The sequence below is a fragment of the Equus quagga genome, chromosome 13 (assembly GCF_021613505.1).
Source record: "Equus quagga isolate Etosha38 chromosome 13, UCLA_HA_Equagga_1.0, whole genome shotgun sequence".
In the NCBI taxonomy this organism is placed as follows: domain Eukaryota; kingdom Metazoa; phylum Chordata; class Mammalia; order Perissodactyla; family Equidae; genus Equus; species Equus quagga.
In genome coordinates this window covers 76,089,555-76,228,929 of record NC_060279.1, presented here as the reverse complement: position 1 = coordinate 76,228,929, position 139,375 = coordinate 76,089,555, and the positions used below count along the sequence as shown (strand labels likewise).

At 54.6% G+C, this 139,375-nt stretch overlaps 3 protein-coding genes and 2 long non-coding RNA genes across 12 annotated transcripts; 3 read left to right on the top strand and 2 right to left on the bottom strand.

Moving 5' to 3' along the window:
• The first annotated feature begins 20,293 nt into the window (after window positions 1–20,293).
• CIBAR2 (CBY1 interacting BAR domain containing 2) lies at window positions 20,294–36,797 on the top strand. Of its 2 annotated transcripts, XM_046683895.1 has the most exons (12): window positions 20,294–20,423; window positions 22,153–22,387; window positions 24,003–24,071; window positions 24,149–24,250; window positions 24,373–24,421; window positions 25,169–25,269; window positions 28,079–28,192; window positions 30,010–30,111; window positions 30,819–31,077; window positions 32,684–32,789; window positions 34,381–35,838; window positions 36,669–36,797. In XM_046683895.1, exons 1-9 carry the CDS (start codon window positions 20,404–20,406, stop codon window positions 30,933–30,935), a joined length of 909 nt encoding a protein of 302 aa, XP_046539851.1. In that variant the 5' UTR covers window positions 20,294–20,403; the 3' UTR covers window positions 30,936–31,077; window positions 32,684–32,789; window positions 34,381–35,838; window positions 36,669–36,797. The 2 variants fall into 2 exon arrangements, with proteins under 2 accessions (XP_046539851.1, XP_046539852.1); XM_046683896.1 differs by lacking the exon at window positions 36,669–36,797 and having other exon boundaries at window positions 24,373–24,378; window positions 25,165–25,269; window positions 34,381–36,053.
• A 67-nt stretch (window positions 36,798–36,864) lies between these two features.
• Window positions 36,865–92,468, bottom strand: KIAA0513 (KIAA0513 ortholog). Of its 3 annotated transcripts, none has more exons than XM_046683890.1 (13): window positions 92,319–92,468; window positions 57,179–57,671; window positions 54,520–54,619; window positions 53,624–53,697; window positions 50,526–50,596; window positions 48,854–49,061; window positions 48,056–48,096; window positions 47,472–47,550; window positions 45,695–45,772; window positions 44,407–44,436; window positions 41,227–41,307; window positions 40,738–40,832; window positions 36,865–39,670 (listed from the first exon to the last, which is right to left on the bottom strand). In XM_046683890.1, exons 2-13 carry the CDS (start codon window positions 57,505–57,507, stop codon window positions 39,621–39,623), a joined length of 1,236 nt encoding a protein of 411 aa, XP_046539846.1. In that variant the 5' UTR covers window positions 57,508–57,671; window positions 92,319–92,468; the 3' UTR covers window positions 36,865–39,620. The 3 variants fall into 3 exon arrangements, with proteins under 3 accessions (XP_046539846.1, XP_046539847.1, XP_046539850.1); XM_046683891.1 differs by lacking the exon at window positions 92,319–92,468 and adding an exon at window positions 70,758–70,780; XM_046683894.1 differs by lacking the exon at window positions 44,407–44,436 and having other exon boundaries at window positions 92,319–92,467.
• LOC124251261 (uncharacterized) lies at window positions 73,211–88,102 on the top strand. Its single transcript, XR_006891719.1, has 3 exons — window positions 73,211–73,779; window positions 73,938–74,103; window positions 85,899–88,102. It is a non-coding gene; the product is annotated as an uncharacterized LOC124251261 (long non-coding RNA).
• A 2,681-nt stretch (window positions 92,469–95,149) lies between the features above and the next one.
• LOC124249958 (uncharacterized) lies at window positions 95,150–100,780 on the bottom strand. Its single transcript, XR_006891500.1, has 2 exons — window positions 100,588–100,780; window positions 95,150–99,988 (listed from the first exon to the last, which is right to left on the bottom strand). It is a non-coding gene; the product is annotated as an uncharacterized LOC124249958 (long non-coding RNA).
• Window positions 100,781–100,965: 185 nt separating this feature from the next.
• ZDHHC7 (zinc finger DHHC-type palmitoyltransferase 7) lies at window positions 100,966–133,285 on the top strand. 5 transcript variants are annotated; one of them, XM_046681582.1, is made up of 10 exons: window positions 100,966–101,169; window positions 112,265–112,349; window positions 113,164–113,373; window positions 113,986–114,094; window positions 115,327–115,658; window positions 123,688–123,812; window positions 124,005–124,101; window positions 124,592–124,673; window positions 125,480–125,610; window positions 126,230–128,186. In XM_046681582.1, the coding sequence occupies exons 5-10, from the start codon at window positions 115,344–115,346 to the stop codon at window positions 126,404–126,406; spliced, it is 927 nt and encodes a 308-aa protein (XP_046537538.1). In that variant the 5' UTR covers window positions 100,966–101,169; window positions 112,265–112,349; window positions 113,164–113,373; window positions 113,986–114,094; window positions 115,327–115,343; the 3' UTR covers window positions 126,407–128,186. The 5 variants fall into 5 exon arrangements, 4 of the variants coding, with proteins under 4 accessions (XP_046537538.1, XP_046537535.1, XP_046537537.1 ...); XM_046681579.1 differs by having other exon boundaries at window positions 113,164–113,843; XM_046681581.1 differs by lacking the exon at window positions 113,164–113,373.
• Window positions 133,286–139,375: the final 6,090 nt, after the last annotated feature.

The following is a 139,375-nucleotide window of genomic DNA, read 5'->3' as shown; positions in this document are numbered from 1 at the left end:
TCTGACCATGACACTGAGGCTTAAACCTCAGTGGGACCCTCAGAACAAAGTCTTCCCCCTGCCCGGCTCCCCAGCCTCCCCTTCTCCTCTCTGCACCTGGGAACACTGCCCTTCTCTAGTCCTCCAATGTGCATGCTTCCTCTTGTCTCCAGCCCTCTGCACAAGCTGTTTCCACTGCCCGGAACACTGTTTTCCTGCCACCCCAACCCCCTTCCTCCTGGCTCTTACTCATCTTTCCATTTTCAGCTTAAATGTCTCCTCCTCCAGGAAGGCCTCCTGATTGTTCCAAGAGTGGGCTGGGTGCCCTCATTAAGGACTCTCGCAGCCTCCAGAGCTGCTTGTATATTTTGTATTTTTTTTTTTACTCTGTACCGTAAATACTTGTTTCATTGCTCTCCTGACTTCTCCAGGGTTGGCCTGTGGTCTCTACTCCAGGGCCACCACCTGTCTCTGCCACCATCACCTCTGCTTGAATGATTCCCATCGACGCCTCCCTACTCTCTCCGCCTCCTCTCATGCTCTCCTATCACCTGCCGAGTGTCTTCCTAAAATGTGGGCCAGATCGTGATGCTCCTCAGCTTAAGCCCTTGAAATGACTTCCCCATTGCTCTTAGAACAAGTCCAAGTCCTGGCCGCAGTCCAGGGGACTCCTGTGATCAAGCCTCACCCCCCCACCTCCTCTCGTCCCTCTCTCCTTCTTGCTTCCTCCATTTAATCCCTGCCAGCTTCCTTTCAGATCCCAGAACCCACCAAGCTGTTCCTGCCCCAGGGCCTTTGCACATGCCATTCCTGTTGCCTTGAGCATTCTTCCCACTTCCCACTCCTCACAAGACTGGACCGTCTCCTCCTGCCCTGAACAGGTTGAAGGAGCCCCTCCTCTGACACAGGTCAATCTTGGACTCAAGGGCCCCGGTGCCTAGCTAGCTTCCTTTATAGATCCACCCCCACTGTAATGATGTGTAGTGACTTACTCGGTTTTGTTTTCTTCCTAACGTTCTGCTGGAATGAAGGAGGCAGGGACACGCTGTCTTGCACACAGTTATAATCCAGATACCTGGCATGCGCCTCAACCCCTAGAAGAACTCGGTCACTATTTGTGAAATGAATAAACCACTGAAGGGATGCAGGGAGCATCCCTGGCCAGGCCTCCGTGACGCCTCAGGGCTTCTCTGCTGCTCTGGGCTCCAAGGAGACCAGGGACCCACCCCACCCCGCCACCTGGCCTCCCCCTGTGAGGCTTTCATTTGAGAAGAGTTGATACTTTTAAACAAAGCAAACGTCATACAGTAGCCTGGTGTGGCTGGGGTTTGAGCAGGTGGCTGTTGGACGGAGCTACAGACAGTCGGATGGACGGATGGATGGATGGACAGAGGGCCAGGCAACGAGGGGCTGCTGGCGCCCAGCCTGCAGGGGCTGGGGGGTCTGTGGCTGCGGCTGGAATCTCCTTCTGCAGAGGTCTGGGGAGCCCCTTTGCACCAGTGTCCACCCTGGAAGCGAGCGCCTGTGACCCGTGAGCATCAGGAAAGCTCTGGACCTGTGGCTGGAGGCTGCGGGCCATTTCTCTCTTTTTAATGGCCTCCAGGGAAGAGGATGCAACACATGGTGGGGGGCGGCAAGAGCAAAGCCAGCCCCCCACCCGTGATCCTTAAGCAGGAAGACCAGGTTTGTCTGAATGAAGCTTACTGGTCCAGGCTCTTCCTCCTGTCCAGCCTCAGAGGTGAATCTTAAGGATGCGCTCCTCAAAGGGGAAGACCGAGAAGCTGTGGGAAGGGGAGGAGAGAAAAGGAAGGAGGGAGGAAGGGAGGGGAGGGGGGAGAGGAATGAGGAGGAGAGCCGAGGGGAGAGGAGAGGAGAGGGGAAGGGGGAGAGGGGAGGGGAGGGGAGGGGGGAGAAGAGAGGAGAGGAGGCGAGGGGAGGGAAGGAGAGGGGAGGGGAGGAGAGAGGAGGAGAAAGAAAGTAGGGAAGGAGAGAAGGAAGACGAAAGAGAAAGAAAGGAAGGAAGGACGGGGAGAATTAACACGCTCAGCCCCCAATCAGACAAGCCAGCGCCCCCCCATCACGTGCCCCGCTCCCGTCCCAGAACGACCCTCAAAGCCCCTCTCGGACTTGGCAGGCGCGTACCGGGGGACCCCGCCCTGGGCGCAGCATCCCCTGCCGGCCGGCTGGTGACACAGCCCCCGCGGCCGCGGGCCAGGAGCGCCGGCACAGGGCCCGCGCGGGCGGAGAGGAGGAGGCGCCCCCGGCCCGGCTGTCGCCGCCCCCGCCCCCACCGGCCCGGCCGGGCGTCAGCCCCTCGGCCCGCGGCGCGGCCAGACTGGCCCAGAGTGTTCCCAGATGTGCGCTGCGGGTCATAAAGCGCGCGCTGGTTCCTGTCAGCAGCAGGAAGCTCCGGGAGGGCGACCCCCAGCAGCTGGCGGGCCGGCAGATGTTTGCAACGTGCGCTCCGGTGGCGGCGCGGGGGGGCCGAGCACCAGGACCCCACCGGGGTCACGCCCCTCCTCCGCGGACGCATGGCCCCCTGCTTGCCCGCTCACCTGGCGCCCCCCACCGCGGACTCCCCCTGGGTGCGTGCGGCCCCCTGGCCCCGGGGTTGCCTTGCACCCCACCCCCTGCCCCAGAGAGACAGCATCCCTGATCTTGGGGAAGGCACTGCTCCCCTCCCCGCGAGGATCCGGGGTCAGGTGCCAATCACAGTATTTTGCCCTCGCCCCTTGGCAACAGGAGAGCATGAGACCCAGTCTTGGCCAATCACAGTTGCCCCTTCTCGGAGCCACTGTGATTGGTGCAGGGATGGGCATGTGACCTCACCAGGGCCAATCAGAGTCCTTCCTTGAGATTTTTTTTTTTTCCTGGGTGGACAGAGGCGGAGGAAGGTACCACCCTGAGTGTCAGACCTGGTGAGAAGCATTGTGGGAAGGATGTTGGTGCGGCCTGGACCACCCCACAGAGAGGGAGGCTGTGGCCCGGAGCCCGCACAGCAAGTGGCAGCAGTGCTTGCTGTCCAGGCAGAGGGGCTCCCGCCAGGTCTCACTGTGCTGCTCTGGTCAGGGGGCCTGGGTCCCACCTGCCCGTGGACCCCTTAGCCAGGCGCGGGGAGGGGAGGGGAGGCCTGCACCCGGTGACCGGGTGACCTTGAGCACCGTGAAATCGGAGCAGCTGGAAGGGGGCACGGGCAGCTGCCGCGTGCACAGGGGTGAGGGCAGGACTGTCTGCAGGGTCCCGCAGGGGGAGGCCTATTTTTGCTTTAAAATGCAGGTTGAGGCCATTAAACCAGCCCGGCCAGCTCAGGCCCCGGCAAAGCGGCCGAGGGGACCCGGGGCAGGGGAGGGGTTAAATGATGGCCGGCCTGGGACAGGAAGTGGGGCCAACCCGAGGCCAGGCCCTGGAGGAAACGAAGGATTCTTTCCCTCAACCCTCCAACTGACCCTTTGGGATGGCCTGAAACTTCCTCATTTTTTTCTAGGATGTATGAGCACGAAGAAGCACTTTGATTTCATCGTGAGCTCTTGTCTACTGCTCACAACAGCCCCACGAGGTACGGACTGTTTTGCTCACTTTCCAGATGAGGAAACTGAGGGTCAGAGTGGTGATGCATTGGCCCAGGAACACGACCGCTCATACCAGGCGGGATGAGGCCGGGGTCCCGCTCTCCTGACCCCCAGGCCGGGGCTCTTTCCTCTGGCGCAGAGCAGCTCCACTCATAGAGCTTTGCTGGGGGGGTGGGGGGCAGGGGAGAGGCACACCCCTGGGCCCTGGGGACCCCCACCCCGAGGAGCCGCCCCTTCTCTCCCTTCGCCCATCACTCCTTAACTCCTAAGCCCGCGTCTGGCTTGACTGTGGTCCCCGCCTCCATCTCCTCCCTTCTCCTCCCGCCCTCTGCCTCCATCTCCTCTCTGACCCCCGTGCTGCGAGGAGACATCTGCCCACCAGGCGTGGGTGGTGACACTCACACACACGCATGCGCACACGCCCCCCCGGGGACCGTCCCGGAGGACCTGCAGAAGCGGGCAAGGCAACGCTTCTGGCCTCCCGGTCGGAACAGCTTTGGGCAAAGTCCGCTGGGCCGTCTGGCCGGTTCTCGGCTTTTCGTGGGATGTGACGGCAGCCAGGGGTGGGCGCGTGGGGCGGGGGTGGGGACCGTCCTCCCCGAGGCCCACGAGGCCGGCGAGAAGCGCACACGCAGCCTGAGCCAGCGGGCTGAGCGGCGCCTTCGCATGGCCGGGTGCGGCAGTGGTTAGACGCTCCCATTTGGAGGGGGGTGTGCCCGGGCTCAAACCTTGCCCGCCCCCCCCATCCCCCCGCCCCAGCTTCTGGGAGCCTCAGTTTCCTCCTCTGTGAAGGGGGGATCCACACAGCTGACCTAGGACAGCTGAGCAGGGCTTGGGTGAGGGAGGGTGGGGGCACCCCCCGCACCCTCCCCCCCCCCCCCCCCCCCCCCCCCGCTGGCAGCCCCACAGTCCCCACCAGTCTCAAAACCTGCCCCCCACCCAGGGTGACAGCCAGGGCCAGAGCAGCGCCCACCCCGCTGTCGCCTCCTTGTTCCATCACCTCCTTGGGGCCGAGCCCTCCAGCCCCTGGAAGGCGGGGGCCGGGATGGGGGGGGGGACAGGCAGAGAGCCGAGCAGCCGCCAGCAGGGTGGGGGCGACAGGAAAGGTGTGGCCGGAACCCCGGAGTCGGCAGCTGGAAGGAAGGAGTCGCCAGGTGGGCCCGCCCTGGGCAGCAGCGCCGGCGGGCAGAGGGCCAGCGCACTTGGCCGGACCGTCCCAGCCACCGGAGCCCCTGGATGTCCTTTGGGACCGAGGGCCAAGCATTGTCCCTGATTGCAAGAGGGTCCGGCTGGTGGCTTTCACACGGTTCATTGTGTGCAGGGGGGCCTGTGGGAACTGGCTCCTGTTCCCTTGGGCCAGAGGGGTTTCCGATTGTGGCCCCCCATCTGCCACCAGCCCTGAGCTCAGCGGGATGCAGACAAGAAGGGTGAGGGGAGCAGGCGGTGGACATAGCTCTCATTCATACAATCGTTCATTCAGTCTGCATTAATGCGCTCCCACTGTGTGCCAGGCTCTCTGCTGGCTCTAGAGAGACGGCTACACACTGCGTACAATCACCGCATCCTCTGTTCCTTCTGTTCCTTCCTTTCTGACCCCTCAGTGCTCTTTGTCATTAGTGGTTAGAAGCTGAGGTGGGGCCAGTCACAAGCCAGTTAAGCCATGGGATGAGACTGGGTGGTTTCCAGGCTCTGGAAAGGCAGCCTTGAGTTCAAATCTGCTTACTCATCAGGCCTGCTGTGTTCAGTTGTTTAGGTTGCACACTGCACAAGTTGCCACGTCCGAGGGGATGCTGTTCATGCCATGGACATCTTTATTGTTTAGAAAACATTTCTGTATTTTTATGGTGATGGATGCCAAACATGGGCTAGTTGCACATCGATTATATCAATTTTGTGTCCGATGGCAACAAAGGGACTTGATCTAACAAAATCGGTGCAATGCAATTGCCTTAATTACTCCCGATGCTTGTTATTGACATTTTGAAATCCCCATTCTTTTGTGCTCAATAGTTTATCTAGGAGGCCTTTATGTTCGGTATACTGTTGTTGAGAAATTAATAATAGTATAACAAATATATGTATTGGAAAAAGAGTCAGCTCTCTCTAAGGAGCCTGGACCAGACCGTTTGTCTCTCTGAGCCTCAGTTTCCACATCTGTCTGTGGGCCTGATGGCCGGTCACTTGCAGGCTGTGCTGAGGATGCAGGATCGTATTGGAAGCTTGTTGTATACAGCCGGTGCTCAGAAGTGCTGCTTGTGCCTCTCCTCGGACATGCGGCTCTCCTGGAGACCTGCTGTGCCAAGTGGAGGCGCCTCAGTGCCTCAGTTTCCCCACACGGGAGGCAGAGGCAGCTCTCTCGAAGGCCGCAGAGGGGAAAGGATGCTGCGTCTCTGCCGAGAGGCCCGCTCCGCCCGGGCTGAGATTCTTGCCCCTGAGTTTCTCCAAATTTGGTCCTGCCCAGACTCTTGACCCCGCTTCCTGGCCCCCGCCCCCCCCGCCGCCCTCCCGTGCTGGCCGCCAGCGGGCCGCCATGGCGGGCCCTCCCCGGAGCCCCCAGGAGCTGCCCACAGAGGAAATCCTCTTCCTCCGCTTGCAGGCTGGACGCTGGAGCACGCTTCTCGGGGAATTTTTTGGCTTCCACGTTGCAGAATGTTCTCGCCCCGTTGGCCACAGGCCGCCCTGCCCCCCCGGCCGGCGGCTGCCCAGCCAAGGACGTGCCCGGACCGCAGCCCCCGGGGCCCCCGCCGCGCCTCCTGGCTTTGCTGCGGGCGGAGCGGAACCTGCCAGGGCCCAGGAGGACCCGCGGATCTCGCCCAACGCGCCTCCAGCCGCTCGCTGCGGACCCGGGGCCGCGGCAGCAGGAACGTGCAGTGCGGCCCAACGTGACCGGGGCGGGCGACGGGGGGACTCCCGAGGGCCAGGTCGGGTCCCCCCTCGGCCTTCAGAAAGACAGGTCCAGCTCTCTGTTCCTGTACCTCCCGCCCCTCCGCTCGTGGCCGCGGGATGAGTAAATATTCCCGCATTTCCCTGCGCCCGGGACGGGGGTCCGCCCGATTTCTGCGCACAGGAAGGGCGCCCGGGCCGGGGCTCGAGCTGCCCGCGGCGGGAGGGAGGCCGGCGCTCAGCGCGACCCGGACGCCCCTCCACCTGCGTGTGCTGGACGCACGTGGTTAGGGCTGCGTGTGTGGGGCGAGGCTGGGGGCTTTTCCTTCCGTTTTCGAGTGGTCAGGACCCTGACAGGGGCGCCTCCCCAGGGGCCTGCAGCCCTGGACAAGCGGCCGATCCCTCTGACCTCAGTGTCCCATCTGGGAAATGGCGACAATGAGAGAAGCCCCAGCAGGGTTGTTGTGAGGACTCCCCGTGTCCGGGCAGCCAGAGGCCTGGGTTCAAATCCTGCCTCCGCCGCTCCCTGGGTGACCTCAGGCCGCAGCTTAGTGTCTCTGCGTCTCAGCTTCCCCACCTGGAAGGTAGGTTTGAGGGTGGCTGCCTCGGGGGCCTGGCTGAGGGTTAAAAGTGTTTGTAATTGGTTAAACAGCACGTACATGTTTACGCAGTTTTCTGTACTTGTGTTACACTTCATAACACAAAGATTGTGTGTGGGGGGGAGGAGGCGTGCACACAAAATCCCTTAGCACAGTCGGGGCTCACAGTGAATGGTCAGGAAATGTGAGTACCCTTATTATTATTATTTGTACCCTGTAGGTCAGTGGGAGCCATAGAGAGTCTCAGAGTGAGGGGTCACGCTTAGCAACGATCTGTTTTAAGCATGTTAGAAGTAAAGGAGCCAGGACCACGAGCCCATGCAGTGCCTTTCTGTGTGTGAGAACAGATGCCCCAGCTGGGCAATGGAGCCCTGTGCCAGGGCACATGGCTTGTTGTACGGAGCCAGGTAGTCTTGCAGAGTGAACAACCTGCCCAACAGCACCTGGCAGCCCTGGCCCAGAGGAAAGGATGGAATGGTTAGGGTCTCCCCCTCTGAATGTCTCTGCCTCTCTGGCTCGGCCCCGACGCCCCTCCACGGAGCCGCAGCCCTGGGACTGGAGCCCCGCAGCAGATGGAAAGGCTCCCCAGCTGGTGTGTGTGTGGGTGGGGGGTCGCGGTTTCCCGTGCCCCAGTCCCAGCGCGCTCGCTCCTGCTCTCTGACCACGTTTTTCCACCTCGCTCTCTTCCTTCCAGTGCACTCGCACGTCTGCCATGGGGACTGTTCTGTAAATGGAATGTAACTCGAGCGCCGGAGGGCAGGTCCCCCGGAGGCCGGGCCGACGAGAACGTGCCCCTCTCGGTGTGAAAGGCGGCCGCGGCCTCGCGGGCTCCCTGGTGGCCGGGGCAGCCGGTGGGACCGACAGGGCCAGGTGGGGAAGGTCATGGCGCCAGGCTGGGCGGCAGAGGCCAGGACTCCCGCCCTGCGCCCCCCACCGCGGTGATGCGGCTGCACGGCGCGACCACCCAGGGAGAAGGGACCTCCGGGACGGGGCACCCGAGCTGCGGCCTCCTCTGCGACGGGTCTGGGGACGTCCAGGGGCCCATCCTGCCGTCTCGGCCCAGCCCCAGCACTGAGTTGCGCCCATTCATTCATTCAAAACACATTAATTGCATGGTTACCGTGTGCCAGGAGCTGCCCTAGGCACGGGGCACTCTGGGAACGGGAGGCCGGATGGCAGGGTGGGGGTGGGGGTGGGGGTGGGGGGGACCTGCACAGGCTGCTGGATGGCACAGGGACCCCGGGGCTCTGTCCACCGCCCAAGACACTGTTACACCGCTTAACCCTTCTGCGGCTCCCGAGGTTATTCTTACGGGCTGCTTTACAGACAAGGAAGTCGAGGCCCAGGGAGGCTCAACAGCTCGCACGAGAACAGGGCCGGCAGGGTTGGAGCCAGTCCTGCCAACCCCTGCCCCAAGGGTCTGACCACTGCGCTTCCCACAGCTAAGGCCCAGCGGTGGGCAGGCCTCGGGCGCCTGGGCTCCCTGGGTGTGGGGAGCCCTGGGGCGGTGGAGAACCCCTGGCCCCTGCAGGGGTCAGGTCGGGCCTGCTTCTCAGAAAGGCCAGGTTCATGTCAAAGGTGCATCCCTTCTCAGTGCGTAAATTTAGGAGAGTCATGATGCTTCCCGAGGCTCCTGCCTTCATAAACTGAGGATAATAACTGTCACCGAAAGGTGAGGAGAGGATGATACAGAGTTCAGTGTAGGTGAAGCGCTCGGTACAGTTTCCGGCACATAGTAAATGTTCAATAAAGGCTACTTGCACAGTGAACGACCTGCCCAACAGTACCTGGCAGTACCCTCTCTGTTCCCTTTCATTAAAAGGCTATACATTTAAACTAAGGGGGTCTTGCAAGGGCTGGCTTTGAAGGGCAGAAAGATTTGATGGCATTTAGACCTCCAGAGGTGGCCGCGTCAGACTTCCCTGCTACGTCTAACATGCCCATCTTTCTTGATCACTTACTGTGCTTGAAATGTACCAGCACCTTCCCTGGACAGCCCAGGCCACAGAAAGAACCCCCAGGGAGAAGATCTGGAAGGCGGGGCCATGGTTACTCGCTTTGAAAGCCTGGAAAGTTTAAAAAGATGACTGCTGTATACCCTTCCCAGGGCTCATGAGCGGGGAGCTCCTGGAGAGATTGGGGGCTCCTGTTTCCCTGCCCTCCTCTCAGGATTTTTTTTAAATATCAAAATATAATTCACACACTATAAAATTCACAATTTTTGTGGTTTTTCTTGTCAAGGAGTGTCAGCCCTGAGCTGACACCTGCGCCCATCTTCCTCCACTTTATATGTGGGTCGCAGCCACAGCATGGCTGACAGGGGGCGTAGGTCCACACCCAGGATCTGAACCCCTAACCTAGGCCACCAGAGTGGAGTGCGCCAAGCTTAACCGCTACACCACACGGCCTGCCCCCAAATTCCCCATTTTAAAGTGTACAATTCAGCAGTTTTAATAGATTCACAAGGGTGTGCGACCGTCACCGCCATGTAACTCCAGAGCATCTTCCTCCCCAAATGGATGGGTGGACAGGGGTGACATCCCCATGTCCTTCACTGTCACCCCAATCTTTCCTCCCCCAGCTCCCGGCAACCACTCATCTACATTCTGCCTCTGTGGATTTGCCTGTTCTGGACACTTCATATGAATGCCATCACAGGCTACGTGTCTTTTGTGTCTGGCTTCTTTTGCTGAGCGTGGTGTGTGCGAGCTTCATCCACGTTGTGGCCTGTGTCAGAGCTTCCTCCCTTGTGACAGCTGGATGACATCCCCTGTATGGATGGGCCACCTCCTGTGTGTCCCTTCATCTGTTGGTGGACGTTTGGGCGTTTCCCCCGTCTTTTTTTTTTTTGAGGAAGATTAGCCCTGAGCTAACTGCTGCCAATCCTCCTCTTTTTGCTGAGGAAGACTGGCCCTGAGCTAACATCCATGCCCATCTTCCTCTATTTTATATGTGGGATGCCTACCACAGCATAGCTTGCTAAGTGGTGCCACGTCCACACCCGGGATCCGAACTGGTGAACCCTGGGCCGCCGAAGCAGAACGTGCGAACTTAACCGCTGCACCACTGGGCGGGCCCCCTGGGCGTTTCCCCTTTTGAGGAGCTGCCAGGCTTTCTTCCACAGCAGCTGCCCCAGCTTCCACCCCTCCAGCCATGCGTGTGGCATCTGATGGCCCCACGTCCTCGCCAACACTTGTTATTGTCCGTCTTTTTGATTCCAGCCCCCCTGGTTGGGGGCAACGTGGCTTCTGTCCGCTCTGAACTCCTTCTTCCCCCAGATCTTCTGAACGTAGTCCCCCCACCCACTGCAATGGCGCGCTCCTGTTTAACTGGGGACGCCCCCCAACAGAGACTCCAGGACGACAGGGCGCGCACCTGTCTCGTCCCCCGGTGTCCCCCAGGGCCCAGCCCAGAGCAGCTGCTCAGTAAAAATCCTGTTGAATGAGTGAGTGGCTTTACGATGACCCCAAAGCATCAACACGTTGACACCGATCCTGACCGCGTACGGCTTTGAGTCCGGAAGACTTTTTATTCTCGGGAATCTAAGGCACCGTCCCAGCATTGGCCCGCCGTGGAACTTTCCAGGTTCCCATCTAGTCCTGCTCCCACAAGCTGTCGTCACTTCCGGCCCCGCTGGGGTGGCCGTCATCCTCAGAGTGACCGCCCTGGAGGAATTGATCCCCATCTGGAGGGGGCCGGGGGGACGGTGGGGGCCCCGGGCTGCCGTCTTCCTCCTGGACGGGCCCCCGCCTGGCTGCGGCCCCTCCCCCGCCTGGGTCCCCCGCTGGTCATCTCGGCCAGCTGTGGCGGCTGCCAGGTCACCCGGCGGACATGCCGGTGCCGCCCCAGGAGAGAGGAAACTCAGCACTCGGCGCTGATTGTCTGAAGGACAAGGCTCTGCCAGCCGCGCCGACGCGGAGCTGTCCCCATGCAGGCGGGGGGCCTGCGGGGGGCCACCCTTTGTTCCCTCGGACGGCAGCGGGGACGGTGGCCGGGGAACCAGGGTTTATCTTGGGTGCCTTCCTGCTTTCCCGGCTCCAACCCCCTGTCCTCCCCTCTCTGCCAGAAAGCTCCTCTCCCCACCAGGCTGGTCTCCTGCCCCATGACATAAATGGCTTACGGGGCTCTGACTGTGCTCCAGGCTGTCACAGCGCTGCGTGCTGGGGCCCTCCCCACGCGAGGAAGGGGGCTCTTACTGCCCCCATTTTCCAGACGAGGCACCTGAGGCTGGAGCAGGTCTGAACCGGGCCAGTCGCCCGGCCGGGAGGTCGGGGCCGGGATTAGAACACTTGGTCGTCCCGCAAGGTGGGCGGGGTCGGCGAGCCCCCAGGCCAGGTGTCCCAGGGGCTCCAGCAGAGGAGCAGGAGGCCCCGCAAGTTGGGAAAGTGTCACTGAGGGGCAGCTGCCCTCTCTCTCAGGTCTTTTTTTTTTTTTTTTTTTTTTTGGTGTTACAGCATTCGTTCTTGGAATAAATGCTGCAATAGGGAGACCTCAGTTTGGGGGGACTTTTAAAACATGTTTCTGATTTGGCCAAACAGAAGCTGTGGAGGCTGCGCTGGTCTCCCCCCGATGGTTATTTTTCAGTTTTCCTGATTCAGGACGCAGCTCGGAGGGAAGGCACTGGCTTTGCTGCCCAGCTCTGACCTCCTTGGGCACAGAATGCAAAGCGCTCCATGCCTCAGTTTCCTCGTTTGGAGAGCCGGGATAAAGGTGCCCACGTCCCCCGTCCCAGGGGGCCACAGCCCTGAGCAGTGCTTTCCCTTCCCGTCGCTGACCTCGGCGGCCCCCCTGTCCTCAGACGATCCCGCCCTCCCCCTCAAGGCCTGGGGCTCTGGGACTCGGGGACAGGCCGGTCAGTAAGAAACTTGAGCTCCAAGTTAGAAAGCAGGGGTGGTCGGGGCTGCAGCCCGTGGCTGTTTCCGTGCCCTGTCGTCGCGTGAGACCCACCAGATGGTGATTCCCAGCTTTTAGACATCATAGGTTAGTTTTTCCTTTTTTTCCCTCAGTTTTGGGGACCAACGCGGGGTGGCCAACTTTTTGTTTTGCCAAGTAAGGCCATCTTTAAAACGACCACTCACAACCACTGCCATTTTGCCCCAAACTGGAGACACGTGAGCGCCGAAAGCACAGGGAGTCAGCAGTCAGGGAAACGTTCCAAAAAATGGGACCAGCCCCTCTTTGTGAGCACGTTTTCACGTTTCTCATGTTCTTCCCCGTCCAGGGACTGAGGAAGTGCCAACCAGGCCCGCTTCGGCGTGTGGCCGGCATTCAGGGGCCACCACCCCCTGGTCCATGGCTGGAGACGCCTGGGACCACCTGCATGGGTTTCCCTCTCGCTGGGGGAAGCCCTGATGACTCCAGGCTTCTGATAAAATGGGCCCCGATCTGATGGGCTGAGTCCTGGTAGAGATCTCGCCGCGTCCTCAGGGGGCCCTGCGCTCCCAGGAGGCTGGCTGCGTGGCTTCGCACGGTCAGGAATTTACCTTCGCCCACTGGCTGTTGGTTCCTCACGTCTCCATGTGTGTCCCACCGGAATGTCCGCTTGGCAAACGCAGGGCGATTTGTTCCCAGACGTGGCCCAGGTGCCTGAGATGGCCGGGCACAGAGTAGGCGCTTGATAAATATCTGTTCAGTAATTGACACGCTCTCGTGGAATATTATACAGCCGTTAAAATGAGGTTCATGACTGCGCCAAACACTGACGATATTTGACGATTTGGTTCATGTGCAAAGTATATTGTCCTGTTTTTTCCTGTTGTTCTTTATTTTTTAAATGTTTTAAAATAAAAAGGTGGGAAAAAATAAAAATTATACCAATGCAAAGTTTATGAGATACAACACGGGGAGGCTTGGGATATTAGAAATTATGAAATCATATAAATTATTTACCAAAGCAATTGTAGAGAAATGGACCCAAGTGTTACTAACAGATATCTCTCAGTGTGGATTGTGGGCTTTTTCCTCCAGACTTTTTACCTGTGTTTCTGGATTTTCTATAATTAGGAAAAGAAATGCTTTGTGAAACACATGAATAAGTGCATCGTAGGGTTTTAGTTCCCAGCTCCTCCCCTTTCTCTCTCCTCCCGGGGTCTGCTGATCGCTCCTGCATTGTCTTCCCTCTGTCTAATGAGGAGCAAGGCTCTCCTGTTCTGGAATTGTCTGTGCTGCCCGGAGTCCAGCAGACGAGAGAAGAGAGAGGACAGTGGCCCTTCCGTGGAACCGGGGCTGGCTCCCGGGGCCGGGCGGTCCAGCATCAGTGGTGAGCTGGGAGCAGAGGCCTCTCTGCTCTCAGAAAGCCGGACGGCTCAGAGTGCAGGGGCGTCTGGGATGTGAGAGAGATGCCCAGGGCGGCAGAGACGGGACACCCTTGCTCCCACCCTCTCGTTATACAGATAAGAACAGGAGACTCAGAGAGGAGAAGTGATCTGCCCAAGGTCACACAGCACGGCAGTGGTCAGGGCAGGACTTGACCCCACGACTCCCGAGTCCTCCCCCCAGGGTCCCCCTCCCCGTTCTCCAGGGCCCGCACCCCACAGTGCTCCCAGAGTTTTTCCCCTGTCTGGTGGACCCAGATAGCAGCTACATCACCCCCTCCCCAATGCCGGGCACCACCAGGCTGTGAAATCACCCCAGGGTTTTCCAGGGAAAGCATGATTTGGGTTTTCTGTCTTTTCTTCTGCTCATCTGAAGTAACTCGAGGGCTTTCCTAAGTGTTGGGTCAAGACTGCAGACAGACAGCGACGCAAACACCATCTCGAGCCCGGGGAGGCAAGGCCACCACTGGCCTGGAGAAGGACAGGACACCAGGCCTGTCACTGCTGCCTGGCCAGCACACGAGCCCCAAATTCCAGGGAACACGGGGGGCCTGGCGAGGTCCTCAGATCCCTGACACTGGGCCCCGTCAGGAGGGGCTGGGAGGGTCAACATCCAGTCCTCCGAGGCTGGGGCTTTCATGGGTGTGAACCCTGACTGAGCCCATGGGGAGTTGGCAGACGTGGGGCCTGCAGCCTAGACTACATTTCCCAGTCTCCCTTGCAGCTAGGTGTGGCCATGTGACCAAGTTCTGACCAACGGGATGTGAGTGCAAAGTGATGTGGACAACTCACGTAAAGAAAGGGCATGCCCTTCCTTGTCCCTCCCTTCTTCTTGCTGACTAGATGGTGGATGTGATGGCTGGAGTGCCAGTAGCCATTTTGGACCATGAAGTGACTCTGGGAACAGAAGCCAAGAGAAGAACAAAATAGGAGAAATCTAGACCCTGACCTCATGGATCCCCCCACAAGTGAGAAGCAAATTTCTATCTTCTTAAAGCCAGGATTATTTGGGGTTTCCTCTGACTTGTGACCAACGCTTTCCTAAGTAATGGGAAAGAATGGGAAGAACCGGAACAAAGAGCAGGAGGAAAGCACAAGGGGCCCCGTGCCCAGGAGTGGGGCCTTGAGAAAGGCCGACGAGGGTGGTGGGGCCTCCACGGTCAGTGCCCCCGGGACACCACCCCCAGGAGTCCTCTGGTCCCCGGGTTGCATGACTTCCGTGTCCTCCATGGCCAGCCCCAGAGAGGGGGTGAAAAGCCAGGCTTTGAGTTAAAAAGGAGTTTCCTGTGGCTGCTGCAGCCAACGACCACGAACTTAGTGGCTTCAAACAACACACATTTACTCGCTCAGCAGGCAGGCAGAGCAGGAGGCAGAGTCTGGGGTAAGGAGACGGGCAGGACGAGACCCCTCGCCTTCTCGAGGCTGCCCATCGTGTGGAACCTGGACGTCCCGCTTGGTTCTTTACTTGCTCTTTGCCACGTCAGGGCCGGGCTGTCGGGGAAGCGCTTCCCCATTGCCCCTCTCCGGCCGTACCCCTCCCCAGGCTCGCCCGATGCCCCCAGTGCTGGCCCATCTAGGATGGAGCCACATCCCTGGGCCGGGACCACCCAGCCGCTTTCTCCAACCGGGACCCAGCGGGGGACTCCACCCAACCCCATCCCCGCTGGGCCTCTCAGCACGTCCCCAGGGCCGGACTCAGAATCGGAAGAAATGCCGGCAGGGCTGCCAAGCGGCTGCCGATTGTGGGGTCCGCAGCAGCCATGAACAGAGCCCCCTTCCCGAGTTCCTGTCCCAGCCCGCTGGCTCTGTGCGGTCTGTGACGGGTCAGCGCAGGGTGACGTGGCTGCTGAAAGAAGGTGAATTCAGTCTTTGCTGCACTGATAATGTCCAGAGCTTGGATGCCAGGAGGGAGGAGCCCCCCAGCCTGATGTGGGCAGACCCCACATGAGGACTGAGGACCCTCTGGGCACTGGCAGGCACCCTCCATCCTGCCCTGGGGGACTGTGGCCGGACACCGAGTGTCCCTTCCCGGCACCATCTCATTTCCTCCTGGAGGTGACCCTACAAGGGTGGGTGATTACTGTACCCACTTCACAGACAAGGAAACTGAGGCTCAGAGGGGCCCTGGCCTGCCCTGGGGCACTATGTGGGGAGCCTGGACTCAGCCAGGGCAGAGAGCTCCAGAGGCAGGGAGCTGTGCGCATCTGCGAAGGGGACGGGGCGGAGAGCTGGAGACGGGGAGGGAAGTGGGGCGGTTGTCCCCGCAGGAAGGAATCTGGGTGGGCGTCTTAAAGGGGGGCGGGACCCAGGACCCCCTCTGAGGGCTCCTGCAGCAAAATGTCGACGAACTGAAAAGGAGCAACGTTCCCCGAAGCAACTGGCCACAAAACACCAGAATCATGCCAGCTAAAGACAGCAGGTGACCTTGGACTGGATCCTGGAGCAGGAGAAAATTGTGTTTGCTTATGTACTAAAGTGACATTATTGGGACAAGTGGGAAATCTGAATACAGTCTGCAGATTAGATAATAGGACATAATAAGATGTCGCGGTGCTCGTTTTCGGCTTTGCCATTTGTCCTGTGGCTGCGGAAGGGCTGGTCCTGCTCTTGGGGACATACACCGCATATTTGGGAACCCGGGCATCCGATCTGCCACCTGCTCTCAGCGGCTCAGAAGATAAAATACACGTAGCGGGGACGGGAGAGACAGGACGGCGAAGGCAGTAAAACGTTAACCATGGCAGAAATGGGGTGAAGGAGTTCTTGTCTTATTTCTGTACCGCTGAAATGATTTCAAAATAAAAAGTTACAAAATAGAAAGAAAAGGCCGGGCTGCAGTTCCCAATTCAAGGAGGCTGGACAGACTCGGGCAGGAACTGCCACGCGTCCCGACTCAGCGGAGAAACCAGGATGGGCGACATTGGCGGGACAACGTGGGACAACGGGGAACGTGAACACGGAGACAGGGCGTCGGGTGCGGCGCTCCATCGCGTTAGCCTCCCGGGCGGGGGTCACTTGAGTCCTACAGGTGACCGTCCCTGCTGGCCAGAGGCGCACGCTGGCCTCTGGGAGGGTCGGGGGTCTGCGGCCTTCCCACGTGGTCCGCACAAATACATTTATAGGAGAGCGCGCGCCCATGGGCCCCAGCCGGGCGCACAGGGGCTCCAGGACTCGGCCCGGCTCCCCCTGCAGCCCAGCGCGGCGAAGGGGTCTGGGGCGGGGAGGTGGCCCGGGGGCGCGTCCTCCTCCCCGACCCCCGCCTGCTCCTCCCCCATCCCCGCCTCTCAGCCTTTCTCTCTCTGGCCACAAGATGTCCCCGTGTGGCCCTACTGGGAGGTGGCTTTCATTCTTCAAAGCTCCTTGGAGTTTCTGAGATGTGGATTAAGCCGTTGCCCCTCCCCACGGCCCGGTGCCCTTTCCCCGATCCCGGGCCAAGGCCGCTTTTCTGGGGTCGACTTCCTCCGCGCACTTCCCGGGGCGGCCCCGCCCACCGTGCCCCCTGCTCGGAATGCCCCATTAGGGGGTCTCTGCTGCCCTCTGGTGCTCACTGCCTGCAGCACAGCCCACTCCTGCCCTGAGCGGCCCAACCCGAACCGGCTTTGCAGCCTCTCCTTGTCCTGGAAGAGCTGGGGTCTCCAGAGAAACAGAACAAGTCGGATACACGAGATTTATTTGAAGCCGTTGGCTCACTTGACCCTGGGGTCTGGCGAGGCCAAAATCCGTAGAGCGGGCAGGAAATTCAGGCAGGAGCTGTCTTGAGGCAGAATTTCTTCTTTGGAAACGTCAGTTTGGTTCTTAAGGCCTTCACCTGATTGGGTGAGGCCCACCCTCGTTATCCAGGGTCACCTCCTTTACTTAAAGCCAACTGATTGTAGATGCTGACCACATCTACCAAACACCTTCACAGCAACACCAAGCTTAGTGTTTGATAAAATGATTGGACACTATAGGGCGAGGGAGTTGACACAGAGGACTGACTGCAGGAGTTGGTTAACTGAAAAGATTACCTTTTTAAGTGAAATTTCATGTCTCCAACTATGTTGTCCTGCTGATTTCCAAATGCTGCTTTTAAAAGAAAACCCATCCTTTGGTAAGAAAAAGTGTGTCTAACGGCTTCCGCGTGTGTGAGGAGTGAATAAGAACGCAGATGTGCAGGGCTGTCAGTCACAGGGCTGTCACAGGGCTGGCCCCAGAGGGGTTGTTGTCATCATGGTGGGAATTACCTGCCCGAGTGTGGATGAAGTTGGAGCGACGTCACCGGCTAGGACGTAATCAGGCCTCAGGACCATGATGGACCTTCCTCCAAACGGGCAGGGCGAGGCAGGCCTGGTGTCAAGCAGAGACGTAGACAGGGAGGTGAGCGGAGCAGCTTGGGGGGCCCTCGGAATTCCTGGGTTCCGTTTTGAGTTTCCAGAGCGCGAGCGCGGTCTGGGGGAGGCTGTGCAGTGGGCAGCGGACATTCGCAGAGCAGCCGCGGAGGTGTGACCTGGGAGTGGTCAGGCCTTCCCCGCCGCCGTGGTGGGCTCACCAAGGGGAGCCAGGAGGAGGGAAGCCAGGGAAGCCAGGAGGGGGCGGCATCAAGACCCCCGGGGGGTGGGGGGTTCTGGAAGCTCCAATTGTCCTAGACGCTGGGGGCAGGACTGGTAACAGGCCGTGGGGTGGACGACTGAGGCAGTGGCTGGAAGGGCGGTGGGAGTGGAGGGAACAGAGGAGGACAGGCCGCTAGTTTGCAAAGTTGTAAAAAGGGAGCAGAGAGGAGGAAATGGCCATCATTGGGGGAGAATTCCTCCTGAGGGGAGGCTGGACGGGAGGGCAGGAGGGCCAAGGAGACGCAGTGGAGCTGCTTGTTCGGCCGAGGACCCCAGGAGGAGCCAGGACGGAGCTGGAACCCCCTCAGCAGGAGGGCGCCTCCTCCATCCAGGCCACTTCTAGGCAGAGGAGACCCTCAGCAGGCCTGGGGGGAGGGAAATAATCAACCGACCGACGGACGGCCGGGGTGCACGGCCCATCCTCCTCCCTGGGAGCTGGTCCTCCGGTTGGGAGGTCCGCCACCCCTGAGCGGAGCTGGAGAGCGGGCAGCGGGTATTTGTGGTCCAAGGGTGCAGGGGAGGGGCGGCGCGGGAGCTGTGGCGTTGCAGGAGGACTCGCGGGTGAAGTCAAGGGACCCCAGGCAGCCATGTGGCCCACCAGCCCCTGCGGGGAGGGGAACAGGCGGGAGGACGTGGCAGGGCTGCCGGCAGTTCTCTCTGGACCAGGGTGAGGGTCCTGGGGCCACCTGAGCGAAATGCCCATGGCCTGGGGGTTAAAACCGCAGAGGCTCCCTCTCGCCCCGTCCTGGAGGCCGGAGTCCCAGCTCCAGGCACGGCGGCCGCTCCCTCTAGGGCCGGGGGGAGCCTTCCCGCCTCCCCCAGCTCCCATGTGCGTGGCCTCGGCGCCCCAGTCCTGCCCCTGCGGTCACATGGCCGTCCTCCCTGTGTCTCTGCTTCTCTTCTTCTGAGGACGCTGGCTGTTGGACAAGAGCCCCCCCTGCTCCAGCCTGACTCGCTCAGCTGACTGTCTCCACACAGACCCTGCTTCCCAATAAGGTCGCTTTCTGGGGCGCTGCGTGGACGTGCATTCAGGGGGACACTATTCAACCCACTGCAGCCCCCACCCCCCAGCAGGGGCACAGGAGCCACCTAACCCACCCTGCCTGCCATCCTACAGGGAAGAGCCTCGTAATAACCAGTGAGCCCCGGGGAACGGGTCCGAGCCACCAGGTGGGGTGTCAGGGAGGTGGTGTGCCCCGGGTAGGAAGAGCTGAGCTACATGTATGCATCACTCAGGGCCTGCAGGGAACACAGGGCACAGAGAAGTGTGGGGAGGGGGCAGGCAACCAGCACAAGATGGCGGGGTCCCCGTGACAGCCACCTGGGAGCGGTCAGCACCCTGGGCCTATGTGCAAGGAGCTGCAGCGAGGGTCTGCCCCTGCCCTGTCCCTTTGCCTCATGCCACGGACTTAACTCTCCTAACAAGGAAGCAAGGAGATATTGTCATGATCCCATTTTACAGGGAAGGAGACTGATGCCCAGAGAGGTCAAGCGACTTGCCCAAGGTCACACAGCAGGGCTTGGGTCTGGGATTCGAACTCATGGTTAGCTGACTCTAAAGTCCTTACTTCAAAAAAAAAGGCTCTTCCTTATGAAAACCTCCGGACCTGCACAGAGAGAACAGAACCGTGTCCAGTCCCGTGGGGCTCCAGGGACCAGCGTTCTGCTGCTGTGCTCCAGCTGAGCCTCCTCCACTCTCAGCCTTGTTGCTGCCGTCGCTCTCTCACCTCTTTTCTGCTGGTGCAGCGTATGTGATGCGATGCACCCATCCGACGCTCGGTAGCCGCGCTGGACTGAAGTCACAGCCAGACACGCGCTGCTGCGTCGTCTTCGTTTATTTTCTTACTTTTCTAACAACGGCCAGGTGCTGTTTTTATAATAAGGGAAAAAAACAATTAAAACGCTGATGACCACGTTCAAGATGTTCCTTTGGGCTGGCGCCCTGTGCCCTCCATCCAGCGACGAGGCGTCAGGACCCCCACGTTGACTCGGTGCCTTTTCGCACCCCCATCCTGAGCACCGGATCCCCTGGGACCCTCAGCCCTGACTCTGGGGACAGCTGGGCGGCCTCCTCGTGGGAAGAGGCACCTCAGAGCGTGACGGAGCCCAGGCCCTCTGCCCTAAATCCAACCGCTGCCGCCTCCTGGGGACCCCCAACACGCCCAGATCCTCGGAACCCCACCGGAAAGGGGGAGCGGGCCTCTCTGGGAGCCCCTGGGCCAACGCAAGGCTGGGCGAGGCCTCGTAAGCCCCTGGGAGGCTGCCCGGGGCGGGGGTTGCCAGGCGACCAACCAAGGCTCCTCCCAGGGTGGCTGTGGGTGGCCAAGTTGCCTGGCAACCAGGTGGCAGCGTCCCTTGAGCCCAGACCACACAGCTGTGCCCATCCCTGCCCGGCTTCTCCTGGGCCTGTGGGACCCCTGGGGCCCCTCGTTGCTCCCCGAGACCCGGACAGCCGGCGCCTCTCGTCACAATGAACATTGTTCTCTCCAGGTGAGTGGCCTGCGCTGGCCCGGCTGGGAGAGAGCGGGCGGTGGGGTTTGGGGCCTGATGCGCCAAGAGAGGTGGGGACAGCCAGGACTGGCAGGGGTGGTGGTGGTGAGGGGTGCTCCCCCTCCCACCCTGCCCCACCTCATGGTCGAGGGAAGATGGGGACTGGGACTATAGAGCCTTCCAGAATCTGACCTCTGTCTGCTTCTCCAGCATTACTGCTCACAGCTCTGAGCTGGTCAAATTCACAGGGTTCACCCCTCCTTCCCTGGCTCGCCTCCACCGAGAAAACTCCTCTTTGTGCCTCAAAGCCCCAGCAGGCATCGCCCCCCCTCCCGTGGACTCATCCCCAACCCCACTGCCCCCAGCCCGATCCTGTCACTGCTCCCTCGAAGCTCGCCTGCCCCTCGATCAGTGTTCCCACACCTGCTTCCTCTGAGGGTCACAAACTCCAGGGTGCCTCCGAATCACTTGATTCGATTCCTTAACAACGCAGCCCCCTGGGCCCCGCTCACAGGGGTTCTGGCTCCCAGTGTAGGGTGGGGGTCTGGGAATCTGCATGTTTAACTTGTGCCCCAGCTGATTGTGGTTGAGGGGGTCCGAGGACCCCACCTGGAGGAATAGAGGCTGTGGCGGCTGTGTGACCTTGAGCAAGATGCTTCGCCTCTCTGGGCCTCACTTTACTCAGTTTTAAGTCGGTGACAGGAATAGTGCTTTACTTCCAAGTGGAGCACTTTGCAAACTGCGAGGTCTGCGCGAGTTAGGGTTCGCTGGGCGGAGGACAGAGGGCTGCTCCTCAGGGACTTTCCGGCTTCAGGGACGTGATGAGAGGGTTGCACGGGGGACTGTGGTCAAATGGGCTGGAGGGGGACGACCTGGGGGCGAGGGGCGAGGAGAGGGTGCGGAGGGGCGGGCGGGAGGCTGTGCCGCCTTGTCAGCACCTACGATGGGTGGGTGCCCGGCCCGCAGCACGTTGAGGTCAGTCAGCAACTCGCACCCTGAGATGCGGAGGGCGAGAGGGCCAGGCGACAGGTGACATGTCAGAGGAACAGACTCGAGGCCCCGGGCTGTGGGGAGAACGGGGGGATGAGGAGGACATGGGCACCACCCTCGATGACACTGGCACGGGGGACACGGGGCATCGGGCGCTTGTCGGGAGCCACAGAAGGCGCAGCCCTCGAGTGGACCCGCGTGGAAACCGCTGAGCTAGGTGATGACAGTGTATCCGCGTTGGCTCCTCGGTCGTCACCAGTGTACCCCACCCCCGCGAGACGTTAATGATGGGAAAAGCTGTGTGCTCCAGGGGGACAGTCCACTTGGGGTTTCTGTCAACCTCAAACTGGTCCAAAAATAAAAGCTTCGGGGTTCGGAGCCAGGAGAGAATTTTGACAGCTGGGCAAAGGTGGAAGGGGGATTTCCAAGGGATGAGGAGCTGCGGCCAGGGCTGCTTGGAACAAGCAATGACAGCCAGGAGGACCAGGGCCTCTCAAGGGGCGCAGAGAGAGAAGGGCCGGCTTGGGGCCAAACCCGCGTTTGCATCCGTGCCTGGCCACTGGACAGCCCGCGACCCGCTGGTCTCCTGCACCTGCCTTGATGGGCTCACGCAGCACCCTGAGCATCATCCGGGGACCAGGCGCCTGGCAGGAGGGCGATGGGTGGGGGACCCCGCGTCGCCGTCCCGGCCTGGCTGGGCGTCACTGCCAGAACCGCCCTCAGGCCCCTGCCTCCCCAGGGACAGCCAGGTGCGGGGCATGGAGAACACGGTGACCAACGCCGAGAAGTACTTCGGCCAGTTCTGCTCGCTGCTGGCCGCCTACACCCGCAAGACGGCCCGGCTGCGGGACAAGGCCGACCAGCTGGTCAGACAGCTTGTCGACTTCGCCAACACCGAGACCCCCGAGCTGCGGGCCGCCGTGAGGAGCTTCGCTGAGGACCTGGCCAAAGTGCAGGATTACCGACAGGCCGAGGTGGGTGCGGCCGCCCAGGGGCTCAGCTGAGGCGGACGAGGGGTGGACAAGGTGAGGAGACCCAGGGAGGGGCCCTGCGGGCGGCGCGGTGGGCCCACCCGTCCCCGGCACGAGGCACAGCCCCAGGGTCCCCGACCTGGAGCAATGCTGGGGGCTGAGCGCAAGGAGGCTGCGGCATGGTGGGGAAATAATTAAGAATAAAAATCTCCTGCTGGCCCGGAGACATCCTCTCTCCAGTCGGAGAAAAGAACAAAACAGCTTTTCTGGTGAACACGCATTAAACCAGACTGTGACGCACGTCACAGGCGACCTGGGAAGTGATGGCAGAGACAGACAGAGACCTCACCCCGCTACGTTCCCAGGCGGAAAGAACCCGTCACACGCACGCGCGTTCTCAAGACGGGTGCCGCTCGCCCCTCGGGAGGGGGACGGAGGGCACCATTTGTCACCGGGGACTTCCGAATCCCACCTGGCGAGTGGGCGGCCACCTGTGTGAGCTGATGTCTTTATCCAAAGGAGCAATGACACTGCTCACATCTCTGTGACAGCTCGGAGTGCACGGGTGCAGCTCCCCAGAGACGCTGCCTCATTGATGTCTGCGTCTCAAGGAGATGACCGTCCTGCCGCCTTGTCCAGCCTGCCGGGCGCTCATTTAGCGTTTTAAAGGCTTACATACATCTCAGAGGGACGGAGAAAGGGTTTACCATCCTGAGTTTTCTAAAAGAAATACTGTAAGAGAGGGGAGGTGTCCCTGTTCCTTTCGTCACCTGGGAAAACCAATTTTTCTCTAGATTTGTGCTTCCCCTTCCCAGGGTCGTGGGGAGCCCAGCTGCTCTGGCCCATCTGGCAAGCCAGGGGTTCAGGGGACCCCTGTCCGCAAGGCATCAGCCTCACCTGGGAGCTTGTCGGAAATGCGGGTCCTCAGGCCACACCCGGGACCGCAGAGTCAGAACCCCTGGGGTGGTGTCCGGCAATCAGGGTTCTAAGGAGCCCCGGGGTGGGGGTGGGGGGACTCGCAGGCCTGCTGTAGGGTGACACCCACAGATTTAGAACAATGGGGGGGGCGCGGGGTACGTAGCCAACATTGGCTTTCGTTGTGATCGTGTTACTATTACTGATATTGTTCATTCCAGGATCTAGCGTTAGGCCTGGCGCACAGGCACTGGCTCAGGGTGGGAGGGTCCCCTCGCCCCCCGTGCTGCGTCCTTGGTGGCTGCACAGTGCAGTCAGCTCCGAATCCCGAGCTAGCCTGTGTTCCCTGAGGGTCTGTCGAGCCTCCCCGGCGAGATCCTAAGGCGCGTGGGAGACCGAAACAGCGTGGGTTCCGCAGAACTGTCACGGAGCCCTGGGCGGGGACAGTCATTACACCCATTTTACAGGCCAGGGAGCGAGGCTCAGCAAGATGACATGTGGCGCCCAGCCCTGCGGAGCCCTGAGCCCAGGCCCGCGCTCGCAACCCCCGGGGGCAAGGGAGGGTGTCAGGGGCTCCCCTGCTCCCCAGCCACGCAGCTCCAGGTGTGCAGACGGCGCTCCACGAATGCAGGCTGGGGGCCGCGCACCCTCCAGGCCTCTGCTGGCTCGTCCGCCCTGAGTCTCTGTGCATCCGTGTTCCCAGGTCGAGAGGCTGGAGACCAAGGTCGTCACCCCCCTGAAGCTCTATGGGGCGCAGATAAAGCAGACCCGGGTGAGCGGGGCACTCCGGGGTGGCGGCGGCTGGGCTTGTCGCCAGGATGCCCCGAAAACACCCTCTGTTCCCCTTAGGCCGAGATCAAGAAATTCAAACGCGTCCGGAATAACGAGATCAAACAACTGGAAAAGCTGGAGAAACTGAGGCAGAAGTCGCCCTCGGACAGGCAAATGATCGTATCCTTCCTTGGAAGGGGGCCTGGGGCCGGGGGCGGGGTGGCTGTTTGCCATGGGCCCCCTCTGAGTGGGGCGGCCAGGGGCCACCTGAGTTCACCGGCTCCTTAGCAGCCCTCCCGCAGTCCCAGGTGAGTGCCCGCGGCTGGCTGGCGGAGGCGGACTCGCATGCAGGTAACCAGTGGGCTCCCGCACGCACAGCCGGGCGAGCTTCCACCTAGGCAGGTGCAGGAGTCCCAGGTGCGGGGGAAGCAGCGGGCTGGGGGCTCTGTCCCATCGGGGACACTATTCAACCAGTCACTCCCCTCCATGGCCCTGTGACCTCATCAGAGTCACCTACTGAATGCTCCCACGAGGTGGGCACCTCCAGAGAGGGAAACTGAGGCCGAGGAAGGTGACTTGCCCAAGGTCACACAGGGAGTTAAAGGGCAAACCCAGAACTCGGCTCTGAGGGCGTCTGACTCTAAAATCCAGGTTCCTCACGTGTGGGGTCTGGCATGGGGTCGGGTCATGTAGATGTCGATCAAAGGAACCAATGAATTGATTACCTAAAAGCATTCCACGTGCTGGAATGAATTATCAGTGAACGTAGCGTCCCTGTTATAAGAATAGCTCCGTGGTGCCCACTCCTTAATTCTCACAACAATCCTGCAAGCGGGTCTTATCACTGTTCCGTTTGCAGGCAAGGAGATTGAGGCTCAGAGAGGTTAAGTGACTTGCCCGAGGTCACACAGCTAGTAAGTGGGTCTGTCCAAGCAGCGCCAGCCCCTTTAGCCACGGTCCTACTCAGCCATTCCTTCAATGACCACGTTGGCAAGAGACACCCACGACTCAGGAGAGCTGGCCCCAAAGTAGGGGGGAGACTGAGGCTGATCCATGGGGGGTGCCCCCCACGGCACTTCCTCTCTCTGGGCCAGGCAGAGACCAGGGTGCAGAGGGCCTCAGTGGACGCCAGCCGCACCACCCAGCAGCTAGAGGAAACGATCGACACCTTCCAGAAGCAGAAGCTGAAGGACCTACAGGTAGGCGTGGCCGGTCCTGTGCTGGACGTACCGTGGCCTGCCCCATGTGTGCCCGCGTGCCTGTGTGAGTGCGTGTGTGCGCCCCTGGGGTTGTGTGTGCATGTGTGTGTGTGAGCTGGTGCCCACTCGCTCGAGCTCAGAGCCCCGCTCCCAGGACAGTTAATCCTGGCCTGATCCTGGCCGCGGGGGTGGTGGCCGGCAGCACAAGGGCAGCTGTCCGCACAGCTGGCCGCCTGGAAGGCAGCGTTGGAGGAGGCCCTGCCCCCCAACAGGCAGCCGGCCGCCACCCTAGAAGGACGTGGCGGAGTGTCTCCCTGGCCCCTGCCTCTCCACGCCACCCCCAGGACCGCCCTGCTGTCTCCTTTCCTTCCTGAAGCTCTAAACGCAGGTTCCTCCCTCTGTCCACCTGGACCCCGTCCATCCCCACGGCAATCCTGGGCCCGCAGCCCAGCTCCCGCAGGAGGGCCACAGGGGGTCAGGGTCTCTAAGGACAAGCGGATCTGAGGCCCCTGCCCCCGACTTGATCCTCTCTAGTCCATTTTCCAAATTGCAGCCCCAGGGATTTCACGAGAGGCAGCTCCACTTTGTCACTCCTGCCTTTGTCCCTCTACTTTGTCCCTCCCACGGCTTCCCTTGTTCCAAGGATAAAGGCGGAAATCCTCCCCAAGGCTCTGGAAGCCCCAGCCCAGCCCTCCAGCCTCTCCAAGCTCAAGGGCACCAAGCCCTTTTCTACCTCAGGGCCTTTGCACAGGCTGTGCCCTCTGTCAGGAAGGCTCTGCCCTTACTCTGTATGGAGTTAACACCTCCTCATCCTTCAGTAAACTCTCCTGGACCCCCACACCCATCTGGTCCCTCGTTAACACAGTCTGTTATGTCCCTCTGGGGGCAGTTATCCCAGGGGGACGATTAATTATATCTTTGGTTCACTTGTTAATCTAACAAATGTTGAATACACACCTACTATGTGCCAGGCGCTGTGCCTGAGGCGGGGGCACCACAGCCAGGAGGTGAGACCCCCATCTTCCTTGAGTTGATACCCCTGGGGGAACCCTGTTACGTGTGCTGCTCCTCAGGGAGTACAGGGCGTGGCGGCGACCTCACTGCTCCACGTCCACCTCCCACACCACACGTCGGTGCCTCAGGGCGGACCCCCGCCTGTCGTGTCCCCTGCTGGGTCCTGGGCACCAGGTCGTGGACCTGGCACTTAGCGAGCGCTCAGTAAAGATTTGGGAAATGAATGAGGGATAAATAAACAAAGGCAACAAACACAAGAGCTAGGGAGGCAGTGGTAATTGGTGCCCAGGCAACTGTGAAGCAGGCAGGCCCTGAAAACCCCAGCTCACCGTTATTAGGCACCTGCTGTTTACGTGGCCCGAAGGCTGGGCCCAGTGGGTGCCAGCAGGAGCTGACAAGATTCTGGCCTCCATGGTCTGGGGCAACACATGTTTAAAATGGGCGTCCTTACACTTCTGGGGTTAAGTGTGTAAGAGACACTTGTTCAAACCACCCCCTGCGAAGCTCTCCCAATTTTGAGAGAAAAACCAGAACTTAAAATTATGATTCCCACCATATAGGTTTTAGGTCACGACTCTAATAAAACGATCATGTTTATAACGTAGCCCACCAGCTCCTATCAGAGAATGTGGGAACGCTTTCAGCAGAAGTCACCTGCGGACGGCGATGGCTGGGCCCAGCCGGGAGCCCAATCAGTGGGCTGGGGTGGCTGGAGAATTCGCATTTCCCACCCTCCTCGCCCCTGAGGTGGGGCTGGTGCTGATTCGGGCAGCGCAGATGGAGAACGGCCAGCGCAAACCGAGAACCACCGCATTGGCTGCGTCTCTCGTAGCCTCTGAGAACTGGGACCACCCTTGTCCCCCTGTGCAGATGAATAAGCTGAGGCTCCCAGAGGATCGGTCATTTCCTGGAGGCCACAGGCCAGGAAATGGCAGGATACGGCCCTGCCTCCTGACGCGCAGCTGTCCCCACTGCGCTGCCTCCTGAGGGGAGGAGGTGGGGGGCAGGCATTTCTGTCCCCTCCCCTTCTTCTCCTCGGCTGGGTTGGGGGCTTCCCCGGGCTGCCTCCCCAGGGGCTTCCCATGTTAGGTGAGGTGGTGCGTTTCCAAACTGCGGCTCCTCCCTCAGCACCAAGCCTCTGTCTTGCTGGGCCCTAAAGCAAAGAGAGAGACTCTGCTAGGGCCCCGCACACAGTAGGAGCTTGTGCTGGGCCCCCACACAGTAGGAGCTTGTGCTGCGCCCCCACATGGCAGGAGCCCCCACTGGGCCTGGACACAGCAGGAACTCTGTCAGAGCTTGCTGAACTGGGCTGAAACATCTGACCAGGAGAAGCCAACACCTTGTTACATTCTGGCGAGCCGGCTCAGGCTGTGGGGCCTCTCGGCGGGGCCCCGTCTACCAGCAGCACCCCTCCCACTCCTGGAAGGCCGCCCCCCCCCACAGCCCCTGGTGACAGCGGCTGAGGTTTTGTAGCCATCAACCTGCAGACACCTGGCCTTGGAGTGAGAGAAGCAAAGGCTGTGTGGCGAGCCCAGGTGACAGAGCTGAGGAAGGGACGCCCCTCAGCAGTCCTTGCTGAGAAAACAGCCCTCCACCTTCCGGAACCATCCCTGTGCGAGGCAGCTTTTGAAGGGGAGTGCATTAGCTGTGTGATCAGAAATAAATTAAAGTGTTGACCTAGGACCCGTCCCCACAGGACAGCTAAGCCCCGGCCGCCGGTTGGTCCACGTGCGGGCGCCCCAGGCCCCTCCCGCTGACAGTGCTGCTTGCGTGATCCCGGCTTCTCTCCCCACAGAAAATTTTCTCAGACTTCATAACCATCGAGATGGTCTTCCACGCCAAAGCGGTGGAGGTGTATTCCAGCGCCTTCCAGGCCCTGGAGAGCTACGACCTGGAGAGAGACCTGGAGGTGGGTAGGGTGCCAGGCCCCGCTTCCCCTTTGGTGGCGGGTGGGGGGCTGAGTTCTATTTTGGTCCTGTCTTGATAGGAGCAGGTGTTTTTTTCCTTTGAGGAAGATTAGCCCTGAGCTAACTACTGCCAATCCTCCTCTTTCTGCTGAGGAAGACTGGCCCTGAGCTAACATCCGTGCCCATCTTCCTCTCCTTTATATGTGGGACGCCTGCCATAGCATGGCTTGCCAAGCAGTGCCATGTCTGCACCCGGGATCTGAATTGGTGAACCCTGGGCCGCCGAAGCAGAACGGGCACACTTAACCGCTGCGCCACCAGGCCGGCCCCTTGATAGGAGCAGCTCTTGTTGGCAGTGTTCTGCAATGTTGATAATTTTGAGGACATGTTCTGATGAACTGTTTTAAATATCCGCCCCTGGGCGCCAAACCTAGGGGTGGGAATTTTCCCAACACGATCTATCTGGAACATCAACGAGGTCACTGAAACCAAACAAACGGGGGCTGGCCTCGTGGCTTAGCAGTTAGGTTCCCACGCTCCAATTCTGCAGCCCCAGGGTTCGCAGGTTCAGATCCTGGGTGCGGACATGGCACCGCTTGGCACACCATGCTGTGGCAGGCGTCCCACATATAAAGTAGAGGAAGATGGGCACGGATGTTAGCTCAGGGCCAGTCTTCCTCACCAGAAAAAAAAAAAGAAAAAAACCCCAGACAAATGAATCACCACAACAGAAAGCGTCTCTGTGCTGGTGTTCGCCGTAGTTTGGATGCAGACGAAGGGCTTATTGTCTGTCCCCATCTGATCTGATGAATCTAGCACGAGCTGTCTGAATTGGCCACAACCCACAGTGCCAGGCCTAGTGATGGATCCCGCAGTCGTCTGCCGTGGGACTCTTTTGCGGTTCCGGGGTTGGCGGGCGCAGCCAGGCGGTCCTCCCTGGATCTCTCATCGGCCTTCCGTCTGTCGGTAGCTGGGGCTGGAGTCACGGGCTTCCCGCTCCTGTCCGGTGGATGACAGCTGTCATCTGGGCACAGGGCCAGCCACGCGATTTGCAGAACTCGGTGCAAAACGGAAACGCGGGCCCTCTGTTCAACAGTTGTTAGGAACGTCAAGACAATGACAGGAGAGTCCTTCTGAGCTGGGGGCCCTGTGCGCCTGCACGAGCCGCGCATCCCCAAGCCCGCCCTGTCTGGGTCCCCAGCGGGGTCTGCAGCCAGAATATCCACCAGAGGCCTCTCCACCTGGCGTGGGCTTCTTCATGGCACAGCGGCTGGGTCCCAGGGCGAGCATCCCGAGACAGAACCACATCACCTTTATGACCCAGCCCCGGCAGTAACAGCGCCGCTGGCGCCGCATTCCACACCTTAGAGTGCGAGTTGCCAAGGCCGCGTTGAAGGGAAGAGAGGGATAGTCCAGATCCTGATGGGAGACATGTCAAAGAACTTGAGGATAAGCTTTAAGCCAGCGTTTGAGGTTGAATGCAGAGTGCCTGGGCCCTCCTGCATTCGCGCATCTCTACCATATTCCCGGGGACGAGGGAGATCGCTAACTTTCCTGTGTGTCTATGGACGTGTTACCTAGCCTCTCTGGGCCTCAGTTTTCCCGTCTGGAAAATGGGATAATAGTGCTCACTTACTGGGCTGTGGTAGATCGTACGGGATAACGAACAGGAGGCCCTCAGATGGGACCTGGTGCGGGTGGGGGTCCCGGCAGCGTGGGCTGTGCTCGCGCTTGGGTCCCACCATCTGCTCCCCGCCCTGCCCCACGCCCCGTGTGTGTTTCCCAATCGGATCCAACCCCCCCGGTCTCCCCTCGGCAGGATTTTAGAGCCAAGATGCGTGGAGTCTATGGGCTGTACGACCCTCGGCCGCTCACGGACACCGCGCCCTCCCTAGCCAGCCTGGGGTCTCTCGCCGGCCAGGTGAGCTCCAGGGGGGGAGTGTTACTCCTGTGACACAGTGAAGTGACCCAGAGAGGCCGTCTGGGAACAGAGACTCCGAGAAGGGGGCGCTGCCTGGGCAGCGTGGGGGCACCCTGAGTCTGACCCGCACCTGCCTGGAGGTGGCATCGGTAACCCGCGGGGCCACGCGTCCAGAGTGCCCCTCAGAGGCACCAGGAAGCGTCCACCTGGGAAGCTGAGGGCTCGGCACCAGCTCCTCCTGCCTCCAGCACGCGGTCGGTGGGTTTCAGAGGTCAGAATGTCTCAGATTTTAGGAAAATAACCGGGTGCCTATGCTACTTACCTTACGAGCCCAGCAAGGCCTGTAATCAGGCACATTTATATTTCCACACGGACACCTGGCACCTTTGAGTGTTCAACCAAGTAGGCTAAATAAAGACGCTAAGAGGCCTCATGCCAATCAGGGTCAAAGGCCGTGGAGGAAGGACAGCCCTCAGCCAGACTGCCTGGGTCAAACTCACTGCTCCCAGGCTGTGTGACCTTGGGTAAGTTCCTTAACCCCTCTGTGCCTTAGAGTCATCACCTGCAAAGTGGGGCTGATAATAGTAACCCCCTCGTAGGGTTGTCGTGACTATTAGGTGAACAAATCTACACAAAACCCTTAGAAAACAGAACTTCTGGCCGTCATTATTATTACTGATGTTGTTGTGATGATGATTATTATTCAGAGTGCTGAGAGCCCCATACGGAACCAGAGAAAAGAAGAGGAGGCGAGTGAGGACAACTCTACCGACGAGGACCCCGTGGAGGACCTCAGGGGACAGAGGCAGGGACTCCACCAATAGGACGAGAACCCCCCAGTCGGAAAAATGGGGCTGGATGCTGGGGGCGGGGGGTGGCTCCGCTGTGTGCCCTCGGGAGAGGCACTTGCCCTGTGAGCCTCATCTCCTCATCCGGACGACCGGGACAACACCGCTGGCCGCCCAGGTGGCTCTGGGGGTCAGCGTGCCCAGCATGGTGCCTGGGGCTCAATAAACACGGGCGTGTCTTAACGGCAGCCGTGCTGGGTCTCGGCTCCTGTCCAGTGACCTGGGGACTCTGGGCGTTGAGACCTGTGCCCTGTCGAGAGTGCGGTCGTCAGTCTCCCAGGGCCACGGAACGAAGTCCCACCAGTGGGGGCTCGAAACCACAGCCACCTGCTCTCCCCCGCGCCGGGGCCTGCGGGCCAGGGTCAGGGTGCCGGTGCGGGGCCGTCCGAGGGCTGGGGGGGGGGGGGGGGTCTGTCCCGGCCCCTCCCCCCTCCCCGGCATGGGTGCTGCTGGCCGTCCCTGTGTCCCTCGGCCGGTAGACATCACTCTGGTCCCCGCCTCCGCCGTCACGTGGCTTCTCCCCGTGCGTGGCTGGTCCACATGCCCTCTCTGAACCAGGACCCCAGTCACACTGGGCGAGGGGCCACCCACCCCTGGATGACCTCATCCTAACAGATCACCTCCCAAGGACCCTCTTTCCAGATAAGCTCGTGTTCTGGGACTGGGAGTTAGGACCTCAGCGTGAGTTTGGGGGGGACACAATTCCCCCATCACACACGGACGTGTTGTGCAGGATGACCCTGGGACCGGGGACACATCACAGAAGTCCAGGGGGTGGGGGGTGCAGGTGAAGGGAGGGGTGGGGTCCGTGCACTCGCTGGCCACCCGCCTGGGCGCTCCGGGGGTGCACGCTTGGGGAGCGAGTTCCCGACAGTCTTGGGGACGTCGCGCTCTGCGTCATGGTCCCCAGCACACTCACGCTGCCTTCGGAGGACGGCTTCTGAGAAGGGTTGGGCCGCGGCCTCTCGAGCCAGCCTGGTAGATGCAGGCTCCACTCTGGGGCCAGCTGGCCCTTGATCTGATTCCCCACTTGGGGCACCTCGATTTCCTCATCGGCAAAGTGGGGACACAAACCTTCTTCATGCGGTACTGCAGGACTAATATCCTCACCCTGTGATCTTTACTACCCAAATCCAGCTCCACGGCACCTCCTCAGGGAAGCCCACCTTGATTCCACCAGGGAGGACACTCTCTCCACAAACGACTAAAACGTGCTACATTTTCTATATAATAGTTCATAAAATAGTATATCATAGACTGTACTGTATACTATGTATAGTCACTTTTATACTACGCATTTGTCTCATATTTTTATATTGTAAGCACATATATGTGCACACACACACACAAATGCACACCTTTGTTAACCTCGGCTGTGTGCTGCCCCCACCCATGGTCTGAAGGAGAATGACCGTGCTCATTCACCGCATGGCCCTGGGGCCTGGGGGCACCTGGTACACAGTAGGTGCTTGTTAAATGTAAGCTGATGGTGTGAGAGGCCTCCCCCTTGCCCTCTGGCCCCAGGGCACCCAACAGACCCATTGTTTCTCATTCTGGGTGGACAGCTGGCCAGGAACCTTCCCGGTCACTGTCTCCGTGGGGAGGTCACTTAGGATGTGACAACAAAATTCGGAGTGTCTCTCTCTTGGGGCCGGGAGGTGGGAGGTGGGTGGGCAGGGAAGGAAGGAGCATGATTTTGGGGTCTCCTGCTCTTTCCCTCGCAGCCACTGAGGACAAACCCACTCCACTGCTCCCAGGGCAGCCTGTGCAGACGTCTCCTGCGGGAGGCAGGCGGGCACCCGCTGACTCCACGACATTGAACACAACTGCGTGAGTAGCAGCCTCGTCCCAGATGGAGGAAGATGGGAGACACTCCCTTTCGGGGACCCGCGGCGCCTCTGGCGCTGTGGCAGGAGGGAGCCTGGAGTCAGGCTGCAGATGGCAGCGCTCAGCATGAATTTATGGGGAAAAAACTGTCACGCAGGATGTGCCAGAAGCCTCGTGCGGTTTTAAGCTTCGATAGGTCAGAAGGAAAAGTTTACAACTCAGCAAGAAACACCATTTCAAATCTTAAAATTGCTTACATTTCTTTTATATTAGTTTTGTGAGTTTTGAATACATCTGAAGTTTATTCCTATAAAATGTAGACACCAGGGTTTGGTCCTTTTTCTTTCTTTTCTCTTTAGTGGGCAGGAAGCTTCCTCCGGGACGCCCCCGGGGGGTTTCCTCCCTGACGGGGAGCTGAGGGATGGGCTGGAGTGAGCAGGACAGCCCTGCCCTCTGCAAACACGCTCGCAGGGCCGCCCTGGGCAGGCTGCGATGGCCTTCCCGGTTTACAGATGGAGAAACCAAGGCTCAAGCAATGATTTGGCAAAAGGCACACAGTGGTCGCTGGGAGGTGGAAGGGGGCCTGCCCCGCCCTGCCCTGGCTCCTCAGGGTCTCTGCTGCCCGTCAGAGGGGTCCTCTCCCTTCCTCGGAGTGTCCCCTGAATCGAGCCCTTGGCTGCTGCTGGAGGAATCCTCCTAGCACAGGAGGAAAAGTCAGATGCGACGTCCCAGGGCTGGGGACGTCTGCCGCCCAGGCTGTCCCTCCACATTTGGCTGGGAGGGGACAGTGTTCCTCCAGACTGAGTGGAGAGCTGGGGGCACGGAGGTCGGGCCCCACCCCACCTGGTGACAGGGAGGGTACCCTGGTCCATCTCGGCTGGAACCATCCCGTCCCGGGGCCCTTGGGGCCAAGCCTGCCGCTTCAGGGACCCAGGACTCTCCTCCCAGGCCTTTGCTGCTCCTCAGCCACCCCCCAGACCTGCTGAGGCCAGAGGCTTGGAACGTGGCTACTGACCTCTTACACTTGGACAAAGAGAAAGCCCAAACAACTCACACAGTAGGTCTGCTGACCAGGCTGGGAAGGGCCAATAGAGGCATCCTGTTTGTCAGGGAGGAGGTGTCCTCGGGTCCCACGTCCAGCCCCCTACCCCGAATATAAGAGGCGAGGCAGCCTGGGCTCAGAGGGGAAGCGAGGTCGGGATTCCAGCGGGAAGGCCCAGGGCGCCCCGGAGGCCGGCAGAGTCCAGGGGGACCCCACTACACATGCCCCGGGGGCAGCTCGGACAGCGGGGGGCTCTGTGCCATCCGAGGAGCGCCCCCTTTTCTCGAGCTTCCCATGAGACACACACACACCTGGAGGAGACCCACACGCTCCACCTGAATGGGGAGACCGTCTATTTGACCCCAGAAAAAATGTTTTCTTCTGAAAGGCCACCAATTGTCACTGAGGAGACTGCCAACTCCACAGAAAGTCCTCACGGATATGTGAAAACAAATTAAACAGACCGACTTTTTTTTTGAAAGATAATTTATTTCAGTTTCTACCTTCTGACAATCCGAGGTGCAATATATAGACATTTTTTTTTCTTCACAGGAAACAGCTTTGATTTCAGCACGGTTCTGAGGTCTTCAACCTTGAAACTTTCTCAGCCTTAAAATACGGTTTGTGGAACATCACCTAGCGGGACCCAAGATCACAGGACCGTGACGCGGGGGACACCGGCACCCCGACGCACCCCTGGCCGCTAACGGCCACGTCTGGATGTGGCGATGGCACGTTCAGGTCCAAGACGAACGGGTGAAAGAGAAACCAGGACGAGTGTGGGGGGCCCCGTGGGATGTCCCAGCAGAGGCCGCAGCTTCCAACAAAGGCGGCACATCGACCAAGCGCCAACACTTATGTTATCTAAGGGACACGCCTGGCGGTTGCAGTTCCAGCATCTCTAGCCGTCAAATGTTCGGCTTGTCTTTCTCAAGGCGCCCACCGGAAGCGAGGTTTGCTTGTGACCTCGCTGGGCTCCGGGACAGGAGAGAGGTCGGGACCCCTCCCGGATTGAGCCTCACTCCCGACGGCGAGCCCTCCTTGCTGTGGACCCCTGGGGGAGATGCACCCACTGCATATGTCTCCCTTCTCTTCTCACGACACATCGTCCGGGGCCAGGAGGGGACAGGCATGGTCTCCCAATTCCAGGATGTGCCAGCGGGCCAAAGAGGGTTTGCCAACGGAGACCTGTTTCTTGTTAAAGTGCAGACACTTTCGGGGTACCCGGGCGAGCTCCAGCTGGCCACTCACTCTGGGCCGACTGTGCCCTGTGGAAGCCCAGAGTCGGCAGGTCGAGTGAGGATCTGGGTTCAACCCCCACTGCACGGATGGCCTGCCGGAGTGTGTGCACGGAAGTGATGGGAAGATGGGCAAACCCAGACCAGCCTCACTCTCTCCTGGAGATGACAAGCGTCTCCCTTTGCAACAGTCCTGGGAGTACTGCCCCACGGAAGTCTCGGGGACACCTGAGTCCCCTGGACACGGTGAGGGTGGGGTTACAGCCTTGAGCTCTTCACTCATCTCACTGCTCGGAGCTTAGACAGACAGGCTGACTCGAGACACGGGCCAGCACCAGGCTCCCAGGGAACGAGGCATCGGCCCCCTGGAGACACCCGTCCCATCCATTCCCGAGAAGTACAGGGCACGAGGCCCGGGGACAGCAGGGGAGGCCGAGGTGCAGGATAGGGCCCCGCGTGAGCCCACCCCAGAAGATGGTCCTTGTGTTGAGGGTAGTCGCTGGGTGTGAACAATCTGGAAATGACTCAGCCATTTGCTTTCTGGCAAAACAACACATTCCTATTCCTGGCCACACGGTGACAAGGACATACCGGGACGTGTGGCCTGTGTGGCTCAAGCAGGCCCTGGCTCTGTCTGAGGTCTGCACACTGTACGGCAGTCAGTTGGGGGCACTTCCCGCCAATGCACTTCCCTTTGCCCTGAGACTCAGCGGAAAGCTTCCCCAGTGAGACTCAGCCTCAAGAACCAGAAAAAGGAATCAAGGATTTACAGGTGAACTGGGTGGGACTGAGCCCTCTGAGCAAACGCTTCAGGAGAACGAGGAGGCTGGTGGGGGCCCGAGGGAGCGAGACCCCACCCGCAGCCTTGCCTCCGGCTGAGGAAGGGGAGAGGAGACACTGGCCGAGACCACAGGCCGGGCGGGCCCAGGGGGCTGCTCCGCCGCTCCCCAAGGTTGGGGCTGGGCCTCGCTGCCCTCCTGCCTTCTCCCCTGCACGAGGGACCCTCCTTCCCAAGCTGCCCACTGTTCTGGACTCGGCCCCCTGCCCACCACCCCCATTGTCTCAAGTTTTAGGTAATTTGGTCATAAAGCTCATCCAACCACATGGGTCTACACGGACCCTCCCTAATCGAAAAGCCCACTGGTCTGGATGCTGTGACGCCCAGGGAGGCCGGGCGGGCAGCTTGCGGCCCTGATTTCTGGTTACGGTCCCCAGTCCCCCGGGTGGGACGAAGCCTCTTACAAACCCCCTGGTGGTGTGAACCGTGCTTCTCACATCAGGAGTCTGGATGCCAGGTGCTCCCTGCCGGTGATAAATTAACCCACAGAAAAGCAAGCCTCAAGGCCGCTGCCTTGTCTCCATGGCAACGAGCCCCACGTCTCCCTGGATGTAGGGAGGCCAGCGACAGGGTCCCCTGGCTTCAGCTCCTGGACACGAGGCTCTCGCCTGGGCCTCCGTGTAACCCAAGGTGGGCTCACGGCGTGAACGTGAAAACCTGAACGGGTTTTCATTTGAGTGCAGAAGTCAGGAACTGGACTCTTTCTAGACCTCCATTTGGTCAGGTAAGAGCTTCCTAGCCCACTTTTTTTCTTTTGGCAATAGGAAAATCCTAGTCTACTCCATGCCACTGCACAATAACTGGCAGTATCAGGATCTTGTCCTCCTGCCTTTGGTTAGACGCACACAGTCACACACAGCAGACGCAAGCTGAGTGTGAACGTGGCCCGGCTGAAACATCCACCAACAACGCTAACATTGTAGCAGAGGCTAAAAGCACACAAAGCCACAGTACCGCGGGTTTCCGTGAGCAGGAACTCTTTATTTGGGAGAATCAGCTGCATTTGGCTCACTAGGATCCACAGAGCCCTGGAGGACAGATGGCAGGAGATCTGAAAAGCCGCTGCTAGCGAGAGCCCTGTGAGGCTCCCGGCCTTGGTCCCTCTACCTGCTGGGCCTGGAACTCTCCTCGGATGCCATCTGACGCTCCGGCCTGAGTCTAAGGTCCCTGGTTAACAGCAAGGAGGACCAGAGCTCTCTTTCACCATCGCGTCCCTGGGAGCATCAGGGTGAGTCACTCTCAGGGCCTCTGAGAGCGCGAGCTGGGTCTGCTCGCCACCAGAGCCCCCTCACGTCCGCTCCAGATGGGCCCGGAGGGAAGGGATGACGTCCCAGGGGACAGAGGAAATCTCAGTGAGGTGAGCTGCCAGCCTTTTTTGAGGGATGGGACACTGTGCTCCTCCAGGTGACACTGGCCAGAGGTGCTCTAAGGAGAAACGCTCAAAGGTAGCTGCCAACAGGGGACCGCAGAGCAGCCCTGGAGCCACCTCGGCACCTGTCACCCTGAGGCCTCTGGAGCACCCCCTGGTCGGGCTGGTCAGGCAGCAGCGCTGGGGCCGGATTTCCTCCACTCTTAGGAGCTGGATCTCTAAGGACAAGGAATGAGGCGGGGGAAACCAAAGTAATCCTCGCTTCCACCTTCAACTGCTATTTCAGGATTATATGGGAAAAAACGTCTCGAGATCATCTTGGAAGTGAAAGTGCTGGGCAAAGCCCACACAAGTCCAGGCTGCACGTCCTTCAGAGGCCGTGTGGCCCCGCCCGCGCCGTGCTGGCCGCCACCCCGGACAGAGTGTCAGGATCCACTGCTCTTCCTTGAGAAGGCAGGCCGAACTCAAACCTCGATACAAGAGTCTCATGAGTACAAGGAGAAGTCTTCTGGGCACCTTTGAGCCTTAATGCATTTCAACTAACTACTAAGGAATGATAAGGCGAGGATGACACAGCCAACGGGACAGCCCTGCAAGGGCGCCAACGAGCTGCTGGGCAGGGCCCTGACTTTAGCGGAGAGGGGAGCACGGTGCACCCAGGGCCACGGCCGGACGCGTGGGTGGCATCACCTGAAGGAGGCGTTGCAGGAGGAGGGCCCACAGCCCCATTCACTTGACGTTATTTCCCCGAAACGCCTTCGACAGAGACACACACATGGCTGGGGGACCCTGCAGCCCGCACGCCTGCCTGGAACGCCTCAAGCAGACCGGAAACGCTGCGGCGCTCTGGCCGGTGACCTCACCAGACGGGCGACTCCACACACCCACCGTGCCAGCATAACGTTGAGTCCACTCCCCGTGAGGGTCTCCCAGCTGGTGCCCGTTCCCAGTGCACCCTCAGACCCCACTCACAACCATGTGCATGTGCGTTCTATGGCTCAGCTGACCCCTGCTCTCTCTGGAACATTCCAGAGAGGCCTTCCAACAGCAAAACCTTTCCAGCACTGGCCGGATAACTGACTATCAGGCACGTGGGTGTCGTGCTGTGACCATGGGTCGGAGGAGGCAGCGAGGGAGAATAGGCCAAGAGGGGAAGGGGGGGAGGAGTCGGCGCCCAGGATGGTAGGCGGGAGGCGGGGGGAGCTGGTGGGCCTGGCACAAACCCGGGAGAAAGGCTGTGCTTTCCCGGCCCGGGGCACCGCGAGGTCTGCAGGAAGAGGCTAGCCGCCTGGGCTGTGGTGGGAAAGGTGCTGTCTGGGGCTCTGGGGCCAAGGGCCACGCTCCGCATGTGAGCCTCGCACGGTCGCCCCAGAAGCCTCCTCTGCCTGCTGTCCCTAACATGGACACAGGTCCTTCTGTCTTTTTATACATAAAGAGTGGGACTGTCTGCTTTTAGAAGGGGCGGCTGTCTTGCAGCTACTGAAGACACGTCTCTTTTCCGTGCTCCATCATGAGACAGCCAGATGCTGCTCCAGGACACGAGCTCTGGAACTTTCTCTGCTTCAGAGGGAAGCCGTCAGCTGCCCGGGAAGGTTTCATAGGGTCTGACGCAGACACCTTGGTGCTGGCGTGACTCCGACAAAGCCACCCAGGTCCCACGGTCTGCAGGGTGTGCACATGCCCCTGGGGTGGCTGGGCCTCTGCAGCCAGGAAAGAATGTCCTCTGTGCTGGTGTCTCTCCCCCTCAAGGTGCCTGTGACTCCGTTCCTGTCACACAGGGCAGGGAGCTGGGGACAAACCAGCACCAGCCCCGGCCCAGCACTGAGAGGCCCTCGGCCCCTCCACACGCCTGCTGCTCAGCAGGGAGCCCGTCTGAGGGAGCACCCTCTGTTCCACACCTGAAGGGAGGGCCCCAGATTGTCACCCATGGCTGCCCACATCCCTGGCATGTGCTGGCTCACGGCTGCCTTATCTACATTCCCACGTGCGCCCCATCCCCCCTCTCATCCCAGAGGCTGCGGCAGTCACTGCCCTGTGCCCATCCTGGTCCTGGCTCCTTCCTCCTCCTCCCTCTAGGTCCCGTGTCACAGGCCTGACAATCAGGGGTACGACGGTCACCTCGGTAATCTGAGGGACACTCTGGCACGTGGATGGGGGCAGGCACAGGCAGAGGGGGCAGGGGGACGGCGGCAGATTCTTCTAACCACTAGTTGGAGGGCGGCGGGAGTGGCTCTGGGTGCTGCCGAGGTCATGCAAGGTTGTCGGGTGGGTGACAGCCAGTCGCTGGCCTGGGGGAGCAGCGTGCACCCTCAGTCCTCCTGGGGGGCCTCGGGCCGCCTCCCACGGCCTACTCAGCGGCCATCTGCTCGATGTGGTCGCTCAGCAGCTTGTATTGCTCTGGAAGAAAAAACAGCGTCATCGCTTGGAAGACAGATGGTGGCACGGACAGGCACCTCCTGCTCTTCTTTTTCGGGACAAGGACAAATCAGGACCTCACCAGGAATGGTGAGTGCAGCTTCTGGAGGCGCACGGTGGCACCCAGCACGCTGCATGTCGGGCACAAGCATGCGCCTGGCAGTGGGCTCCTTGCAACTGGGACACACCTTCCCATGGAAAGGAAGCCACAGAGGGCAGCCCCACAGCTCGCCGGGCAGCCCGGGCAGGCACCATGCGGGCCGATGAACCGCGCCACGGGAGCCAGGCCTGGGGCCTCCCGACCACGCAGGGGCCGCAGGGCGGATGAGGGGACAGTGTTCTTGTGGGGCTGGTGATGACAGTGTGGTCGTCCGGGGCACCTCTGACCCCCTCCCACCTCCTGAGGCCACTCCCCACAGCCCCCTCATTCAGTGCAAGATGAAGGGTTCTTTTAGCACGTTGGTCAATCCACACAGACGTCTAAGCGGAAGGCATTCAGGCCGTGAGGCAGGATGACCTTGGAGCAGGCAGGACCATGCTGAAGGCGGGCCCAGAGGTAGACGGGCGGGGGGGGGGGGGGGGGGGACCGTGGCAACGTGTCCCTTTGGTTATAGAAGCCACAGACTCTAGAAGACCTCCAGACCCCCTCTCCTCCCCCCTGTCTCCCTGCCCCCATACCCCTAGGCAGTGGGGTTCGAGACACAAAGGAGACCATACGGTGGCCAGGGAGAGGGAGGGGCAGCTCGCGGCCGAGCTTGGCCATCTTCACGTTCAGAGCCTGGGCACCAAGCTCCCTCCCTCCCTTTGGCCCTGAGCTCCCAAGCCCCTCGCCCAGCCCACCACCGGCAAGCCCTACCAGCCAAAACGCTCCCCATGGCGTGATAAGTGTCCCACGCACTAGGCAGACAGCAAGAGAGGAGGGGGAGCCACCCCGCAGTCAAAGGTCCCATTTCTCGTTACACGCGGACAGTGCTTCCCTTGGCGGGAAGTCCTGAGGTGCAGAGTGTGCGCTCCTGGGGTCCCAGGCCTGCCTGCCGGGCCTCACTCACCCTCGTCCAGGTTGCCGATCACGGCCTGCTTCTTCAGGAAGTCGTGGCACAGCTTCTTGCTCAGTCCGAAGGCCAGCATGTTGTGCGTGAAGGTGCTGGGGGGACAAACACCTGTGAGCCAGCACCGCCTGCCCCCCGGGGAAGGGAACCTGACCCCTGTCTCCTGGACCCCAACATGCAGCCCGGAACTGCCAGAAAAAAGTACTAGGAACTGGCTGCCTCCTCCGCCAGCCCACAGCTCACTGTGACACGCCTGCCTCCCGTGGGGCGTTGGGGCGGATTAACTAAGCTGGAGTCTAGGCCGAGCGTCAGTAACTGCGTGCTGCTGACCCTTTGAGAGCGCACAGCTGGGCTGACATGGGGCGCGATGTGTGAGGGAGGCGGCCCCTCCTCGCGGGGTCGGCGTCCGTGTCGGGGCCTCCCGCTGCCCGCTGTCTCACCCTGCGGGGACCCCGCCGCCTCTCTCCGCTCAGAGCCCCGTGCTCTCACCCCAGCTGCCCGAAGGTGATGTTCTCGTTGAACCGCAGGCTGTCGTCGCGCTCCTCCTGGGTCATGTGGCACCACTTCTCCCTGCAAGCACAGCAGTGCCAGGAGAGGGTTTTCAGAGTGCCCTCGCGGCCCAGCCACTCGCCCGCCTGCTCTGACCTGCGGGGCTGACCCAGGCGGGGCCTCCCTGCCATGGGGGAGCACCTCGGCTGAGGAGCTGCTCGCTTCACTTCTACAGAGGCTGCCAGAGCTCCGACCCTCTGCCTGCGGGGCCCTTGTTGATGTCGCCTGCCCAGAGAGGAAGAGCTCCACAAGACTGTCTGCCATCTACTGGCCCGGGGACAAAACCGGCACCCTCACAGCCTTCTCCACAGTGCAAGGATGGAGAGCGCAGCCCCATTTCTGTGGGGGAGACCTGCAGGGGGAAAGGGCCCTCCGGGCGTCCTGTGAGGAGTGGGCATCCAGAGCCCAGCGAGGAGGTTCTCAGAGTCGGTCATGTCTCTAGGCCTCACCAGCTTGGGGGGGGGGGGGTGGTTTGCCCAGCTGGTGGGGACACAGCAAGACGCTCTGCCCAGGGGCCAGCTGCAGGTGGCAGGGACAACAAGCTCTGGTGGCCAGAGGCCCAGGGCGTGGGGGGCTGCAAGTGCGCCGACCACCATGCCATCCCACCAGCAGTCCTGGTTCTGCTACAGGTCTGTCCTTCCCCTCGGCTTCCTCACGGTGCTCACCCTCCACGCCCCGCCCCAGCGCCTGGATGAGCCCCATTTCCTCCCTGAGGCCCCTGGGGACTGTCACACTGTGACCACCGTGAAGACGGCGCAAAGCCTCTGACCCAAAGTGTGGAAACCCCACGGGAGAGCCACGCGCTCTGTGTGGCTGCAGGGGCGGGACTCTGAAGAACGTGTCTGTCTGTCTGTCCTCCACAGAGAAGCACCAGGGCCGCGGGATCTGGGGTCGGGAGGGTGTTCTTTTGAGCGAGATGCATCGTGTCCCTGAGTGAGAGCCGCCCCCATGGGCTCAGGGCAGTGGGTCGTCTCCCCTCCCCGTACGGCACCTCATCTGGTCCCGAGTGGATTGGGGACCGTCCCCCCACGCTCCTCCCAACCCCACGCACCGCGGGATAAAGAGACACCACCCTGGGATAAAGAGATGGCCCTCTGAAAAGTCTGCCACTTGCGGGAGCAGACGGATGCGGAGGAGTCCATGTCAGCCTATTTCCCCTTAGAATCTAAACTCTGGGTGGACGAGTCTGACTAAACAAGGGTGAGAGGAGGAAAAAGACAAGAGGGAGAGGAGGAGGGATGAGGGGCGAGGGGTCGGGATCACGGAGAGGCCGAAGGAAGAGAAACACAGCCAGTACACCAGCTCCTAACCCTTTTCCACCCGCCCGGCCTGGAGGCGGTCAGTGGTGCTCCTGCAGCTTCACGGGAGGCCACAGGACATCAGGGGCACGACAGAGCGAGGGCAAGTCACTGTCACTCCCAGTCCTCGTGCCGACGACGGGACACCCACGAAGACACCCAGAATAGGCTTCCAGGTACTCTGCTAATCCCATCCCATTTTCCTTCCCATCCTCTTTCCCCCCCGATGGTCGCCCTTAGGATTGTCCAGGCACATAAATCCCCACATCACCACCAGGCCCGCTGTGTACAATTGCGTAGGCTGGGCACTGCACAACCCCAGACCACATGGGAATGGCTACCTTGGAGTCATCAGCAGCCCTGACCCCACTCCTCCTGACCCGGCTGAGGAGGTGATTCATTTTGCTGGGCCAGGACTAGAATTGGGATGTCTGACCTCTAAAGAAAGAGGTGGAAGGTTATTAGCAATCCGCAGACCAGGTGATGCCTCCAATGGAATCAATTCCCTCGAATCGAGGTCAATACCCCATACTAGTCGAGGTCTAACACGGCACTAAGGGCAGAACGTGTGTCTGAACGGCCACAGCAGGAATGTGGACGTGATCAAGAGCTCGCAGGACGGGAGGCTTCTGAAATGGAGACATTTCCGCCTCTGAGAACAGAGAGGACGCCAACGGCACTGCTGGCACAGGTTACCGAAAAGGAGAAATAACGTTGGAGGCACGAGGTGGCCCAGGGACGGGGAGCTGAGCTTCCCCCCCCCAGTCTCAGAGCCACACTCGCTGCTCCTCCGGGCGGGTGAGGCCTAGGCCACGTGTGGTGCCTCAGGGTGCAGGTCAGAGACGTGTGTCCAGACCACATCCTCCTGAGGGAGAGGCCGCGAGGCTGCGAGGCTGGCTCCCGCTGGTGGGGCTCAGAGCTGACGGGCTTGGAGGAGGCTCCGGGATAGCTGCTTCCTGGCCCTCTTGCCCCGAGGCCATGGGACCGGGGCTCGTTATTAAAGGAGGCCCAATCACGCCTAAATGCTCCTTTTAAAGCCATAATAGGGCTGCATCAGAAACAAGACTTCTCACAAAACAATAAGCACTAAAAATAGACCGCAATTAGGGAAATTTCCACCAAAAAAAAATCACTGCATCAGAAACTGTATAGTCGAACAGACAGGACTTTAACTCCAAAAATACATTACAAAAGGTATCTAACAAATAGACGGTTCAAACAATGAGTCAGACCCCCACTGCGGCTGGCAGGAAACAGCCTGTTAGGCCCTTCTCTTCAGGGCCCACCCCCCTCAAGGCTCCACATCACAGCCGCCAGCAAAGAGAGCATCTGTCCTTTTCTGTCACTCCCCAAACCTGTCTCGGTGGGCGAGGGTCTGCCAGACCCCTGCACAGCCCGGAGTGTGTGACGTCGCAGAGACAGACGCTCTGCACCCGCCCACAGCGGGTCGGCGCTGTGGCCTGGAGGTCTGCTTAGAAGGGCCTGAGTGGCTGGGGCAGCAGGCGGACAGCTCCATTTGCTCAAAATCGGAGCCGCCTTTCTGCACGTCACTGCTGTCTCGTCTCTGAACTCACACGGGGCCTTTCGGGAGGTCTCGAGATGCCGCGTTTGTTTCCTGACTATTTTGGGGTGCTCCGTCCTTGGCGAGCTCCCACCTGTCGCCGGCCTGTCCCAGCGCCGCGGCCTTGCCTCCCGGGATGTGGAGTGGCACCTGTGTCCGGGCTCTGAGCCCGGGAGCAGTTAGAGTCGCGGCCCCCGCCCCGAGGGGACCCTGGCAGGAGCCCCCGCACTGTAACATGGACAGAGTCACGTGGACACACACCTCGTCTTCTCCTCCTCTCCCGCGTCCCCTCTGGAGTGGCAGCAGAAACAGGTAAACAGAGGAACATGTCAAAGTCATGCAAGATATGTAGATGGAAAAAAGAGAACAAGTGAAAGAGGAGGGTTATTACAGGCAGGAATGGAGCGGACAGAGAGACAGGGTGTGCGAGAGAAATTCATCTCCTCGGAGGCTGGGAGCCAAACAACAAGAGGACACCCACTTGCCTACAAGCATCTGAGCGTTGCCCTCGTCCCCGCTTCCCGGCAGAGCGGAGACTCCTCGCTCTAGCGTCCTCAGTAACAGGTTCAGCTTCTCTCCCCCTCCCGAGCTCCCTCCGCCTCCCCAGGAAACGCAGCCACAGCAGACTGCTCCGGGGTACGAGGCAGGCCATTTCGGCCCCATTAGGGCTTTCGCTGCCCCCCACAAAGGATTCCACTTAAGACTCCCCCCAGTGCTGGTGGACTACAGTCTTTACTCAAACATCAGGATCTGCTCTCTCTCCCGCTAGGGAGAAGGGCTGGGGGTGTCCCCCGTGTAGGAGAAGATGGAATTCGTTTTGTTAATGAGGAGACTGAGGCACTGAGAGGTTCAGAGACTTCCAAGTCCTATGACTGGTGGGGCCAATCAGGGACCCAGGATGGGCAGGGCTGCTCCCCTTTCCTGCCCAGCCACTGGACGCAGCGGGCGGCCACCTGTGCTCGCCGTGGCCAGAGAACTGAGCACCAGCCCCACGGCGTGGGTGTCCACCCCTCACCGCTGCCCCGTGCTCTTGACGTGGTTTACAAAAGGGGTCTCCTGAAGCAAGAAGCCCACCCTCGGGGAAGCTGGAGGGGGCTGCTCAGGCTGCAGACCAGAGGGGGAGGTGAGAGAAGCGACCGCATGGCCCTGGACAGGAGCGCTCCAGAGCAGAGTCTGGCAGTGGCGGCCAGCCCTGTAGCCCGGGGTCCCGCTGCCACGGGTCGTGCTCAGGATTCTGACTTGATACAGCGATAGGCAGTGGGTCGGACGGCGTCCTGAGGGTTTTCGTCAGTGGGAGGTGCATTTTTAGGAGGGTCAGGCCAAGTCATGCCAGAGCCCAGGGCAGAAAGCGCTCATGCAAGCGGGGCCCCCACGAAGCTGTGCGCCAGGACCCTTCAGGCAGCCTGCGGGGCGCGGGGCCAGACGGGGGTCGAGGAAGGAACACAGACGCGTCAGCTCGGCCGTTCTTCTGCTCTCCTCTTCAGAAACGAAACGAAAGCCAGTCCCTGGTCCTCTTCCCCAGGCAAACCGGCCCGGCCCTGGCTCCTACCTGGTCGTGGGAGACCGCTTCCTCCTCTCACAGTGGACGGCGTCAAAAAAGGCCGCGTTCCAGAACCTCAGCGCGTGCCTGTGAGACAGAGACCCCCGTCAGGGCCCTGTGAGGGGAGGCGGGAAGGCAGCCTCGGCCCGTCTCGGGGATGAGGGAGTGGAGCTGCCCGCCACACCTGTATGAGCTACTGAGAGTCTCAGACAGGTGGAGCGGAGGAGAAAAAACAAGCACGTGGCTTTATCCTAAATGGAGGTGGTTCCCTGGGTCCTGACAGCATCTGTAGTCTCTCCCAGGAGCTGGGACAACCCTGAATTCTTTGGTCACAGCGGAAGCCGCTGCCGGCAGGACGCAGTCGAGGCCCTTTTCTGCTTCTCTGCTGCCCACTGAGGCTCCCAAGAGGAAGGGGGGCTCGGGGAGACCCGTTTTTCTAGAACAGGGTCCGTGACATAAATGGGGACCCGGCAGGGACAGGCCACAGGCAGAGAGGAAACATGTTTATGGGGACATGCAAGGAACATTCTTCTTAAAGACTGGGGGTCAGCAGACGACAGTGTGTGGGCTGGATCCATCACCACCTGTTCGTGTAAATCAGGTTTCATGGGGACAGAGCCACGCCCGCCCACTCGCCTGCCGTCTCTGGTGGGTTTTGTGCTGCAACAGCAGGGACCAGTGCTTGCCTGCCGAGCCTACTGCATCCTCCACCCGGCCCTCTGGGTGCTGAGGCCTGTTGCGGATGCCACGATAGCCACCAGGTCAAGCCCGGAGCAGCCGAGTGAGCCACTGGACGGGGCTCATGTGGCTGGTCAGCGTCCCCTCCTCCCTGTTTCTGCCTGAACCTAGCCCGGCTCAGGGCCTCCTTGTGAGGACATAAGATACGGCGATGGAGAGGCTTCTGGGGGACTCAAGCATCAGCGGTCATCCGCAGAGCAAGACAAGGGCACGATTTCCCGACCATTGGTCTCTCGTTTCAACCATACCTTCTTTTATATATATGTAATAGCTTTATTGGGATATAATTGACAGACCGTAAAACTCACTCTTTTAGGTGCACAATGCAGTGGCTTTTAGTACAATGACACAGCCGTGCAATCATCACCACTATCTAGCCCCAGGACATTTGCATCATCCCATAAGGAAACCCCCACACCCGTGAGGAGTCCCCCCCATCCCCACTTCCCTCAGCCCCCAGCAGCCACTTGTCTCCTTTGTCTCCAGGGGTCGCCTGTCCCAGACACTTGGTATCAGTGGCATCACACGCCGTGTGGGTCTTTTGCGTCTGGCTCCCTTCACCCAGCACGCTGTGGGTTCACCACGTGTGGGCTGTGTCTGATTCCCTTATACGGCTGAAAAATACTCCGTGGCACAAATAGACCACATTTTGGTTATCCATACATCAAACGTCCATGTAGAAGGACACTCGGGTTGATGCCCCCTTTGGCTATTACGAATGATCCTATTATGAACACACGTGCACGCGTTTTTGCTTGAGAGCCTGTGTTCGGTTCTTCCGAGTACAAACCTAGGAGTGGAACTGCGGGGTCACGGGGTAACTACGCCTAACCCAGCGAGGAGCTGCCAGACGGTTTTCCACAGCGGCTGCCCCATTTGACAACCCCCCCCAGCAACGCAGGAGGGTTCCGATTTCTCCACCTCCTGGCCAACACTTCTACGGTTCGTGCTGTTTATTTTGGCCAACCCCGCGGGCACGCGTGCCCGTCATTTCTGACGGAGATGACGGTGCCAGCGGCTGCGCCCCGCGGCTCAAGGGTGCCCTTACCAGATGGGCTGCTGCTTCAGGTGTGCATACAGGTAGATCTTCTCGCCCCTCCTCTCCTCCTCCGGGCTGGTCGCGGTCACTGCAGGAGGTGGGGAGGCTGAGCGCGGCTCCAGTCGCACCCACACGTGGGCAAACCCCACAGCAACGCTCCTGGGACCACCGGCTCTCCCCACGGTCACAGAAGCGCGGCTGAAACTCCACGACAGCTTCTCTGTTGCCCGTGGCCAGCAGTGACGCCCCTCCCACCCGGTGATGAGGGCTCCCTCCAGGGGCGGGGTCCCTGGAAGCACCTCCCTGCCCCGACCGCGACACTTCCCTTGCCTTCCCTGGATGAGGACCCAGTTCCTGCACCCTCTCCCTGGAGAGGCGGTTTCTCCACGGAAATTCACTAGGAAATTATAGACGGGAGCTGAGGGCAACTCGGGGATCATGTCTGGCGGCCCCTCGTGCTGGAGGCGGGTGGAGGCCTGGGACGTTTGGGGACCTGCTTGCTGGTGTTGCTGGTTGGCGGGGCCGGGGTGACAGGGACCAGGTTGACAGGGACCGGCAGGCGCCCGCCGCCCGAGGGTGCTGGGGGCACTCACCCGTCTTCTGCAGCTTCTCCTTGGGCTTGCTGTCCTCTTCCCTTAGGGAGAGAAACCACAGCAGTGACAAAATGACCCGCCACCCTTTTTCAAATCAAAGAAACCGTTCCACACCGCTGAAAGGAGACTGAGTTCCAGAAGCGAGGAGACGAGGCATTCAGGCTTCTTTGTGCCATTTCCTCTGAATCCAAGACTGCCTGGGCCAGAAGACGAATACAGCCAAGTCCCCCGGTTGTAACCAAGCCACCGGAGGCGACAGTGGGGACCACGGTGGCTGGCACAGGCACCAGGCCCAGGGCCCCTTTCTTTGTGGAAGTCGTAGTTTGAACGCTCCTGTTATCAACGCCCGGAAGGCTCCCGCGTTCCTGTCCGCAGACTGCTTCTGGGGGACGGTCGTTTCTCGAGTCTTTACCTCGTTCCATTGACACAAGCTCTCACCAGTCAGAAGAGGACGGAGCGAGGGTCTGTAATTTCCCCCGGCCGACTGACAACTCCCACATGCTCCTCGTCAGCCCCAGGACACCCGGACCCACGGGGGACAGCCCTGCACGCCAGCACGTGGAAAGGCACGTGGAAACCATCGATGACACGGGGGCAGGGAGTCAAGCTGGGCTGGCGGCTGCGCTTCTCGGGAGCGGCTCTGGGGCCCCAAAGACCGCCAAGGGCCAACGGATTCTCCCAGCACCAGGCCAGGGCCTCCCTGTCACCACGGCACGCGGGCTCACTGCGGCCTCGGCCGTTTGTCACATCGGCACGCCTGCCCCAGCCCGGGAGGGATGCACACCAGGCGGCACTTACTCATTTTTCCTGACCAGGGGTCCCTTCAGCTTGGTCTCCAGCCCCCCGAAGAAGCCTTTGACGTTCTCCGTCTTGGCTGACGTGTTCTTCAGCAGCCGCTCGGCGATGTCCTTCTTCTCCGCCAGCCAGCTGTTGGCAGACTTCAGGTAGGAGTCGATGCTCCCTGCGGGCTTCTCCTTGGCTTCTGACGGGAGCAGGTGCGGTTTACCTGGGGAGGGGAAGAGGTGGCAATCAGAGCCGTCTAGTGCGGGAGAAGCAACAGGGCAGAAAGAAACTCCCGTGGGCATGCTCGGGCTGCCCGGGGGTGGCAGGGAGACCCCCTCCACCATTGCCAGACACGGGAAGCAAAAGTCTCCAAGATGCCCAGGAGAAGACCGGGGCCTGGCTCCTTCTGTCTAAGAGCAGTCATTAAGCACCTACTGTGTACAAGAAGTCAGCCTGGTGCGACAAGGGACTAAAGAAGAAACAGGCAAGGGTGGAGCCCCAGAGAAACATGAGGTCCAGAAGGGAGGTGAGCACCGTACACACGGAGCGAGTGTGTAAAACAGAAAGTAACCGTGGTACGGAGGCCAAGGGTCAGGGGAGGACAGCAGACACCTCCCTGCGGTGGGAGGAGGCCTCCAGGAAGGAGGAGAGAGTGGAGGCAATACAGGGAGTGCCTCTCCAAGGGCTGAGTGTGGACCTAAGGCCAAGGCACCCCTCCACAGGTCAAAGGACCCCTACAGGCCAAGGTGCTGAGTGTCCCCTACTCGTCTAAGCTGCTCTGGGCACAGATCTGACCCAGACAAGCAGCGTCTAGTGGTTCTTTGAGAAGGAGGAGCCATAGGTTGGAGGAGGGGTCCCCCTCTGACCCACAGGCAACCGATGAGTGGCCCAGCCTGAAGGGCCTGCCCGGCAGCGTCCTGGCCACGAGCTGAGGCAGCCAGACCAGCAACTGCCCACAGAACCGAGAGCGTGGAGAGGACGGGGCGCTGGGAGCGAGGAGAGGACGCTGCCAAGCTGCAGACGATGGGGCCGCACCCCCAGAGCCACTGCAGGCATGAGGGAGGGTGGAGGGGAGGCTGGGGCCGAGCTCCTGACCCAGCCCTGGTCCACGCGCAGGGCCCCAGCAACCTCGTCCTTACGGCGGCCTGAAGGAGTCTCTGTTGCGGCCCAAGGAGCCTAGCACAGGGAACCCTCAAGCTCCATGTACCAGAAAGTTCCAGTGGAACGAGCCAGAAGAGGGGTCGGAGCGTCAGGATAAACCTGCACTCTTCACAAAGGCACCTCCACAGCCCAGCCCTGGGGACATCATCCAGACTCAGATCCTGGTCTGCTAGGCCCCGCCTCTCCTCAACAGCCAACCTGTGTAACATTTCGCTAAAACACAGAACTGATGTCCTCACAGCCTGCAATTCCTGTGTCTGCCAGGAGACGTCTGCCTTGTGTATTTGTTTTCTCATTTCCTAACAGCCGGGCGCTTTCCTTCATACCGTGGGATACGGACCGTGCCTTCTCCTCCTGTCTCAGGAATCCCGCTCCTTGCTCATTCCCTCCCTAATGTCAGCTTCTGCAGTTTTCTGGAAGCTTCAGCACTCTGCCTTTAGTGGGGCAGAAACCCGCCCTGGCTGCCGTGTTCTAAGCCGACAAGCCCTGAGTTCGCAGCCCGCGTGCCGTGCGGGCCCCGTCTTACCGACGTGGTAAAACGTGAAGCACATGGTCATGAGGTTCCTGGCGGGCCCGAAGTCATCCATCTGGTGGCACCTGGAAGCAGAAGCAGGCTGAGTGGCCACAGAATCGTCCCACCCATGTGCCCACCGCAAGTTCACGAAACGAGACAAGAACACTGGGTAAACGCGTCTACACGAATACGTCACTCCCTGGACGCCATGCAGGAGAAGCAACAAAGATAACCACCCTCGGTCCAGTCAGGCCACAGCCGGGGCCCGGGGCTCACTCTGGGCGGGAGGAGCTCACGGTCCACCAGCCCGGCCTCCTTCACCTTCAAGGTGGAACAGCCAAGGCCCTGGAAGCTCAGCCCTACACGCGGGAGCCGCGCCAGGACTGGAAGACGGGCCTCAGGACTCAGGCCAAAACAGCGGCCCCGGGCCACGCGGCCTCCTGCCCCTACTTTGTGGGAATTAGCAGTGAGTTAGAGGATATTCTCCTGTCAGCAGGTCTTAGACCTGGGCTACATCAGAACCACCTGGAGGGCGTATTAAGCTGTGGGTTGCGGGGGCCCACCCCCAGAGTCTCTCGTTGAGCAGGTCAGGGGCAGGGGCTGAGAACATGCATTTTTTTTAAGGCATGCTTTTTTCTTTTTCATTTTTGGTGAGGAAGATTGGCCCTGAGCAAAAATCTGTTGCCAATCTTCCTCTTTTTTTTCTCCTGAAAGCCCCCAGCACGTGGTTGTATATCCTTGCTGTAGGTTCTTCTAGTTCCCCTATGTGAGATGCCGCCTCAGCACGGCTCGATGAGCGGTGCGTAGGTCCATGCCCAGGATCCGAACCAGCAAACCCTGGGCCACTGAAGTGGAGCGCATGAACTTAACCACTCAGCCACGGGGCGGCCCCGAGAACACGCATTTTTAACAAACTACCTTGTGAGGCTGATGTTTGGATGCTCCCGGCCCGGGGACAGCACTTTGAGAATCACTGGGAATGTGAATACCGACCTACCCTACGTCATTCACTGACGCTCACACTAAATGCTTATATACCAGAGCCTTTTATGTACTAACAAAGGTCCTATAAGTGTAAAGGATTATACTCTTATAGTAAGATCATGAGATACACACAGATCTATTCAACTTAGCAGACAAAAAGGGGGTGGGACTTCAAAAAGAGGGCCTGTCTGCCACCAGGAATTTGCACAGTTATGGCTGCTAAAGCAACGATGATGTCCACTGCAGCACTGGGAATCAGAGAAGGTGAAGAGGAGGCATCGAAATGCCCGTCCGTAGGGCACGAGCTGAAGAAATGACGGTGCATTTGTATGTTAGAATACCACAGAGCCATTACAAATCAGAGCTGTACGAAAACATAACGCCTTTTCTGGAAAAATACATGCGTGCTGGTACGGGCATCATCAGAGTGGTTACCGGTGGGAGAGGGACCAACAGTGAGAGACCAGAGAGTGAAGGACGCTCTCCTTTACACGCGAGGCTGCTGTGCCCTGCGATCCTGTTCTCTTTTCTGTTTAGTTTTTAGCCTTGGACCAGTACTACATAAAAAGACATCAACAGAAATTATTTAGACAGTGGGATTAGGGCCATTTTTGTTTATCTTACTATAAAAATAATATAATAAATTTAAAGAACTAAAGCACAAATAAAACCATAAAAGACTAAATAAAAGTAAAAACTAAAGACACTAATAAACTAAAAATCATAAAACTCATAAATTTTAAAAAGTAAGGTTTTTTTTGCAGCCATACAAAAATATATACACTCACGGACAAAGTGATGGGAAGATTTTGTGTTTTGGAACTTGAATTTACTTTTTCCCCCAAACTTGTTTATTTAAGGAAAAATTCAAAGGAAATGGAGAATTAGATAAACATGTTACCAAGGGGGGCAGGTGCAATCTACGTAAGACAGGGATTCACGAAAATTCCTATAGACACGAATGTCTGGAAGCTGAAGCGTCCTCTCAGGGCAGAGAGCGCGCTGACACACGACAACCCGGGGGCCTGCTTTAAACCACCTCCGACTCGATCCCGGCTTAGTGTGGGGCACCTGCGGCCTTCCTCAGCGACGGTTTCTCCTCCCTCCACCCTCGCCTGCTCCCAGACCCAGAAGCCCCCCGCAGGAGCATATCCTGAACTTGGGATATTCTGAGCAAGTGCAGGAAAAATAGGAACCCTCCTCTTTTTTGGTAGTTTTCCTCCAGCATGTGTCCCCTGTTCGTGGTGGAATAGAGAAAGGTGAAAGACACCAAGACACGGAAGAATTAGGGTTCAAGAGAGCAGCTACATTTCTGTTGGAAAAGGAGGGGCGGGAAAAGTAAAGCAGGGTTTTCAGGCCTGGAAGGACAAAATGGACACAGGGATGTGGGGACATGGGGTTGTGGCCGTGGTATAAGCCACGGGGCCCGATCTGCTTCGAGGCCACACTGAGGTGCTGGGGGCCCGGGGCCGAGAACGAAGGCTGCTCGGCTTCCCCAGGCAGAGCTGCGTCCCCTCCCTTTCACACTGCGGAGGGCACGAGGCCGGCTCCGATGCGAGCCCCAGACGTGTGAAGCGGGTCTGGCAGCCCTACAGCCACGGGGCCTCAGGAGGAGAGAGCCCTTGAGTCCGGTGGCCCGCCTCCCGCAGCTACAGGGAGGCAGCGAGGCGCCCTTCCCACCAGCCACACTGTCTCAGGCCTTCTGTGATGCGCGGCTCCAGCAGCGCCTCCCCGGCACTCAGGGCCCGCTCTGCCCTCCAGTCGCGTCATTAAGGGGGCGGTTCCCTAGTCGGAAGCTCTTCCCACAGGAACTCAGGAAAGCTCCACGTCTCAGCTGGAGGAGGGCAGGGCCGAACTGTGTACTCACAGCCCGTCCCCAGGACCCGCCTGGAGCAATCCACTCACATCGGCTGGGGTCCTCTCATCCCCATGGCCATGCAAGGACCGCCACCTCCCCGGGGGAGATGCTGGTCACAACTTCTCTGTTTAGCCCACGCTGGGCCTACCAGAGCGATTTCGAGCTGATGACTCGTGTGGCGGTGGCTCCCTACTGGGTTATTCTGGGCGGGAAAGGGAAGGAAGACAAGCCCGTCAGGACGAAGGCTTTGAGTGACAGCGTTACTTACTCGAACAGGACCACGGCGAAAGACTGCACCAGGCGGTAGAAGGTCGGCTCGGAGACACACTTGGAGTTGCAGCGCTGTCACGAGAGGGCAGACGTGTCATCAGGCAACCAGAGCTCAGCGAGGCTGGGGGCTTCCCACGCGGAGCGTCCCTACACACAGGCAGCTGGGAGGCAAGCCCAGGACAGCCGCAGCCCCCCTGCTCCATGGGAACCAGGCCCCAGCGGGTGCCGGCATCAGCACACGGCCATCACTTGGGGAGCAAAGGCGGATGGTTTCCCGCGTCTCCTTAGGAGATGTAACAACGAGGAACTGCTCCCACTCACCCACACACGGAACAGGGCGGAGGGACGAAACCCCCAGACGACAGCACGGGCCATTTCTGGATTGTAGATTTACGAATAGTTTCTCTATTTTTGCTTATCTGCATTTTCTAATTTTTCTTTGAAGAATCAATTACTTGCGACAAAAATACTTTAAAAACTAAGAACTTAAGCCGCTTTACAGAAAAAAAAAAAGAACCTACTGGATATTTATAAAGCTTAATTCTTTTCTGAACTTACACGGCCGTCACTGTCTTGAATATGTTACTGAATACGTGGGTTATTTAATGAAAACGTGCATGGACATGGCCCACATGCTTGCTTTTAAGAAACTAACTTTTCTGGAACTTTTCTGTGGTCAGCAGACCAGGTTGCTCGCTCACTCCTTTCTAGTGGGGCATCCAGAGGAGCTCCTCCCACTGCCCACTATCCCGATAGGCTTTTCTGGAACATCTTCAGACAAGCTTCACTTTGTTTTCTGTAGGGTCACCTCCCATGACTCTTTGCTCCAGACTAGACCAGTCAGGAGACAGTGAGTCTGTGACCCGCCGCCAGCCCCTGCTGTCACCGGCTCACCTGGGCGCTCACGTAGCGTGCAAACCACTCCCGGCCTTTCCCGTTGTCGCTGCTGCAGTACTCGCCAAACTTGGCCTTCTCCTCCTGGTCCAACTCCTCCCTGAGCGAAAGAGCGGAGGGAAAAAACAGAGAAAGCTGTCAATCCTCTGGAACAAAAAGGATGCAGTAGTGGGAAGAGGAAAGGGACTAAGTCCTGCACCCCAGCCGAGGGCCGACGCCTGACTTAGAGCAGCTCAGCCCAGCCTCCAGGCAACCCTGCAAGGAAGTGGTACTATTTCTAGTTCAAGGACAAGGAGACTGGCTCGGAGGATCCGATACAGCTGGGGAGACGCGAACGGGAGCTCCTTGCAGACCGCCTGGCTCCCAGAGCATGCTGTTCCTTCCACGGCTCTCCCACCTGCACTAACACGGGACGCGACCCTCCGAGGGCTCGGTCCTCCAGCTCCTCTTCTCACCAATCTTCGGTGCTGAAGTGAGCGTGGAACCACCCCCTGAATTCACGCAATTCAGCCCAATCTGCTCAGTCCCAGCAGGACACACTGAGGCCAAGGAACCCCGAGGGGCCTGATGCCACCTGTGGCCTGTGGGAAGGAGGGCGCGGTTGCTGGTTCCACCGCGCATCCAAAGAGCCACTGCTCACGTCTCTGAAGGTCCCCAGCTGTGTGTGAGGGTGGGGACCGGGGGACCCCAGACACGGGGGTCGCCCCCACCAGGGTGGACAACATGCTCACCTGGTCTCAAACCACCTTTGATCACCCTTCTTGGGGGGCCAGCACTTTACCCCAAATTCAACAACTGAAAAAACGAAGCAGAAGGCTCAAGATCGATGGGCTTGTGCATTTCATTTATTTAAGGTTTTGTAGAAAACATCTTGGTCTCATTTATCCCCAAATACCAACACCAGATGAAATATGGGAATTTGCCAGCCACTGGCAGTGATTTTTGGAACGCTTCTGAGAAGGCATGCAACTCCGTCGTGCACGTTCCATGTTGCCAACAGGCTGCCGCAAGCGTAGGCTGGACTTCCTGGCAAATTAGCAAGCTTCTGGGCTTTCTCGCCTTCCATTAACCGGGCGTGCTGAGAGGAGGCTGACTGCATTCAGCGTTAGTCAAACCGAACAAGCAGGAAGCCACATCCACTGCTCTCCCAGAACGCATTCAAAAACATAAATGCGTTTTTGGGCAGTCAAATATTTTGGATTATCATAGTCATCTTTCCTTTTTTAACCACGTGGAAATCTGAGGCACACCTGAAAAACCAGTTTGCAAACAAGGGACGTAAGTCACAGTAGAAAATACAGTCGTGTGTCGCTTAATGACGGGGACACGTTCCGAGAAACGCGTCGTGAGGTGATTTCGTCCTTGTGCGAACATCAGAGAATGTACTCACACAAACGTAGATGGCACAGCCTTCTACACACCCAGGCTATGTGGTACTAATCTCATGGGACCACCATCGAACATGCGGTCCATCCTGGACCAAAATGTCATTCTGCAGCACGTGACAGTAAGGGACTCTTTGCACAGCGTCAACAGGCAGAAATTCTTCTTAGCGCTTCAATGAAACTGGAAAAGCATCCCTTCGGCCAGCGCTCCCCAGACTGTCTCGAGGCCTTGTTACAATGCAAGCGGGTCTGGGGGCCCAGACTCTGCATCTCTCACAGGCTCTGGTGATGCTGATGCTGCGGGTCCGCACATGACAATCTGAGTAGCAAGACCTCCAGCATTTAAGATGCTGCTGTGAATGATGCGAGACCAGCAGTCAACCCCTGGAACCCGTGAATCGGGGTTTGTACGCGTCCCGGTCCCCAGCTGAGATACTGACGCATGAAGGCGGGAGAGCCAGAGGGCTTTCCACAGACTCTCTCTCCTCAGTCTGCGTTCTCACTCCATCCGCTTCCTGCTGCTCCACCCGTCAACCCGCCTGATCCACCTCTTCAAGGACCACAAAAGAAAGGCCAGAAAGAGGCGCCAGGAAGGGTCCCCATCCCAGCAGTGGCTTAAGGCTCAGCTGCCCATGAGCATCCCAGGGAGCACAGGTAACTAAAACCTTCTTGTCTTATGTTGTCCCTAAATTTTTTTTTTTTTTGAGGAAGATTAGCCCTGAGCTAACATCTGCTGCCAATCCTCCTCTTTTTGCTGAGGAAGACTGGCCCTGAGCTAACATCCGTGCCCATCTTCCTCTACTTTATATGTGGGACGCCTACCACAGCATGGCGTGCCAAGCGGTGCCACGTCCACACCCAGGATCCGAACCAGTGAACCCCAGGCCTCCGAAGTGGAACGTGCGCACTTAACCACTGCGCCACCGGGCCAGCCCCTGTTGTCCCTAAATTTAATGGAGCTGATAACTGCAGCCCCCTAGCCCAGTATGACCCCAACACCGGATGCCAATGAGTAGCTAATCTGAAAGCGCTCAGATGCTGTGGAGGCATCTTGGGTTCAGCAACGATGAGGTGGCAGTGCCAGTGGGGTGGTCGGAGCAGCAGGTGGGAGGGAGGAGGTGACGAAAATTCCCCACATAACTATGTGCCGCCCGGGGGGGGATGAGAACCTCCGAGGTGGCCCATCACTGGCTGGTGAGGGACCGGAAGCCCTGGCCCCAGGTGATGTCCTCTAAGGACGGAGACGAGAGCACAGAGCCGGGCTGGGAGCTTACCCTCCAGAGAAAATCTTCTCCACGTAGCTGCGCATGAACTCCCTGAGCTCCAGGGTCTCCTCGTCCTGGGCCGACTCGGTGCTTTGGGTGGACGAGAAGGACTCGTTGGAGGAGGAGCGGCGGTACTGGTCCCAGGGCGGGTGTGAGGGCGACTCGCCCATGTCGTTCTCGCTGTCCGCCGACTCCGTGGTCTCACTCTCGGACGCGCCGTCGCCCTGGGAGCCGTCTCCATCCTGCAGCTTTGGAAGCAGGGCCTCCAGGGGCGAGGAGGCGGGTGGCTCAGTCCCGAAGTCAATCAGTGAGCCCACGGGGACCTCAGGGGTCTCCATGGCTCAGGTGGGCTGCCGAGGAGGACGCCAGGCGGGGAGGCCGGGGGACTGGCTTCTCTGATGTGTCAGCGGGAGCCCGAGGCCAGGGGGGAGCCCGGCAAGGGCATCTGAGTTGCTGGGGAGCCGCTGGCCACCAAGAAGGAGCTCACGTGGCCCTAAGGCATCTGCAATGGAAGCACAGACACACACGTGTTGTCACCATGAGAGCTACTCCTCGCACAAGGGGAACTCAGCACCGAGAATCCAGACTTAATGAATCAACCGGGTCACAGATTCCTTGTAGAGAATAGGCTCCAAGCTTCCAGAATCTGGGACATCTCTACACTGATGTCATTTTCCTACTGTCCACTTTCTGTTGAACACCCGGTATGCGGTAGGCACTCAGCAAATATTGGTTGAACAAACGAACAAATCAACACCAACAATCAGGATTTCTCCAAACTAAACAAACAGGCGTCAAGGGTACTGCACGTGCTGGCCCTCTCCCCGCCTCAGCCTACCAGACGGAGGCCAACGAACGAAAGGGCTGACCCCGTCCAGGCTGGAAATGGAAAATCACCAGGCACGCACCTGCTGGCTGGCTGTCATTGGGATCAGCGGCTACGGAAGGGAAGACGGGAAAATCTGTCTACGCTAAGCACGTGGGCCCCTCACCTCCGGGACTCGTATCTCTTCCTTCCCGGGCTCCTTTCTTAGCGCTCTTCCACACCAGACCCAGAGCCTCCCCAGGCCGGCAGACATATGTCCCTTCCTGTCATCCCTCTCTAACCCTCCGATGGTTTCTAAGTGGCATTTGCCGTCTGGACCCAACGTCCCCTTCCTGCCCCTTTCCCTGCACTCCGGCCAGCCTGGATGATGGCATTCACCTTCTGGTGTGTGTTCCTTCTGCTCGTTAGCCGGGCGGTCCTCTCCCTTCTCCCTGCATGCCTTCTTCCTTCCCCATACCCCGGGGTTCCCTCCATCCCTCACCGCCTGGCTTAGTACCACCTCTGCCGAGACGCTTCGCTCCACCCTATTCAAGACTGTTGCCCGCTTCCTCGGGGGGCCGCTGGCATTTTATTTACACTCATTTATAATTCTGCTTGTTTGACAGGCACATATCAGTATTTTTAATCCCCTGGAGGGTGGACCATGCCTTAGCCAACTTTGCAGCAATCTTCGTGCCCAGTGCAGAGTCCTGACTAAGCGTTCACTGCATGTCTGCTGAATGGACGGACAGACCTGACCGTGAACGTGCCCGATGAGCTGGGGTCAGTGATGTGGGCGACACAGCAGCAGAGGTGGGGTCAGAATCTTCGCTTCTAGACCAGATCTCCTGATGGCCAGTTCAGGGGTCACCTGCCAGTCCTGGGGTGACCCTCCCCCGACAGTGACGAGCGGCAGACAGCTGAGCAGGCGGTCAAAGCCCTCTTGATGCGTCAGCTCCTCCAGGCCAGAGCATGTCTTGAGCTGGGGCCACGTCCCTCTCCTCACCCTCTGCAGACCCCCAAGATCGAGGACAACACCTGGCGGACAGGTGGCTGCTGACGTCGTGAATCTAATGTGCCTTCTGAGAGTAATTCAATATCAAAACTGCACTGGCTCCCTGTGAAGAGCTTAATGTTCACGAATCGATTATGGGTTCCTCCAAATTCCCCAGCCCAGCATATTTTTAAATGCCCTGAGTCAGGAAGATGGAACAGCTGGCTCTGAGTCATCGGAGTGGCAGTGGCTCCCCCTTCAGCAGCGTCAGTCCTACAAAGCTGGCCTTGGTTCAGAAAAGAGAAGGGGGAACCTCAGCTCTAAAGATCTTTCTGGGCCCGAAGAGCACCAGGGGCTCTGGGAGCTCAGGCGGCAGCACACCACGGCTCAGAGAGCTCGAGGTACGGAGCGCTGGCCGGGCACAAGCCATGTCCCGAGCCGTGGCCTCTGCTCTCTGGGCTGTGTCCCCATCTGAGACATCCAGGTCGGGTTAGATCTCTAAGGTCCTTCTGACAACCACGTTCTCAGACTCTCCAGAGAAGAGAAAGTCACACCTATGATAACACGCCTGATCTTAAAAATGGAAAATCACACACCAGGAAAAGGTTTGCAGTCACTGAGATAGGAAAATTGAGCCAATCCTATCTCTATTATAAATTCACCCAAATCCAACAGAAAAATCTATATTCTAATAGACATACAGACTACTCGAATAGGCAAGGTGCACAGGAGGAAATACCATTATTAAATGCTTAGACAACTCTTCAACACATACTATAACCACACACATGGAAAGGCAAATTAAAAGTTAGGTACCATCTTATACTACTAAATCAGCCAAAATGTAAAAATTATAATCCAAATGCTGATAAGTTACAATAAACCTAACATTCTCCAACAATCCTGGCAGTGGCGATAAGTAAGTAGTGATAAGACTCTAGAAAGCAATTTCTATAATTCCCATTTTTCTTTCCTCTGATCCAGGAATTCACATGCCTGCAATTTACCCTAAGAAAAACAATTCAAAACACTCAAACACAGTTACGTGGAGAAAAATGCTGACTACAACAGTATTTCTAAATGTGATAAACTGGGGGGAAAAAATCTAAATATCGTAAAATGGCAAAAAATTCTAACAATTTGATGCCATAGTAATCAGTGTATATGATGAACTGGAAACCAATTAGAACATCAGTGAATGACGTTCACTTTATAGTTAAATAAACGAAATACTCTACAGTCAACGAATATTTACTGAATCCTACTGCATGCCATCCTCTGTTCTGGGCACTGGGGATACTGAAGTGAGTGAATTTTAATTTTACTATAATTATAATGATGTACACACATGAAAAAGGACTGGAAAGGAAGAGAGAAGCGTATCACAGTGATGGCAATTTCTCCTTCTTATTTTGTTCTTTATCCTAACACTGCAGTTTGCGATAAATAAGAGTTCAGAGGGAAAAGGAGACAAGTCACATGTCATGAAACATCGCCAGCGGTCTCTTCACCGGAGCAGAACGGCCGCAGCATGAGGTGCAGATCAGGCCGAATCATTGTGGCTATTTTGGGTCCAGCCTGAGGGCCCTCGGAGGCTGTGAGAAGCTCTCCCAGCGCCTCCCTAGCTCGGAAATTCTGGGAGTCATGAGTCATCCTATCCCAGAAGCCTCCTCCATGGGCTCAGGAAGGGGGGGCCGAGTGACAGGGACAGGCACAAAGTGAGAGGCCTAGTGCAGTAGGGGAGGAAGCAGAAGGGGCAGGAGGGCCCGGTCTGGGGCCCGGGCCTGTGCAGAGCAGCATGCTGTGACCCACGCCAGCGCCCCCTCAGCCCAGGGATCCCATCCCTCTGGAGAGAAGGCAGGGGCGCCAAGCCCGGTCATGAAGCTAAGACGCCAGGGTGGAGCGGCGTCTGTGGTAAGGGCCTCGGAAGCAATCCCACCCTCTTCCTCCAGGAAGCAAGCAATCCTGGCCTCGGTGTAGGCCAAGGTGCCGGTTGGCCAGAACAAGCAGGATCGCCCACCTCACGTGACTGCCCGGGTTCTACCAGCTGGGGGACACAGGGAAGTGGGCCCAGCGGGGACCGACCGCACTGTCCCCACTCAGGGCCAGCCAGGTGCTGCCACTCAGGATGGCGGGCCCAGCGGGACCAGATCTAAAGAGCTTCCCAAAGAACGCTGACATCTTCTGCATGAAACCTTCCAATTCCTCAACACTGGCAACTAATTGAAATCGACCGCAAAACCCTCGTGGGCCACAGAAAACACACCTATGGATTGCACCCCAATGCCCTGCTCTGTTCTCCACACAAGGAGGCTCCCCGCAGACTCTGAGACTCGGGGCTTTAAATCGAGAGCGCAGATACTAAAAGGGCTTTTCCGCAGACTTGGAGCAGAACGAACCTTGCCACAACTGCACTTTCACAATTCACCTCCTAGGCCCTACGGCAGAAGCTTCCACCGGCCAACTCAGGCTGAAATTCTAGGTCACCCTATCACTTCTGATGGCCTTGACCACCCATTCATTTCCACAAATGTTTACTGAGCAGCTACTATGCATAAAACCATACGGAGCATCTGGGGAGGTGTGTGTGTGGGGGGGTGTGTGCTGGAGGGTGAGGCGAGGGTATGAGACAGTTAATAAAATCAAAACCCAAACACCTTTGGCGGCACTAAGTGCTGCAGGGTGACGTCCCTGAGTGCTGGGAGGGGGCTTCTGCGGACTGGGGTCAGGGAGGCGGACGTCTGAGCTGAGACGGAAGGAGGGTCTTCTGAGCAGAGGACAGTGGTCTGGGCAGAAGGAACAGCCCGCACAGAGGCCCGAGGCAGCGATGGCTTTGGAACGTTCAGGAACCAGGAAGGCTGGTGAGGCGGAGACGGCTGCTCATGGGGAAGAGGTGAGCCAGGCGGGCCGGGCCACACCTCCCAGGAGGGTTTGTCGTCACAGCGGGAGCCTGGATTGTGTTCTAAAGCCGAGGGGGCGGATGGAGCCTGAGCACAGGCAGCGTATGGAGAACAGGACACAGGCAAGGGGGCCAGCGGAGGCGGGCTGTGGTGCTCACATTCTGGGGGGGGGTTTCCTGACTTCCTGCCGCCAGCTGCTCCCCCACCCCACTTCCCCCCACCCTACTTCCCCCCACCCTTTTCCCGCCACGGCGCCCGGCTGCAGAAGGAACTCGGAAGGAGATTGCCTCCCTTCCGCGGCTGCTCAGCCGCATCCCCACCCGGCTTTGCTCAAACTCTGATTTCCCCAACGCTCAGGGCCACCAGAATTAGGATTCTCTAGCAGGTCGGCCTTGAGCAACCGGATGAGGTTCCCTGGGGGAGAATCCGGAACTTTCTGTAACTCTGCCCCTTGCCATCGACCTCAGGTGGCTCCCGTTTGGGGCCCCCAAGAACCATTGAACATGCTGTTCCTCCCACAAAAAGAAGAGACCTCGAAACCTCGCTGGAGCAGCGCACACAGCACATGCTGGCTCCCGGTGACATCCATCCATCGAGCTTGGCTTACACTCGCCACATTGCTAAACCGAGGCTGGGAGAGGCCAGGCGGGGCACCGCTCACAGCCAAGAAGTGATGGAGCACAGAACCCAACACAGGTCGCCTGCAAAGCCCTTGCTCACTATGTTGCCCCACAGTGACCTGTCTGATGCTCTCCCGGGACACACGTCCAGAAGGTCTGCTCATTAAGGCTGAGAGGGTACTGCCAGCGTACCCTCTCCAAAGTCTGCAATGGGGCCCTGCACATGGGTGGGTTTCACATGTGCACCTTCCTTCCAAATCTAAGGCCAAAACACCGCCCACCCCAAATCCCTAAGTCAGATCCCCTCACTCTCGGTTTCAGGAAGAGCAGGTCCACGCTGCAGACGAGGACACGGGGACCCAGCCGTGCCTCTGGGGGGCCAGGACTCCCCTCCCCGCAGCTTCTGACTAAGGCATCTGGTTTGAGGACTCTGCCTGATGACTCTCCAAAGAAAACCCAGCCCCCTTCCTTGAGTTCCAGCTCCACCCAGACTCAGACTGGGAAAACCATCTAAATCTGTGCTACTTTCCTATTTTTGAAAGCATGAATTTGAATTTTTGATTTCCCTAATCGTCTGGGTCAAAGGTCCCTCGCACACCTCTCTATTTTGAGCCTTCTCCAACCACAACTTGAACGTCAGCTGCTGGGGCCTCATGTGAAGCAGTGAGCAAAGCTCCCGTACGTCCACCTTGCTTGGCCTACAGGTGGCGGAGGCCAGCGAGGACGATGGGGCTGAACTGCACACACACAGAGATGCACTGCGGGCGACCACCCTAAAGGCTCCAGTTCATGACGCTGTGAGCACCAGCTGACCCCGAGCGAAGGTGCTGCCCAAGCGGAGAGGTCTTAGGCAGGAAGCAGAGCGTTAGGAACTCCCCCACGGTCATCGGACTCATGTTAACACAGACTTAACCCCCAGAGGGCGGTTCACTGCCTGCACGGGGCGCCCTGCTTCATTCGCGCAGCCTTCTTTGACCAGCACAGCCGCGGCTCAACTGAACGCCCTCTGTGGCTTTGCAGTAAAGCTCATTCAGAAAACACGCCCCAAGAAGCCAAGACAAGTCTTTCTGTCTCTGCGGTTGTGGCCACAGGTGTCCTGAAGTGCCTGACTCTGCAGGACCAGTGACAGAGGGAAGGGTCAGAGTGACCGCTAAGGAGGCCAACGACCCTTAGCCTGTCCAGGAATGGGCCCAGGGCTCAGGCAGGCACAGACTTCGGGTCTGATGGCATTGTCTCAGCTGGACCATCCTAAAGACCCCCAGAACCTACGAATATGTCACCTTACTGGCAAAGGGACTTTGCAGACGTGATCAAGTGCAGGGCCTTGAGACGGGGAGATGACCGTGGGTGACCCGGGTGGGCCCAACATGATCACAAGAGTCCTTGTAAGAGGGAGGCGGGATGATGCTATGATGCTGGCTTTGAAGGTGGAGGATGAGGCCACGAGCCAAGGAATGTGCGTGGTCTCCAGAAGCTGGAAGACGCAAGGGAGTAAAATTCTCCTCCGGGGGCTCCAGAAGGAACCAGCCCTGCTGACACCCTGGCATCAGCCCCGTGAGGCTGATTTTGGACTTCTGCTCCTGAGACTGTAAGACAGTAAACATGTGTTGTTTTAAGCCACTGAGTTTGTGGCGATTTGTCGAAGCAGCCACGGGAACCGAATACTGACAACTAGGATGTTAGGACATAAATACTCAAGTTGTTTGGATAATCGGGGATTGTTCTGCCTAGGGGTGCCAGAAAAAATGACAGACACTACGGTGCCATGAAAGCTTGGGATCCTCTGGCCTAGAAAGGAGGCCCCAGTGGAGGGGGGATGGGGGGTCCCATGCCCAATACATCACATCCCTTCTCTGACACAGGAGCTTCGAGCCCGATGCAGGACTTCCCGTCCATTCCTGTTACATGGACTCTCCCCAGCACTCGGTTGAGCTCGTGGAGGTCATTTAGTTGTCATTTCCCTTTACTATAAACGTGTCGTTGGAGCAAGGTCTGGAAACAGAAGGGCGAAACCCCTTGATCCCACCATACCGACATCTCCTCTCCATTTGTGTGTGTGCCCTTCTAGTCTGTGTCAATAGGCAAACACTTTTTTACCATTTCAACACGGAGAGAAACCTGAATGCCTCTTTTGCACTCAGCTAGCATCCACCCTCTTGTGACATCCACAGACATGCAGGTGACCCTGCTGAATAGACCCGCCCGTACCCCCCCCAGTCCCCTGAAGAGCGTTTTGTTCCAAACTGACTGACAGAGGTCGACAGGTGCCTGGAGGGGCTGCAGGAATGGAGGAGACAGGCCTGGCTCAGCTCTCTGCCCCGGGGCTGTGCTGACCCACGTGCTCTATCAGCTATTAGGTTACTGCTATCTGTCCGTGCCCAGCTCCTCAGAGACACAGTAACTCATGGTCTCACTGACACAGCTGGCGGGGAGGAGAGAGAGAAGCGGGGACCTTTGACACGTGGCTAAATGCAGCCGCCCTGTAAGGACAGAGACTGCCGTGGATGCAACGGACGGAGTGTACACCGGCTGGGTTCCGTGACCCTCCTCACCTCCCCTGCGCACCCTCCCTGGCAGCCTCAGAATAACAGGGTGGGGGACCTAATCCCCCCCACGCCCCCAGCTGGGCACAAATAATCAGCCTCACAGCCCAGCAGCTCTTCCTGTGGCAACATCTGCACTTGTTCAGCACACTCAGTGCTCCCCAGGAGCCCCTCCCCCTCCGCAGTCACAAAGCAGGGAAGGACAAGGACCCAGTGGGCTGGCCTGTGCGGGCTGTGGTGAGGAAGCCCCCGGAGCCCAGCTGCACAGCCCAGCCCAGCCCCCCAGCGCCCCAGCCAGACCACAGGCACGAGCCGAAGCGCCTGACAACACGCTTCCTGACGCTCAGAACCTCTCCCACCACGAGACCACAGCGAGGACCTTCATCTGCCCTTGCCACGGGCTGCACAGCTCGACCCTAAAGCTCCTGACGAATAAATCCGCTCATCACTTTTTGGCTGGGTGATAAGTGACTTTGCCTTGGAACCAGGAAGAGGTTTTGGCTGTTTGGGGCTAAGAAGGCACACACGGAGCCAACTCGGTGCAGGCATTTGTCTGGGCAGAGCCCGCTACTACATGAAGATCAGATCCCCTTGGTGATACAGGGACGGAGTGTCACAAACCTGGGGACGTCAGAGTGAACACCCCCACGAGGGCGCCTCTCCTTCTCCCTCTCTCTAAACACCAGACGTCCCAAAGGGCTTCTGGCCAGCGCCAGATCACAGCCCACTCACGGCTGAACTCTCTGAGGAGTGCCTGCAGTGCTGACACTCTGATTCGGTCATCAGAACAGGGTCTGCGCGCCGCAGGTACCGGGGAGGGAGGACTGAGCTTCTGCTGTGGATGCTGCGGGGGCTGCTGCATCCCCTGGATACGGACAGCAGGAGCATCTCAGGAGGCTGCCGGGGCTACTCCTGTGGGGGCGAGAAGGACGGGGCAGCTCCACCCCACCCCTCTGCAGCCGTGTGCAGGCACACCTGGGTCCCACACAGGACGGCCTGCCTACTGGCCGTGGCTTGAAAGAGCCGACCTTGCATGAGGGAGCACGTCTGAGCCGGGCCGACGGGAGTCCTCTGAGTCCTGAGTGTCGGGGCTTCTCTCCAGCGGGCTGCATCTCCTTGTGGTCCAGGATCTGATCTCAGACCTGCGAGGAGCAGCCTCGTCTGTTTTCTTCCCTGCGGGTCCCCAGAGCTAGGTCAGCGCAGGCACACAGAGAATTGCTCTGTGAATGCGTGCTGCTGTTGAAAACTCGCAGGTCAGGGGTCGAAGGTGCTCCACCAGCCACAGGCTGCTTCCTCCACCCCTGCACTAGTCTGCAAAGCCAGCTGGCCCGCCCGCCCACCAGCCCATCCTGGTCACCGCCACACTCTTCCTCCCACTGGCCGAGGCGCTGCAAGAAGGGAGAAAGCAGCTGAAGGGCCGTCCGAAAAACACCCCACTGCCCATGTATTTCTAACTGAAAGGGGAGAAAGCGCTCGGGCCACCAGTTGACCTTTCGGTCAATAAAGTTCATAAGCTCTGCCCCTAAGCCACTCTGCTGGGCTGCACGAGAGGAGACCACACAATTCCTGACCTCAGTGGGCCTCCAACAGAAGCCAGGAGGCAAAGAAAACTCATTTAACAACTCAACGGAAACACCAACAAATCTGTTTTCTGTGTAAAGTGCTGTGCAGAAAGCACTATCCCACGAAGAGATTTCTAGGCCCAGTCTTTGCAAGTCCATTCCCAGTAGAGAGAAAAAGACAAGTACGTAAGTGATCATGCGATGGGTGGAGGGTGGCAGGGGACAGGGGCCTGGGGAGACGTCGGCTCGGAGGAGGTGAGGACTCAACCCACAGCAAGGAGGCTCCCAGGAAGACTGCCTGAGGGAGGCCTCAGAAGCTGGGCAGCGCCTGCCAGGGAGAGGGGAAGGGAGGCACCCTCGGAGAGCGACATTTCCACTGGGTGGGCTGTGAAACGGCGTGCATCTCCCTTCGGTCTGTGGGACGTAATGAGCTACCACTGCAGTGTGGCCTCGGGAATATCTTCATCACCACCTTGTCCTCACCTGAACCAGGGACTTCCCAGGCATCCAAAAGATCTCTGATGGGCAGGGATCGAGAAGCAGCCTCCCAGGGCTGGGCTTTTCCAACTGGGCACTGATCAGGAGGGGCACGGGGGGAGATCTGGGGACGGGAAGAGCGTCTCTGGCATTCAGGACCCACGTGCAGGATCCTGGATCCCAACCACGGGCCCTCATGCCATCCATCGCAACAGAACCCCCAGCTCCCCCGAGCGGGGACACACCTGGCATGCGGACAGGTGAAGCCGGATGGCTGTAGCTCCTACGAGAGTCTGGGCTAGAAACGGATTTGGGGACCGTGAACCAGAAGCTCACGTGAAGCGCAGAACCACTCAAAGGGCAGAGAAGGGCTAAGCCACAGGGCTGGTGTGAGACCAGACAGGTGCGGGAAGGGGGCAGCAGCAGGTGTGGGGAGAAGAGAAGGAGACACTGATGTCAGAAGAGCGGGCGCAGGGTGGCCCCAAAGCCCCGTGCAAGGCATCGGCTTAGGGGTTGATGGGGTGAGAGCCCACGCTGGTTAAGAAGCCTGGAAGTGAGCACATGGCTGGGGCAGTGATGCATTGCTACTCATGGCCTTCACAGGGGAGGTCTCTGAAATCAGATCCCTCGCCTTGGAGGAAGCAGATAAGGTGTGGGAGGTGAGAGAAGGGCGAACGCAGACCTCATTTCAAAGGGGAAGATGCGGCCTCTGTGAAACAGACTGCGCGAGACACCCATGTCGGGGAACCTGTGGAGGCTCTGTGAGCTCTGAGCACGGGCAGCGGTGAGGACCGGCAGCGGTGAGGACCGAGGTCAGAATCTGATGCAGACCAAGCTCTGGGGCGTGTGTTCATTTCTTACAGACTCAGAGATCAAGGGACTACCATGGAAGCAGTGTGCTGGGTTTTAGCAAGTACTTGACAAATCATTACAGCTTTGAGGACAAGATAGGAAAATGGCCTGAACCTTATATTAGGTAGATTTATAAATACTTTATTTCATTATCCTAAAATGTACTTTTTTGGTTTTTTTTTGCATTTTAAGGTCTGATCTGAAATCAAATGTGTCTTATCATTTCTCCCAGCCAGGCCCATCATTGATACAGCTGTCACTGTCGGGAGACAAGACAGATCCTCTTTTTTTTCTTTAAGCAATTAAAAAATAAATTCAGGGGTTGGCCCCGTGGCTGAGCAGTTAAGTTCGTGCACTCCGCTTTGGCGGCCCAGGGATTCTCTGGTTCGAATCCTGGGTGCGGACATGGCACCGCTCATCAGGCCATGCTGAGGCGGTGTCCCACATGCCACAACTAGAAGGACCCACAACTAAAATACAACTATGTACTGAGGGGCCTCGGGGAGAAAAAGGAAAAATGAAACCTTTAAAAATAAATACATAAATTCAAAAAGTGCATAAACCATCAGGATATCACGCAGTCAATTCCCACAAAGTGAATGCTCCCATGTAACCACCGCCCACCTCAGGGAGGAGAACATGACCAGCGCCCCTACACCCCTCCCCGGCCTCCCCTTCTTCCCTAAAGGGAAACGGCCTGAGCCTCTGTAACGAGCATGTTGACGGCAGATAGGAGGATGTTTCACAGAAACCCACGGTCTTGGAGGCTCTGAGACCAGTGCAGAAGAACAGGCCTCTGAATGTGAAGAAGTTCTAGAAGGACTTAGCCAGTTTATTGTGCTTATACTTTCCTCTGTATTACGGACAAAAGTGATGCTCGGCAATCACCTACATCTAAGTAATTTCAAAGGAGTTCTTTCAATAAGGACAGAATAAAAATTCGAAGTCATAAGAAAGCATTGTGTGACAGCTTAAACGGCAGTGTTTAATCTTTCTTCACAGTGAATAAAATAATGATGAATCTCACAACTGATGAGGTCTTAAATTCGATGAAATATGGTGGTTGAGCCGCCTTGCCCAGAGCCAACTGGGAAAGATGTCTATGGCTAATGGGCAGAGGACTCCAGGCCAGGCTCCATCCTACACCTGCATTAACTACTCAGCTGTGAAAGCAAATGACACATCGATGGAGAATGTGGGGGACATAAAGCCAGAGGGATAGTTAACTCAGAGAATGACACCATCAGGACCCAGAAAGATTTTGGCAGACTTCGCTCATGGGTTGACTCTAAAAGACGCCTCTTTAAACCCACAATCAGCTATCAGCTCACACCTGTTGGGATGGCTATTAAGAAAAAGACAAGCACTAACAAGTGTTGGCGAGGATGTGGAGAAAAGGGGACCCTCGTGCACTGTTGGTGTGAATGCAAATTAGTGCAGCCACTATGGGAAACAGTACGGAGGTTTCTCAAAACGTTAAAAATAGAACTAACATACGATCCAGCAATTCCACTTCTGGGTATTTATCCAAAGGAAATGAAATTACCATCTTGAAGAGAGATATGCACCCCCATATTCATTGCAGCATTATTTACAACACCCGAGACATGGAAACAACCTAAGTGTCTAATGACAAAGGAATAAAGAAAATGTGGTGTGTCTCTCTTTATATATAGACACACACACAATGGAATATTATTTGGCCATAAAAAAGAAGGAAATTCTGCCATTTGTGACATGAACGAAACTTTGAGGGCACTATGCTAAGTGAAAGAAGTCAAAAGAAAGACAAATATTGTATGACCTCACTTATATGTGGAATCTAAAAAAACTGAACTCATAGAAACAGAGATTAAATTTGTGGTTGCCAGAGGCAAAGGGTAGTGGGTGGGGGAAATGGGTGAAGGTGGCAATAAGGTACAAACTTCCAGTCACAAGATGAATGAGTCCTGGGAGCGTAACGTGCAGGATGGTGACGATAGTTAACCATACTGTATTGTGTATTTCAAAGTTGTTAAGAGAGTAGATCTTAAAAGTTCTTGTCACAAGAAAAAAAAAGTATGTCACTATGTGAGGTGATGGGTGTTAACTACACTTAGTGTGGCCATCATTTCACAATACACACATTTATCAACTCATTATGTGGCACACCTGGAATGTATACAACGTTCTATGTCAAAATCTCATACAACTGGAAAAAGCAAGAAGTAAAAGACACCTCTTGACAGGAAATTCATTCATTCACTGGGCGTTTGCTGAGGGCCTTCCACCTGTCAGGAATGATGTGGGAGCAAAGAGGAGACGACAACACGGTTTCTGCCCTGGAGTAACTCATAAATTGCTAATGGGGGAGTCTGACCTTTTGACCCAAAGTCACACAAGTCCAACACTGAGAGGCAGTCCCTCAGTTGACGGCAGGCATGTTATGAGTCATTGTGTCCGACAGGAACAACAACAGAAAACTCTAAACCGACCTTCAGCTGCATTGACAAAACTACACGATCCAAAACAGAGGTGACGGCTTCACTCAACTCTGCTCACCGGTCAGGCCGCTCCTAGAACATTACGTCCACTCCCACACCTTGAAAGGAACGGTCAGCTCTCTTACGGCAGCCATACCGAGTAAACACGGCCACCAGCCCACACGCATTGTTCTTAGTGAGGCCCAAAGCAACCCATTAGGGATCCATCGTTTTGGAAAAATAATCAACTTGCAAAGGCGTTTTAATTGAATAAATACTTGTAAGACATTTTTAAAAAGGAAAGGAAAAAGGGAGACAGCTATTGAGAATCTGGAAAGCATCCAAAAAAATAAAAATGGAAACAGAAGCCCACCTGATAATTATGTGACATGAGCAACGGCAAGCGAGTCGAGGACATTTACCGTGGGGGTTAGTGAGTTGGGAGACGGGACAGCGGTCTTCAAGGCTGTGAGGAGTGGCCACGTGACCGAGGGGTCAGCGTGTTCTGTGCTGCTCCACAGGGAAGAGCCGAGCGCAGGTGGAGTCCCAGCAAGGCAGCGGCCCCCCACACACAGTCCCTCCAGAGTCTCCTCTGCAGGGAAGCCAGAAGCGGAAGGTGGACGTGAGCCTGTGGGCGGGTCACCAGCAGGAGAGGCCGTTGGACCTGTAGGGTTTCACGCCATTCCCATTCTGAGATAACATCCTGTGACACTCCGTGCAGGTTTTTCTCCACTGCGGCTGTGAGAATGGCAATATCTGAAGATAACTCCTATTTTATGACCTCCAGGAAGAAGGAAACGCTAGGCTACAACGTTCACAGTTCACAGGGAAGAGAGATAAGGGACCAGGTGCTGGCTCCTTAATGCAGCGCGAGACTAACTCAGGGTAAGTTCTCCATGAAGCCTTCCTAAGGAACTGCGACTTCGCTGGGTCAGCTTCAGAACCACGCTGCCAGCTGGCTGCTCAGCGCTGGGCATGGAGCCAAGGAGGAGACAGGGTCCTCGCCTCACGGAGCACGCAGTCTCGAGATTCCACCTCCCTTGATTCAGCAACCGTGCGGAAGGCTCCAGAACAAATCCCAATTCACCATGTTGCCAGAAAACAGATGGGTCCAGGAGGTCAATAAGCCCCACGTGGATGAGGGGGGAAGGAAAAGGAATGCTACAATTACAGATCAATGCTCCCCAGAGTCTAAGTCTGAAATTTCTTCCTTTTTCAAAAGTTGTCCTAAATCCCAATGCAAAAGTCACCTCACATAAGCATTTGGGTATGCATTTTGCACCTTCCTCATGTTTAATTCATTGCAGATTAATTCCTCAGTGAACTGGTGAGCCCTCTTGTTTAAGGCGACAAGGAGGAATTTGGTGACAGGTGTTTTCCATTAATTTTCACTAGTAACTGAGTTGGTTCCACTCTAACCAAATGTTAGAATTTACTGTAGGGCACGTCTCCCCCTGCGAGAGCAGCTGCACCTCTGCAATAAAAGAAGGACACAGCTGACAATTCAGGGACAGCTGGATTCAATTTGGATATAGACTGACTTGGCCTTCCATCCTTTTGGGTAATTTGGCAAAATAAATGCATATTGCCCCAACCCCTGGGATGCAGACAGCCACACTTTAATTACTGGATTGGGAGAGGCTCCTTAAAAAATTTGGGGCTTGGGCCTTTTCCAAAGAACCCCAAGGAGGTTAGGGACGGAAAGGAACAAACGTCCATTCTCTTTGGGCTTGGTGATTTGCTGCCGTTGGCCCAATGAAGGGCTGAAGCAAAGAGCTGTGCACGCTGGACATCTGGGTGTCTGCAGGAGAGGAGGCTCTGGGCAAATCTTCCTGGACACAGGGGCCACCTGGCAGGCTGCGGTCAGCGCTCTGCTTAAAAGCCACTAGCATCCTTCACCACTTAGCCATGACATCAGCATCCTGGCTGGTGGTCAAGGCATTCTGCAATCTGGAGCTGGTCAGTGCTGCCCACACGGCTCTCCAGTGGCCACAGCTCTCCAATGGGGACGCTGCCACTATTCAAACGCAGACTCACATAAGCATTTGGTGGCTGGTTTCTTCAAGATGGAAGTTCTGCTTTAATCAGGCTAGCCTCATCTCTCTCTCTCTCTCTCTCTCCTGCACACACATACACACACACACACACACACTCCATGTCTTTGCTAATGCTTTCTTCATTTCCTTATATACGCTACCCACCTCCTTCTGGTTAAATCTCTTGGCACATCCAAAACCTGCTCTTCAACATGAAGAAATCTGAAAATTGTTATTGTGTTATGCTTGTGTTTTCTCTAAGGCATCTGAGGTCTTCTGAAATGCTCCCTAATGTTGAAACACGTTTAACAATATTTTGAGAGTCTATTTATTTAACTTATCCCAAGGAAACAACCTAAAACATGCCAAAAAACCTATACGTAGCATTATTTGTAACAGCAAAAAAATCAAGATAACCTAAACGTTCAACCATAAGAAAATTATGTAAATTCTGTAACATTAATTCTGACACTTCATTGAACTATTACAGAGAGCAATAATTACAACACAGCACCACAAAAATGCTCGTGTGAAATAAAAATGAAATGAAAAATGAAAAACCAAGATGTCAAATTATACTCTCGCAGTTTACAACAATGTAAAAACAATATAGAACAATACCACAGCTATCCTGTCTGCCCTACAGTGTTGCTATAAGGATCAAATGAGATAACAAAGAAAAAAAAAATCAAATGGCTAAAGCGTCACACAAATTTTAAATGATATTAATATTAGGCATGCGAAAAATGTTCAGTGTATGAATCAAGAGGCCAACGGAAACCTGAAAGCCCATATCAGAGGTTCTGGAAAAACGGACCACCTCCAAGTCCTCTTTACAGCGTTCAGACGGTCTTCGTTTTCATCAGTGACAACATGTGTAGGTGCACATTCAGTGATAACCCGTATTAACAGCCCACTCATTCAGAAAGTCCTTTAGCAAAGCAAGAGTTATTCCTGCAATAAAGGCTTTGCTCTATTTGAGGGAGTGAGTGAAAAAGAGAGAGTGAGCGAGATCTACTTTGAGAGTTGAACTTCTTCATCAAGCTCGGATCAGATTCTGCAGCATGAGGCTATACACACGGGTGACGGCCTGGACACAAACACTCGATATCCTACATTGCAGACTCTTTAGTCTCAGAGAAATCTTTCTCCACTTCTCCAGGTGTATTTTCCTAATATTCCCGGGGGAGAGGAATAAAGGTCACTGGCTTACAGTCAAACCATTCACTTCAACTGGCAGCCCGAGCCGGTGCTGAGGGACTCCCTTCTCACTCCGCAAGGGCAGATACGTAAAGATGGGAATAAGGAAATTCCAAGGGAGAGGGTTCCATGAGTTCTTTATGTGACCCCACACATCAGGTATTTCTGTTAATATCTATCTAATCCTTCAACCTTGACTTTCCTCTTTCCCCATACAAACCACAATTTTCCTGCACATCCTGACTTCCTCATTTCTTCGCTTAATCCAGATTTCTTTGTTGAATGCCTCTAAAACACGTCTTCTGGTTTCCTTACAGTTCTGAGCAAGATGGAGTGCACACACCCCGCCCTGTCTCCCCCACTGAATGTGGCTATAAACCCTGGACGGCGCAAACAGAGCAGCTGTTTGAGGTCTCTGAAACGTAAACAGCAGCAGGCAGATGAGGGAAGATGACCAGAATTTGAAACACCAGCAAACTGGTGGTGAGTTTGCCATCTCCCCATTCCAGGAGCCACAGCCTGGACTGGATACAACCCGGTACCCAGAAGCGAGCATCTGTGTAGACAGCAGAGCTCCAGGAGAAGCCAGCGAGTCCTGGCTTGTGGAGCAGGAAAGGAGTCACCTAGTTCTTAGAGATAGTGGGCCAAAGCCCAAGTTTTTTCCTTTTTTCATGCCTTTGTTGTCTCAGCTCTCTCAGGCCCCAACCCCCCGGCAATCCCACAGCAGCCCTCACAGCAGCAGCAGAGGGGTCCACAGATGCCTAAAACTGAGGGAGGGAAACTTCCCTTCCAGTTGGAGGAGCTGTGGTCCGAAAAGGGTGAAAAACCCACTGGATTTCTCTCTCTCAGTCCTCCTCTTGCTTAGTCAGGGATGTGAGCTAAGTCACAGGAAGAGTGTAACAGAGCAGGAGAAACAAAGCCCCCGTCTTCCAGCTGAAGGATCAAAGAGATGCGGCCTTAGGAACCAGAAAGGATCAGGAACATTGCAGAGAGGGAGGAGCTCAGGAAAACAACCCCATAAAGCTGGCTATGAGTTCCTGGGCTCAGCCCTGAGCTGAGTATATGTAGATCTAACTCTAAACAGCATACCATAGGCTTTGAAGTTCAGGACAGACCACCGGTCACGTCCCACACTGGCTGCGGAATGGCACACTTGGGCAGCTCTGAAGAGCAATGCAAAGGTTCTGATGCTGAAACCCACAGAAGGCTGGCAGGGACTTAGAATCTGAACTCAGATTGGTTGAGTCTCATAACATAATATTCAAGATCAATCCAACAAAATCCAGCAAAATATTCAAGATCAACCCAAAATTACCCAACGCACAAAGAACCAGGAAAATCCTAATCAATAAAAGATAATCAATAGACGGCAGTGCCAAGATGACACAGCTTTTGGAATTAGCTAAGACTTCAAAGCAGTTATAAAAAATACTCCAAGAAGTAACGGAGAACATTCTTGAAATGAAGGGAAGGATGGAAAGTCATGACAAAGAAACAGAAGATAGAAAGAAGAGTCAAATGGATATTTTAGAACTGAAAAATAAAATAACTGAAATTTTAAAATCCACTGCATAGGCTCAATAGTAGAATGAATACGACAGAGGAAAGGGTCAGTGAACATGAAGACAGATCAATAAAAAGGATCTACTCTGAACAAAAGAGAGAAAAAAGGTTTTTAAAAAATGAACAGAGCCTTAGGGATCTGTGGGACGATACTAAAGGATCTAACATCTGTGTCATTAGAGTCCCAGAAGGAGAGAAAGAAGGCAGTGCAAAAAATTGGAAGAAATAATGACTGAAACTCCCCAAAGTGGTGAAGGACATAAACCCATAGATTTGAGAAGTCAGTGAATACAAAAAAGGATGAATCCAAAGAAATCCACACACACCACAGTGAAACTGCTGAAAACTAAACACAAAGAACAAATCTTGAAAATGACCAGAGAAAAATGAGGCATCGCTCAGAGGGGAAGAAGGAGTCAAGTGACTGTAGATTTCTCAACAAACACTGTGGCAGCCAGGAGGAAGTGAAATAACACTTTTAAGTGTGAAAGAAAAGACCTGCTAGTCTAGAATTCCATATCCAGCAAAAAAAATCCTTCAGAAATGAAGGTGAAGGGAAAATAGCCTCAAGAGAATTTGCTACCAAAAGACCACCCGATAAGAAGTTATAAAGAAACTTCTTTAGACAGAAGGGAAATAATTCCAGGAGGAAAACATGGAATGTCAGGAGGGAAGGAAATACAAAAGAAAAGGAAAAAAATCTGGGTAAACATAATAGATTATTCTCCTCCTCTTGAGTCCTTTAAAATATGTTTGACAGTTGAAGCAAAAACTACAACATTGGCTGATGAGATTTTCAACATAAATAGATATAATACCCATGAACTACAACTTAAAGGAGAGAGAATAAAGGGACTTCTACAATGATAAGGTTTCCACTTTCCACTTGAAGTGGTAAATTACTGATTCTAAGCAGACTGTGAAAAGTTTGTGTGCACATTGTAATCGCTAGAGCAAATACTAAAAAACACAACAAAAACAAGCACAAACTACATAAAGTAAAAAACTTAATAAATTAAAATGGAATGCTGAAACATTCAAATAATCCTGAAGAATACAGGAAAAGGGACACAGAGGAAAGAAAAATAGAGGGAACAAACAGAAAACAAAAAAAATAGAATGACAGACCTAAATCCATATATATTAATAATTATATTAGATGTAAATTATGTAAACACACCAATAAAATGACAGAGATCATCTGAATGGATAAAAAGACATGACCTAACTATAAGTTGTCCACAAAAAACTCACTTGAAATATAGTCATATAGTTAGATTAACAATAAAGGATAGAGAAAGGACGTACCATGCGACACAAATCAAAAGAAAGCTGGAGAGGCTATATTAATATCAGATAAGGCATACATCAGAGCTAAGAAGATTACAAGGGATAAAAAGGAACATCACATAATGACAAAAGTGCCAACTCTTCAAGAAAATATAAGAATCCTAAATATGCAGGTACTTAACAAGAGAGTTTCAAAGTACATGAAGCAAAAACTGAAAGAAGAAAGAGAGAAATCCACAGTTATAGTTGGAGACTTTAAGACTCCTGTCTTGTAATCCAGAGAGCTAACAGACAAAGTCAGCAAGGATGGGGAAGAGAATCAGCACCGTCTACCAACTGGATCTCACTGACATTTACGGAACATTCCCCCCAACAACAGCAGAGTAAACATACTTCTCAAGCGCACGAAGACAGTCCACAGCATCGGTCGTAAAACAAACCTTAGAAACTCTAAAACAATTGAAGTCACATAAAGAATGTTCTCTGACCATAATGGCGTTAGACCAGAAATCAATAACAGGAGCATAACAGGAAAATCTCCAAACATTCGGAAATCAAACAACACACTTCCACGTCATCCGTTGGTCAAAAAGGAAGTCTCAAGGAAGATCAGAAAACATAGTGACCTGAAGGAAAATGAAAATACAACATATTAAAACCAGTGAGATGCAGCTACACCAGTGCTTAGAGAGAGTTACAGCATGAAATGCTTACACCAGAAAAGAAGAAAGGTCTCAAACCAATAATTTAAGCTTCCACCTTAAAAACTAGAAGAAGGAATCAATGAAAAAAGGGAGAAGACACAAATAAGCGATGTCAGGAATGTAAGACGGGTTATCAGTAGACATCCTGCAGACGTTAAAAGGACGATCAGAGCAAACTAGAGACAGCTCTATGCACACAAAGCCAACCACTGAGATGAAATGGAACAATTCCTTGAAAATCACAAATTACCTAAAGTCACCCGAGGTGAAATGGATGACCTAAATAGTCCTATAACTATTAAAGAAATTAAATTGATAGTATAAAACCTTCCAAAAAGGAAATCTCCAGACCCAGATGGTATCACTGGCAAATTCTACCAAACATTTAAAATAGAAACAATACCAATTCTACACAATCTCTTCCTGAAAATTCACAGGAGGTGACATTTTCCAGTTCATCTTATGAAGCAAGTATTACTCTGTCCCAAATCAGAAAAAGACAGTAGGAGAAAACGACACGCCCGTATCTTCCACAAATATGGATGCAAAGATTTTAATATTATAAAATCAAAGACAGCAGTATAGAAAAAGAATAATACACCATGGGTGGAGTTGATCTTGGGAATGTGATGCAAAAATGAAACAATGTAATCCATTGTACTGACAGTCTAAAGAAAAACCATATGATCACATCAACTGACAACGACAACAAAAAGCATTTGACAAATTCAATCCCCATTCACGATAAAAGCTCTCAGACACTAGGAACAGGGGGAACTTCCTCAACCTGATAAAAAGCATCCATATACACTCCGCGTCTAACGTCAGATTTAATGGTGAAAGACGGAAGGCTTTCCCTATGAGACCGGGAACAAGGCAAGGACATCCACCCTCATCTCTCCTGTTCAGCTCAGTGGTGGAAGTCCTACTTAGAGCAATGAGGCAAGAGGAAGATATTAAAAGGCGTCAGAAAAAATATTGGAGAGGAGAAAATAAACCTGTCTCTATTCACAGATGACGTATTGTCTGAGGGTACAATCCTAAGGAATCTTTTAAAAAAAATCTCTAGAACTAACAGGTGACTTTAGCAAGGCTGCAAGATACAAAGTTAACACAAAATCATGTTTCTATGAACTAGCAAGGAACATCTGGAAAACGAAGTAAAAAACTCAACAGCATTTACAATAACTTGAAGAAGTGACTACTCGGGCATCAATCTCACAGAACATGTACAGTATTTGTATGCTGACGACTCCAAAACAGCGATGAAAGAAACCAAAGGAGACTTAGTAAGGAGAGACATTCCGCGTCCGAGGAGCGGAAGACCCAACACAGTAAGACGCCGATTCTCCCGGATTCATCTACAGACATCATGGAAGTCCGATCCCCGTGGGACTTTCTCATAGATATAAACAAGCGTACTCTAAAACTTATACAGGACGACAAAGAAACTACAACAGCTAAACTGATTTTGAAAGAGAAGAATAGAGTTGGAGGAATCGTACCTTCTGATTTTAAGACTTACGATAATAGCTGTGGGCATCAAGACAGGGTGACACAGGAGGGTGGGAGACACACAGATCAATGAAACAGAACAGAGTCCAGAAATAGCCCTGCACAAGTACGGCCAATGGATTTTTGACAAAGATCCAAAAGCAGTTCAATGGGGCAATGACAGTCATTTCAACAACAAATGGTGCTGAAACAACTGGACATCCATGGGCAGATAGTGAAAAGGAACCCTGACCTAAACCCCACGCCTTATACAAAAATTAACTCAAATGGATCACATACCAACGATACAATATAAAACTATAAAACTTTTAGAACAAAGCACGGCAAAAAGTTCTTAGATGTGACAATGAAAACACTACTCCTAAAAGAAAAAGTTGATATCCTGAGGGTCCCGCCCCACATCCTTCAGGGCAGAGATCTACAGACATTTGGAGTTTTTCTGCCTGGGAGATTGGGGCAGTTTTTTATAAAGTTAAATATACATACCTACCACGCAACCCAGCAATCCCACTTCTAGGTCTGTATTCAAGAGAAATGAAAACTTGAGTCCACACAAAAATCCATACGCAAATGTTTCCAGCAACTATATTCATAATCATGAAAAACTGAAAACCACCCAAATATCCCTCAACAGGTGAATGGATAAAGGAACTGACCCATACCCACACCACAGCCTACCGCCCACAAGAAAATCCTACTGCACCTGACACCTCGCCTGAACCTCAAATGCACTGTGCCGAGAAATAACCTTTCTCAAAAGTTCCATTTGTAAGAAAGAACCTTTCTCAAAAGTTCCATTTGTAAGACGTTCTCCAAGAGAGGGAGCTGAGTGGTTGCTGGGAGTGAGGGAAGGGGGAGGGTGGCCACAAGGGAGAGCCCAGGGGACATTTAGGGGATGATGGAGAAAATGTTTTGTTTCCTAATTGAACGTGGCAGTGGTTACATGAATTTATACATGTTTTAAAATTCACAGAAATGTGCTCCCAAAAAAGGTCCATTTTACTGTATGTTAATTAAAAAAAAAAAAGAGGTGGAATCAGCCAGCCAAGTGCCCAGAAGACAGAGGGCTAAGTAAGTGGTAGTTCCCTTTTCTTACAAAAAGCGGGGCCCTGGAGACCCCAGACTCCTCGCCGTGGCTGACGTTCACCCACCATCCAGCCTAGGGTGCGTCCTGGACTTCCCGGAGCGGCCGCTACCTGTGACCACACTCCTCCCAGGTGTTCATCAGGAGCCACACACCCTTCCTGACAAGCAGGTTCTCACCTAGGTCCCTGGAGGATGCGAGGCCACCAGACCAGTCATCTCAACCTGTCACCAGCTGACCTTAAAGGATGGCCCCTGCCTACAGATGGGCCATCCCTCTCCGGCAGTTTACTCGCCAATAGCTACCTTCTTGCACAAGAATTCTTTCTCTTGTGTATAAGGAAAATAAAAAACAATCAAGGATCCAGGAGACGGAGAGCAGCTAGAAATGATGAAGGGCCTCTGCTGGGTAACTCTCCAACTCTTGTCAGACAGGGTGGAGCACCAGAAATGCGGGGAGGAGGTGGAGGTTGAGGGGAGCCGTGATACCAGAGTCCCCACTTTTTCTGTGGTTTTTCATCCCTTGTCTAAACGGAGGAAGGGGTCGTGTCTGTGGAAGGTACTCCGGATCGAGTCAGTTCTGTTGTTTAACTGAACAGGGAGGATGCTGCTAGGAAAATAGCCTCACGTAATAGGTGTAACTCCATGGGGAAGAAAGACACACGGCAGGAAAGATTGAATGAGAGAAAAACTCACAGAAATGACTCCTACCAGGTTCTCCCCGTAAAGTGCAAACAGCCAGAGACCAAAGCAAGTCAAAGTTAAAAGCAACTCCCTGCGTCTGAGAAGCTGGGACGCGGGAATGTCGAGGACATGGGCCTGGCTCACTTCCCAAGGCCATGAGGGGACTGCCCACCACCTGCCAGCTTGGCCTTCCAACCCCTCCTTAGGGGATGCCCATCAGGAGACAGCCAGGGCCTGAGACGAGGACAGCAGGCCAAGCGAGGTGTCAGGAGCAAGGTTGGCCCCTCAGAGGAGCTCCACAAAGGCCTGTGAGCTGACCGCTGGTCTGAGAGGGTGGCAATGGTCAAGGCAGCCTGCACAGGCCAGAGCGCAGGCCCACACACGCAGGACAGAACTCGGTCACCTTATCTGAGGAGATGACGACTTCGGACCCTTGACTCCTGGAAGTGGAACCCGATTTCAGGCACTCCCTCTGTTACGGCCACAAAACAAGCTCCTGGGGCCTCTGCTTCAGTATCAAATACAAGGACTCGCTCTCCCCAAAGACCAGCACTCCCTTACCTAAAGCCAGCCTGGCCAGCTCTGAGACAGCCGCGTGGCAACCCGTCCTCCCCTCCAGCCACTCCTTCACACCACAGAAACGCCCCTGACTGTCACAGACCATGTCGACGGCTAGGGCCGGAAACTTCCTTTTTGTAAGAGAAGCATCACCTTTCGGGGGAGGAAGGGAGAGACTGTTCCCAGAGCTGCTGGGAAAGTCGGGGTCCCCTGCTCTGCACCACAAGAAAGTAAATGCCCTCGAAGCTCCCACTTCAGGGTCACAAGGGGGGCCTGGTGTCTGCGTCACCGCCCTGAAAGCTTGTGACCTGCCCTGGATGACACAGGACACCATCTCCCCTTCCTGGGGGCCCACAGCCCTGTGCAGGGGGTTCCCCTCCTTCCTGCAAACCCACACTGTAGCCAGCTTCTTCACTATTGACCGGATGAAGGCACCGAGCTGCCGAGAACTCAGTGAATGACTACGAGGGAAAACACAAGCCTTCCATAATGAGGGCCTCCTTTCTGAGCCATTGTGGCTTTTAGGAAACAGAGATGGGGAAACTCACACACATTTCTAAAGGCATGAAGGTTTGTGCAAGGCACTTCAGGCAATTAGATGTCGCCTCAGTCGGCTCAGGGCGGAACAACCCAAGCAAAGGAGTGAATGGAGAATGGCTAGGAGTCCCACAGAGCAGCGCTCCGGCCTGGAGGTCACGCGGCTGTGGAGGGGTGGTCACGCTCTCCTTGCTTGCACAGCCTGACCCAAACCTCTGCCAGCCGTGGGCTCCCTGCCAGGACCGCAAAGGAGGCAGGGCACCCCGCTTCCAGGCCGCCACCGCCTCCACGGTGCTGTGCTTGCCTTTTCCTGGAGCGATGGGCCCTAGTTTCCCCACGGCTGACCCTTTGTTGAGCGAATGTGACGGTCTTCCTGAAATCTCGTTCCAGACTCTCGGCTTTAACCTCAGAGATCAAATCGGCTTTTTGGACTCAGAATCCCTCAAAACATGACACGGAGGAAAGCGTCATCTCACCGAGCGCCTCTGACCAGAGCGTACCTGCCAGATTGTTCCAACGATCAGAGAGAGGGGGAGAGAGACAGTGGAGACAGAGAGGGAGACAGGGAGACACACAGACACACACAGACACAGCCTTACTGCTGGAATTAATGGCAGGGTGTTATCGATTCTACAAACCGTCCTAAGATGTGAAATGAGAGGTCTTTTTAAAACATTTTAAAGATTTTTATATGACCCATTATAGAAACTATATCCAATCACATTTTTCTAAAATTTTTCTCTCCTTACCAATTCCTATTTGAACAAAAAGATGCCATTTTCAGACATCTCAAAACACTCCTGCTCCTGGCCCTCAGTACTCACGTGGGATGTTCTGCCCCCCAGCCACGCCCCCCGCTGTGGTTCCTGGCACTCTCCGCTCTCGAGGTCAAGGCCACTGCCTCCTCCTGTCGCTTTGCTGGATGACAATAGGGTCAGAAAGCCAAGCCAGTGCGGGCTGTCCTTTTCCATAATGCTCACTACTACTGTTATTTAATACTTTCTAATAATTAAATGGTAATTACAACGAACATTCACTGTAGGCTCACAACACACCGGGCACCGAGCTGTGTTCTACACTGATAGCCTGATTTAATTACCCCTGACACACGAGCTGCATCTATTATCTCCATCTTACGGGTGAAGACACTTTAAGGCTTAGAAAGCGTAAATGGCTGTCTAAAGCCGCAGAGCTAAAATGGAAGAGTCTAGATAAACCCAAGTGGAGTCTGACTCCACAGCCTTGCTGTAATGCAGACAGGTAATTGTTTGCTAATTTGGGGTGTGGATAAGGACTCTGAACAGCTGTGGAAGTCTGGTGTGGGCTAACACCCCTCCCCAAGGTCTAGGGGAGAAGACAATCCATAGGTCTCCCGGTTGGAAGCGGTGCAGGCAATGTCTGACCCAGCAAGATGACAGTTAACCTAGAGCTCTTAACAGGATTCTCTAATTCCCATTTCAGGAGAGACTGGTAAACAAGGAGGGCTGAGCATCTTCCACCCACAGATGCTGGGTTACTCAGTGCCTCCAGGAAACAACGCAATGATTTAAAAATAATCACACAGGACATGTCCGCAAAGGAGTGGGAACAAAATGGCAACACACTAAATGATGCTACTTTGTTTGACTGAAATAAAATCCCAAGATGTTAGGGTTAGATGAGACTGGAGATTTCTGGAAGACGGTGGGGAGGTGGCAGACACACAAGGAAGGGACCAGGGAGGATGGTTCATGGGAAAGGCACAGACTCGCAGAAGTGGTTTTAAGATGGAAAATTGAGAGCCAGAGCAGTGAAGGGACAGGGTGGCGTCATGGCAGCAAAGCGGCAGTGGTTCACACGAGCTGCGTCTAGAACCCACGCTCTCTGCCCACAATGTCACCAACCGGGAAAACCGGAACCAGGGAAAACACAGGGCCACTCTTGGCCCAGAGGGTTTATCGTCGCTCTGCTCAGAGGCAAGTCCCCGACCTTCACCACCCGCAGGACAAGAAGCAGAGCTGCCGCTTCTCTGACGGAGGCGGTCCCAGTGTGGACGGGTAGAAGGCACTATTTTGTAGAGTTCATGTCATTTGTTTGACAAACACTATTAAGCCCCCACGGTGTACCAGAACAGTGACAAGTCCTGAAGACAGAGATGAATAGGCCTGCCTTTCCCAGACGTGATCCAGGGAGAGACAGACATAAGCAAAGGAGGACAGCAACGTGCCAAGTGCTATCATGCCAGGATGCAGCAGCTAATGGGAGCCCAGAAGGAGGACACCTTGAAGACCACATTCTCTGGGTAGAACCTGGTAGGAGCCTGCGGTCAGACGAGCAAAGACACTCCAGAGCAAAGAGCACAGAGCGGCGGCGTGAGGTTGCAGAGACCCCACACAGCTGGCTCAGACTTGCTCAGACCCAGCCGGAGAGCTGGGAAGGAGAAAAACATCGTGAAGCCTGGCACAACCTCGGTTTCTATTGGCAAGTACTCCCTCAAACCTTAACATTGAAACCTAGATAATCAATCACTTTTCTACCCATAATAACATGGGAGCTGGGTTCTGTTGTTTTGGGGGGCCTTAAGAGACATAATTCTGCACTCCAATCCTGCTTTGGAGCATAAATATGTGTGTTTTGAAAGTGTCGCTGGCAGATGTTTACTCGCATGTAAGTGAAAAGAAATAGGCTTCTGCTGTCGCTTTGCTTTGCCGGTACCTAAATAGCTTTCAAGGGCTACTTAAAGTGTATTGATCCGCGGTTCTCAAGGCCCAGGCTGCTCCAGATGTCTTCCCTGCAGAATTCTAATTCATGCTTTAAAAGCGGAGTCGATTTTCTTTCATCTCAGATGCTCTAGCTGGAGGCAGCTCGCGCTCGGTCTATCCTTTTAGGAAGAGAAACGATATGTAGGGGAGGGTTTAACCCGAGAGAGAGAGAGAGAGAGAGAGAGAGAAGGGAATGAGAAGACGGGGCCTGCATGGAGCCTGTCAAGTTTCCGGAGAGTAATAACCCTCCTGATGTTGCCAGAGGCGATTCAGAAATGAGACAACGTGGAGCCACGCGGATCCACGGCCAGGCTTCCCCACGGCGGTGCCATCGACGTTCGGGCCCGAAGGTTCTTTCTGGTGAAGGCTGTCCTGCGTGCACTGTATGTTTAGCAGCAGTCCTGGCCTCCAGCCACCGGAGGCCAGAAGCACCCGCAGCCGTGACAACCACAAACGTCCCTAGACGCTGCCCCCAGTTGAAAGTCCCTGATCTGTATGAACTCCAAGCAGTAACAACACCGAAGAATCTCATCCGGTTAACTGCTTCTGATCGAAAACCCTTCTCTCTCTGGCATCACTGTACCCCAAAAGTGAGTCCCATCGAGAGTGATCACAACAGACCTCTGACAATACATACGTTCCTCCATGAGACGGTTTACATCGTTGGGCACAGGGAACCTTGTGCGTCAAGATGCTCTGATGAAAACAGGCTCCGAACGGCACTGACCACCGAGTCCCTCTAAAACCTAAGAGGGCAGTTGTGGGTGGGAATGAACCTGGCCCGCTGGAGCAACAGCCAGGCAGGGGGGCTCAGCAGGGGAGGCGGAGGGAGGGAGGGAAGGAGCTGAGGCTGGCGGGAGGCAGGGGCTTGGAGGCCGAGTTAGGGAGCTGGAATTCCCCCCCGGGGGCCATGGGAGAGCACGGGAGGGTCTGCAGGATCTGACTGACACTTCGCAAAGATGCTGCACCGTTGCGGCTGCGTGGCAAGAGGACTGGCACGCGGGAAAGGAGAGAAGCAGGACCACCAAGCAGGAGGCGTCCGCCTCATGGGACCCCTTGGCTTTTGGCCACTCCTGTCGCCTGGCGGGGTTATTTAGAAGAGGTCAGGAGATGAAGTCAGAGACGCTACTTCCCTCCCACAGGACAGATGAGTCTCGTTAATTCTACTCGCATTGAAATTTCAATTACGTGGAATCTTCCTTTCCTCCACAACAGCAGATAAATGAAGCCCTATTTCATTATCCAAATCGAGCCTCGGGATCCTAAGAATGACGGGGCGCAGACCCGCTCTCCTGTCTCCTTTGCCGCATCACACAAATTAAGTTCAAAAACTGGGAGAGGGGGTGGCTCAGGTTTGTCACGGGTTTGATCTCATTTGATTCTTTCGCTTCATTCTTGATATTTACTACTAACTCACAATTTGGTTTTCTCCTCTCACGAGGCTTTCTCCCCTTTTAGGGGGCCCTATTTTTGTATCTTAGCTTCCTGGCTTCACCCCCAAACCCCTAATTCAAGGATGTCAGCTGAACAGCAGCCCTCCAAGCTCATTTACTCTGGCATTTTCCCTTTGTTCTGCTATTTCTAATTCTCATTTTTCCCCCAGCTCGTCGGTCACTTTGCCACGGGTGAGTCATCTGCTCTGAGTCATGCCTGGCTGAGACGGAAAGGCCAGGAGGATGCCTCCAAACACACCTGGCTTACGAAAGGACATCACGAGGGACACGGTCGGTGCCCAGGCACACGCTTTCCTAAGTAGACTAAAAATTAAAAGAAAAAAATCCCCTTTACTCTCTCTCACTCTTTTTCCTCGAAATTTCCCATTTCTCTCAGAATTTGTTGGAGATGATTCCTATGGGGAATGGGTCTTGGTCACCCACTTTGGACTTTCAGAGGCAGGAGAACATTTCTGGAAGGAGCCCAGAAAAACCCTGAGGACAAAATCAGGTTTTTCTTACATAAGGTTCTTCCTCGAATGTATGTACTACACGGACTGTCACACACGGGCCACCATCGGACGGTTCCTCCTCTGAGAGCTATGAAGATACTGTTTACACAGGGACCACCAAACTGTACCTAAAACAAGGAAAGATGAGAACCGTCCCAGACCAGAGGAGACTGGGGAGCTGTGACAACTAAACGCACCGTGGTCCTGGAACTGGGTCCTGGGACAGAAGGAGGAGCTGCCTGGATCCGCGGGCCAGCTCTGCCCCTACGACGGGAGGCAAACCACTCTGCCTCTCCAGGCCTCAGCCTTCTCATCTGTGAAACAGGTACGGCAGTGGTGGCTAGCCGTGGTGTTCTCGTGAGGGTTAAAGTGACAACCCACAGAGCACCTGGCACATTGCTGGGCATGGCAGAGGAAACCCGATAAACAGGAGCTACAACAACTTTGCCCCCTCAGGGAGAAGGCATAAACTGCACCCCGCTTCTTCCTCGAGTGTGCCGTCCTTGCCTCCTTGTCAGGGCCAACCCTGAAGTTTAAGGAGCTTGACTCTGAAAACCACCCCATACATAAAAGCTCTTTCCCCACCCTCTTGCCTCAAAGCCCCTAAGTTTACCATTATAGATTCATTTCTTCTAAGCACTTCCCTTCCAAATGTAAAACTGCTGGCAGAGGTGTGTCATCAGCTCTTGACACACGGGAACAGACCAGCCTATGGGGTCCCCATAGAAAGGGGTCCTGAAAAGGCAGGAGGAAGAAGGGAAAGTGGGGACGCAAGCTCAGCCCTCAGGGTGTGTGGGGGTGACGCTCGGGGACCTTCAAGGACATTGGGTGTCTGGAAGGAGATGCTGGTGGTGACAGTGCCACTGGAGGGGAGAGTGGGAAGCCGGAGGGGGACAGAGAAGGGAGCAACAGAAACTACTTTTCACTAGACCTCGTTCCGTGCCCTTTGAGTTTGGTAGCGTCTGCATCATGACCTAGGCAAAATGAATTAAATTAAATAAAGGAGGGGGGATACTGGTCTCTGAGGGCGAAGGTGCAAGTTACTTCAGACACTCTGCTGGCAGCCCGCCCTGCTCTCACACTCTCCACCCCGCCCCCTCCCCCCAACGAGAAAAGCTGCCCCATGAGCTCCTGGACGGCTCATTCTGGGAACAGCAGCAATACTTTTTCAGGGTCAAAATTTGAGACACCAAAACCTTACACAAAAGCACTTCAGAACCGCTGGAGAAGCTCACCAAGGGAAAACGCAGCTTCCCCTAGTGTCGTGACCTCCCGTGAAAGCCGCTGTGTGAGGACTAACGCCGAGCGTCACGTGCAGCTGCACCATTTGTTTCACCGTTGGACGTCAATGAGCCACTCCTCCTCCACAAGGACCAGGTGAAGCCAAATGCTGAGGAAGGAAATAATCCCTCCAGGGCCCCTGCAGAGGCATCGGAGAAACCCCGCATCCTGCCCTGGACTTGAGCTACTAGTAAGACCCATCCACCAGCAGGCGGTAGGGGCGGGGGAGGCCGTGGACTTGGCATTCAGAGCCAGGAAAATCATCCGGTCCGCACAACCTTGGGCCAACCACTCGATTGCTGGGACCCTCACCCTTCTCACCTGTGACACATATAGATCACCACTTACCTTGCCAGTTGTGGAAGCTTTATACACAAATATCCAAATCCATGTCATTACCCCTAAAAATAACCCAGCACCTCCTGCTAGATTTTCTCTGTAAAATGTCCCCGGATCTTGAAGTTGGAAGGTGTAATGCATGGACTTGTGTTCCCCTAAAAAGACACCTTGAAGTCCTAACCCCAGGAACCGTGAATGTGACCTCATTTGGAAATAGGGTCTTTGCAGATGTAATTAGTGAAATTCACATAAAGTCATAATGGCACAGGGTGGGCCTTAAATCCAATCTGACTGGTGTCCTGATAAGAAGACAAGGAACAGAGAGAGAGTACACAGAGGGAAGATAATGTGAAGACACGCACACAGGGAGAAGGAGGCCATGTGACCACACGGGCAGAGATGGCAGTGAGGCGTCTATGAGCCAAGGAACACCAAGGATGGCTGCAACACCGAGGCTGGGAGAGGGGCACAGATTCTCCGTCTGAGCCCTCAGGAAGGAACCAACGGTGCCGACCCCTTGATTTTGGACTTCTGGCCTCCAGGACTGTAAGAGGATAAATACCTGTTGTTTTAAGCCCCCGTTTGTGGTCCTTTGTGATGGCAGCCCCAGGACACCCACTCAGAGAGTTACCTGGTTTTACTACCTGTCTAATGCTTGAGTTCTCTTGCCCAGTGGTGAGCTAGCCAGCCTATGTTTGACTGTCTCTAGTAAAAGAAAACTAACTTCGCACCTACCAAGGCAGCAATCTCCACCTGTGAAATGCCATGACTATCGTAATAATCATTCAGTCAACAAATACTTATTGAGCACCAACTATATGCTAGGAACTGTTTGGGGCATGTTGATACAGTGTAAGTAGGGAGCAGACAATAAAACCACTCTCGAATAAGGTCATTTCTGATATTGTCATGAAGAAAATAAATGCTGTAATATGATAGAGTGAGTGGGTTGGGGACCAGGAGGAAATTATTTTGATTGTTAGGGAAGGTCTCACTCAGGATGTGATACTGGAGGGTGACTTGAATGACAGGGAGCCAGCCTTGGGAAAATCTGGCACGAGGAACAGCCAGTGCAAAGGCCCTGAGGCAGAATGAGCCAGATGTGCTCAAGGCACAGAAAGCAAGCAGGACTTTTATTAGTGAGAGAAACAAGCAAGGTCAGTCAGTCCTGACAGCAGACCAAGGCAAGAAGTTTGAATCTGATCCTAAGAGAACTGGGAAGCCACTGGCGAGAGACAGGATTTGACTCACAGTTTTTAAAACATCACTCTGGCCTGATAAAGTTCTTAAAACTGAAGTCTGTCTCAGGATAGCTTTTCTCCTTTGGTTCTCGGGATCTTGGGCTACTGCAGAGCAAGTTTCATAAATGACAGCCCCAGAACCTTCTGGAATCCTGGCTCCCAAGAATCTCCAAGACTCTCAGGCTTACCAGCCCTACTTCATTCACCACTATAGCAATTTCCAATGATTTTTTCTATGTCCTGCATGAAATGTGATGCCCGGGAAAGAACACAATATTCTAAGCATGGAGTAGCCCGGAAGCACCCCTTTCTCATTCCAGATCTATACACCTACTGATCTGCTCCAAGACTGCCCTGGCTTTTCATTCTGTTTTGTACCCCTGACCTGCCCAGACATATCCCAGATATCCTCCTGCTGAGCTCCTTCTTGTGATGTCCCAACCTAGAAAGTGCAACCCAAGCTTGTTATTCCCTGATGAGAACAGCTGTGCCCCGTTTAAAAAAAAAAAAAAGTGCCACCGTAACCCCAACAATACCATGTATAAAAAACTGGATAAAATAAATAAAACCACTGGGTGAGCTCCTCAGGTTTCCCAACCACTGCATTTCTCTTCTGGGTGGAGGACAAGGAAAACTCTTAGGGCAAGTGTCCCCAGCATTGCCTCGTTCTCTTGCATCACACGGCTGAAGACACCGAGATGATTTGGAAACACCGAGCACTTGAGCAAAAGACACTCCTTGCAATCATACTTCCTACTAGGTTTCTCAAAGACGTATAAACAAATCTGAATATGACGCAGACTTTCTCAAGCCTCGGGCAGGGGAACTGGTGCAGGTGCGGCCACACAGGCGAGCTGGGCTGCCTGAGTCAGCGGGCAGGCAGTGGGAGAGAAGGATGCTCTGCCAGCAGATGCTGGGGAAGCCCTGGCCTCTCGGATGTGCTGGGTGTATAATCTGCCTGGACCCTTCCCACATCCCATTCCGCATCTGGTGTCAGACGGCTAGGTTAACACTCGGCTCTGCCCCCGGGTAGCTAAGTGAACGTGGTAGCCTCAGTTTACTCATCTGTGACATGAGAATAACGGCACCTATACTCCAAGTTTATTGTGGAGACCAATGAAGATTTTGCGCGCGAAAGCCCTTTGTAAAGGACTCTGTCATGTAAAAGTGATGGGGTAGTAGTGGCTGTCGGTTGACTTTTCATGACTTTTAAAAAATCTTCACAGGGGCCGGCCCAGTGGCGCAGCGGTTAAGTGCACATGTTCCGCTTCTCGGCAGCCCAGGGTTCAACGGTTCGGATCCCAGGTGCGGACATGGCACCACTTGGGAAAAGCCACGCTGTGGCAGGCATCCCACATATAAAGTAGAGGAAGATGGGCACGGATGTTATTAGCTCAGGGCCAGTCTTCCTCAGCAAAAAGAGGAGGATTGGCAGCAGTTAGTTCAGGGCTAATCTTACTCAAAAAAAAAAAGTCACAGACTGCTTTTGATGTTTCTTTCAACCTGATTATTTTCTTTTTTGGAAGGAAGAGGCAGAGTGAGAGAGAGAGAAACATCTAGCATGACTCATCCACTCTAAACCTGTCCTAGATGATTATCCTGACAGCAGCCCCCTCAGAGCCCACGTGGGGTTAACATCAAGCAATTTGCCTCTAAAGAACCAAAGTCATTGTCATGAAAAGAGAACCGCACCTAATATCTGTGGATATTCTCTACTTTCTGGAATTCGGTAACAAATTTATAAGGTTTGTGATTTACTCACCTCAGTGAGTTGCTTTTCATTGTCTTTAGTTGTTACTTTCTGAAATGATCCCAACCACCTTCACACTGACAGACACATGCCATACAAAAGACAAACACTGCCAAAAACATGCATTCTATTCTAGAACCAAATGAGAGGCTACAGACAATTTGCTGATCACTGAGAGTGCCTATGTGTGAGTCCTCAGCCGTCTTCATTTCTTTAATGGAAAAAGAAAATCTCATGAGTCAACTTTTTCACTGTGAGCTCATCTCAAGAGCCCATCTCCCCGTGCTTCAAATACGTAAGCAGTCCTATTTCTGAACAAAGTGGAAATAAATAAGAGTGACAGCCCAAGGGAGAGACTCTGAACAATGGGATAACATACAGTTCCAAAAGGAAACCTGAAAAGACAGGAAGGATCGCGCAAGCGTAACACAATCAAAATCTTTTTTTCTTTGCTGAATTCGTTGTTAAGCATCTTGGCTGCCCTGGTTTAGGTTTGGGGAGCCCGGTGCCTCTAATCAACTGAATCTGAAACATTAGCATTAGGTGACAATGGCCTGGATGGCAGGCTGGCTAAGGCAGCCTGGTCCCTGACAGCTGTCGGCTTGCCTCTAACACTGACTCACCACTGGGACAACCTTCACGTCAGGGCGCCTCACCTGTGCCAGCTCAGAGGCGAGTTCCTGCTCATTCTGCAGGCTGGCACCCTTGCCCAGCACTTAACCGGAGTCCGAGGAGCCGGCCAGTGCCCACTGCAAAGTCTTTTCCCTCTTTCCCGGTTTCTTCTCCCAAATTCAATCAACCTGCAACCCAGGGAAGCGCCAACCCGTACAAGAGGAGAATGCGCCCAGCTCCAGGAAGACCATATCCTGCCTTTTCAAAGACTCTGGAAACTGGGCCAGCGCCCCCGAACCAGCTGTCCTACCTGCGCTCCTGACACCGCGTTTGCACCGCTGTGCCCCCTGCAAACCTCTCAGCCGGCTCGCGGTCGGGGGGACGGGCGCCCCTGGAACGCGCAGGCAGAGTGGAGGGGCGGACACCCCCTCCAGGGAGCCCTTCTTCCCTGCCCCTACACCTCGTCCGTCTGCCACCCAAACTTAAAAGCCAACACACAGGCACGGCTTGGCAGATGTCGTTCCCACCCCGGGCCCAGGCACCCCGTCCCCAGCATGCCCCTCCAGGAGTCCGAGGGTGCCCCCAAGCCTGAGGAACCGGCTCCATCCCAAAGCCACCGGGGGCTGGGGACACCCTGTCCACCCCCGAGCAGGCACTGCACCGGCCCCATTCCGCCGCCGCCCCGCACGCGCGCACCCTGCGGGAGCCCCGCGGCCCGACCCCCACGAGTCCTCGCACGGCCCCGGAGATGCCCGTCCTGTCGCCCCCCGCAGGCGCCCCCCGGACAGCCCCGCGCCGCCCCGCCCGCAGCAGCGAGGCGCGCCCTCCCTCCGCGGGCCGCGGGGCCCTTCTCACCGCTGCGGGCGCCGGCCGGCCGGGCGGGCGGGCGGACCGGGAGCGAGCGGGCGCCGGCGGGCTCCGCGCTGCGGCCACTGCGCCGGCTCCAGAGCCGGGCCTCCAGACGCGCCGGCCGCGCGAGCTGTCAGTCAGCCGGCCGGGCCCGCCCCCACGGCCGCGTCTGCGCAGGCGCGAGGCCGGCCCCGGCGGTGTCACGTGACGGGGCGGTGCCGCTGCTTGCATCCCGCGCTCCCGAGGGGCTCGGCTCCAGTCCGGGTAGCGACCCTCACCGGGCGGCCTGGTTTTTTCCCCGGTCACCGGATTCTGGTCCCGGAGACCTCTCGCGGATCGGTGTTACGGAAGGTCTGCGAACCCCGTTTCCAAGGATCAGCTCAAAACTAGGGTGGTCTCCCGGGCTGGGAGAGTTGGGTGGGGCAGGCCATTCTGCCAGCACGTTGGGGGGGGGGGCGACTTGGGGATTTTAGTGGTGGGGGGTCAGGGGGAGCCGGGACCTGCGGCCTGGGTCTGGTTGCTTCCCCGCCCTGAGTGTCCCTACCCTAAGACAGGATGCCATTTGTCATTTTCCGCCCGCCTACTCCAGAGTTACGGTGAAGTCAGGACAGTGACGAACAGGCTTTTAAAATAAGCCAGGTGACGAGGCATGGTACAGAAGGGCAAGGTGAGGCCGATTTACCTTCTGAAAGGGGGCATCTTAAAGGCTGATGGGTTCCACTTCGACGACTCCGGAAGTTCTAGCCCAGTCTACATCTTTACAGCAAATACAATAAACACAACTTTGCGGGCCATTGTGTTCCTTCCACATCTCTTCAATTTAAAAAAATGGTAAAACAGAGATGTGTCCCCTATAGAAGCTATTTAGTTGTAGAGGAAGGAAGTATAGAAACAGAAAATGACCTCCCGCCCCTATAATTTGGGGTTATGTCAGTCTTCCTTCCAGCGTCTAGTAAAACAGGGAATCTGATTCTGGCGTGTGGGCTGATAGCTCACAGGAGCCAAAGACGTTTCCACAGCTACACGGCAGAGCTGTAGCGCTCCTTCTAGTGGTTGCTTCTATGAAATAATGAAGCCCTGTCTTTAAATAAATGCGGTGGTATCTGAAATAGGGCTGAACGTCATTTTTAGACAACGGTGGGTTCTTTGAAGTCCAAGGAGTTATGCAGGAGGAACTGGAGTTCTGCCACTTAAAAGATGACGTAAGGATTGATGGTCAAGTTTCTTTCCTGTGCCCCAGGTGTGGAGCTGCCGGTCCCTGGGAAGATGCCCTACTGCACTTCAGACTTGGCTTGGAAAAATTTGGGGGGACATGAAGAAAAAAGCTGGGAGCTGCAGTTCCACAAGAGTTATGGGGCCTTGAGCTCTTGACCGGCTCAGTGTGGCCCTCGTGTGTGAGAAGCTGGATGGGTGGGTGTTTCATGCCTGGTGTGAACTCAGGAAGGGAAGGAGTGTAAGGTAGCCTTCATTCCTGTATATGGACACTACACATAGATGGGCATGCTGTTGGCCCCTGTGGGGCTCTGCCCTGTGTCCAGCAGAATGCAAGCCCGTGTTGCAGACTTTACTGGAACAGTATCTGTGGGCTAGAGGAGGTCCTCTGGTTCAGTGAGTGAACCTGGCACGAGGTGCTGGCTTGTGCAGCCCTGCCCTGACTCTGGTGGTACCAGCTATTCAGGAAAACCGAAAAGTGTGAGTGTATTCAGCGTCAGATTCCATTTGAGGGAAATACCATTTCTCCTCAAGAGATTCATATGGACTCTCTCTCTCTCTCTCTCATACAAGGTCTTCTGACCTTGCCAGAAGGTAGGAGAGAGGCAGATGACATGGCCATTTTTAAAAAAGGGAAGAAAGTAAGTTCTGCAAACCACAGACCAGTGAACTTGACGTTGGGCCTGGGAAATATTCAGACAGGTTATTCACAAAGAATATTTGTGCCCCTGAGAAGAGGAAGCACAAGTGACAAAGACCAAGTCACGCTAGGTTAGCCTGACTTCTGCTGTGATACGTATAGTCTGGCAAACCAAGGAAATAGGGTAGAGACAGTGTGTCTAGACCTGGAAGGCGTATTTGCCAGGACTCTCTCAGTTATAAGTGAAGGAACTCAACGCAAACGGGGCTTTTAGAATATATCGCTCACACAACTGAGAAGTCCTGGGGTTGGCTCGGTAGGATCCAGGGTGCAAATGAGGTCATGAGAATTTGGTCTCTCTCCCATTAGACTGCCTCCCTGAGCTAGCTGCCTTCTCAGATGAGTGCTTTTTATAGGGTGGTCTCCAGCAGCAGCAGCCTTATATTCTCTCAATTTAGCAGCTCCGGTGGAAAAAAGGATTCTTCCTTTCAGTATTTCCAGCAGAAGTCCCAGGATTTGGTCTGAATGGTCAACATTGCTCATGTGTTCATCCCCTTGAACCAAGCTCTGAGGCCAAGTTCTTGGGAAAACTGGATTGGCCACATCTGGACAGGAGTGAGGATCAGCCCCGCCCAGCTACCTGTGTGGAGAGCAAGGGAAGGGTGGGTCCCTACAGGAAACTGAGGTGCTCTTGCCAGAAGGGGGATAGATTTCTGGGCTGCCTGGGAAAGCAACAGATATCCAGGACAAAGCATTTGCTGAGCTATCTCATGATACTATATGAATGGCATGAAGAAAAGGTGGGGAAAATAGTAAATTTATTGGATGGCTGGATCAATATTCAAAAGCACTTTGATTAGAGGATGAATCCCAAAAACAATTATACAAGCTAAAGCCGGTGATGCGACAGCCTCAGTTCTGTGTTCTCGTCCACAATGCCTATTTCCCCTCCAGCTTTGTAACATATTGCCACAAACATAGCAGCTTAAAACAACACAAATTTATTGTCTTACAGTTCTGGGGTCAAATCCTAAAATCGAGGTGTCCGCAGGGCTGCCTCCCTTCTGGAGGCTCTGGGGGAGGAATAATTTGCCTTTTGCAGCTTCTGGAGGCCGCCTGCATTCCTTGGCCCGAGGCCCCTTCCTCCATCTTCAAAGGCAAACTCTATCTGGAATGGTTCTCAGCTCTTCTTTGTCCTTCAAGACACTGACATGTGCTAAGAGTACAGGCCAGCAGTTTTGCAGAAGTCTCTGTCTGGACTTTTCTGATTGCGCCCTTAAAGAGCCAGGGGACGCATCTCTGGCAGCAGTGTCGCCGAACTGGTGTGCGTCCTGCTCAACGCGTCGCCTTAGAAGGCACAGACATCCGTTTGTCTCGTTATTGGTGATGCTGTGTTTGACCACTGGTTGAGCTGGTGATATATTTCTCCAAGATAAAGGTGCTGTTTTCCCTTTGTAAGTAATCTGTGGGGAAGATACTTGGAGACTATCTAAATATCCTATTTTCCAATGAACTTTGGCCCAGTGGTTTAGCATCCATTCATGATGTTATGGTGGTTGCAAAATGCTGAGTGTTCTAATTCGATCGCTCCATTAAGATTTATTAATTTCCCTGCGTCTATCCTTGCCCTTCCCGTCTGTTCTCCTCAAAGCAGCTGGAGTGACCTTTGAAAACCACAAATGTGATAAAATCCTCTAGTGGCTTCCCACTGACCCTCAGATGTGGCCAGAATCCCTCATCTGTTTGTTAGGAGCCTGCACAACCTGGTCCCCTCTGAGCTCTCCAGGCTGGTCTCAAGCCACTCCCCGCTTGCCTTCCACACACTGGCCCCCATGCTGCTTTCCACCGTAGGGCCTCCCCATTTGCCCCCTTTTGCTTATCAAATACCCACATGTCTTTCACATATCACATCCTCAAGGAAGCCTTCCACACGACCCCTGGACCAGGCCGGATGCCTGGGCATACTCCCTCACCACACAACGTCCTTTTCCTCTATAGGAACACACCAGTTTTAACTGTGCACTTATTTATTTGTTCAGTTAGTCTCTGAGCTCCATAGCAGGCAGGAACTTGGTCTGGTTTGGCTCACTCGTGGGTCTGCAGCACCTAGCACGGTGCCAGGCACAGAGTGGATGATTAACTACTTGTGGAATGAACCAGTGTGAGTTTAAGACAAGATTTGGGGACAGGGGCGAGGAGGACAGGAAGAGGACTGAGTTATTGGAGTGAGAGCACCAATGGGCACGACTTGCTTCCAGGTGACTTGGTGGGTGGGGTCCTGGCAGCAGGAGCAGGGGAGGGAGGTGACAGCGGGCCCTCGGGGCTTGGTGTAGAGCTGCGCTGGGCTGGAGCTTGGCCTCCGCTCCTTGGAGGGGCAGAGTGGTGCAGGATGAAGAGCAGGGCCTTCAGAGCCACACAGACGAGGTCTGCAGGCCAGCTGTGCTCCACTTCCTCTCGGCCATCACTGAACTCTGAGCCTCAGTTTCCTCACTGTACAAAGGGATCGGGGATGTGAGGTTGAAGTGAGTGTACAAGGCAGTATGACAGCAGCAAAGACGAAGAAAGATCTGGGTCTGAATGCTGGCTTTCCCTTCCTGGCTCTGTGACCTTGAGCACACTGCTTAACCTCACTGGGCCCATTTCTTCATCTATGAAAGGACCAAGCATAGCACGTTCATTCATTCATTCATTCTGTGCATATTTATTGAGTGCGACAGGCACTGGGGAGACAATAGTGGAGAAAACCAACAACCTCCTGTCTTTCGCGAGGCTTGCATCCTGGTGAGGGATAGACCAGGGGTATCAAAGTGAAAGATGTAGGGGGTCAGCTGAGTGGTGACAAGGGGTGAAGCTGGGAAGGGGAAGCGAAACGTCACAGGAATGGGAGGGAGGGGGAAATTTTAGAAAGAGCTCTGGGGAGGAAGATGCCTTTTGAGTCAAGTGCTGAAGGGCATGAGAGAGGGAGCTTGGGACATCCAGGGAACAGAGAGTGCCAAGCCCCAAGGCTGACACTCAGGAAGTGCTCCATACATGTCCACCAGCCACAAGCCCTCCCCCCGGGCACAGGCCTGGGCCCCAGCAGGCTCTACCCACAGCCAGAGGTGTGGTGGCCCAATGAAAAGGGGTTCAGAGACACATCACACCACTCTGCGTTCTTTCAACATCCTGGGCCTTGTCCAAACCCATAGGTTGTGGACTTTTAGCCTTCTGGCTTCCCTACTCTGGCTGTTGCATTCAACACCAAACTCAGTGGAAAAAGTAAGAAACAACCCCAATACCCTTCCGGAACAAACCTCTGCTTTTCCACTGTACGACCTTTGGAAGTCTCCCTCTCTTTCTCTCCCACTGTTTACTCTAAGAGAGCACACAGATCATACCTGTTCACAGCTGGGTGAATTTTTACCGAGCGGGCACCCACACAAGCAGCACCCAGATCAAAACATAGAGTCTTACTAGCACCCTAGCACCCTTCAGTGGGAACCAAGGCCCCGCCCTGTCTTCACGCACCAAAGACCGATTTTGCTTGTTTTTGAACCTTTTATTAATAGAATCATATAGTACATACTGTTCTTTTGTGTCTTCTTTTACTCAACGTCATATTTGTGAGACTGACTTCTATTGTGTGTGTGGTCTGTGCTTGCATTCTGTACAGTGTTTCATTGTGTGAATGTAGCGCAATTTATTTATTCATTGTGTTGTTCATGGATATTTAGCTTGTTTGCAGTTTGGGGTTACTGTGGACAGTGCCGTGCGGACATCCCAGGACGAGTCTTTCGGCGGACACGGGTACCTGCACGCTCAGCTCCAGCGGGTGCTCCTGACGGCTGTCTGAGGCGGCTGAACAATGACGTTCCCAGCCGCAGTGGCTGGCAGTCAGTCCACTCACTCCCTATGCTTGCGGACACTTGGTGTGTTTTCCTGTGAGCCATTCTGCTGGGTGCGTAAATAGTATTCCACTGTGGTTTAAGTTTGCATTTCCCGATGACTAATGAAAATGAGCAATTTCTCGTGTTTTGGATGGTCTCTTTTGTGAAGTCCCCGTGCAAGTGTTTTGCCAATTGTTCTATTGGGTTGTCCCATTTAATTACATTTTTATGTATTTAAAAATGAACACATGGTTAAAAAATTAACAAGTTACAGACCTACTTCTTGTATATTTCTCCAGGGATATTCTATGTACATATAAACATATATACCCCCTACTCTTCTTTTTTACACAAATACACACAGTTTTACACAACGGACTTACTATACCTCAAAGACCATCCATATGCATTCATAAACATCTGCCTCATTCTTTTTACAACTGCGCAGCACAGTATTCTGTCTCTGTATTCAACATACTTGATTTAATATACTGACGGGCATCTAGGGTGACGCCAGGTTTTTGCTTCTACGAACATGTGACTTTAAATACTCAGGTGCACATGCTTTGGTGCACATGGGTGGGTCTGTCTGCAGGACAAATACCTAAGAGTGGAAGTGCTGGGCCAAAGGGTATGTACACTCCAACTGTGTGATTCATATCGCTAGCTTGCTCTGCAAAGAGATGAACAAATTGACAATTGCACCAACTTGGTCTGCCTGGCCGGCAGAGGATTACTAAGCTTTTATCTTCACCCATCCACCAGATGAAAAATGGTATCTGCTTCTACTTTAAATTTGGTTCATTCCTTTTACTTTGAAAGAGGCTGAGCACCTTTTCACATATTTGAATAGAGGCTCCACCTTAAAAGGGCTGGTTCCTGGGACGAGAGGTTAGCTGGAAACCGACTCCTGAGAGGTAGACAGAATTGACCCTGGAGATGTGATGTTCCCATCCCTGAAAGGGCCGCCAGTGTTAGGTTTTCTTCTCCCATGGCCTCAGTGAAATCAGGGAGAGGCAAAAAGCTCTGTGTTCAACCACAGTCTTAAAACAGGAAGAAACCTTAGAAATCAAATCTAACCTCATATTTTAGAGATAAAAAAAAAAAGCTGAGGCTTGCAGAAGACCACATTTCAGTTGTGTTGAGAAAGAGATGAAAATCCTTGATAAGAGTTGAAGTATTTTTGTCAACTGCTGCCATCCCTGTTAAATATTTCAACAAATGATTTTATGGTGCTATTTCCTTCAGCAAAGGTACAATTTGATAGTTACAACAAACAAGCTATCCTGGTAACCCAGGACACAGGCAACACGACAAGTGTGGAGATGGAAGAGAATTATGGGGTGAGGATGCCTCCACTCTTCTTTTTTGGTGAAAGACTTTGAAATGGGTCAAAAAGATTTTTGGGTGTCTTCAGTGAACAACTAGGTGTTTCTTGCACACCCTTCTGGGTTTTCTAGTTCTAGAGGATCTTTTCTTTAAGCTATTTATAACTCCATAGGGTGTAAAGAATTGATAGCAATGCAAGTGATTCTTGCCCATGGATACCAGACATACAACTGAACCTTGTCTGGGGGAGTTCAGTTGACTTCCCTCCCCTACTGTGGAAGAAGCCAGTTTAGCATCTATTAAGCAAGTTCATCCCAGCATTCCTGACTGCCTACACATGTGTCTGCCTTTTGCATTCATCTCTGAACCATTTGTATCACCTTACATACATCCTGATTAATTAGTGAGTTAAATTAAATCTTTGACATGTTTACAGTTGTATGAGTCATGATTTAACCTTTTTTTTTTTTTAAAAAAAAAAAGATAGTCGTTTATCATTGCTCATAGCAAATATATCTCAAGCAGAGCAGTGACTTGTAGTCTTGGTGTTATCCAAAGATAACCATCCTTTCTTTCAGCCTCTGCAAAAAGAGCTGACCGCTGACTGAGGGCCTCCCTTGCTCTTCTCCCTTGTGGAAACAAACACACCAGGAGATAGGGAGCTCAGTGAGGGCTGGCTGCATGCATAGCACCACTGTGCATACAGAGGTACAAGACATAACATTTTTAACTTTTAAAGCTGGAAGTTGATGATTAATGCACCCCTACTTCCAAAAGTTTAGCTGGATAAGAATTTCCGGGAGCAAGAACTGTAAATAGTGAGAAGGTGGCTTGGAGACGGTTAGGCTCTGAAAGATCCCTTAGCTGCAATTACTGTTTCGTTGCTGACAACAATCTAGTGAGAAGTTACCAGTTTAACTGAGCACCTACTTCCCAGCCCTGCGGATACTGTCCCAAATTTTAGAGGAAATCCAAGGAAATAAAAAACATGTGTCTACCTTCGAAAAACTTAGGGCTTAGCATCTGGAAGGAGCCGCTGGGCTGCTCTGGCGTCCAGGTCCCTCAGAGGGGACCAGAGGCTCAGCGGACCCCAGGAATCGGGCCTCCGATCCCCGTCCAGCGCGCCTCCCCTTTTCCCCACATGCTTTCTGGCTCAGTCGTTTCCACTCCCGCTCCTCCACCTCCCCATTTTCGGAGGCGTCATTCCGGCACACCGTACAGGCCATACCTAGAGCTGGCTCTGAGACGCCGCTCTGGGCACTGGGCATCTCGGCGGGGACCCTGGGCAGAGCGTGTTAGCCGAACGGCGCGGATTGGACCTTGCGGCAGCCCGTAGCCCCCCATCCTTTCTCTTCCGGATCTCCGTTCGGATGGCTCCCTTTATTTTAGCGAGGCGAGCTTGCGACTAAGAGCTGCCTTTCTTAAGCAGCTCTCAGTCTTTACTAGTCTCTGTCCCAGAGCGATCCTGGGTACCCAGTCCCAGCAAATCGCCTCAAACCCCGCTCTCTGCGACCAGGAAAGGCGCAGCCGGAACTGCGCAAGCGCGGCGCCGCTGACCTCGCGGGGTTCAGTTCCGGGGGTCGCACCGCCCAGCTCTCCAGGCAGGGTGCTGGGCTTCGGTGTCTTCTGGGCAGCCGCCTCCCTCTGACCTGCCCGGCGGGAACCACCCGAGCCGAGCCGCGGGGCCCGCTCCGGCCCGGCCATGAGCGCGGCCGCATGATGCATCCCTGCCCCGGCCGCTGCAGTCGCCGCCGCCGCCGCTGCAGGCCGGGAGGAGCCGCAGCGCCGGGCGACCCCGCCCGGGCCTCGGGTGAGTGCGGCGGGCCGGGCCGGGCCGGCTGCTCACGCCCGAGGCTCCGGGCCACTCCCGGCCCCCGTCCGCCCTTCCCTCGGCCCTGCTCCCTCTTCTCCACCCCGCCGCGCATCTGCGACCTTCCGGAGTTCCTGGGGGGCACCTCTGTGCCTGCGCTCGACTTCCTTTCCAGGGGTCTCCTTGTCTCTCCTTAGTTGATCTCTCTGGACAGGGCCCGGATTGCAGCCCCAGCTTTTTGTCTGACCTTGGGCGTGACAGTCAGCTCTCCGGGCCACGGTTTTCTCCCCTAATAACTAATAACGGGGTTGTTGTTAGGGCCAGAAGAGAGTGTGGCTATAAACCCGTCTGTTTATAGGCATCTATTAGAATGGACTGTCTCGAACGTCGCACGTGGCTTCTCGAATGCTCCTGTTCTTCCCTCCCTTTTAAGTTTTTAACTTTTCTCTTTTATTCTTTGCCCGTGATCCTCGTTGTCTTCCCTTCCCCCTGTCAGTGATCTTTGAGGGGTTGCCCGATAGGGCATATGGAACAACCAGGTCGGCCTTCAGGGCAAAGTCTGCATCTTTTCTTGCTGCAGCCAGGGCTCATCTCTCCTGAGGAGTGGTTGCTGCTGGAACTAAGACTCTTTGCCCTGTCAGATGGGCACACTTTGTCACCTTGTGGGTGACCAGTTTATTATGGTAGTTGCATGGAATGTAAGAAGAACTGTTGACCCAGCCGCCTTGCAGCTGCTTTTGCTGTCCAGCTTGTGTACAGTGCTGTGCAAATCGATGCTACAGTGTCACGTTTGCAGCCTGCTTACTGTACATCCTTAATGCACATATATTTGTCTATTTTACTGTTCCTATCTCAGATAGTCTAGAAATCTAGGTCAGTATATATTCTTTTCTAAACTCTTCACCTCACATCTGATGAATTTAATCTTTTTGAGGTTGTTGTACAACGTGTACTCACCTAAAGTCACCTTTTAAAAGGTCACGTTGTTAAATTTGCTTGTTAGGAAGTCTTAACTTGGTTAAAGTGAAAGATTCTTGGGATACCTGAAAGCTGCAATGAAACACAAGTGTTAGATTGCACTTCTTGAACATTCTGGAAAATTGAAGGGTAGTGTCATTGGCGTTATTTGGATTGTGTGCTTTCGGGAGTTAGACTGGTAGGTTCACATGAGTTTTGAGTTGAGAGATGGAGGGGAACAAGAAGATCTCAACAGGTAACCTAAAGAATTCATAAAACGACAACTGGAACTCTATGCAGGTGTCTCACATCAAGGCAAAGTGGGTAAAAATGTATACAGGAGGATTCTGTTACCAGTGACTCAGGTCCTGCCTCGGATGACAGTGAGTGAATTGGAACTTTGCAGCCATGCTGACGGATGCACTGTAAAGGCAGAAATCCTCTTCTAGAAAGGACAAGTATTCGCATGAATGGAGTGGCCTTCTCAGTGTGAGGGAAAGTACTAAAAGGAACTTTATATAAGAACAATCAAAAGTGTGAACCTACGTTTACATTCTTACTGAAACTATTACCTGCACGCTTGGACTCTTTGATGCTATAAATAATATAATCTTTGTTAATTTGAAGAAATGGGACTAGAAATAAGTTCGCCTACGAAGTTAATGTTTGGGATGAATTGAGAAGTAGTTTCCTGATGATTCCAGAACTTCCTACTCCAGTCCACGCTGAACAGCTCTGCAAGATCATTTCCTTGAAGCAGCTGTTTGGGGATATGTTTCTTAAAAGCAATGTTTTAATTATAAAACTACTGCCTGCTTGTTTTGTAAAAAAAAAAAAGTCGAACACTTTTTGAGAGCGGAGTGTAATGTATGAAGTCTAAATCCTCATTCTCGCTCCCTCTTGTCCCCAAAGCCAGTTGTCCAGGGTCCGTGTTAACAACCTGGTGTCTGAGCCGTCAGTTGTAGCCGCTGAGAAGAGTTCAGGCCCTCTGCCAGGTTAGTCACCTGCAAAGTTTAGAGGGAACAGTCCACACAAGACCACCCTCGCTTCTGACACCAGCTGCAAGTTTGGGGGTTCCCAAAGCCACCGTCAGCTTCCATTATTATTTAGAAGGACTCACAGAACTCACTGGAAGCTCTTGTACTCACAATCATGGTTTCTTACAGGGAAAGGATACGAATTAAGCTCAGCCAGGCGAAGAGGCTCATAGGACAGTCCATGGAACCGCCAAACATGGAGCTTCTGTTGTGCTCACCCCAAGGAGCCAGCGTGCGTTTCTTTCCTGGCATTGATATGAAACAGTATGCACAGGGTATTGCCACCCAGGGGCACTCACCCGAGCCTTGTGTTCAGTCTTTATTGGGGTTCCATTACATAGCTGTGATTGATTGATAGATTGACTGATTGCCCACATGGTTAATCCCCGTGTCCAGGTCAGCTGATGCTGTGTGATCCAAAGCCCCGCCCTCAGTTGCATTGTTGGTCTTTCTGATGTGGCCAGCCCCCACCCTAAATCAGATTGTCCTCTAGGACAAAGGCCAGACCTCCTTTTGGGCAAGGTTAAATTCTTTACTACACAGCATTCTTCCTTCTTTCCTGGTCCCTTCCTTCAAAATAGACTTTTTTTGCTTTACCGTTGACAAATGACTCTGCCTTCTGGATCATGGAGCAGACAAAGGCCACTCAGAGTCTTCTCCCCTGTGATTCTTTTCTGACTACACTATCTCTGAATAGCCTCAGCCTTTTTCTTCCTCTGCCGCTCAGGAAGAGCTCGTCCTCCTTCCCAGTGTTCACTCATGTCTGCACCCGGTCTGCCTGCTATGGGGCAGTCACTCAGTCCTTTATTCTCACTGGCTTCCTCGCCCCATCTACAAACATGCTCTTGTCTTGCTTCCTACTTCATTCTAGTCTTGAAAAACCTTCAGTGGAATCCTCTTAATTGTCTAATAAAATCCAGACTCCTTAGGGGGCCGAGATAAGGCCTTAGATTGGTCCAGCACCTTACAGTTTTGAAAACACCCATGTTATCCCACAGCACCTCGAGTGCAGGGCGCTTGGCTGGTGTTTGCTCAGTGAGTGATTTGGCTGGGCGGACAGAGAAAGCCTGCTCCTGGGAGGAAACAGCAGGAGCAAATGCGCAGCGGTGTGGAGGGCATGGTCGGGGACCAGAGTGAGCCTTGTGTGGAGGAGAGTGGTGAGGACGGAGCCTGCAAAGGCGGGGAGAGCCAGCTTCAGTGGGGCCTTGAACGCCATGGTCCCGAGGTTTGGGACCTGATGGATTCTGTGACCTGTGCTGTGATTTTGGCTGTAACTTCTGCAGCCACATAGAGGGGGCTGGAGCCTGGCACCCCTTGAGGTTAAGATCCTCCAGAGGTGCAGGCCAGGGGCGAGGGCGCCCACACTCGGGTTGTGGGGAAGGTGAAAGCTGTGAGCAGGCAGGTCATGAGCAGGTGGGAGTGCGGAGGAGGAGCTGTGTCTCTGGAGGTGAGAAGGTGCTGATAAATCCTGGTCGCAGGAGGAGTGTGGTCAGTAAATGGAAGAGAGGCTGGCTCTGCGTTCCGCTGGTGGTTTGGTCCGTCCTGGGAAAGGGCGCAGTTCTTTTCAGCACCCAGTAAGCAGGGGGCAATCTGGGTCAAGAAACTTCCAGTTTCTCCTGAGACAGACAGGCTTTTACAGTATCATTTCTCTGTTGAAATGTTTTGAATTCTTAGAGTTCCTTATTTCCCAAATTCAGTTTATTCGTTACAGAATGCATTTTCTAAAACCACATGCTCTAGAAGGCTTTGTGTTTTAATGGATGAACATGGGCTTTGGAGTCAAAACAGTCAAGGCCGCACCCTTTCTTTCCTGGCTGTGAACTTGGGCAGGTTCCTTCAGCTCCAAGGCCCCATTTCCTTGCCTCTAAAATGAGCCACTGATAGTGCCTAGCTTTTAAGGGGTGGCTGGAGCGAGTGTACTAATGCGTATAAAGCTCTTGACACACAGGAGATTGTCGGGAATCGGCCTTTCCTTTCTCCTTCTCATAGTTACATTGTCGTTAGCTTACAGCTGAGAGCTAAGTGTGTTATTGGCATGTCACCTGTTCGTAGTGTTTCCGATGTGGGTGAGTCTTGATGTTAAAAAGTTCATTTCGTATTAAAGAAGGAAACCGTATTTAGGAAGATGTAGAAAGAGGTTGAGGTTCACCAGGCTGATTCCGGTTCAGCTGGGACAGGCCACTCAAAGAGGTTTGGAACTCTGGGTTCTTTTTATTCTGGATTCAGAGTTCTTGAAGGTTTAGTTGCCACATTGGGATTTTTTAAAACAGCTGCTCCACATGACTTTCAGAGTCAGCCTGTGGCTCCAGTGCCAGGATAGACGTGCAGCCTGTGGGGTGGGTGTAAACACCCCGCTGAGACCGCCTCATCCAGCCCACGTGCTCCAGGTGACACACCTAACGCTGAGGCTGCCCCAGGCAAGCCCTGACTGAGTGTCCTCCCTGCCCTCTCTCTCCCCTTGCCCCTTCCCTTCCTTCCACTCCTTTTCTCCCAGGCTCCTGCACCTCTGACCGTATCCCTGTGCCCAGCCTCCCACTTTGACCCTCTTTCCTGCTTCCTTTCATGTTCCTGTGGGCTTCATGTCCACTTTCTCTTGTCTCCCTCAGGCACACTCCCTGATTCTCCCACTCATTCAACAGATATTTGCGGAGTGTGAACTGTGCTGGGGGTCTTACGAGCAACGCTGTGTTGAGGGGTTGACAAACGAACAAGACAGGTGGCGAGGGAGGGGATGCAAAGAAGTGAGGTCAGCAAGCTCCCCGTCTGGTCAGGCTGTTTAGACCCCAGGGCCTTTCGATTTTGTGCTAACTGAGGCACTCAGTGGATGGTTTTAAGTAAGGGAGTGACTCCCCCTGCTTTACGTCTGTAAGAGCTTCCGCTGGGTGCAGAATGGGCATGGATTGCGGCGTGAATAGAGGCGATCCGAGCACTGCCAGGTGAGGGCTCCTGGGCCTTGATCTGGCTGGGTGGGGAGGAGGAAGAGAGGGTCAGATTTGGGTTGGTTTTGGAGGTGGAGCCCATAGGACGTGCTGATGGGTTAGATGTGGGCAGATGGGGGAGAGGTAAATGAAGGGTGAGTCCCACTTTTTGACCTGGGCAATGAGATGGTGGTGCTGTATATCGATGGACAAGAGTGGGGTCAAAACAGTTTGGTGGGTGGAGGGGGTGTCTCTGCTCTGACCCCTCTCCAGAGGAGTTGTTGAGTGCCAGTTGGATATACTCAATGATACATTGTTACTTTGGGAGTTTCCCAGATAGATACTGTTTTAACTACCTGGGCCTCAGATCCTATCAGATCATTTAGGGAGAGCTGTAGAGGAAGGGGAAAACCCGGGACTGAGCCTGGGCCCTCCCAACATTTGGATATTTATGGAGGAAAAGGACCTCGTGAGAGACCGAGGTGTCACTGGTGGGAAGGAGAAAACCTCAGTGTTGTTTCCCCCGACACACACACGCACACCCATGAGATGGACGTGCCCCTCCTAGTGCCATGGCTCCTTGTTAGTGTGTTTCTCAGTTTGCCGTCTTTTTGATCTGCAGTGTCCGAGTGCTATTTTAGAGTGATGAAGTATTTTAGTGTTAAAAAACCTTCCAGAAAGCTTAAATAGGTTTTCACAGTACAGATAGTGTGCCCGCATGTTATTGAGACTTGGCCTTAGTGAGCTTAATATTCTGTTGGGTTTTTTTCCTTAAAGGTCAATAGTCTGTTCTTCACATTGAGTAATTTGAGAAGAAAATGGTGGTTGCATATGGCATACATTACTGGTAGAGTTTGAAAGCACAAACTAAATCTTTCATGATTGCAAATTGATGGAAAGAACATTTAGAAACTTAATTGCAGTAAATATACTGTAGTAGATTATCTGAAGGCTCCATTCTTTTGCCAAATGCAGTGAGAGTTCTGGCTCTCTCTTCAGTGTTCTACCCTAACTGGGCCCCATCCGGGATCACACTTATCAGCTAGGTTGGCGACACACCTTGACCTTCTCCTTCCCTCCCCTTCCGTGTAGCAACCTGTTTGCTCAGCCATGTCCAAGCTCTTATCCTTATCCCCAAGGCACCTTCTCTGGATTCTTAAAATTCCCCCAGCTGACCCAGTGACCCAGCCTCAGTGCGCCCTGGCTGCTTTGTCTCTCCCTGCTGCTTTGTCTCACCGGGACCCCAGTCCTCGGAGTTCTCTGTGCTGTGGCTTAGCAGGCCTCTCCCCTTCACCCTGCACTCCGAGGTCAATCACTTCAGCCCAAGGCTTGCCTCTGACACCTGGTTTTCTGTCGTCATCTTTGTTAATCTCCAGCCATGTGTAAGCCTTTGGGGTGCCGGGCAGGACTTTGGATAAAAGGGGTTGCCATTCCCATGCTTGGTTAGAAACGGGGTTTTCAGCACTGTCTGGGCCCTTCTTGGCACCCCACCCCAAGCTTCCTCTTTCCACTCTCAGTAGCTCTTCTCCAGCCTTCCTGCACTTGTCACACCCCGCCCGCCCCTTACTCTTTGCTTTAGCCTCTGCGGCTCCACCCCGCTGTTTCCTCCTCCCGGCTCAGGAAGAAGGGTCAGCCCCTGGGTTTGAAACTTGGACCCTCATTCCCTGGAAGCACAAAACTGCTGTGAGCCTATCTTGCTTTTGTAGTTGCAGGAAAAGTTCAAACAAGTACAAAATTAGAAGAAAGAAATGAGAGCCAGTGTGGCAGGACATCCCAGCTTCCATTCTTAGTTTGATGGCTTAATTGGATTAACCAGGCATGTGTTCTTCATTCCGTTTCCATTAAATCGCTTTGGGGCTGTTCTAGCCTTTTTACAAGAGTGGCATGGTCAAACCAAGGTGCACCGTGGCGGGACTCACCTGGAGTCTCAGGGGCTCGCCATGACTTTGGGTGGGTACTTAAACCCGGGGGGTCCCAGGCAGCTCATCTGTAAAGTGGGGAGACCCAGCAATTCTTTAGGATCTCTGTAGCAATAAATGAGAGGGGAAACTCAAAAACAAAACGTCCTCCACTTTTTCTTCTAGCTAGACGTCTCCTTCACTTAACTGCATTTTTAGAAATTTCCTTCCTTAATTTTCTCACCACCCAGTCTCCAAGCTCTTGGCACTTTGTTACTGAAAATGCCAGGAAAAGGTCCCTGATGATCCACCTGGCCCCTCCTGGCGCCCCCTTTGGTATGTTGACTGCTCCAGCCTTCCTCCTTCTCTTCACTCCCTGCCTGGCTTCCTTCCTGGCTCTTTTTACCTCTGTCTCCCCTCTAAAGCTTGTGCTCTGCAGGGTCCCAGGTTCACACTTCTGTGGCCTCTTGGGTGATTGCATCCGTTCCCACTGCACCTGCCCGCTGTGTGCTGGGGCCTCTCATTCTGTATGTCTGGTTGGGGGGCTGCGGGAGGTTGGATAATTAACTGTCTGCTGGTCAGCTGTGCTGGTTTCTGCTGCAGACACCTTGAATTCAGTGAGCCCCATCTTGGCGCTCTCCTGAGTCCGCAGCTCCCGTGTTCTGTGAGAGTGTACCTTCCTGTACTGTGCCCCAGCCATCCCATCCTGTTGGTCACTGCTGCGCTTTTCCTTCCTGTGACTGTCTCTCAGACAGGCCCCTGCCCCCATCTTCGAGCCCAGGCCTCCATCGTCTCCGTCTGTGTCGTGGCAATAGCCTGCTGGTTGCTGGTCGTCCTCCTTCTATCCTGGTCTCACTTTGTCACCATTATCTTTTTAAAACATCTGTTTGCCAGAGTTCCGGTGCACCCCATTCCAACAGAACGAAGCGCAGACTCCAGACTCCTTACCTTGCATTCAGAGTACTTGTTAGTGGCCCCCAGTCTGTCCTTTCGCTCCCATTTCCTTCTCTCTCCCCACCCTTCTTTGCCCTGAACTTGAGTCCCTCAGTGTGCCGCCGAAGTCCCTTTGCCGCCTCCACGCCTTCTCCCCCTGTTCTCTCCTTCTGTCCATATCTTGCTTTTCCATCTGGGCCCACCGTGCTGTCTTCTTTATTGACACTTTCTCTGGTTCCTCAGGACAGAATTAGCTGTTGTCATCTCTCTCCCTCCTCACACCCGGCTCCTAATTTGGGGATAACACTTAGCACGTTGTTTACAAGGCTGATTGCCACCTCTGCTTGTTCGCGAGCGCCTGTGGGCTGAAGCTCCTGTCTCTGGTTGTGCATCCTCAGGGCCTTGCGTGTGGATGGAGCCTGGAGCCCCCCATGTTTGAATTAAATAGATCTCTCGTTTGCTGCATGGTTTCTTCTGTGCCTGGAGCAGAGATTTGCTCCTTCCTGTGCTGTATAGGCCGTCAGTGAGTGTGCAAACAGTAAAGCCACGATGTAACATAAACACGCGTCCCAGACTCGCGGGGGGACCTTCTTTCTCTTGCAGTGGTGAGCGGAATTGTATCTTGACTCTTTTTGTCGTTAACTGATCACCGAAGGATGCCGATGTCTTTGATTTACTTATCCTCAGTTTGTTTTTGAGAAGTACATTTTCTGTTTATAGCCAAGGAAAAAAGTGAGGGGAAGAGGTTAGGAAACTTGCTGAAGGTACAGATGAAAGTGAGTCTCAGACAGGCCTTGACTCCTGAGTGTTGGTGGCATGCAGCTGAGGGCTAGAAGTGGCCTGCTCTGCACCTTGCACACCTGCCACGTGTACCTGTGCCCCTTGTTTGTTCTCCTATCCATTTTGTTATTGAGGCGTGATTGATATACAATGCAATGTGCAATTTTAAGTGTATAGTTCATTGTTTGGGGCTTTTTTTAACAGCGCACTGAATTTTGTTTTGACAAATGCGGTGCCTGAGCAGCCTGCTTCCCTACAGGACACGGGGCGTCCCCTCAGCTCTGAAGGTGCTGGGCTCTTCTCCGTTGCTCCCCTTGTGCTCAAAGCCCTGCTCTTATTTCTTTCAAAACGAATTTGTTTGGCCTGCTCTAGCATGCCGTAGAGATGGAATCATACTGTACATATTCCTCTGTGTTTGGTTTCTTTCATGTAGCATAATAGTTTTGAGATTTGTCCATGTTGTTGCGTGTATCAGTAATTTCTTCCCCCTTTTTTGCTGCGAAGTATGTGGTTGGATGACTATCCCGTCGTGTTGATTCATCTCCTGGGGATGGATATTGGGTTGTTTTTGGTTTGGGGAACATTATGAGTAAAGCCGCTCTGAATAGTTTCGTACATGTTTTGTGTTCATATTTGTTTTTCTTGGTAAATACCTAGAAATGGAATTGCTGAGTCACCGGCTAGGTGTGCCTTTTGAGAGGCACTAACTTTGAGAAAGTGCCAGACCGCTTTCTGAAGTGGTTGCCTTGTTGGTTACTTTGTAAAGTTTGTGAAAGTAACTGGGGGCTTGCTCCCATTGTAGAGATTCTGCTGTAGACCTGATGCCTGTGATGGGCAGCCCGTGTTGTGCAAAGCCAGTTTATCTTAAAGCATAGCTAACATAAGCTCATTTGAAAATGCTCAGAATATTCAAAATGAATGTGAATGAAAAGTCCAAAATATTATTAGGCGTAATTAGGCATTATTAGTTCAAAATATTATTTGGCATTTAAACTTGTTGGCTATTGCATAGATATTTGAACAAAGTTACTATATGTAAATACCATATTTAAAACGTCACCTCCATTAGTTTAAGCAGCTTGAGATTCACTGCTGCATTTGTTGTTGAAAAGTTCAGAAGGGACTCAGAGCCGAAATACGTTGGGGAGCCATCGGCGTGCAGGGTGGTGTTGACGGCGGGGCGGGAGGTTGTCCAGGGACGTGCAGGGGGAGAGGAGCGTCCTGAGGAGATGCAATGCAGTGGACTGGACGCGCTGGGCGGGGAGACGGACAGCAAACTGGAGAGAGGAAACAGTGAGCAGCCGCCGGTCCTGGGAGGAAGAGCAGAAACTTACCCTGCCCACCTCCTGGCCCCCCACACCCGTGTCCTTCCACCCTCATCCCCGCCAGCCTCCTAGTGTCCTCATCAGGGTCTTGGTTTCAGAAAACAGACACCAACTGAGGGTTTGCTCAAGCAGAAAAAGAATATCTCAGAAGGATGTCTGGATGAAAACAGAATGGACAGGCAGCTGAAATGGAAAGGAGAGCGGCCGCCTTTGCCAGACCCCCCGCTGTTTGGACAATGGACCTCCTCGATTGATCCTCTAATCTTCATTTCTTTCCTAAGGCCTTTCTCTTTGTTATTTAGTTCTCCTTTCTGGGAGATTTCCCCACTTTCTGGTCCAGTTCTATTTTTAAGATTTTAAAACTACCATCATGATTTTATTTTTCAATAACTAGGAAGTTCCCAGAATGTTCCTCTTTTGTTTCACAGATACAACCTCTTATTTCTTCTTAAATTTTCTTCTCGGTGCACTTTGGCTGCTCTGAATTCCTTTTCCCACGTTTCTTTTTGGGGCTGTCTTTCATGAGACCTGTTTTGGGCTTTCTTCAAACGTCTGGCTGTTGGCTGCTCATCATATTTAAGAATGAGATGTGCCAAGCACTTGGAGCCTCTGTCCCTCGTAGGATGTCCCTCTGACAGCCGTCCTCTTAGAGAGATCTGGTGGGAATCTGACCTCTTTGTTGGGATTGCCCTGCGTCTTGGTACCTTAGGCCTTATCTCTTGGGCCAGAAGCGTGCTTCCAGAAATGCTCTGTCTGCTTGCCCACCTGCCGCTGAGCCTGTGGGAGACGTGAACGGAGAGTTTCTGCATTCGGCCGCTGCCTCACGAGTCCCGTGTCCTTCCAGCATCTCTCCCCTCTGGGTCGCACGCTCCCGGCTTTCCTGTACAGCCTCTGCTGTAAAAGCCTTGTTCATTCCTGAAGTACAGGCTGGCCAGATGTGGTTTGGCTTATCCCTGCGGATCTTTCTCCAGGGATTTTGGCTTATAGATTTGTATTTAACATGGTAGCTAAAATAGCGGGAGGGTAGAATGGACAGATTTAAAATAGATCACCTAATTTTCGGGGTTGTCAGTCAGTTTACTAGTAATGAAAACTCAGAGGCGTAGATAGTTCTCAAGCAGAACTTTATGTGTGAAATGTTATGTTGGTTATATATGCCCCAAAGAGGAATCGGACCCCAAGAAGTATTACACACCTATCTGTCGTAAAATAAGTAACTTTTCTAATCAGATTTTACTGTCTTTCAGATCCTATCACATAGACAGTATGCACCTGAGGGTCCTGAAGAAAAGGCGCAAAACATTCAAGTAATGTCTGGAAACCGTTTGTGAGGTGAGACGTGGTTCTTCGTTTGGGTGCGTGATCACGGTTTCCTCTGGCTGCTGGCGCTGATTGGTGTGTCACTGAAGAGGCAGCGGGGCCGCGCAAAAGGTCGGCGGCGCCGAGGGGTCCTCTTCACTCTTGTCGTGGGTTGCTTACGCCACTGTCCTCGGAGGAGAGAGTGTCCCCGGAGGAGGCTTCCATGAAGTGAATTGGTGGCTCCTAGCGATTGTAGAGATGAGGTGGATGCGTGAGTGTGAATTCGTGGGCAGCTCTCCTTGTGTGGCTCCATTTACTGCTGGAGGTCTGCGGTGTTGTCCGTGGTGTTCTGGGACACGGGGCTTTATTTAACCTGAGGATAAACAGCTTGGGTTCAGGAGTGTAGACAGAATGCCAGTAAATTGGCCGTTAAGTAGAAGAACGATGGTGGGCCGTTTGCTTGCCCCCCGGTGAACACGGAGTGCGTCGGGTCTCTCAGAGCTGCTCTTCGAGTGCGTCAAGCCCACAGCGGTGCGGGAACTGGTGTGGGAGAGGGCTGCAGCCTCGCCTGGCGAGTGTGTGCGTTGTCCTATCGCATGGCGCTTGCCCTGCTCTTCGCTCTCGAGTTCAGTATTTTAGATTAGCTCAATATAAAGGAATTGTTTCTTCATTTCCTCCCCTCCCTTCGTGTTGCTTTAGTGTAAATACAGTGAGTGACTCAGCGGAACGCTTGTGCGGTTGATTGCAGATAACCGTGTGTCCAGCCTAACCTTGCTATGCTCTTTGATTGCTTTCTTGAAAATAAAGTGACTTCTGGACATCAGCCTGTTTTCCCTTTGCCTTCCAGTGGGTTTACAGACTTGGTCTAAAGCGCACAGGGGTTATGCGGCAGCGTCCACACACACGCCTCTAGGAAGGCCCTGCCGTGCCCAGGGTCCCCTGGCTTTGTGGTTACTCTTCCTGCATGAATGGACCTGCCACCTGTACCCCAGGTGGAGTCCCACCAGGGCTGCACCCTGCTCTGTGCCAGTTCTCACCACTTCCTCAGCCGGGAAGGGTAAGTGGCATGGGCTCAGGTGTCCAGCGTGGGGGCCTCCAGAAGACTCAGGGGGTCCTGCTTTCTAGATGGAACTCAGACTGCACAAGCATTGTGCTCTGACAAAAGGCTCGTCTGTCTTTGGACATGTGGCTCTGCAGCTTATTGTCCGACTGCCCAGCAAGCAAGCACCCTTTTCTCCTAGAAGGTGTCCTATTTGAGGAGTGACCGTAAAGCAGAGGGGTTCTGGTCGGAGGAAGAGTTCAGCTTCAGGCCGTGCTGTACACTTGTGATCCCCTAGGGAGCTGTTTGAGTCTGAGAGAGGTGCCACCTTCTTGTTGTGTGCCTGTAAACAAGCGTGCGCCTGCTGTGGGCCCAGCCGTGTGCAGGCCCCAAGAGGGAGCACAGCGAGGGAAGGCCAGGCCCTTCCTCTGCGGGCCGACAGTCACTCAGGGAGGGAAGATGCAGGAGCTCTCCCGAGGTCGACAGTGGTAAGTACTCTGCAAATGGAACTGATGGGCGTGCCCCGATAGTTCCCGGGAGGCAGAGAAGCTTCCAGACACTGTCTTGGCCCCTGAGAGACCCAGGCTTCCCAGTGCTGTAGGCAGAACCCGTCTCTGCCGCCCTCTCCAGATTGTCGTGTCTGCTGTTGAGAGACCCCTTTCAAAGTGCTCTCCAGAGGAAGGAGAAGGACCTGTTCAGGATGGCCTGCTTCGAGGAGAGAAGCGTTAGGCCCTGACGGGTGAGTGGGGTTCTGTGGAGGGTGGCCTCAGCAGAGCCGTCCGCGGGAAGGCGGGCAGACAGATCTGGGTGACGCGGGGTCAGTCAGTGCTGGCTGAAGGACGGCTGGGTAAGGTCTGCCGGAATTCTTCTCATCTTTAGTTCCTTCTGTTCCCTTCAAACATTTTACAGCTGTTTTTGACCGATCTGAGAGCAGGATCATTTTACTGACTACGGGGAACAATTTCATTTCTCTTTTATACCAGTCAATGTTTATATATCGAGAGAGAATTTTGCGAAATATTTGCAGAATGAACTGTCATCAGCCAGTTCACTCATTCATTCAGCGTTTTCATAACTACTATGATCCACTTGCATTTAAGAGAAAAAAAAACCACGACCAGATTCGGAAGACCGTGCTCTCCCTCTGCTGTATGAGACTGACCCCACGAGAGACCCATCACGCCTGCTCCCTCACACGAGGGAGGCCTGTCCCCTGCTCTGTGCTTGTTTGAGACCGTCAGGGCGCCTGCGCCGAGAGAGCGCATGGATGGGTTGAGGAAACGCCGTCGGTGTTGCCATCCCTTGTACGAGCGCTGAGGCCAGAGGGTGCTGACTCTTCCTCGCGCATGTCCCCTCTCCCGTCCCGCGCTGAGAAGAGGTGCTCATGCGTTCACAGCAGCAGCAGAGCAGCTTCTCTTTGGTTTCTTTGGACCCTGTGTGTTCTCAGGTGTCAGGCACTTCAGGAAATGTGGGAAAGGTATCAAAAGGGCTTGGTAAGTGAAGGGAACTTTTAAAAGAACGCAACAGAGAGGAAGGGCATTCTGGCAACAGTGCAGAGTTGAAGGAGAGAGAGAGAGAGAACAGTGGGAGCATGCCTCAACAACCTGATGGTGTTAGTTAAAACGAGGGAGAAACGAGTAAACCAAGACTCAACTTGAGACAAGCCGGGCAAGAACCACAAGCTCGGTGTTTCGTGAGCCGGAATAAAAGTGAGGGGAAAAGGCGGCGTTTATGTCACTCTTTCTCACACCGCTTGGCACGTCTGAGTGGAGCCTTTGCCCACTGGGGGTGGGCTGCGGGCGTGGAGAGCTGCCCCGGGACCATGGGCTCCGTCTCCCTGCGGCGCCCGAGCTCTGCGCCGTGAGTGTGCCTCCAGCTGGGCTCTTCATCACTGCTCGTACGAGGCTGTGCCTGGCCGTGGCGACCATGTGTCTCCATGAGCCTCATCCCCTCTGTCCGCTGCCCCTCCAGGGTGTGTCGGGGAAACCATGCCGTCATCAGGACACCGGCTCCGGGATGTCGAACACCACCCTCTCCTGACTGAAAATGACAATTACGACTCCTCATCCTCCTCTTCCTCCGAGGCTGACGTGGCAGACAGGGTCTGGTTCATCCGCGACGGCTGCGGGATGATCTGTGCCATCATGACGTGGCTCCTGGTCGTCTATGCGGACTTTGTGGTGACGTTTGTCATGCTGCTGCCTTCCAAAGACTTCTGGTACTCTGTGGTCAACGGAGTCGTGTTCAACTGCTTAGCGGTGCTCGCCCTGTCATCTCACCTGAGGACCATGCTCACCGACCCTGTGAGTACTCACCGTCCTTCTGGATCTTTCCATTGTGTCTGATCCGGTGTGGCACCATAGACCGTGTGGTGAAGGGCTCCTTGCTACCATAACCTCAGGTTTCTATTGATTCCTGAATACACGCCTGTGGCATTTTTTGTGCGTTACTGGAGAATAAACATCACTCAAATCAAAGTGATATCACAGTAGCAATGGAAAATATTCCTATTGGGGGGCCGACCCCGTGGCTGAGTGGTTAAGTTCATGGGCTCTGCTGTGGCAGCCCAGGGTTTCACTGGTTCGGATCCTGGGCGCTGACATGGCACCGCTCATCAGGCCAGGCTGAGGCGGTGTCCCACGTGCCACAACTAGAAGGACCCACAACTAAAATATACAACTATGTACTGGGGGGCTTTGGGGAGAAAAAGAAGGAAAAAAAATTCCCATTGGGCTCTTTATTCAAATGAAGAGAGTGTTCTAAATAATTCTAAAGCCTCTCCTAGTTTAAACATTTTGTTTCTCTAAAGAATACACTGAAAGCTGAGAGATCTGGGGTCAACATTTCACCGCTTCACTCATCTTTTCAGTTATCTTTCAACCATAAGCACCTAATTTAACTTCTTTGGGCTAAAGGTTGGCTATCTCTTAAGTTCTCTCTAGCTTTGTAATTCTCTTAATTTTTACGTGTCAGCTAAAGTCTGAGCATACGTCATTCTAGCTGGTAAAAGGTCAGGGTTCACCCTGTCTGAAGCGGAGAGGAAGACCTCCCTGATGGCTGGTTCCGTGGGGTGCGGGTTGTGACTGGGGGAGGCAGGTGCGAGGAGAGGTCAGGTGCAGTGCAGAGCCAGAGAACTGACAGGGGAGCTCATCTTGGGAGCAGGTCCCCTGAGAATGAAGATGGGCTGGGTCTCCCAGTGAACCGCCCCGAGTCCCTGGTGTCTTAAAGGCGCCTGCATTCGGAACCTCCACGTTGGGCTTAAGGCTGCTTCTCAGGTTTTGAGACATCCTTGCCGCTCAGCCAGAAGTCACCTCCAGATCGTCGATTCTGGCTCGCCGCAGAGCCCAGAGGGGAGGGGGCCTGTAGGCCCGGGGGGGAGAGGGTCCCGCCCTCCACAAGCTGCACGGCAGGTGTTCACGGCCAGGTGCTAGCAGTCCACAGGGGGCTTCTTCTGAAAAGGGTTCTTCCCACAGAGCTAAAGCAGTGGTTTGAAATCGCTGGTGCAGTTCTCCTGAGTTGTAAATTAAAGTGTACTGGGCTTATGTCTATTGGTAAGTTTTCTCTAAAAAAGTACCAAGAAGTTACTGTTTTGTTGTACAATTTTTTTGTTTTTTGAGGAAGATTAGCCCTGAGCTAACATCTGCTGCCAATACTGCTCTTTTTGCTGAGGAAGAGTGGCCCTGAGCTAACATCATGCCCATCTTCCTCTACTTTGTATGTGGGACACCTACCACAGCATGGCTTGACGAGCAGTGCCATGTCCACACCCGGGATCTGAACCGGCGAACCCCAGGCTGCCAAAGCCGCACATACATGCTTAACCACTGAGCCACCAGGCCGGCCCCTGTTGTACAACTTCTTTATAAATAGGATCAGGCCTCTGAGAATAAATTACACTGACGAGTCCACAGAGTGTGGCTGACGCGTTGACTTCTCCGACTCTGCTGTGAGTCCCTGTCATGGGGCTCTGCCCTCCGTTACTCTCTGTGTCACCTTGTTTGCCTGGGAGAGGTCTTCAGCCGAGGACAGCATCTCAGACCCAGCCAGGTGGGCAGCTGGGAGCAGTACGTAGGGGACAGACCCGGAAGCTGAGGCTGCCCGTGGCTTTGTACCTCATGTGATTGTGGGATCTCTGACCGTAACCCGGTCTGAGTCCCTCAGAGACTTTTATAGGGCCCTCTTCTCGTTTCCTTTTAAGCAGCAAAGCCTCTCTCTCGGAACCAAACCCTGCCCCCCGGCATCTCCATGCCCTCTCCTCTTTGCTGCAGCAGAAACACCGCACAGGCAGGTGCCAGGCCACAGAGAACCCCAGTTACAGGGACCGTCCCAGAGCAACAAGTTCTACTCGAATGTTCGCTATAGGACAAGCCTTGTTAGCGGTGGCCATCTCCCTGGGTGTTGAAAACTGGGCTGAGTCCATCCCTCTAGGCACTTTGGTGATGGGACCACGTGCACACAAAGGCCCCTGGTGACTGCAGTGGGGCCGCGGGGGAAGGAGGATTGGCCAGGCTGAGGCTCCTCTCCTCAGAGTGTCTGTTTCCTCTGACAGTCCTCAGCAGTCTAGCTCCTGTCCCCATCCCCTCTCCTCCTCTGGGAGAAGGCCTCAGTCCTCTTACAGGAAGCCCCAGGGGCTGGGGGAGGCAGAGAGGGGGGGGGAGAAGGTATGTGCAGGCTGCCATTCTTCCTGGTGGCTGCATTCATTGTGCTTGTTGGGTCGCTATGGAGAATGGTGAACAGGAGCACCGAGAGGGAGGTGCCAGGCTCAACGAGTTTGAGGTCTTGGATGTCAGCATTTTTCTGTTGAAATTTAATTCATATACCACAAAATTCATCCTTGTAAAGTGTATAGTTCAGTGCTTTTTAGTGTATTCACTAAAGTTGTGCAACCATCACCACAATCAATTTAGACATTTTCGTCATCTGAAAAAAAAACCCTGCACCCCTTAGCCATCACTGCCCACCCCCGCACCATGTCCCCCCTGCTCCTGGCAGCCTCTCATCTACTTTGTCTCTGGACTTCCCTGGTTTGGTCTCTTTGTGTAAACAGCGTCATACACTGTGTGGCCTTTCATTTCCAGCTTCCTTCACTCTGCAGGAGGGAGTCAGGGTTCATCCATGCTGTAGCACTGTCTGCGCTCCATTCCTTTTCATGGCTGGATAATACTCCGTTGTGTGGGCAGACCACATTTTGTTTATACCATCGTCAGTTGGTGGACATTTGGGTGGTTTCCATTTTTTAGCTATTTGTGGATAACGCTGCTGTGAACATTTGTGAACAAGTGTTGGTGTGGACCTGTGTTTCATTTCTCTTGGGTGGATACCTAGGAGTGGAATTGCTGGGTCGTATAGTAACCCTATATTTAACTTCTTGAGGAACTTCCTGTTTCCCACTGTGGCTGCAGCATTTTACATTCCCACCAGCAGCCCATGAGGGTCCCAGTTTCTCCATCCTTGCCATTTGTATGTCTTTGGAGATATGTCCATCAAGTCCTTTGTCCGTTTGGATGCCACTGTTTCAGCCATGCCACATGGTAGGACCCTGGGGCAAGTTACAGAAACTTCTGGGAGTCAGTGTAAATAAGACTCAGGGCAGCCGAGGGTCCCAAGGGCGAGATGGCGTCTGGCCCTGGCAGGCTGTGGAATTGGGGTGTGCAAGCTGTCGAGGAGGCAGATGGAGGGGAGAGGCCAGACCGCCCGGCTTTCTCTGGCCCTCGGGCATTCTGTCTTTCTCTCCGCCCTGGCTCTGCCTGCCTGCTGGTGAGGAGGGGTCGCCTCACAGACGACACCGAATTGCAGTTGTTCAGTTCCAGACCCACATTCCTGAAGGAGGGACCGCATGGCCCAGCAGGGTCAGGCGTCCACTCTGTCCTCTCCCTGGCCAGTTTGCTTTCTTCTGTCCACAGATCGGGACTTTCCCATCGCAGGGTCCGGTCTGGGCTGAACTAGAGCCATTGCACCACCCCAGGGCGGGCAGGTACCCCCTGCGACCTCATGTCATTTTACTAAACCAGCAGGACCAGTCAGGCTTTGCCAGGACTGGCTTTGGTTTCTGTTGTTACTTGAGGAAAGTTACTAGTACTTTGAGTGAGGAGCAGGAAGGCGGGTCCGTGACACTTGACAGATCCGAGATCTGATGTTAAAGCCCAACCCCCACTCCTGGGAGGTGAGACCCTCAGCGTCTCACGTTTGGAAACGCACTGAGAACTGAAAGTCTTGAAGGGCCGCTGAGTGACCGGGCAGCGGCCCTCACCGCCCCAGTGCCCGCAGAGCCTGCCCTGCAGCTGCCCTAACCACAGCCCTGCCTCTGAGCAGCAGCCTGCTCCACAGACGCCTGCCTGCGCCCGTGAGGGCACCCCGTTCTGGGCGCCCTGCCAAAGGCGTCCAGCACCCTAAAGGGGGTGGTCAGTCCACAGCAGAAAGTGAGACCCCACAGCTCCTAAGAGACAAAGCTGGGACTTGAACAAGATTCCTCTGTCTCCAGAGCCCCTGCTTTTTTGTTAACTTCTTGTAGACCTTTCAAACATACACAGAAGTAGGGAGAAAACACCATCCTGAACCCACTTATCACCTCACGGTCGGTCCTGTGTCAGCGATACCCTCACCCACTCCCCCCCAACCCCAAGTACTGGGAAGTAAACCTCAGACATTAACGACTTTATCTGTAGGTGTTTGTGTGCGTCTCTCAGGAGCGAGGGCTCTGCTATGAAAGCGCAGCCGCTGGGCCAGCAGCTCACGTGGAGCAGTTGAGCTCTTCCCGACTGCCATTCTGGGCAGAGTCCAGATTTCCTCACTTGTCTCGGTTCCTCTGCATTCTTCTTTGTTTGAATCAGGATCCAAATAAAGTCTATACTTTGCAATTGGTTGTTGTGTCTCTTATATATATTTTTTTTTTGCAGGGGAAGATTTGCCCTAAGTTAACATCTGCCAGTCTTCCTCCTTTTTCCTTCATTTCCCCCTGCAAAGCCCCAGTACACAGTTGTACATAGTTGTAAATCCTTCTGGTTCTTCTGTGTGAGCTGCCGCCACAGCATGGCTCCTGACGGATGAGTGGTGTGGTTCCGCACCCAGGAACCGAACCCGGGCTGCTGACGTGGAGCATGCTGAACTGTAACCGCCAGGCTGTCAGGGCCGGCTCGTCCTTTATGTTTTTAGTCTCTGTGCTCCCCTCTCTCTCTCGGCCTTGGGATTTTTTAAATTGAAGGGACACAGTCCCTTGTCTTGTAGCTTTCATCACACTCTGGAGTTTCAGCTCACACCTCTATGCATGTTTTCACAGGCTCCTTATTCCCTCGGTTTTCCATCGATTAGTAGGTAGATCTGTGGGAAAGGCCCCTGCCTAACTGCCCCTTGCTTAGGTCCAGGGATCCAGACTGCATGACGGGGAGTTGGGGGGTCAGGATGGAAAGATATGGGGAAAAAAAGCAAGAAAATGTACTTTGCAAAGCTTCACTTCCCTGGACGTATGACCTGGGTGAGAGCACTTGTCCTAAGCGTGGGTCTCTGGTTTCCTTCTTCAGGGCAGATCAGAGGTGGCCGAGGACAGGGGGTGAGAGATGGGTGCTAGAAGAGGCAGCAGTAAATCAGAAAGCCGTGAGGAGGCCTTCATGCCAAAGGGGAGCTGGACCATTTGGGGTACGAAGCAGCCCGGAGGCATGGCTGTGGCCTGGGGCCGGGAGGGGATCAGTCTTGGGGAGATGGGGTACGAAACATGCAAGACACGTTTTAGCAAAAGCATCCCCTGAAAGTGGTTAAAATCTGAAGGTGAGCTTGAGGGATGTGGCCCAGCCGTGTGCAAGGTTTCTTCTGATAGAATGCAGAGCGGCCCCCGGTGCCCAGGAAGCAGGTGCTCCTCCCGCAGTCTGCCCCAGGTGTGACCTGGCAGGACCTCAGTGCTGAGCAGGGAGGTGACAGTGCGCAGTGGGCTGCTGGAGGGCCAGCCGAGCACAGGCCAGCCCTGCTGCCTGGCACCTGGCCTGTAGTGGTGGCCTCGGAAGGCTCAGAACCCAGCGTAGGTCGTGGCTGCGGGGCCTGGGGAAGACAGTCTTGCAGCCCTGAGGAGACGGTGGCCTGGAGGAGCTTCGTGCCTGCCCAGGGCTCCGAGCAGCGGAAAGGAACGTCTGGAACCAGAAAATGCCCTCAACGCCGCCTGGTGATTGGCCGCCCCCTCGAGACACATCCTTCCTCGTAACCAGTCCTACGAGAGCTCTTTAAAAATGGTCGTGCAGGCTGTTCTGCTTCCCAGAAGTGTACTGTGTCACATTCGTTTTCACTATGGAAAGTACATGTGTGTCTCATAAAATGAAGGAGTGTAGAGTTTTAAATCTGGCCCACGTCCTCTCACCGTGGAAATGTGTAACGGTGAACTGTCACCAGGAGCGCACGTACAATGTCAGGGTATTGTATAAAATCTTAACGGCATTAACAGTGTTAAAACTGCTGGATTGGTGGAGGAAATGTGAAAGGCTCCAATTTGTGGTACGTAAATTAAGAAAATGTTGTACCTAACATTCTGGTTTAAATTTCCAAAAACAAAAGAGTCTAAACCCTTTAACTTTTCAGTTTTTTTTTCTCTGATTGGCCTGAGCTGACATCTTTTTCCAGTCTTCCTCCTTTCCCTTCTCCCCGAAGCCCCCGTACATAGTTGTATATAGTTCTAGGTCCTTCTACTTCTTCTGTGTGGGACACCACCTCAGCATGGCCTGATGAGCCGTGTGAGGTATGTTCCTGGGACCCAAACTGGCAAACCCGGGCTGCTGAAGTGGAGGACACAAATTTAACCACTCGGCCACGGGGCTGGCTCCCTAAATCTTTTAATGTTTTTAGCTTCTGTAAGGAGCTAGTTTGACTGTTAGGAAACGCAAGCTTCTTGACCAGAACAGCTCCCCTGTGTTGGGACGTCATCCCCGTGGGTGATGACCGGTTGATACTGGCTTGGAGGGAAGTCCACTGTAGTGCAGGGTTGGGGTGAGGGTTCCTGTTTTGCCCACAGCCCCTCCCATCCCCGCTTCCCCAGGGTGCCTCCTGGAGGCCTCACTTCCTGCTGATGACAGGACTCCCCATCTGGCTCCCTGGGCGCCTGGGAGCCGGTGATCCTCCGTCTCAGACGGCACAGGCGCTCGCCGAGCGTCCTCAGGTTTGGGTGTCGGCGCGCACCGTGCAGAGGTGTGCATCTGGCTCTGCCGTCCACCCGGCGTCCGGGCTCTGGGAGCTCCAGCGCTGCCCCTGCTGCTCCTCGGAGCGCCTGACCGCCCCCTTACCTTCCACCTGCATGGTCTCCTGGGACCATTAGCTCCTGCCCTTCCATCCCTGTGCTTTCGTCATGCCCGCACCCCTGCCCTGCTGTCCCCAGTGGCTCAGGGGGGCTGCTTCTCGAGGATGTCCATCTCTGCGTGAAGTGCAGGCCCCCTGAGGCTGAGGAACGGCATCTAAGACCTTCCGTAGACGTTTGGAACACGCCCATCCACTCCAGTCAGGCACTTGTCCTGGTCCACCCTGCCATAGCACCACAAGAGTCTTCCAGATGTGTTTGTTGTTGCGCATCTCCACTGCCCCAAGAACAAGGCTGTCCCTGTTGGGGCCCATCAGGCCTCACCGCCCCGCTCAGGCCTCCAGCATCCATGTTCCCCAAGGCCACTGTCAGCGCCCTGCTCTTGCCGTCAGCTCACGTTTCGCTAACTTGTCCGCGGCTCATCTTTCTCCAGCTCTTCCGGCCCTGGGGCACGTGCACAAATGCACTGTTCCAGCCCCGGGAGGAGCAGCCCCATGCCTGATGCGCAGGCGGCCAGGTGCTCGGAGCCACACTGTCCAGGTGTGTGTGCGATGCTCCTGGTTGGGTTGGCAGAGGCAGATGCGTCACACACAGACCCCCGAGGTAAAGTCCTCTTGAGATGGTTTTTTTTGGTGTCCCCTGCCGCAGCTGGTAGGAACACCACATGGGGCGCGCCTGTCAGGTAAAGCCTGCCCTTAGAGGGAAGCAGGCTGGATGGAGCACGCTGGCCCCTTTGGGGACAGTCAGCTGCCCTGCAATTGGAACGGCTTAAACCAACCTCACCTCTTGTGTGTCCTGCATTAAGTTAGAAAAAACTCGGGTGACTTAAGGAATTTATGAAGGATAATGAGGTATTTATTTAGAGTTCATTTTAATGCATATTTTTCATAGAAAATAAAACTTCTGGTCCTGCCTAAGACAGTTATTTTTCATATTAATAGACTTTAAGTGACACCCACAGCATTACAAATTATGATGCATAAAATCTAATTCCTACATTTATTGATTTTTCAAAAAATATTTCCTTCTCCCCAACTGAAATACATTCTTCTTATGAGCTGCAGGGGGCAGTACCCAAAGGGAATGCAACGAAAGAGTACATGGAGAGCCTGCAGCTGAAGCCCGGGGAGGTGATCTACAAGTGCCCCAAGTGCTGCTGCATCAAGCCGGAGCGCGCCCACCACTGCAGGTGCCGCCCGCCGCCCTCCGCCTGCCGCCCTCCACCCTCCGCCCGCTGCCCTCCGCCCGCCGCCCTCCGCCCTCCACCGCGGGAGGCTGCCCTCGTCGGCCCTCCCAGTGTTGCATTCTGTGTATTGGACGTGTGGCCTGGGGTGGTTTCCTCAGAGCACGCAGTACTGAAAATCAAACTTCTCCTTTTCAGTATTTGCAAACGATGTATTCGGAAAATGGATCATCACTGCCCATGGGTGAACAATTGTGTAGGAGAAAAGAATCAGAGATTTTTTGTGCTCTTCACTGTGAGTAAAAACATTTGTGCAGTGACTAATATTGAGTTTTAAATTCTTTAACTAGAGTCTTGCCTGGAGCGGGTAAATTTACTCTAACATCAGGCCAGTTTCTCTCCAGCCTTTTCTCTGGAGTTCAAATTGTCGTGCACACTGTGCTGTCACTGCTGGGAAGTAGTCCAACAGATAGAGACGCGTTGCTTGTGTTATTTTAGGTGTTTCACTGTGGTTTAACTCTCTCTCAGACACCTTGAATCACAGCCGTTCGTAGGATCTGCTGAAGTGTATCAGAACTCATTTCCCAACTGTGTATTTTTCTATAAAAGTATCTCGCTTGGTCCAGTGTGATCTCGGGTAGACAGGTATCACCTGCGACCGGTTCCTCCCCTCGTGAATTCTCACTGACAGATGAAACGGAGGAGTAAACGCAACACGAAGTGGCCTTTGCTCCTCGAAACACATGATCGCTTAGAGTTGCTAACCGGCCTCTCCCCCGTTCCAGATGTACATCGCCCTGTCTTCAGTCCACGCTCTGATCCTCTGTGGCCTCCAGTTCATCTCCTGTGTCCGAGGGCAGTGGACTGGTGAGCGTGGTTGGGTCTGTCATTCCTAGAAGTGCGTGCCTTTGGGGGAAAAGGGAAAAGCTTTCAAGGAAGAATTGACTTTCCAGTTTTGAAGGAAAGCCTCCCAGTTATTTTAGAAATTAACTGAATGTTTATTTGGAGAATAATATGCGTAAGTTCTAACACTGCTGTTTTGCTGGTATAATGAAGCCACGCAGGTAATTGTTCTTCCTTAGTCAGTAGTTTTTTCTAAGTAGTCTGAGACTGGATGGAAATTAGTGTTGTTCAGACAAACCTTGTGTTTGTGTTCTGGTTAGCTAGCTAGGCATTGTTCAAAGTAATCCTTGCGTTACTGGACGGGAGTGAACCCCAGCAAGTGTCGTGAAGGTGGGCGTTGACTGTCCAGCCTGGATGTGAGACCGGTCAGACAGGCTCGGGCCACCCCAGGGGCGGGTGGGGAGCGGTCCGTGGTACCTCCCACCTGAGGATTGCTCGCAAGCATAGGTACACAGGAGTCTTCTTTTTCTGGGTTTAGTTGCATTTTAATAAGCAGTTTAATCCACAGAAGTCTTCTAGAAACCTCAGGTAATACAGAACCTTTTGAAACTGCTGACCAGGAAATGGTGGTGTGAGTTTTGAAGGGCCAGCCTCCCGCGCCCCCACCACACAGGGCATGTGCCTCTTTTCCACGCGCACCTTCTCCCATGGAGGCTGGCCCAGGGCGGCCCTGGGGGCACTCTTCTGGGAGCCGGACGCCGACATCCTGCGCTGCGAGATGTGCGTTCCGCGCTGAGGTCCGCTAACAGCCAACTCTGTCTCATTCGCAGAATGCAGTGACTTCTCACCTCCAATCACTGTCATCCTGTTGGTCTTCCTGTGCCTTGAGGGTCTTCTGTTTTTCACTTTCACGGCAGTGATGTTTGGCACCCAGATCCACTCCATATGCAACGATGAGACGGTATGCTTCCTCCTCTGCTGGGCCTGCTCAGTATTAGGTGAAAGCTTGTGAGAACGGGAAACCCTAACGTCCATGCCAGGGGTGCGAGTGTCAACTCGGCAGGTTAATTGGCGGTCTTGATAAGCTCCAACAGGCTCGCTGTGTTTGCTCATCCTGTCCTTATGTGCAGTGCATATTCAAGGCGCAGTTTGATTCGAGAGTCAGCAGAGCCAGGCCAAGGCCCAGTGCTGGGACACCCAGCCCCCAGAGCAGCCGAGCGCGCTGCAGGGAACCACTGCCTTCCTGCCTTTGAACTGTGGGTCTGCAGCAGGCTCTGGAGGAATATTTGTAAGAGATGAAACAAAGGTGGTGCCCTGGCCCGGAGGACCAGCCCCTCCTGCCACTACTGTGGCTGCCTGGGCTGTGCGCATCTCTGATGTTGGTCTGCTGGGCGGCTGCAGCCTGGCTGTGCTCAGGGAGGCCGTGGGGGCTGGTGCCACCCTTCACCTGACCTCCTGGTTCTCAAATGCAACAGGGTTCTAAAGTCTGGCGGTGTTTTCTGTTGGAACCACTCGGCTAACCTTTATATGTCGGGCTTTTCCAGACACTGCCACCCACTTGCTTTTCTTTCTGCTTCCAGGAGATTGAGAGACTGAAAAGTGAGAAGCCGACATGGGAGCGGAGGCTGCGATGGGAAGGGATGAAGTCTGTCTTTGGGGGGCCCCCGTCTCTGCTCTGGATGAATCCCTTTGTTGGCTTCCGGTTTCGGCGCCTGCAAATGAGACCCAGAAAAGGAGGCCCCGAGTTCTCTGTGTGAGGCCTCTCGCCATGCTGGAACTTGTCAACCGACTTTAAATTATTTATTGGGGTCTGAGAGGGTATCATCAGCTCGTCTGTGACCAATAGGGCAAATGGAACCACACACACCAGTTGCTTGCAGCAAGCAGAGTTTTATATATTTATAGTCACGGATGGCAGATTTCCAAACTCGTAACCAGATGATGCTCTAATCACTTCTCACCTCTACAACTAACGAAGGGCGTGCGGCCGCTCGCAGGGCCCAGTGTCGTCATCTTCCTGCACAGTCAGGACTTTTGTTAAGAATATTTGCATTTTCTAAGAAGTTGTGTGGGCTATTCCATGGGTTACTAAAATCCTCTGTGCTGAGCTGCTTTTCTCAATCGTGAAGAGAAAACGTCAATCCAGTGAGCGAGAACTCCAGTGGTCTCAGGGGCCCCCGCTGGCTCCGTGGTCCAGTAGCGCAGCGCCGATCAAGGGCTTTGGCAGACAAGGACACGTTGGTCTCAGTTAGCTCTGACCCTTTGCACTGAATGTGACCTGTGCACTGAGCAGCGATGGCGGCTTCAGGTACACTCCCCACTGCCCCGCAGAGGTGTTCTTGACCCTTTCGGCACGTCTGTGTGTGTGCGTGTCTGTGTGTGTGTGCGTGTGCATGTGTGTTTTCAAATTGGCAGTGTTGTTGAGGCAACGTGACATTTGGTGGCTGTGTGCAGCAAGCAGACTGTTTCAGAAACCGACGTTTCAGGGAAGAGGGGAGAGCTGCCTCGGGTCCCCCGGGCTTCCCGTGAATGTATTGCACGGCGGAAAGTGTCTTGATCCAAAGAACGGTCATTCCTGTGTGCTCCTTTCTTGCCCTCCTGTTTTGATTTTATTTTCAAAATCTGGAGTGCGTGAGGGCCTTGGAACTGGCTTTTTTTGTTCCAGCCAAATTCGCAGCGTGCAGACGGCAGCTCAGGGGAGAAGAGCGGAGCCTCGGGGCACCTGGGCCCTTGTGCAGCTTGAAGCTGCACAGCTTGGCGGGCGTGTCCCTGGGGAAATCCCGAGAGATGGCGGTGGCCTTTGTGCCTCGCTGGGAGAGTGAGGGGACCGCAGGGCCCGAGCCCCCGCCTCTGTGTGCCTCAGTTGCAGAGAATATTCAGGATGGCAGCAGCCTGTTTGAGGGAGTTTTTCTTTTGTATCGTTTATGTTGTGTCTCCACCTGTGTCACAGGTGATACGGTAGGCCCCTGGGTGCGGAGCTCACCGTTCCGCCAGAGAGCCAACAGCTCCCCTCCCTGGGGACTTGCCTTAACTTGCCTGGTTGGCACGCGTCTGCGGGCGCACGAGGAGGCGGTCTGTGGTGGAGCGGGGTTTCCTGTGAGGCTGCCTCCCGCGCTGGAAGGGCGTGCGTCCCTCCTGTTCCGGACGCCTTTCTGTCCGTCTGTGGAACTTTGTTTTTGTGTTTAATCCGGACCCCGTCCCAATCAGGGCTCCCACCACTGCTGATGCAAAACCGCAAAGGGACCTACTCGTGATGCGGTCGTGGCCCAGTCCACAGGCCGCAGGGCGTTTGTGAGATGGACTGTCACTGCAGAGATGTGCGAGCCATGCGGGGACGGACCATGTCACAGCCAGAGGGACAGAGCACCGAGGGAACCAGCGGGCGGTCCCGGGGCAGGCGCGTTTCCGGGGGCTGTTCGGCCTATGCATTTGCACATCTCTCGTCTGGGGTGGACAGTGGACTGGGCTTCACCGTGAGGCTTTCAATATGTGTATCCTGTTGATCAATAAAACTCCTGAAGTGGTTGAACCCTGTGACTCGGCAGTATGTGCAAATCCAGTATACTTGACTCTTCAGCCTCTCCTTTCAATGTAACTTTTATATGAAATAAAGTCACCACTTGACAGTTCTCCAACAATTTGTGTAGTGGCACGGCTCTTAATGGCTTCTTGGTGTGTTCTCGAGGGACGGCTTTTCCTCGGCTTACAGACACCCGCGTCCCGGGCTGTCACCGTCCCTCCTATACCGTGTCCACAGCCTCTGGACACTGGAGAGCCAGTGACAGGAGACCTGGGCATGCAAGTATTGCTCGCACGGCTTTGCCCTATCCACGTTGAATGCTTCTGATGCCTGTCTTCATACGTAGCTTTATCCTAAACATTCCTTTAATTTTGTTAGTGCATTTTGAAATAAAAACTATTTAAAAAATCTCTCTCTTCGATCCAGAATCTCAAGTACCTCCAGCTTCATTCAACAGGTTTGTCTAATGTTTGTGCCTCAGGGACCCAAAGATGCGGGAAGAGGGTCCCGTGCCCTCTTGGCGCTGTGCAGGGAAGACAGGCAGCTACACGGATGACCGACGGTGCGTGTGCACGGGGATGTCTCACACACCTGTCCTGTGAGGTGCTCGCTGGCGTTTCAGACACGCAGAAACACGTCCCCAAGCCGGACACCAGGGCCGCAGCAACTCTGGGGCTCGTGTTTGTGGCTCTGCAGAATTTTGCTGCCGTGTTATTGGTATTTCTATCAGGACGTTATGTAGCCTTATCATGTAGAACTATGATATTTGCATTAAAATGGAAAATGAAAATATTGTCCAAATAGGAAGGTGGCCAAATCCTGTCTTCTATTATATGTGGATTCGGTTCAGTCCTGAGGGGTAGCCTGTAAAAAACCCGGGAACAGCCACGTGCCCGTAAAATCCACACTGATCCCGAAGCAGCCGCCGGTGCCCTCAGGGAAGGGGTGAGCCACCTACAGGATCGACTGAGGATCAGATTCAAAACCGTGTTGCTCCTTATCCAGCTGATAATTTAAGCACAGGCAGCCTGAAGACACAGGGAAAGGTCAGGTGGTTGGGTGGATCTGTGCCCGGTTCCGTCAGCCGAAAGCTGAGCCAGCTTTTGATCTGCAAGGAACGACCACGCATGCGTGGGTTTGTTTCCGGGCTCCCTACTCTCTTCCATTCGTCTGTATGTTTGTCTTTATGCCGGTACCATGTTCTTTTGATTACTGTAGCTTTATAATATATTTTGAAATCAGGAAGTGTGATGCCTCCAGCTTTGTTCTTCTTTCTCAAAACTGATTTGGTGGTGTTCATGGTCTTCTGTACTTCCATATGAATTTTAGAATTGTGTTTTTCTATTTCTGTAAAAAATGTCATTGGGATTTTGATGGGATTGCATTGAATCTGTAGATAGGTTTGGGTAATATGGATATTTTAACAATGTTAAGTTTCAGAACACAAACATGGGATCTTTCCATTCGTTGGTGTCTTAATTTCTTTGCTCAGCGTTTTGTAGTTTTTGGTGTCCAAGTCTTTTACCTCCTTAGTTCAGTTTCTTCCTAAGTGTTTTATTCTTTTTGGTGTTCTTGTAAATGGGCTTGTTTAATTTCCTTTTCAGATGGTTTGTTGTTAGAGTATAGAAATGCTGCTGATTTTTGCATGTTGATTTTGTATTCTGCAACTTTACTGAGTTTGTTTTTTAGTTATTTAGACAGTTTTTTTGATGGAGTCTTTAGAGTTTTCAGTATATAAGATTGTGTTATCGGTACACAGCGACGGTTTTATTTCTTCCTTTCCGCTTTGGGTGTGTTTTCTTTCTTTTTTATTGTATTTTATTTTCTACCTGCCTGCTCTGGCTGGGACGGCCAGTGCTGTGGTAAATAGAAGTGGTGAGAGTGGGCACCCTCGCCTTGTTCCTGATCTTAAAGGAAAGGCTTTCAGTTTTTCACTGTTTAGTATGACGTTAACTGTGGGCTTTTCATATATGGCCTTTGTTATGTTGAGGCACTTTCCTTCTATTCCTAGTTTGTTGAGAGGTTTTTTCATGAAAGAGTGTTGAATTTTGTCAGTTGCCTTTTTTTGCATCTGTTGAGATGACCATGTGATTTTTATCCTTTGTTCAGTTAATGTGGTGTATCACGTTAGTTGACTTTCGTTTGTGGAACCATCCTTGCGTTCCATGGGTAAATCCCACGTGGTCCTGGCGTGTGGGCCTTCTAATGTGCTGTTGGATTTAGTTTGCTAGTGTGTCGTTGAGGATTTCTACATCTGTGTTCATAGGGATGTTGGCCTGTAGTTTTCTTTTCTTGTGGTGTCTTTGTCTGGCTTTGGTATCACGATAATGCCGGCCTCATAAAATGAGTTTGGAAGTGTTCCCACTTCTTCAGGTTTTTGGAAGAGTCTGAGAAGGAGTGGCATTAATCCTTCCTTAAATGTTTGGTATAATTCACCCGTGAAGCCATCTGGTCCTGGACTTTTCTTTGTTGGGAGGTTTTTGACTATTAATTCTGTCTCCCTGTTAGTTAGAGGTCTGTGCAGACTTTAATAAAATGAGAAATGAAAGAGGAGACACTACCACTGATGGCTCAGAAAGAAAAATGATCCTAAGAGACCAACATGGAAGTTACATGCCGGCAAACTAGATAGCCCAGAGGAAAAGGATACATTCCACAAACAAACCTACCAAAACTAAATGCTGAAGAGACAGCATACCGCTCACAAAGACGCATCACCAAGGGCAGTGCTGTGGGGGCTGGGAGAGCTAACAGTCCACTTTAATGTTCTAGGAAATGCAACCGTTAAGACTTAGTGGCACATACCTTGTTCTGAGGAACAAGGTTCTTGTTCTGAGGTTTTTTGGGGGGAGGGACTTGAGACCTCAAATTGGTAAAGAAGCAACATTCGAATAAAACGAAGTGTTTGGGTTTAATTATGCTTCCTCCTTCGTTGCGTCTCCTCATTTGGATTGTCGTCATTGAGCACTTCGAGTGGAATGTGCGAGAAGGAAGAAATGAGGGCTCCTACCTGCCCAGGATCAGGGGAAGCATTTGGTGACAAGTTCTCCCAAACAGGCATGTTCACACGCCTGCTACGGGCAAATGAACCTCCAGGAGCTTTAAAGACAGACACAGAAGCATGTGCACGGTTCCAGGCCCGGAGTGAACTCGGTCGCTGCGCATTTCCCAATAACGCAAACACAGCGATGCCAGGTAGCCCTGGACAACTGCGCGGACCAGCAGTGACGTCGCTTCGTTCCAACTACTGAAACTTGGGACTGCCACCGGGATGTGCCATCTCCCCTCTCGTGTCCGTCAACCCACGGTTCCTAAAACTAGCTGGGCCATGTGGTGGCGCTCTCTCTCTTGACCACGTTGGGTAGTGGATGCTTAGCTGTATGGATGTGATTTTTTTTTTCAGTGCTGGAACATCCCCCCAAAAACCCATGACTTTGAAAGCTGACTGGAGCTGAGATGGGAATGAGCACTTAAGTTTACCTGAGACCCTCAAGCCCCTCACAGTCTTCTTAATGGTGATCCCACACGTGAAAACCCACCCAACTGAACGCCCTGGCAGGCCTTGTTCCAGTAAGGGTATCGGCATGTTGTCCAAAGGCCTCCTATTCACACACCTCCGACAGTTTACACCCTCTGAACCAGAGCTCCTCACAGCGTAATGTACACACAGATTCCTGGGCATCTTGGTAAAACTCAGACGCCGATTCAGCTGGTCGGGGGGTGGCCTGAGACTCGGCATTTCTAAGCAACTCCTGATGGTACTGACGGGCTGGTCCGCGGGCCGCACTTCGAGTAGCAAAGTCTAAGTGTCAGCCAGCGCAGGAAGCGTTCGTTAACCCCTGGCAGCTCTCAGTGAAAGTATTAAACATCCGTCTGGCAACGTGGAAATCTACTTGTGTAAGTGAAGACGACGATCCTCACTGACACACCTGTGCTGAGACTATGCGTGTGCACGCACGCACAGGAAGGAGAAATAGACAGATGCGTTTGGACGGGGTGACAAGGCTTTCAGAGAATTTCAACTTTAAAGTCATCAGATGTTCGTGCAATAAACGATTTTTTTAAAAAAGTACTTGATCCAGACAGCAGACTACTGGAGGGGACTGTTGACGGTCTGCTGTAAAAAGGGCGCTTTAGAACTTCCTCCTTTTGAGAACCGTTCACGGTTCCACGAGAAAAGCCTGGAAGTTGGTACTATTCGGGTAGTAATGGGGCTGAGAGAAAACCAGCTCTTACCAGTTATTTGACAGAAAGCGATCCCATCAGCGGAGGGCGGTCCCCTTCATGGTGCCACGTGGGAGGGGAGCATTGTGTTCCTGTGGGGCCGGCCACCCACCTGCTCGCAGAGTTTGGTGGCGTCGCCACAGCGCTGTGCGGCTCTCGCTGGCGTTCTGTCCTGGACTGGCGCGTGCCTGTTTCCCCAACCCCAGCCATCCCGAAGAGGGAAGTGGTCCCGCTCTGAAGGCCATGCCCTTAAGTGGCAGGACTGTGTTCAGCCACGGAGGTGCCATCGAGTCAGCAGGGAGGTTCCCGGGGACCACTCTGAAGGGGGTGTGGTCCTTTGGGTGCAGAAGCTCCGGCTTATTCAAGACAGCATTATGTTGACTTCGGTCAGGCTTTACTGTGCCACGGGCGAGACCCCCAAGCTGGCGCAGCAGCTCTGACAGCCTCTCTCCTCACAGGTGCCCACCGTGTGCGGGAGGGTTGAACTCAGTGTGCTGGCTGGCAGGGCTCGACGTGCGCGTGTGCACAAGTCAGCTGAGGCTCGCGGTGGCACCCAGCCCTCTGACAAACCAGCGGGTTCCTCTTCTGGCCGAGAGAATTCGCTTGAGTTCCAAGAAAAGCTCCAAGTGCAAGGTAATCATCATAGTGACGCTGATCGCCAGGGTACCGTTGTGATATTTCCTTTCCGAAGTGCCCTCCTGTATGTGACCTGATTGCACCCTCACTGCAGCCCTTCGAGGCAGATGCCGATCTGCCCATTTTACAGACCACGAGACTGAGGCCTGTGGAGGTTCCGTGAGGCGCCCGGGGCCTCTCAGGGAAGACCAGGGATTCCACACGGCCATTCTGGCTGGAGTAAAACCACTTTTTCTAATCCAGTGACTCCTGTTTTTATTTTTTAATTACTGAGTTTAAAAACAGTAAAAGTAATAATAAAAACTCTCCTTGAACAAATAAAGAAGTCAAAACCGTAAAATAAACTGACACCTTCACCGAGGTTGTTTCCATAATGTTCTCAGTTCTGGGGTTCGAGCCGCAAAGTCTATTCCAGCTTCCCTTCGTTGTTGTCGTTTCCAGGCTGCCCCGCGCCTCCCTCGGAGCCTGGGCTGTGCCCGTGGGTCCCTGCACAGCCCAGGACCCCGGCGTTGCATCTAGCACGTGTGTGGCTGCTGGGCCCAGCCGGGAGCCTCTGGGCTCCGCTCTGAGAGTCAAACGGACTTCTGAGTGTCTGGGACGGTGTGCCCACAGCTTAGCATTCCTAGGCCCGGAATACAAACCCGCTTGACCCTCCCTCCGAGAGCCCTAACACGAGCCCGGGTAGCAGAGCTGAGTCAATGGCAGGGACGTGCCCCGCTGTCCCCGTCAGAGCCTGGGAGGGTCCACGGCTGAGGGCACCCACGGGAGAGGGCAGGGTCTTGGGCGGTGACTGGAGAGGTTGCTCAGGGACCCAGAGGTGGCACACATCATCATTTTATGGTTAACATCATTAACATTAGCTTTTTAGTAGTAATAATGATGGTAGTAGTAATAATAATATGAGATGCTAGCTGACTTCAACTCACCTGGTTGTCCTGAGGCAGCTTGCACAACTCCAGGAGGACCAGTTTCTGCTGCCTCACAAACCCACACACGTCCCCGATGGTGGCCGGGTCCCAGGGGTCATGGGGCTGGGGGACGAAGGCTGAAAGGGGAGGAGAAAGGGGTTGGTCCTCAACCTGGCGTCTGCATAATGTCCACCAGAGGGCGCCACGAGACAGCAAGTGCCCACACACACTCGGGTCACAGAAACATTCCTGCACAGTTGTCCCATCCAGCCAGTCGGTCCACAAATATTTATTGAACACCTACTGTGTGCTGGCGAGGCCTCTGCCCTCAATAGACATGAATATAAGAAACTAAATGTATAATTATGTACTGTGATTGGTGCTATACAAGAACAGAGCAGCTGGGAGAGGGAACATCAGGGTGGACATCCCACGGAGAATGAGGAATCTGGGAAGGGGAGGGGGAGGGAAGAGCTGTGCAAAGGCCCTGGGGCAGGGAAGGGCTAGGTGAGTTGCCGTACACCCACCATAAGCAGTGACTTTTAGTCTCTTTAACGTCAACTTGGAGTTGGAGCTGGTTAAAAACAGAGAATGCTGGGGTTAGAAGAGCCGGCCAGGCTCACACGCTCAGCCTCCAGGGCTCAGAGAAGGTGCTGAGGGGTTGACACGCACATATACACTAAGGGTCACCGGCCGGGTGGGGCGGAGACTTATCTGAAGTCGATTTCTTAGAATGGGCCAGCCATCTTCCCCAAAGCCCGGGAGCAAAGCAGACGGACTTCTGAAGACCAGCGACTTCAAGGACATTCCCCTCCTGGTGGGTTCTTAGGGGCCCTCAGGTGGGAACGCTGAGGACGGTGGGAGCAGGGTGGCATCTGATGTGGGAAGGGGGCGGTGGGGGGGGGGGTTCCGGTGGCCAGGAGGTGTCTGCGCATGGCTTTCTCTGGCCCTGGCCTGGGTGAGACCCAGCCATCTGGGCACAGGGGGTCACAGCTGCTGGTTGGGTGGCCTTGAAGGCTGCTGGTGAGGGCTTCTGCTCAGCGCCCCAGAAAGCTTGGGGACCAGGCGGCCTCCATGAGGGTTACTCAGTGGACAGTGTGGCTCTCAGACTGAGTGGCCATGAGACACGGTGGCAAGAGCCAGACAGACATGGCTACAAGTCCCATCCCTGCCACCTCCCAGCTGTGTGACCTGGGGCAAGCACCTTCACGTCTCTGTGCCTCAGTTTCCTCCTCTGTAAAATGGCACGAGAACAATTCCTGCCTCGTGCAGCCATTGGGAAGATTAGAAGGGACGGAACATAAAGGGCTGACTGGGGTGCTCAGCACACAGTAGGCACTCAAGAAACTGTAGTGAGGACGGTGGGCTGTGCTGGCGGAGGGCTTTGCAGCCGGGGCAAGAGCTCAAGCCAGACCCGACATGCAGAGGGCGGTCGGCTTCCTCATCCGTCTTGTTTGCCCTTCTCTTGTTTTCTCTGGCCTGACGCGGTGTCCTCAGTTAAGATGGTCTTGCAGGGTTTTTTTTCTTTTTTTAAACCAACTAAAAACCAACTAAACAAAACCAAGTCCATTTATAACAAAGTCCCACCAGGGCAAACATTCGCGATCGCCCCAGAAAGCATCCGTCCACGGCGCGGAGCCTGCGGCATTTTACAAGGCTGCAGCTCGTGTCTTTGAAAACCGCCAGCGGCCTCGTGTTTGTCTGGGCCCGTCCCTCGGCCGGCAGGTACTTTTCCATCTGCCTCCTCCCTCCCGGCGGGGCCCGAGGAGGTGCGGGCGGCCGTCCCGGCACCTGGACGAGGATGGGCGCTCCGCCCCCGCTCATCCTGGGCAGAGGCTGCAAGCCGGCGGCTGTGACCTGGCCCTGGCCCCCACGGCGCTAGCTGAATAGCTATAGTCGGTCGAGTACATCTCCAGGTGAAGGGGTCTCACCTGGAAACGCAGATTCCCGGCTTCCTGGGGCCCCACCTCCTACCGGGCCAGACTGTCTGGAGTGGGCACGGCCGCTCGCCCCGGACGGCATTCGCGCTACTGAGGCTGAGTTCACATCACGTAAAACTAACCGCGTTGAAGAGGTCAGCGGCGTGCGGCACCTTCGCAGCGTTGAGCAACCACACCTCCATCTCGTCCCGAAGCATCTCCATCCTCCCCAGCAAACCCCAGAGCCATCAGCGCCCTCTCTGCACGCCTCCCTCCCCGGCCGCCCGCCCGCTCGCCTGCTGGGTCCGCCGCATCCGGACATCGTGAGCCCGCAACTGGGCCCTGCCGTACGGGGCTGGCGTCTCACTCAGCGGCTCTTCGAGCCTCATCCGTGCTGAGCGAGGGTCAGAACTCCATTCCTGTTCGTGGCTGAAGAACATCCCAACACGTGTTTGAATACATGTTGCACGCAGCTGCCACAGGTCACACAGCACCCCCAGGGCAGGACGGCCTTGAACCCAGCCCCGTGTGCCCCCTCTGGGCCTTGTTCCCGCCCCTGCAGGCCTTGCTGGCTCTGCAAACCTGTGGGCCACTCGGATGAGCAGCAGACATCCTCCTAAGAGCACGGTCTCAGAGGGGCAGCCACTGAGCCACTTATTGGCCCGCCCCTGCCCTAGGCATCACACACACACGTGCATTCATGCACACATATGTAGGTGCACTCATGTGTCTGTTGCATAATGGCAGCATAATGCTGTTTGGCACTTTGCTGTGTTTCACTGAACAGTATGTCTTGGAGATCACGCCATGTCAGCGGGTAGAGAACGCCATCCTCTCTTGTTCCCTGCTGCATACTATTCCACTGCATGGCTGTGCCGTGCTAATGGGCTGAGGCCCCCAGGCCCCCTTGGCTCTGTGACCAAGGAGAGGGTCAGTGCTGCCAGCACTCCTGCCCCCAGCCTGGCCAAACTCTGGGCCTCACGTCCACCTGGGAAGGGAGGTCAGATATGTCCCCTCTGTTTTCTTGACCTCAAATCTTCCAGGGCCAGCACCTTATGTGCCTTCATTTTTCCAACACCTGACACAGCATTTGTACCTTGTAGATGTGGAGTAGATGCTTGTTAATTGAATGAATGAAAACATGAATGGCTACTTTGCACTCATTGTTTAAGACCTGGCTCAGACACCACCTCCTCCAGGAAGCCTTCCCTGGTCGCCCCAGGTGGGTTAGGCCCCTCTTCTTAGCCCATAGGCCCCGTACCCTCAGCACAGCTCTTAAGCCCGCTGGGTGTGATTGATGGGTGCTGTGTCAGTGGCCCCCACATCGGCCTCTGTTCCTCCTGGTGTCACCAGGAGTTGGCAGGACACCTGGCACAAGGCAGTGAATGGATAGCCAATGAAGGCTGCCACACAGTGAGGGAGAGCACGATGGCCAACGTCCTCACTGCCGTCATCCCCACGACATCTAAAGCACGTCTGACAGTTTCAGGTTCCACCGAGCCCTGTGTGGTGGGCAGGCAGAGGTAATCGCCCCATTTTCCAGATGAGGCAGCTGAGGCTACACGGTTGCTGTGTGGGTGAGCCGGCTGACCCCACGTCTCCAGCTCCTCCCCACTCTGAGCCTTGCTCCCACCTCCCGTCAGGGCTGGAGGGGGACACAGAGCAGACCATGCTGGGATCTCAGGGGGTCGGATGAGGTTCAGGGGCGAGGGAGGTGGGCAGCATCTCGCGGTGCCCCGGCCATCCCAGGGACACCAGCACGGAGGGCAAGGACTGGTGGGCCAGAAGGAGGCGAGCTTCCGTGGAGTTCTGCTTGAACACGCACTGTGCAAGCACCAAGGATGGGGGCCAGTGAGGCCCGGTGACAATGGGAGGAAAGAGCCTGGAGAAAGAACATCCGCAGGAGAAGCCTCCCCACCAGACACTCCCACAGCAGGGCCCCCCACCCCGTGCCCACCTCCCAAGGCTGAGGACCACCGTGTTGGTCCCGTGGCCAAGCTCCGGTTATCATTGCGTTCTCTCACTTCTCTTTCAGGGGGAGTGGGAGGGAGAGATGCACGTGGTCACTATGGGCAAAGCTCTAAAGATGTTCAAAGGGCCGAGGGGCGCTGGTGGCTGGTTAGACAGGAACGCGTGCCTCTGAGTACGTTTATGCAAAGGGTCTCCCACCAGTCGAAGACTGGTCTGTCTTTGCCCCCTCAGCTCTCCTCCTGCTGCTTTCCAGCGAGCGTTCTGTTTCTCCCAGGCTGGTTCCACGTTTCAGGCAGAACTGGGGACCAGGTAGAGGGCAACAGGGCCCACCGAGGCAGGAGGATACGGGACTGTCCCCTTCATTGTGGAGAATCCAGATTCTAGATGTGGCGATGAGAGAGCCAGCAAAGCTGGAGCGAGGACGCTCACTCTCATAGTAAAAGAAAGAGGAGGCGGCAGGAGGGCGCGAGAGGCAAAAAGGAATGCTGGGCTTTGGGGCAAGGTCCGGGGGGAATGGAGGAGGGTTCTGGAGTCTTTGCAGGACATAAGAGAAGAGGAATGGAGAAGGGAGGGTTTTGAGAAACAGAATCGTGGGTTAAGGGGTGGATTCCTTTCAATGTTTTAGAGAAATGCAAGTGAAAATCCAGACTCCTTCTAATCCTTCTGGGTGGCTGGGTTACCTTCTGTGCATGACGCTCTAGGCTGGGCCGGCTGGGACTCTCGCTTATATCAGGGTTCCATCAGCAAAGCCCCTCTCACCACGAGGACACTCAAACCTCCTCACAGCTCGGAGGGGCTGGGGCTGCTGTTACCCGACATCGAAGACGAGGAAACAGAGAGGCCATGTGAGTGGCCCAAGGTCACACAGCTAGAAAGGGGCCAAGCCAGGACAGCCGGTTTTCCTGACTCTAAAGCTCCACGTCTCTTCTCCACCCAGCTCGGCCCCGGCGAAGGATCCTATGACCCTGAATCGTCTCTTTTTTAGAGTTTAATATTGCAGGCCAAATCTGAGTGAGGTTTGCTGTTTCCTCTGAAAAGTTTGGCCTGACCTCAGGGCACCACCGCCCGGTCATTGGCGAGAGTCCTCCGTTGGTGGCGATGGGCCAGCCGGCAGGCTGCCTGGGCACCGTCCAATGGAAACGCAGATAATTCGATAAAAGCTCTTATTTACCTTTGTGGCCAAAACACACAGGGCAATTTAGAGATGTCAAATATGATAACGCCCAGCGTGGGCACAGACTGGGGACGGGCACCACATGTCTGCCTTAGTGGAAGTTTAAATTTGTGCTTTTGGAGAGCCATTTGGCACTAGGAATCAAATGTCTGAAAGATGCCAAGCCTTTGACTCAGAAACTCCACTTCTAGGAACACAGCCCAAGGAAATAATCCTGCCCAGTACGATCGCTGCCCCTCGCCCCTTGATGGAGCTGAGACCAGGGCCCCCCCCCGCCCAGTCAGTGGGATTCGCTGGAGCAGCTGTTCTTGCCCACACGGATTTTGCTTCCCCCCAAATGGAAGAGCATTTGGCTGTTCTAATAGATGATTTTT

Bases quoted from the DNA above. Each gene is read 5' to 3' on its own strand.
- CIBAR2 (XM_046683895.1), top strand. From the start codon at position 20,404: ATGAACATTGTTCTCTCCAG. The intron at 24,422-25,168 runs GTAACCAGTGGG...TGGGCCAGGCAG, and splicing joins GGAGGCGGACTCGCATGCAG to AGACCAGGGTGCAGAGGGCC. The intron at 28,193-30,009 runs GTGGGTAGGGTG...TCCCCTCGGCAG, and splicing joins ACCTGGAGAGAGACCTGGAG to GATTTTAGAGCCAAGATGCG.
- KIAA0513 (XM_046683890.1), bottom strand. From the start codon at position 57,507: ATGGAGACCCCTGAGGTCCCCGTGGGCTCACTGATTGACTTCGGGACT. The intron at 54,620-57,178 runs GTAAGCTCCCAG...TCTTTCGCTCAG, and splicing joins GAGAAGATTTTCTCTGGAGG to GGAGGAGTTGGACCAGGAGG. The intron at 53,698-54,519 runs GTGAGCCGGTGA...CTCTCGTGACAG, and splicing joins CACGCTACGTGAGCGCCCAG to CGCTGCAACTCCAAGTGTGT.
- ZDHHC7 (XM_046681578.1), top strand. From the start codon at position 115,344: ATGCCGTCATCAGGACACCGGCTCCGGGATGTCGAACACCACCCTCTC. The intron at 115,659-123,687 runs GTGAGTACTCAC...TATGAGCTGCAG, and splicing joins GGACCATGCTCACCGACCCT to GGGGCAGTACCCAAAGGGAA. The intron at 123,813-124,004 runs GTGCCGCCCGCC...TCTCCTTTTCAG, and splicing joins GAGCGCGCCCACCACTGCAG to TATTTGCAAACGATGTATTC.